Consider the following 126761-nt stretch of genomic DNA (forward strand, 5'->3'; position numbering starts at 1 on the left):
TACCACATACACATAAACAACTATACCTTTCAATATCTTTCAGAAATTATGATTTTTTTTTGGTGGGCTATTTTTCCATAGAGAACTAGAATTTCTCAAGCCACCGTCTCTCGACTGAGAGTTGAAAATTTGAAGTCTTAACTGTTTCTATCTTTCTTGGGTTTTTTTTTATCTTGTAGATCAAGATACTGAATCATGCAACACCAATTTATTTCTTGAAAATGTAAGGAATAAAGAATTTGAATCATGAGTCACCTTCATTCAAAATTGTTAAAATGTATATAAATTTGACTGAAACTGAAGAGTATCTTGAAACTCATTGATTCCACAATACATAGAACACAGTAAAAGGGCATTTTCCTGGTTTCTTTATCAGTCAAGTAGTGGAATTTATTCTACTTGAACATAAACTCAGTAAAATACACTCAAATCCTCCTTGACAAGCTATGTTGATTTCCATACAGAAGCTTTGATACAAAGCAGCACATATGAAATGATATTTGTAATCTATCCGTAGTGTGCACAAAATAAGTTAGATATAACACTTCTTAAATACGAGGAAATCATACATAGATCCCATGCTTGAAAAACAATAAAAGATATTTGTAAGAAAAAAAATAATACCATTAAAACTCCCAGCTCTTTCAAAAGTATGGTTGCTGTGCAATTCTGTAGTAGGGGAAATATAGAAATAATGCATCACTTACATTAGGGTCACATAGCCATACTCAACTCTGTAAAGCAGTAGATAGCACCATTTTACTGATTCTCTGACTATGCTTAGAAAAAAAAAAAGTTCACCTACATTCGTAGGCAAGACTTCTGTGCCTTTTATACAGGAAACTTCTCCCTTACAGGAAGTGTCTGCCAGCAAAAGGGACCTTCTCTTATATGCTGTGTGAACGAGTCTCCACTGCTCATGCATTCTCATTGCATTAGATAGTGTGTGGTAGTAAGTCCCATTTGCTGTTATGAGCTGTACTGGGGTAGTGTTCAAAATGCATTCAGTTCCATATTGACACACTCTTCCATAGATTCCACAGTGATGAAGCAGTCCATATCCAAAAATATTCCAGGCTAACACTGATGTTGTAGCATGGCAGAATCATCTGCACTATGGCTTTTGTCGGTTTGATGCTACGTCAGGAAGAGTATCTGCATAGGAAGCAGAAGATATATTGAAAGGCAACAAATATCAAAAACATTAAGAGTGCTGGTTCCTGGTAATAAAACTGACATTGCAATGGCCAAAATATCTAGAACTAAATTTTTCAGTTGATACTGATGTCACAGTGCCCATCACAATATTCACTGCTATCTCCATTTCATTATCATTGTACTACACCTCTACTACTCTTTCTGTAACTGTAACAGCATTAACTGTAAGGAAAAATTGTAAAATTGTAAAATTACTGAAGACTTCTATTGATATTGCAATTGATATGATTGCTACTGCAACTACTACTTGTGATATGAATGACAGCATGCAATATTTATTCATTATAGGGAACAATAATCTTCTGCAACATCAGATGATACTTCCAATAGTGATTTGCATGAGGATATCAAGGACAGCACGGTGTTTTAACTTGATACTGACATTGATAATGGCAATGAAAGCTGTTACAGCGATGCCTATTTCCACAAAACATCTATGGGGAATCAAGCACTTCAGCATTTAAATGATTGTCCATTGACAATAATGGAAAAACGACACTGGAAATACAACTTTTAAGTACCAGAGGAAGTAATGCCTTTGCACTCACTATACACACTTATATATATGGTTAGTTTCACATTCACATCCAAAAATTACTTATTTTTCCAATGTTTGGGCAGGCTCACCATTCTATATACACCATCAAGTTGTGATTGTAGGTTTGAACCTATGAGCTTCAAGTTTCGATGATCACTCTCCATTTTGTGTAAAGTATCCTGTAGAATATTGGATGAAAAAAAATAAAAAAGTGAATTTTTGAATAGGGTAAAATACATATAACATTATGATGAAAAAGCAAAATAAGCCACGGCATATCATGCTCCAAGGAATTCAAACTGTAGGTTATGTGAAAAGTCTGCCAGTGGTTGTGAGTTATCTTTCAATAGTTCTAAACTCTTTCCTTCAAATCTAAGGAGTAAATGTCAAATTGAAAGCCTTTTCAATTTCTGTTAAATTTCATCTCTGGACTAAACTTCAAGCCATTCAGCAATTAACCAATAGCAATGAGTGCAACTAACATTAATTCTGTTCTGTGTGCAACAATTCCCCAGACTTCCTACTTCTCACACTCAAATCAAAACTCATGTTCTATTGGATAGGTTCCACTTTTTGGCCTGAGGTGAAAATCAGACTTCGTTGACGACTACTGGTGGTTCACAAGTCTGGAATGAGAGTAGGAAGACAAGCATTTTTTTTTTCTTGCATATGCTCACATACAAGAAAGAATGAGTCAAAGTGAAAAATGTCAGTACATGTGCCATCACTGTTGACAAGACCAGCTATAATCCACCTCATAGGCAATTCCAGTGCTTCAGTGTGTCTGTATTAAAGGGAAAAATGCTGAAAAAGGCATGAAAATTGATGCCAATGCTTAGCCAACGTCCTGAGAAAATTGTAACACAGATGATCAATGGCTGTTTCATATAATTTTTTTAAACTGTAAAAAAAAAGTATACGCACGAAAATGGCTTCATATGTGTTTCATTTTGAAAGCAGTTAAAGTCAAACACTCTGTAAATCAACAGGATGATGATGAAGCAACCTACGTAATATCAAGACCAGGCAGACATTATTTAACCACAATCATTGCTTGATAATGCAATAAAACAGACTCCTCTCACTTTTGATGACCCATTAAAAAATAGGGGGAGCTCAATGATTGGATTTCCAGAAAGAGACTCACTAGTCTCTAGTGGAGAGAGCCATCCTACGTCAGCAAAGCTCGATATCTACACGTACGTATCCCATGCATACCTCCGATCATTGGTCTGCGAATTGACCAGTTGCATGCCCATGTAGAAGGCAAGCTAATCTACCATTGGGTCTTAAAGATGTCACAAAATCACTTTCATTCTGATTTGAAAATCAGGTGATAATTTCCTTTTGTTTAAAGTAATGTCATGAAATGTGCTAGCCACAGATTATACCTTGAGTAGGTTTTAATGACTTCAGAAACATATCTCATATTTTTTGAGAGTGACATATTTTAAGGAGCAGCGTGAGCAGCATATGTCAGCATGTTATGCATGTGATTCAGTGAAAGATAAGGACTTGATTTCATGTAAAGATCATCCGGTAGATGTTTATGCTGTAACTAGTTCTGAAAAAAAAATCATGAACACACACACATACATGAATAAAAAAGGCACTTGCTGTAAAAAAAAAAAAAAAAAAAAAAAAAGCTACTGACAATTGATAATTCGGGTGTGCGTGCAATTTGATGGCTGATTAGTTTAATGTCTTAAACGATCTGTTGCTTCACAATTATTCCAAATGTGGGGAAAGGTCAAATATGTATAGGAAAGACACAACTGGGCTTCAAACTCATGGTGATTTCAAAAGCTTGTTTGAACTTTGTCTCTGCCTAATTGATGATGATGATGGGGAAACTCGTCAAAATTCATTTACACTCCACAAAGAGGCCCAAGTCAAGGCCAGCAAGGGAATGAGGGGGAGGCAACGACACCAGGGAGGCAAATTATGGCAAAAACACACCGGCACTTTGAATTAGGCATGAGGGATGGGCAAGGAGTGGTCATAAGTAGCAGTTTGTGGCCTTCTGACACATGCCCCGTTGCAACTGGAAGCCACTTGCAAATGGCAATACCAAAGGACACATGTCACATGTCCAATAACTGTATTATGATATAAATATTTGTGTGTAAAATTTGAAATGGTCAATTTCAAGAATTGCTTCCAGAAGACAATGCAGAAATATTTTTTGAAAAGAAAGACTTTTTTTTTAAAGTCTGGCTCCTCATGTTAATCTTTCTTTTTCAACCAGAAAAAATGAAGTGTTTTCCTTTGCTATGATGATGCTGTTAGTTATGTTACATACCAGTGATTAGTGATCTTTTCCATTTATCCCAATTACAATAATAATATCTTATCTGGTAATCATGATAATACATGTACCACCATTACCATCAACCCACCACCTCCCCCAACATTGTAGTATTTGAACATCTCTTTCAAACTGTAAGGAAATTTGCTCAATGCCATCCTAGGCAAGTATACACTTTGAAATTTTCCTGATTTACATTTTAAATCCCCACCCCCAAAAAGCTGCACCATCATAAACTAAAAAGGTGCTGAGTAAAAAAATTCAGTATAAACTTAAAACATGTTATTTTGTTCGTGGAGTATTTTGTATGACTTTATCTTGATTTAAATACAGTCACCACTGATTACTTTACTGGAAACTGTATTCACATAACCATACTTGATCTGCCAGGATTATATAGAACTTTCTACAGACCTATCAGGTCTCAAGCATCAGGGCATGACACTCATGCCTCAGGGGGTCCTTCTCATGCCCACACACCTGATAAACTTTTTCTCACACAATCTCAAAAAACAAACAAACAAACAAACAAATGAACAAATAAACAAACAAACAAACCACATATTAAAAAAAAAAGAATTATTCCCAACTACTCAAAAAGTTCCATTCCATGACAATATTTTTTTTTCATCAGAACGAGGAAAACTTTTATATTTAGTATGCATCAGATTGCCTGATTTACAGCTTAACTCATTGAAGACAACGCCCAAGCATACTCAGGCAAGTGTCTAACGGGCATTGCATGTTGTTGCAAAATCAACTCATCATAAAATGATTAAAAATGCTAATCTCCTGGTTGCCAAAAAAATCTCATGTCTGCAGCTGCTCTCCAACCTTGACATCTCTGTTTCTTCTTACACCTACTTCTCTGAAAGTGAATTGAACAGTTTTCACTAGTATAGCCATGTCATATCTAACATTCATCAGGCTAAAATGAAAAAAAAACAAGAAAAGATACAAAAATACCATGTCTGTTTTGGGTTGATGATCTTACAACTGATATTATCACAGAACTATGAATTGAATTGTGAAAATAAAAAGGAACTTCTGTGAAGGTGTCACCACCTTTCATTGGAAGATTTGTGATATAATAACATCATCACCTCTGCCAATATAATGTAATTTTTGATGAAAGTCTAAATGAAACCTCTGTGGGAAATGCACTCAAATACCTTTGAATAAGATATCTACTCCTTTTTCAACTGTAGGAACCATAAATAATGAGTGCAGAACCAGGTGAAAATGATTAGCACAGCATAACCTTGCTGCCTTCTTTATCCTGGTAACTTTGGACGACAGAAAATCCAGAATTCACACATAACAGGACAGGACATTCCAACGGTTTAGTGCTTAGCTGTCTGTTTTGAGCCTCTTGATTTGCTCCATTCACACTGCCCAGTTGTTCAGACTTCACTTACATAATATTCATAACCCACCATCACTTTGCTTCATGTTCTGTCAAGGCATATGTTTAACCTTTACTGAAGAATATTCCTACCTTAGTTATCATCTCAGCAATTATCATATGACACAGAATGTGATCACCCTTGCAAAGACAAGACATTTAGTTATTTTAGAAATTCATGCTAGAATTCCATTTTTAAAATTGTTACTTTCATTAAATTAATGTCATTACTGTCATATTTTCTTGCCAAGATATCATTTCCTTAATTGGTTGTGGGTCAAAAGACAGATCTACACCTGTTTTTCCCTTCTTATGAATGTGTAATGCAGAACAAAATGTTCCATCTAAAGATATCATGCCTTAAAACGAATTTAGGGATTTCATCAACATATTTCAAATTAAATTGAAGTGTCATTTCTGTATTAAAATGAAGCACAAAAATGAAAGTGTGTCAATTAAATATGCATGTGAATCAGTGAAAGATCAGGAGTTGATTCCACAAAGATCAACTTGGAGAGGTTTGGAAGGATTTATCATTTCTGCCCCAGAAACTCCACATAATTTATGGGGTCAGCATGTCATTCCAAGTTTGGCTGTGAAGGCAGTATAATTATGGCTTCATTTAAAACCATAAAGCAGGATGTAAATTACTGCCATCCCAGCAAAACTCTGTGATTTATCCTTTCACTATGGTATCTCTGTCCGGATTGATATTACCTGTTCCTTGCCACATATGTGTAAGTATCTTTAGAGATGAAAAAAAGAGAGATTCTAAATAAATGAATGAATAAATGAATATATATATATAGCCAGATAGATAAAAATATATGAACTACTCAAAAAAGTTTGGAAATTTGAGTTTGATTAATGATTGCTCTCTTTATCCCAGTAATAATTGATGCATGCTTGGTAACCACAGAAATATTGTTCAATTTTCCATAAAAATGATACCCTATTTGTTATGATTATGGCCTACATGGAGGTGCAGTGCTTTGATATGTGGGGTAAGGTCAAACTAGAAAAGTTGCAAAAATTACCCCCAAGTTCGGTAAGTCACTCAACTTTTAATTTTCTTTCCTGTCGATGAACGAGCTTCCAAATGCCTCTTTGGTTGTTAATTCTGTTGTGTATTTAGTCTACAAACATCAACATCAATATGAAGTCAGACAAATGTGTGCACAAGTCAAAGAAACAAACAACAAACAAACACTGTTTTGGTATTAAAAAGATGAGACTAAAATAATCTAATCTCACAGAACTGTAAAAAAAAAATGTGTTGATTTGTGGATACTTGCATTCAATGGAGAAACATTTTCTGAGCACTGTAAAACCACATGTGGGTAATACAATGTATGTTCATGAATATTCATAATTTGATTATGTATTTGTATTTATGTGCATAAAGTACCAGTGGCATCTATTGTATGCAAAAAAAAAAGTAAAGAAGACAGGAAAGTAAACCACAGTAAATTACTCATTGCATTGAGATTTTTCTCTCCTGAATGGACAGATTTAACAGCCTGTGTCCTTCATACTAAGCATGACTCTGAGATGTCTTAAAATGAGATTGGCAAGGCCATGCTCATTTTCTGTCACAGTTGGCATATTCAAAAGCAACAGGTAAGCCATTCGTTTAATCATTTCCAATCCTATCCTTGGTAACTTGCCATCAGATAAATCTGTATGTGTGTTTACATATGAGATATGGAGAGAAATCAAGAGGAAGAGAGAGAAAGGGGGGGGGGGGGTCTGCTTCCTCTGGATTATTGGCTCCCATACTGATATGTAACAATCCTTATAAAACAAAAGTCATTTGATTGAAACAAAGCACAACCACTTTAATACAGTAAACAGAATCTTGGTTCCCTATCTACAGCAAGACAGAGATGTTGATCATGGTAGGTAATTATTTGCCAATGTACCTTTTCCAGCACAGGAGATGGGAAATACAGATTTTATCAAGGGAAAATGCATCTTATGCAAAAGTGGCAAGTCTAGGTTAAACACTTTCTTTACCAAATTTGTCAGACATACTACTACTAAGAGAAGTATTTTAGCTTAAACAGTTTTGGATGCTCTGAAGATTAACTTCCTGTGACCCTGCTGTCTGACTTAACCCGTTCCCTAAAGGAATATGGTGGCCTGTGTATTAAATCTATGAACATTTCAAAATTCAGTATGGAATGGGTTAACTGCATGTATGAACATCAATCTTCCACACACATGATAAATGCAGGGAGGTGGTGGTGGGGTGGGGTGGGGGCATTGAAGTTACAAGCTTTGATGTACAATGACGATCTGAGAAGTGTATAGCCATGGAATCGCCATGACATGCTACAGCTCTACAATGATGTTGTACACTATCAATACGTCAAGCTGGGAATGGTTGGAGGCAAAGGGTTAAAGGACAAGTTCACGTTAATATAAATGTAGATTGAGTGAATGCAGCAGTACAACATATTAGTGAGAGTTTGAGGAAAATCAGACAACCCATGCAAACATCATGAATTCTTAAAGTTTCTGCACAGTCCCTTCTTCATGAGAAGTCTACTACAGTTCATGATTTCACACATGTAGAACGATAAAGGGAAAATAAAAACAGAATTTCAGAAAATTTATTTTTTTGAAAAAAGTACACATTCCCTCAACTTGTTACTGATGTATGTTAAGGATAATGTCTTTCCCTCTGCCTTTTGAAAAGGCAAGCTAAGTGCTCTTTTGTTATGTGAAAAAAGTGAAAATATGTTGAATATTCTTGATATTTTCCTTATCTGATTCTACGCATGTGACATTACAAGCTCTACTTAGCTGTAGTAGTATTCTCATCCAGCGAAGGTGGCACTAAAACTTTTAAAATGTGTAACTTTTGAACAATTTTTCTCAAACTATCACTAATGTGTATACTGATATTGCTGCATTCTCTCAATCTTGATATACATTGAGGTGAACTTTCCCCTTAAATGAATAATCTTTGCTTTGCAGAGGCTGCACCCCAGCAGGTCTTTACATATTCCTCACTCTCCTAAGAAATGAGAACGACGGAGGGAGAGGAAAAAAAGAGAAAGAAAGTTTCCACACCTGGTACTTGAGCAATTCACTGTGGACTGGGCAAGGGTATTGATTTCTAAACATCTCACGGCAACCAGATCAATCACATCAGATTGATTGGGAAAAGGGAGGGAAGGGGGATGGGGAGGTTGAGGGTGAAAGGAATTAGCATCCTCACAACATCACTCCTTAAATGACCAATATGCTCACACAGTCATGTAGCATTACAAGTTTAGAAGTCACAGCCCTTTACGGGCTGAGATATCAACACATGAGGGGGAATTCCCTTCCTTCAAAATACTGCTAGACAAACAATCAGTCCTGATTACCTGGTACATCCCTAGCCCACCAAAATCCCTTTTGGGTTTAATAACCTTCCAACATTGCATGATCCTTCTTATCTTGGGGAATTTCAGATTGACACAAACTACATGTACAAAAAAAAGGCATGTGGTACAGATGGAGAGAAATAACTCTGGCGATTAGATGACAATAATGTATTATTATAATAGTATAACACTTGTTGTTTTTGTCAGTGTTGTGAAGGATTCCATTTGATGTTTGATATTATCACCATCATGAAAATAGATTCAAATTCAAAACTCAATTCAAAATCTTTGTTCACTGACACCTACAGAGAGGAAAAAGGACATAAAATATCAGATACTGACTAAAAAGTACGTGTGCGTTTGTGTGTGTGTGTGCGTTTTGATTGCATGCCCTTGATATTATGATACCATAACTCTTGTTGTTCCTGTCAGCAATATTATTATTAATATTGTTATTATTTTCTTTTTTTTTATTATCAATCGTTATAATAATCATTATCATTACTATTATACTGTAATCATTTATTTGGCCATACAATTATACAGTACAATGTCATGTAACATACATACAGGGGTATACAGGCACATGTATAAAATGAAACAGAGTGACACATGGGCCAGGGCTCACAAAAGTAAAATTCTTTACTATTACACAGAGGCATTGAGATTCTATGCAATGTTTGCCATCATCATCATATAAAAAAAAATCCCCCCCCAAAAAAAATAAAAAAATAAAATAAAATAAAATAAAATAAAACAAATAAATAAAAATAAAAATAAAAATTCAAATTCAAAATTGAATTAAAGATCTTTAAAAACACTGGCAACCACACAAGGGAAAATGATACATCTCAGATACTGGTTATGTTTGCTGCATGTCATTTTTATACCAATACTGTAACTCTTGTTGTTTTTCTCAGTTCTGCTGGGATTTTATGAAATATTTGTAGCATTATTATGTAAATAGATTCAAATTCAAAATTCAATTTAAAATCTTTGGTCAATGACACCCACACAAAGGAAAAAGAACACATAATCTCAGGTAATGATATGCCACGATTACTATGGAAATGAACTAATTCAAAAATTCAAATTCGAGATCTTTGGTCACTGGCATTTTAAAGCAAGGTAAAAATATGTAACCTCAGAGATGAGGCATATCACTTCAGCATAAACCTTCAAGCAACAAATGCTTCAGCAAACTCCTCGCATGTTATGAAACAAGAGACATAGAGAGAAAAGAAGAGAAGGGGGAGATTGGGCATGCAATATTCAAAAGCAGTTTGACAGGGACTGAATAATAGCTATTACGATAAATACATCCTGTACAGTACATGCACCTTGCCAAGGTGAACCTATCCCACAGTACATGAGCATTCGATTACATACTGAGATCTGATGCACGATATTAGATTCTCCAAGAACCTTCATATGTAAATGAACAATGACCACAATAAAGCTTACAGTCTCCCAGGGTCAGCAAAGGGTGTCCTTGGTCCACAGTTGCCATTGTTTACTATCTCCTCTGCACAGGCAAGTGTTAACTCAGTGTAATGGAGAGTTTGAATTTAATGACTTCCATGAACATTTCTATGATGAAATTAGCTTGGAGACAACAACATGATGTCCTTGAAGCCATGAACAATAAAGCTGGGGGGGGGGGGGATGTCTAGAGCAACTTCATTAAACGTCAAGTTTCTATGGCTTTTTGTATGGATGCGATATCCAGTGAGAGTTGGCATTTGCTATCAAATGTGCACGGCTTGAAAGTACAAGACAATCAGTTTGATTCCACCTACTGGTTATTTCCATGATGTTGGAATGCAACTACTCTGCCAGAAGATTTTTTTTTTTTTTTTTGTATCAACAAGCTATAAGCAATACTACATTTAAGGAAATGGTGTGCGGTACATACAAAACAAAATCCAAAACAAAGCAAAATTGAATGCAAATATCATATTCACAGAATATACAATTACCTACATCAAGCAATAACTTCAATCATTGTATGAAATTATGAAAATAGACTTTTATATTTACTAGACTGTATGAGTTTGCCACGTAATATTGGGGGAAAAAAGCTACAAGACCATCAGCTTACAGATCTTTCTTTCAAAAGTATATTCTGCCACATTTTTCAATTGCCAAGTGTGAATTTCTTAACTGTATTATTACATTTGATTTTAGAATCCCCCTTATGCTTTAAGGGTTGTTGTCATGTTCTATTAGAATATTATAATGTGAATTATATCTTTCTTTTTTTGTCAGCAACAGGCCTGCCGACTTTTCCCCCTAAACTTTAATGAAAACAATGAAACACCAATATATCATAAGTAAATCTTAATAATGTTCTCTATATAGTAGCATTATCTGAGATTGTGTGATGGGCACTTTAAGTTAATTAGGTTACCATACTTTACAATCACATAAAGCTAGTGGATGCAATTTATTTTGTGGCTAATTCAATGTCAGAGATCAGCTCTCCAATGTGTAGAAACACTTTTATACTTAACATTCATCATCCTACCATAAAATGAAACATGATATCTGAAAAGGTACCAATTTTTAAACAATTTTTGTAGCTCACAAACGAGTTGAAGCGTTCCCATACCAAAATAATCAAGTATTGCAAGAACCTAATCTAGCCTCACATTTACCTTGCTTGGCAGTTTAATATTGAAATCCTAAGTGAGCTTTACTTTCAATATTCTTTAGTCTATTATCATTTATCATTCATATTCTTATTATCATTATTATTATTATTATTATTATTATTATTATTATTATTATTATCATTATTATATTGTTAAATACCGAATACCAAATGTATTAATAACAGAAAATATGTGGATGTCTGTTGGATCTCCCTAAAGGTATTTTCTAAATTTATGTGTGTGTCTGTTATTTTTTTTTTGTGTTTAATACATTATTTCTGTATCCATGTATATACCGGTACATTGTATCTGCATGTTTTTAGGAATATTTTATTGTATATACTATATGTGCTTTGTAAGAAGCGAATAAAGAGTATAATAATAACAATTATTATCATTATCATTATCATTATTTAGTCCTTCAATAACCGAGTTTGGATCTACACTGAATTTGGGATTACAGAGATCAAGTTGATTCTATATGACTCTGCAGTAAAAGCAGCTCTAAATTTAGGCTGGCTTGGTTTTTTCATGATCTCAGTTCTGAAAGATATGGAGTCATTTTGGAAGAAAGCAGGTCTTGATTTGGTGTAATTAGTAGCAGTACTGCTAGTGCTCAAGGATCAATTTAAGACATAATGATTAAGACTCTATATGATAATGGATTATGCATAACCACAGAGTGAAACAAAGTAATTTTGTATAATACGAAGAGTAAAGAAATGGAGAACAGATTGATCGGATTAATTCACCATTTAAAGTATCAATATCAAATTAAACATTTTCGTTATGGCAATTACTGCAAATGTCGTAGCCAGTTTATTTTGCACTCCCTGCAAATGTTCTAAGCATGTACATCCCTTTACAGATTTAAGAAACTATGCTGAGCCTTATATATTGATTCAACTGATTTATAACAGTACTTGCTATATCTATGTATCTACAATATTGTATGTGTATCTATTTACCATTAATCCACTCTCCATGTTTGTAGTTTACAATGTTACCAACAATTGTTATGTATTTTGTATTTTCATGTAGAATGATGTTTGCTATTACTAAGAAAAAGGTGCCTTTGAAAAGTAGAGTTTTACAAAAGTGAACATGCCAACCCTGCAGTATAAAATGAATTTCAAAAACTAATGAACAAATATAAACTGAAAATGTTTCCTTGAAAGTTAAAACAACAACTGAATATAAAGCTGTTGCATTTTCATGTTGAATAATTGGAAGTTGTAAATGTGTACCCTCCAAAATGACATCATAGATATGAATCATATCAATACTTTAGATTTTGATAGGGTATGGAACATTATAGTTTGATATCCTACATTACTTTGAATTTTTAAGTATACTCTAACTTTTTAAGAAGCAAACAAAGTGACAGAGGTGTAATAGCACAACAAATAACCCTTGAGAAAGGAGATTATATGTTGAATCGTGTTTTGATTTGATTTGATTTGATTTGATTTATTTCTGCTTAATTCCGTTACATCAGATATGATTATGTACATGTCATTTATGACAAACAGTTTATCGACACATAGTTTTTAGTACAATTATACAAGACATTTAAATACAAACAGTTTATGGAACACTCGAATTGCTTTTTTTCTGTAGGAGAAGTATACGGTCTGTGTTACATTTGTGGGTTGCCCAGATAATGTTGCAATACGATATATATGGTAAAATTAAGGCATTTTACAGGGTAAACAATACACGAGTTGGTAAAAAATACTGAAGCTTAGTTAACAGGCCAAAGTTTCGTGATATAGGGAAAATGATGTGTTTTACATGATCATCCCATTTTAGGTTTTCATTTATATACACACCGAGAAATTTATTAAATATTTTCCTTTCAAGAGATATACCATCAATATACAATTCATATTCTGGGAGATCAGCTTTTTTACATTTAAAGTGAATGAAATTAGTTTTGCTTAAATTAAGTGCCAGTATATTACTTTTAAAGCACATAGATATTTTCGGTAATTCATTGTTCAGAGTAACAACTAGGTGGTTTAGGTCAGTATGTGAGTAAAACACATTTGTATCATCAGCAAATAATATATACTGTAACATAGATGATGTGTTTGAAATATCATTAATGTAGATTAAAAACAATAACAGCCCTAAGTTTTAAGTTGTATTTCACTGCCCACAGATCTTCAAAAGTTAATAGACCTGTTGAAGGGAAATTCAATGCAATTCAAATGATTTTATTTCCATATGAAGTAATACAAAGGTCTGGCTAGATACGTGAATGAGAGAAAAATATATCTGCAGAAAAGGTATGATTCACAATTTCCTAATTATGATGTACTTTCATTATTACTTTGAATTAAATCAGAGGGTATTAACCATCCTTTGTACTACTGTTTACAGCTGTTTTAGATGCATTTATATGTAATACAAACAATGGAGAAACAAATAGCCATTTTTTTTTTAATTTAGAAAATCTGGGTTTCCTTTCAAATAATGCTCTGAACAGCATTTTCAGTACACCCCTGAAAAGCAATTTAATAATTTGTTTCAAATGATCCACTTTACATATCTGTTCAAAGAATAATATTACATGGCTTGGGGAACATGAAAATAAGAACAACCAATTTAATTCAGGTTAATCCTTAAAACTTTAGTTTGGAAGATTTATAGTCTGGTGCCACGTTCATACTGTGATGTCAGCAGTGTCGAAACCCCTGAATTTGTGTAAAAGACTGTATTGAGATATCACAAAAAGTCCATAAAAGACAAAGAAATTATCAAGGCACCCTATTAGTCTCAGCAAAAAGAAGACCTATTTTATTGTACACCATATCAATGTATTTGAATAAACACAAAGGAAGCAAATGTTTTAATTATGAAATAAAATAATACATTAATCATTACAAATTATACAGTGTTTTTGTTTTTTGTTTTTGAGTGTTACTTACAGAATTACATCTACCAGAATTTACCATGTATTGATTTTAACTACATGGATGTCTATTATATAGACAAAGATCTTGCCAAGTGCTATGGAATTAATGGATGCTGCTACCAAGAATTCTGTGTAGGCCTACATGAACAACAGTGAGCTCCACAATTCTTATGATATCAACTTAGTTTTCACGAACAGCAGCAAGACTCTTGTTTTGCTTATCTAAAGAATTTGACTGTTTCGATCATCTAATTTAATAGATTAATTATTTTAATAGCCAAATACAATATTATGGAATAGAAGAAAGTGCACTACAATGGTTTCAAACTTATTTTCAAGAAATCAGCAGCAACATATGTGTATAGATCATTCTAAATCGTATCATGAAAGCTTTATAATTATTATCACTATCTCATTAGGTGTTACTCAAGTATTCAGCCTTGGACAACTCCCGTTTTTATCTCAAGTGATTTGCGATATGTATAATCAATAATAATATGATATAAGGCAACAGTTTGTCTGTGTTCTTATTTGGTGTTGATACCAAGTTTCTTGTCTGCAGTAAAGATAATATGGTTTTGACTATTCTAACTTCTGAAATTGACAAAGTTTTTTATGATTTTAACCTACCAAATTGCAAAACAATATCTATAAAGTTTGTCGAGTATAACAGGTATAAGTAACCAATAGCCTGTTTTACATGTAATAAGTCTGTACATTTTATTTGATTGTATGTTGTAAGTCTAAGATTTAATATCTTACATTAATGTTGAATTCATCTCAAGTCTAAAGTCCGTTATATAATTTGTGATGTCATTTATTTTTCAAGAGATGTGAATTAGATTTGTATTGAATTAATCATTGAATTGAATTGAATTGAATTGAATTGAACTGAATTGAACTGATTTAAATTGACTTGACTTGACACTGACTTCTAAGCTATGCAAGCTACGTATGCAAGCTACGGTAGCTAAGACCCTCCAGGTGGCACAACAGTAAATATCATGCATATCCCAGCCATCCAAGCTATGATAGCCAATACCCGAAAGAGTAACTCACTAGCAGTTCAGAGATCCAAATTCCACCCATCTAAGCTACAGCAGCTATGACCTCTGAGGGTGACCCACCAGAGACAACATGCAAATCCAAGCAATCCAAGCTAAAGCAGCTACGACTATGACTTCTGGGGTGCACTACCAGTTCTAACCATCCAAGCTTGTAGCTAAGACCCCAAAGGGGTGACCCATCAGTAGACCACTTCCAGATCCCAGCCATCCTAGCCATGGTGGCTAAGACCTCTGGGGTGCACTACCAGTACAATCACATTCAAATTCTAGCAATCCAGGCTACAGTAGCCAAGACCCCTGAGTAGGTGACCCATTTGGTAGACCACTTTCAAATTCCAGCAATCCAAACTACGAACTGACATCCCAAAGGTGACCCACCAGCAGACCACATCCACATCCCAGCAGAGGTACAACATGCAGCTGAGACAACAGATGACGAAATTTCAGCAGGAAGAGAAACGAAGAGCATGCATGCAATGCATCGCTCATGCAAGCACATCAAGAAATGCCACGAGAAGGAAAATGAAGATCAAAGAAGAGAGATTTGGAAAGGATTTTTGGGACAAGAACTAAGGCAGGAGAAGGGACTGGCTGATCTATAATGGGCAAGAGATTGGGAAGGAACATACAAAGTAAAAGCTGGAAGTGATTCCAGATGCAAGTGTACTCTTGTGTGGCAGCTTCCTAATCTGAATGTGTGTAAAACATTTTTACTCAACATCCTCAGGTATACCTCTGACACTGTAGTGAGATGTGCCTTACTGCTCAAGAAGGAGGGTAGCATTGTTAAGACGAGCAGTTGGTCACAAGAGGGGACATTCTGCTCCAGCAACAAACAATTTTTTGCACTCAGATAAGGGACACACAAATGCAGTACATGGAAATGTCCAAGCCCCAAGTGCCACAGACAGACCAGACCACACACCCACATCATCCATACTTGCCACCTGATCTGAGCATTTCAAAGATGTGTGCAAACTTAAAACAAATGCACAAAATGACACATGTATTTTTTTCTTCATATTACCAGAATGTTTTCAATTAATTGAATCTTGCATTTACAAAACCAGTGATCGACTTGTGCCAGAACTGTCTAGAACATATAAATGCACACTCTGACCCATGACATGATTGCTCTGTTACATGTTCCTGTTGTTCTGGCTACTTCACAGGTGTCATGAAGATCAAGCATGGGGAAGTACAGACAACGACGCAGAAAAAAAAAATGAAACACAGTGAGTGTATCATATCTGTTGACATGCACACAGCACTTTACAATTCTTCAAGTCTTTACCTAGGATTACATCTTTCTCACACAAGATACAGTTGTTTTCAAAGAAACTTTGCAGTTTCCAGCAAAAATGGAAATTCAACATACATACTTTGTACGTCTCACAGCATAAAAGAACAGCTGGAATGTGGTTTATGCCTGTGCATGTTTTGGTATCAGGGCAGAGACAAACAATATGTAATATTCTATGCATATTTTAACTGTTCAAGTCAGAGCAAAAAACCTCTTGTTGTTGTCTGCACTCTCATGATTCATCAACAACCCAGAATCCCTTTTTTGACTATTAAAGCCACATGTTCACAGCTGCCAACTCAGTTCATGCTGCAATACAGAGAAAAATGGACTAAGAACCAGGAGCGTATGATCTGAAGCACTTCATAGATGTAATTGGGACATCAAGCTAAATCCTCAAATGCGCCACTCCCTGTCATATCAACAGGCATGTCTACCAGAATCATGCAAGAAAGGTAGCTAAAATAATGAGACAGCTAAAAGTCAACAAATGCAGAAGCTGCCCAACAAATATATTCACAAAGCCACGCCTTCTCTGCTTACTTCCGGGGAGTGCAGCTATTGAAAGAGGAGGAAGTGGGAGATACATCCTGGCTTCAATCAGTGCAGGCAATAGCACAAAAGACACCATCAAAACAATGCCGGAACCACGGGGGGATATCATCTCTCAACTGAACGGAATTAAGTTTTGTGCTTCTTGCGAGTTTCACCCAGACACAAGAAGGTGTTCTCTGAACAACTGCATGTGAAAATCATATCTGAGGACTTCTCTGCTAACATAAGTTATCGAAGGAGAAGGAAGTAGGAGATTTTTACTATGCTAGCTACAATTAATGAAGGCAAGAGCACAATAGACACCATCAAAACAATGACGGAACCATGGGGGATATCATCTCTCAAACGGAAGTTCTGTGCGTCTTGAGTTGGCACCCTGAGGCAAGAAGGAGTTCTCTGAACAACTGCATGACATTGTGAACATCATTTCTGAGGACTTCTTTGCTAACTTCCGGAAAGATAAGTTATCGAAGGAGAAGGAAGTAGATGTCCTGGCTACAATCACTGAAGGCAAGAGCACAATGTACCATCAAAACGATGATGGAACCATGGGGGATATCATTTCTCAAACGGAATTATTGAAAGTTCTGTGCTTCTTGGGTGTATCACCCAGACATAAGAAGGTGTTCTTTGAACAACTGCACTAGATGAATGTCTTTTCTGAGGACTTGAAAACTAGTTCAAAGTAAGATGACAATCACATCCCATGCATATTCACGAACTCTCGATGACATTGCACTGATACGACGGATCCAGACAAATTTGTGTTCAGTCTGAAATTACCATCTAATTTCTTGATTAAATTTTTAATTGCACACTTCTGTGATAATTTCCATCTGCTACCTTCAAGGTTCATATAACTCCACCTGTTTGATGGATAACATGTCCTATTTTGCATGTCTTGGCATGCTTGAATGTGATAGATACCTTGTTTTCACTTTTTCTTAATTTTATAAAAAATGTAGAACATTGCAGAAGCTTAGTTTAAAAAGAAATATTTTGATTTCTGTTGTGTAGAATATTGCTCAGATGGATCCATCACCACCTATAATATGACAATTTGGAAAGTGGAAGTTTAGGCAATTAGTATTTGTAAAAAATCTAAATTCACCATTTAAACTAATATGAGGCAGCAGATGATTATAACACAATGATCTTTAAGAGGAAACAGGTACGCTAGATTCAGTCAATTGCTCATTTTCCTTCTATCAAAGCACTTGATGCATTTTTTTTTTCAATTCCATTTTTCATCACATCGTGGCTGCATTTTTCCAATATGCCACAGACATTGATAGCAATTGGGATTCCTCAGCTCAGATTTTTCTAACTAAAATCATAGTTCAACAATGCCATTAACACACACACACACACACACACACACACACACACAATAAAAAAAACCTTGTCAAAGGATGACAGACATGTACTATATTTCCTGATATCACTGCATAAGTACTCTGATTTAGTAATTTACTTTCATTTATACTGAATTACCCAATGGCTTATAGTGATAATTAAGATGCATATTATTTGGAAAAGGCAGAATGAAATTTAGGTATGAACTATTAATAGAATGAAGTTAATGGATTAATTCTGATAAGAATGAAATTCAATTTGAAATAATTTTTATTTAGAGAGAGAGCAACATTTTCTTCCACTGAAATTGAAAGTGTAACGGTTCTTCTCCAATCTGTTTAATCAGCTGTGATTTGCATTAAAGCTTTTTCAATCGAGAATAAAATCACACTACAACGATGCAATATTAATTATCTTTATTTCAGTGTCATTATAATATTTCATTAGTTACCATGTTTTTATTATAATTGTAATAAAAACTCCTTGCATATTCATTACAATTAAGAATTCTTCTAAAATTGTAAAAAAAATAGCTACAGTATTCTTTATTTCATTTTTCTCAAGATCTTGCAAATAATTTATTGATTTCCATGACTAATTGAAGAGTGGCATAAGTTTTAAAATCTCTACTTTTCTGTAGATTACTCTTCTCCTTTACTTTATTTACTTTTTGTCACTTTTGCAAGGTATGCATTGGTTCTATTCATTCATATGTTTTGTAATAAGCTTTAGAATGTGTATTTATATGTATGTGCGTGTAACGATACGATATATTAAATGTATATGTTGTATATTGTATTAGTTTTTGTTAGAAAAAGAAGCACAATTGAATTGAAATGAATTGAAGTGAATTGAACTGAATTGAATTGAATTGAATCGAATTGAAAAGAAAGCTGTTGTCTTGTGAGAACCAGAGAATATGCACATACATGTACATACAAACACATATAAAGGTATCCTCTCTGTACAGAAGTACACTATCATCTGCATCTCCATTTCTTCATCAAAATCTATTCTGGAGAGAAAATTTATGTATTTCTGATAAATCTGTGCTTTGTGTGAATTTGTGTGCATTTAGTAGTGAGATTATAAATGAGTTATAAATGACTAAAAATCTTTTAAAAGTTAGACCCAAAAATATATAGTCAACCACTGTAATCAGGTTTTTCTTTTCAGAGAATATGAGGCATACATGCAGTTGAATGTCTTTACTTGAGAATTACAAACTATATCATCAACCAAACATGTACAACAAAGGATAACTAAAGGCTTAGGATCTGTTTCATTCTTTCGTCTAGATGATTTTTTTTTAAAGCCAGACTTATAAATGTAAGAAATTGAAATATAAGTTTATATCACCACAGACATGCATTTATGTGTCTGTGAAACAAAAAGAGTATGCACTATATAATAATATATCCATGTAATTTACATAAGTAACTATTCAGAGGAACCCTAAAAAAGTAGATGTAATTGGAACTTTATCATGCTATTGACAAATTTAACCTTATTGCCAAATTGCTTGATTCCCATTTGTGTCAAGATATGTCCTACTGTCAAATTAAATTGGAACCAAAGCTGTAGAGTGCACAGATGTATAAAGACAAGCCACACTCTTTTGGCAAACTGATCTGCCTACGTGGGAGGATGCTTGCACATCGTGGGTTAAGAAAAATCTTTTGGCAAACTAGACTTACTCCTCCACAGTGTGCTCATTTGGTGAAAAGTTGTACGATCTGTATCTAGTTTAAAAGTGGTATTCTTTCCAAAGTCATTCCAGAAATTTTGTGAAAATATTCTGAATGAATGCGTAAAGAACTCTATCACTGTTGACACGTCGTGCTCAAAGGACAAATTAAAACATTATACATGTAATAATTTAATATTGAACTTTCAAAGGATTTAGCTTTCACACTTTTGGGGGGTAAATTAGTTTTGAGGGGTAGCGTTCTTTTGTCTGATTATGACAGATTTATACCGGCATTGGAACAATATGCAAGTATGCTTCAGTGTGAACGGTGCAATTCAAGTACATGTAAGTGCTGCATGATCATGAACATGATCTTGCTTTTGGCTTTGTCTTATTTACTTAAATGCAACATGAATGTGAAGTGCCTTTTTCACTCAATACTGAGCACTCATTATTCAAAAGCATGGTATTAAACTGAACTAGAAGACCACACTGTCCCACCCACCACCACTCAATATCACTGCCCATTAGGGATTTAAAAAAAAATCAACAATAACATGGATGATGAAGAGATTGAGGAGATTTACATGATGATGGATTCTTGATGATGGGGGAGGTGGGTGAGTTCTACAGCCTCCACATCAGGAAATACATTTTGAGATGATGGATTATTTCCTGAAAAAGACATATCTTGCTAAATCTCAACAGTCATACTTTGCCCGTAGCAGTTGAATCACTTGCACTGATACATCAGTGGAAGGAAAGCACCCCTAAGGGGTATAAAGTTGTTATGAATGGAGGGAGTGATACAGTGAAGCAAACTTTACAGCTCTGTATTGATGGATTCACAGAGAATCAGTTGTGACTGATAATCATTTAATGTGTTTCCAAAAAGGATGATTACAGGCAAAAATTCACAAAGGTACTTTAAATCAAATCAAATGGTTGAAAAGTTAGTCTGTGGACTTTGAACAAGGGCAAACTGGGTTGCCTTGCACATGTATGCACAAGTCGGCAATGACAATAACAATACAAAGCACTCATTATTTTGTAACATCACTCTAGTCTTTTGGATGGAGTACGCATTTGTGATTATTGCATTATATCCGTCGGCATGGGCAATTGTCACACCCATTTACCCACTTTAAATTTGCATTTTAATCCACGGACGACATGTGAATTGCCTCTTTGAATCCTGGTCACTGTTTTGATAACTCTTTTCATTTCAAGAGTATAAGTTACCACCAAAGGTGTCTAATGTACAGTAATTACATAGAAAGCATCTTGCAAGACTATGCCATCAAATTGATGGACAAGGCGGTAAATCCACAAATACATCTCAAATGCCATCATGTGACCCATCAATAATGATACCCTGATACTGTTGCAGACGTTAAAGCTTAAAAAAGCAGTAAATAAGATAATTGACTCCATGATTATAAATGAGAAGTCTCATGCCCGTTCAAGGAGCAAATGTTTGGTATGAACATTGAAGTCTGAGAATGCTTTAAAGTAGGACATTTAAACTTCACCACAGGAAATTTTCTCAAAGCTGTTGGCATCTGGCACTCAATTTTCTAACACATTCTATGGTAGATTGTTGAATGCAGAGGGATTTTAAACATCACTGCAAAGTTTGGAGTCTGGGAAATATTATTGCCTAGTTTCCTTTCATGTTTCTGAAATATGACCCACAGCCCCTCATCGTTAAATCACATGTTTCAAGTATAAACTGAAATTAAGCTTGTAAATAATAGAAAATTACATCTCACACAAATTGACATTTGAACATCAGCATTCAGGATGTTATTCATTTTTTTAAATATAAAAGGCAATGTTAATCCTTAACTACATACATTTTACATATCAGGTCAATAGAAAAAAAAAATCTTAAAATCATACTTTGCTTGATAATGCAATAACCCCAAACCCTTCTCATTAGTTCTAAATAATTGCAACTGATTGTGCAAGCAAAGGATACGGTTTACCTGACTTCTTTATTGCATTGCCAAAAAGGAATTTCACAAAGAATTGTGTTGAGATCAATGGGAGACTTGCAAGGCGATTACATTATCACCTTCACTGTCATCTCATGCAATCTGTACAAAGTCATTGTAATTGTAGCCAATAACTCTGAAAATATCAAAATGTAAAACTATGTATAATATGAAATTCCATGTTTTTCATCTGTCTTATTCTATGGTCAAAGTTCACTTTTCTACCCACCAAGGTACAATATTATTGTCCTCATGATCCAAGTAAATTTTAACATTGAACAGTGGCAATATAGTTTTCAAAATGTATTATGCTGTCAAACCATCCATATAAGTTTCAGTTCTGGGGTGTGATTTCTAGCATACTTGTACACAGAGAGCATAAAGATTATCTTGAGACTGTTACGTAGTCCTTACCACTTACACTTACAGAGATTAGATTTGTCATGCTTTCTTCCTGACAACATTTCTGAATAGAATCTTGAGGAAGATAAGTGGACTGGTTTTATGTTACAGAGTTCTACTCCCAATGTATGTACAAATGTCCTAGACTGTTTTTTCTTTGAATCCCTGTACCACTACAAGTCCTCCATTCACTTCAGTACACTATGCTCTGACTTGTACAATAATCTGGAAACACCATAGAGCATACACCAAAAAGATGTTGACTATCATATTTAAGAAAATCAGTTGTCATTATGTCAAGAAACAAATGTTTTGGTGTATTTGATTTTTATATATTACCGTCTAATTGAAGGATAACTAAGTTCCTCTGGTAAAATCAACCCATCAGATACATTTTCAATTTCAGTATGCAGCTTATCCTAATCAAAGTAATCTTGGTGGATCATACTCCAGATTTTTTTTTCCCCTACTGTGGCCTTTGAAGTATCACTATCAGATTCAGACAGAGACAATTCGGTATTCTAATTTGTTTTATAAGGCATTATTTCCAGCAAAAGTATGGCAAACCATCTCCTACATCTCAGCAGAAGTCACAGACTGTACCAATTCTGAAGCCCATAAATGATGGGCTCTTCTGAATACCTATATATCAAGGGCAGGATATGCATTCATATTTCAGTTTCTCATTTATTTCAGCGCAAAATTGTATTCATTTTATATCTCTCTGTAAATTGTAACCAGACACAGATTCCATTGACTTTCCCCCGACTTCTGCAATCTAATTTTGTCTCCAACCTCATATACCACATTCCACTTTTTTGCTTTCCTTTTGTGGTCACGATTTTGTTTTTGAGGGTCGCAGCAGATGGGGAAAGCCTAAGGCAATGATTTCTGGTGACTCTGAACAGACTTCTATAAAATCACACTGCAATGCAAAAGCCAACATTCCAGCCAGAAGAATCTGATCGAGCGAGACAAGATTTGATATCGGCAAAAATAAACTTGCATCGATAAGATTTTTAGTATTCTTTGATGGAGACGAATGAAAAGATGAAGAAAAAACAAACAAACAAACAAACAAGCACACCCACTGGCTGTGTGTCTTGTGTAAGCCTTCAAAGTCAATATCAAGAACAATAACAATAGTTGGTCTTGCACCCCCACAAACAATTTCAGATTGAATCAAATATCAATCCATTACATTCCCATGAACACATCAAACATTGAAAGATGTGCCTTGCAGCATTGTGCGAAATTATAGAAGTGTAGAACATTGTATTTGAGAGTGAAACAAAACAGGAGAGTAGGATGCAACATTGGGGGAGGGGGTGGCAGAAACATGGAAGGGTTGGAATGCAACACGGGGGATGGGGACATAGTGGCGGTGGGATACAGCATCATGGTGAGGGAAAATGATATGGGAGTCTGGGACACAGCATGGGAAAGTGGGACACAATATAGGAGGATGGGACAAACCAAAATGGGAAGTGAGATACCAGGTTTGTGATGTATGGGAAAGCAGGACATTGTTGGAAGAGTGAGACAAATACGGGAAAATGTGGGAAAATGTGATGCAATACATGAAATTGAGATTATACATGGGAACAAAATGTATGGGTTACAGGCAGAGTATTACACAGCCTTGATAGGTACAAATTGCACTATGCATTACTTCTGCGCAGAAAGTTTGCTATCAAACACAATTTTGAATTATGAAATATGTTTGCCAGCATTGTGAGAAGCTGATAATGTTACCATATTTCAAGTTTTAAAATTCATCATTCCTTTATTCTTCAGACTCTAAAACCTTCCTGGGATATGGTACAGGATATTGTGACATATGAATAGACGGTTACAGATAGTTATCCCTATGGTCTGTTAATCTGAAAATGAAATGAATGTGTGTATTAACAAACCTTCGGAATTATGAATCTTACTTCATATTCGGATTAAGAAACCTTTGGAAAGATGAACCTTATTTCATTTTCGGATTACATAACCTTCAGAATAATGAGCCGTCGAAATAACTAACCTTACTAGCTAACTCAATTTTTGGAATAATTCATTTTTGGATAAACAAACCTTTGCAATACTGAACTGTAGCTGAAAAGACACCTGCACAGAATGAGCCAGTCAGTCATACACTAGATTACTCGGTCCTAAGAAAATCAGCTTTGAAGTTTGAAGATGCAGTCAAATGTGTGGGAGATTAGGCATCTAAACTAACAAGAGACCCGGGGGTCTCGCACTCACCCGAGTATCGCAAGTTCACCTTCCATGAATTCTTGCAGACTCTTACCTGAGAACACTGGAAACTTGAGGTGGGGGTAGCTTTGAGAGCTGGGGGCATGGTGTCCATTTCCATATCCCCCATCACACTGGTAAAAATACCTGCCAAGTACACTGTACTTTATAGAATGATGGACTATGCAGTTTGGAAAATAAAAGACTTAAAGCCCTATCATTTCTGATTCTAGAGAAGAATAATATCGAATATACAAATGTAGGAGGTTTGGGCCCCCCTGGGGCCTCAAAGGAAGGCATGGTGCCCATTCAGATCTGCAATGAACAAACTTGGAAACCCTACACTCATCAATGTACAAACTCACAGTAACTTTGCTTTATCACTTCTGGCTCTAGAGAAGAATTGTAAATATTCCTTAATGTTGAGGGGGGGGGGGGATTGGGCCCCCTAGGGGCCCCCAAAAAGAGCATGGTGCCCTATTAAACAAATTGAGATCTTAACCCCCTGGCATGTTAACTGTCAAGTTTGGTGAATATTCATCAAGGGGTTTTCAACAATTATGAACATGTACAATTTACATTACCATTTAGACCCATCCCACCCCACTCCCTTGGGTCCCGGGGGGGGGGGGGGGGGGGGGGGGGGGAGGGGGACCCCTGATTCTGCTATGAACAAACTTGAAACAACAGTCATCAATATACTGACTCATTGTATTAACTTAGCTCAATCACTTCTGGTTCTAGAGAAAATAGATTCCTTACTTGGGGATGGGTTGGGCCCCTTGCCCCCCAGGTGGGACATGGTGCCCATTTGATGGAAATGAGATCTATCCCCCTAAGGATACTACCTGCCAAGTTTGGTGAAAATTCATTATGGGGTTTTCAAGAAAAAGAAGGAAATTTACAATTTAGGCCCCAATTTAGGCCCCCTGGGGCCCCCAGGTGGGGCATGGTGCCCACTTGATGGGAATGAGATTCAATCCCCCTAGGGATGCTACCTGCCAAGTTTGGTGAAAATTCATAATGGCATTTTCAAGAAAAAGATGAAAATGTACAGTTTGGGCCCCATAAGGACCCCTCCCCTGGGTCCCAAGGGGGCACCCCTGATCCCGCCATGAACAAACTTGAAACTACAGTCATCAATGTACTAAGTTATGGTATTAACTTAGCTCTATCACTTCTGGTTCTAGAGAAGAAGATTTTTTAAGATTCCTTAATTTTGGGGGTTTGGGCCCCTCGGGGAGCCCCCCAGGTGGGGCATGGTGCCCATTTGAACAAATTGAGATCCTATCCCCCCTACGGATGCTACCTGCCAAGTTTGGTGAAAATCGGTCATGGGGTTCTCAAGAAGAAGATGAAAATGTAAAAACTTTATGCATGACCCATGATGCACGACAGAAGACGCACAATGGATGACGGACGATGAGCGATAGCTCACTTAAGCCTTTGGCTCAGGTGACCTAAAAAGGACAATAATTCTAAACATCTTTCTTTTTATTGAATGACTTAATGTAATGGACAGTGCACAATGGACAGTGCTGTATACGCCATATATTTCGCGAGTCTAAATTTTCACGAATCGGGAACTCCAGACGATTTTGCGAGTGGTTAAATTCACGATCGTGGAGTCCTGTACTGAACAGAGAAATGTACATGCGTACGTCACATCCACATCGGGATCAGAGTCAATATTTTTGCGTGTCTTTAATTTCGCAAATAGCACCTGACTCGCGAAATTCACGAAAATAAAAACCTAACCAAATATTCGGTGTATACAGATATGTATATACTAGACATTGTATGTAGTATCCCTGCTTGTGAAATTAGATCATGTAAAAGTTTATCTTAAATTGTGTTACAAGGAGCCGGCACAGATGGACTGACAGACAACCTGGAAATATATTGCCCTCAGCAACCTGCAAACTTCGGCAGAGATATATGAGTTTTCAAAACATTCATGAACTTTTGCAAGAAGATTTCTGAGTAATTTAAACAACAACAACAACAAACAAAAGGGGGATGCTCATTTCTCCACCATCTACTCATACCATACTGTTTTAAGGACAGAGTATGCATCTTTTCCTTATAATCACAGCCATTCTTGTGCTACTTTAGCCAATGGCAATATCAATACCAGACCTGGCTTGAGTCTGTCAGCTAGGAGAAAGTGTTACATCATGAAAGTAATTTCATTGTCATAAACTGATTTAACTATTGCAAAGAAATATCAATATTGGAAGGTAGCATGGCATGGGTATTTATTCACATATGACAACATGTCCTTCCATACTGACATTCCTGTCTTGGAAGAAATTGCATGAATTCTTGTGGAAACATGCATTTTTTTTTAACAACCATGGTTTCATATTTTTGTAGAATGTCCACAGGCAACATGTGGAAATCATTCTCAAGAGTACAGGGAATCTAAATTTGGAAAGCAATCATCAATTGGAATCACAATTGCAAGATTGTAGTGGCTTAAGAGTTGTATAAGTAAGATATCTGTACCAAATGAAATCAACTCCCTTTTGGTCTATTCTATGTGTCTCATGGTGCCCCCAGGGCTGCATGCTAGAACCTCTAGTATTTATCATTCATGTTGACATTCTTTTAAGAAAAGTTGACTGGTATTGTATGATACAACACAAATGCAAACAATACCAAACATTGTTTAATCCTCACTAAGAAATATCCATCACTTTGACGAAGTACTATTGTCAGAACAAGCCAAGAAGTCACCATTGCTTGATTGAGTGGAATATGTATCAAATTACCAAAACTAAGCATCATTTCATCACTTTGCCACATCAGAAAGTAATATACAACTTCATATTCTTAGCAATCTTTGATTTTGGTGATATCATTTTTATGAACCTGCAAAATCTGTAAAACAGAGCTGGACGAATTAAACCTATAGTTGGAGTGAAATGCAAACCCTTACATTCATATTTCTACGCATGAAACTCATCATATTTTAATCTGGGAATCCTTTGCATGTAGGTGAAAAAAATGCACTCATCGAATGCATCTATTTTATGTATAAGACTTTACTGAATTTCATAGTCGCACAGAGAATACAGGAAAATTCAACATTAAAACTTGGACACAATATTTATGTGAAAAGGAAAAATTCTATGCTTTAATAGTAAACCTCATGATAATTTCTAAAATCATTCTTTTTTTTTTTGTTCAGTCTTAGTCTTCAACAGTATTAGTTTTGAAAACCTTTACAAATATCACTGCTTTTTAATTTTGTTGAAAAAAAAACATAGACGAGAATAATGTGGGCATAACATAAGTGAATATCAAAGGCATAAATGACTCAGAATTTCATCATTATCATTCTCATTATCAATTTGAATGATGCCAGCATTCAATATATATGATTTGTTAACCACACACAGCTTGCCGTCCCTTTGTGTGCTGGTTGAACACATCACACACAGCCCTCAGAATATTCATTAACATGTTGACATTTTTAATTTGATTGGCACCCTCTCTGCTCAAGCACTCTGGGAAATTGCCAAGGCTTGTTGTTCATTGCATCTGCATGAGTTATTTGTACTTTTTTACCCTTCTGTAATCGATTCAGTGGAACATTGTGCATACATTTCAAAGCACGCCATTCAGTTACCCTTGTAGATAGAGTAGACCTAAGGTAGGTGGCAGGTTTCATTGATGTTTGTATTTAAAGCCTGCTAAAGGCAAGGCCAAATAGAAGCCATGATTCAGGAATATCAAGGTATTGATCGATACAAGCACAAACAATTGCATTAAAGGACATCTTTTCTGCAAACATACTTGCAGATAACACATTCTCAGGCATAGCCTACATGCACAAAGCAAGGTAGCAAAAAAAAAAAAAATGATTTATTTCAATCTAGTAGTATATTGCGAAAAGAGGTATGTTTAAGAAGATGATGAAAGCAGAAAATGAGACCAACACAGGAGCTGAATCGCAGTTCAAAACTTAGTACAGAGTCACATTTTGTTCATCTAGGGTTTTGAGGAAGACAGCATGCCAAACCAGGTCTAAACACTTGGTGGATAAAGTGGGATGTACTGGATAAGGCTCTGATCTTAGCATGTAATTAAGAGAATGTTGAGTTCAAATCTATCTGGTGCATGCATTCTTTCTGACGAGATGTTTTACCACAATATCACTCTTGACCCAGGGGTGCAAATAAACACCTGGTGATGACAGCATAATGATAACTAGAAAAGCACTATAGAACACAGAACTCCACCAAACAGCTCATTTCCACCCATAATACTGTATGCTGAAAACTGCCCTATTTCACTATATATAGAAACCTTTCGTTTGAACATATAAGCTTTAAGCTACGCGGCGCCTTGCCTCACTCGAACAGAGCATGCGCTTCAGAGTGTGTACATACAAACCTGAAATATGCGCAGCTTGAACTCCCAAGTTCAATGTTCGTATGTGCCAAAAGATAAAAGATCTGTGAAAAATCCATAAAAATTCCCACAACACTTGTTAACAAAATTTAATTGTCTGTTCATTACGCCATTATCAAAACTTCCAGCACTTTTCATTCAAATCTGTCCACTTTTTAAAGTTATTTCGCACACAGACAAACAAACAAACAAACCGACGCCGATGAAAACATAACCTCCTTCTTCGGCGGAGGTAATAACAAGTGAAGGGATCCTCTGACCAAACATTGATAACACTGAAGAGTGCTACCCTAGATAAATAGGACCATAATATTTATAAATGCTTTCTGTTCATGCCGCTGGTAATAATACCACTTATTTGATTTCCCCCATTTTCTTTTCTTTTCTTCACCTTCACACACTTTTAACTGCAGAACTGAAGTATTGATTGACGGCTCTCACAGGCTTATTGATTGGTTCTAGTCACATACGATGTACCTTCAGACATTTTGCTTGATGTGGCTTTACGGTTTGCGGTGATATGCCAATTTGATTTAATGATTACGATTTGATGATTTGCAATCTTCAACTTTACAGCAATAATTAATGCAGACTTTAATATGCATTCAAATTTGGTGATCTGTAAGATGTCGTGACAATAGAGCATTCTAGTATGTACACAAACAGCTATACCAAGTCTTCAGTTATCAAGTCATAGCATACAATGCAGAATAAGATTCAGATGTAAACTAATGACTGTTTCTACAATTTGTACTCTACAACTACAATTGTATGTATATCTCCCTCTTTAATACAAAGAGTATTTTCACCTAAAACACAGTCGTGTAGCAGATGTGTTTTTCACATTTCTTTTTTAGGACAATGCTATCATGATATTCTTATCATTTTCTAATTTACTTTTACCACCGAATCTGAAGCTTTTACTTTATGAACACGACTTCCTAAAATCAGCGAAGAGTCTCTATGTCGACCAATGTGAGATTAAATTAGCATGGCACTGACTTGACATAGAGGGGGTAAGAACAGTCTGCTAGATATCTGGAACAGAACGAACAGAAGCGGAGCTTTACTGTGACTAAATGCAGGGAGCACTGGTGAAATGTACGTATCTTTCACACTTGGAGCAGAGCAATGAGTATGCTCATTTTAATGCAACTTGGATGACTGGAGGAAAAAAATTAAAGCAATATTAAGAAGTGTTACCAGGTATATGGTAAATTTTGGAGTAAAAGACAAGAAGCATTAATCTGTGGGAATCCACCACAAAATCTTAGTTGTCATCATTTACCAAAATTTAGTACGCTCATTTCAAAATAACTTTGATGCCTGAAAAAAGAAACCAAAGTAGAATTGGGAAATGCAATGCAATGTCAATGGTGATTTTGTGGTTAAAGACAAGAAGCAGTATAACCTGTGGGATATCTGTGTAACCCTCAAATGCATCTTTTACCCCAGTTTTGTCACACACACACACAAAAAAAAAAAATAGTCAAAGTAAGAAAATTAATTGCCACATGAGGATTTTGCAGGTAAACTCCAACAAAAATGTAATGGAATGCAATACAGGTAAAGGCGGAAGCACAGACAGTGGACAAAGGGATAAAAGAGTAAAAGGAGGACAAACTAAACTTAGATCAGTTTTGCCTCCCCCTCTTGTGGGCAAACTGAGAAAACAAAGTAAAACAAATTGAAGTGCAGTAGGAAAAAAAAATACAGTTACCAATTTGCAGGCCTCAGAAACAGTGCCATGGAATCTGTACTAGACGTGTGGGCACAAGAATGTAAAATGTCCACCTACAATTTAAGTTTTGTCCTTTTTTGTGTATTCTTGACCTAATCAAAGTCTTATTAACTATAATCCCCCAATCAGAAAGATCTCTGCGTATCATATCAGTTTGCAATAGTCATGCTTTCCTTTAATACCCATTGAACTAATCTCCTCATCCAACGCGCTCTTCCGCATCATGCACGTTTGAAATTTTCTGGAATGCCGACCTATAACTACGTAATCTGTTCATTAAAGGCAAACTTCCTCTTCATCTCCTGTGTCTGCAACTACTGCTTTACCAACTCCAAAGCCCAAATATATCAAAATTTGATGGCTTTGGGTTTACATGTAGACTATCTGGATCTAAATTGAGGGTAGTGGTGGACTGAAATTCCTTTGAGACATCTTTATCTAGTTCTTTAATTGGGTTTTATACATTTGTATCAATACAATGGACAGATACCAATGGCATATTTTATTTTTAACATCAATTTGCAGCCCTAAGGGTGAATTGTATGATTTTTTTTTCTAGCAAATCAAGATACACTGTACAGATAATGGTTTATTACATTTTTAATATCACTTTATGGCCCACTGGATGAACTACACGATTTTTTTTTAATGAATGGGTTTAGAAAATCGAGATATAAAAGAAGTTAATGTGATGTCTCAAAGACATCTTTATAAAGCAAACTTCACAGAAGACACTGACAGGTGTAATGTAAAGAAAATTAATTACAAAGATCAGATTAATATTAATAACTTGCTTTTAAAAGGAACAAGTACGTAACTAAGGGATTGTTCATTGATTAAAAAAACAATGATAATAAGGGAAATATGGCCTGCCATGTAAAGTGTACAGTACAAATAATAATAATTTTGTGACTGCCTGGCTCAAAACCTGCAAAATGATGGCCAAAAAGAAAGTACACTATTTGACATAAATACATGTAGTCTAGAGGAGTACAGGCTCTAAGCTTTAAGTAATATAGAACTTGTTCAAATTGGAATATCCTCATCCATTCAAAATAAGATGGAAATAAGAAGCAGGAGGTGCAGTTTCATAGAAAAGGGAGAAAATAGGATTTAAAGATTGGGATCACTCATGTGCACTGTGCAGAAGTATCACTTTCCAGTAAAGAAGTGTCTGTCCTCTAAAATGGTCCAGAAAAACTGGAGCTCTTATATTTCTTCGTTTTTGTTTTTGTTTTCATTTTGTTCCAAGCAGCCAAATTTTGACTTTAGGTTTAGCAAAGATTACTTATATATAACTTTACAAAATTGAGACAAACAACCCGAATGACATATTTTGGTCCACCAGACAAGTTTAAAGTATTTTGTTTATCTATTTTATTTTGTTTTTTCATCTCTTTTGTTTTGTTTAGTAGATGTACATATTGCTGATTTTTTTATTTTGTTGAAGCTGTTGAAGAACTTTGAGTCTGTAGAGAAAAGGCACTACACAAATATTGATAACCATCATTATTATCATTATTACACAGAATCCTACTTTGTGACTCTTTGTGAGTTGAGCTGATGGTTAAATGTTGTGTTGAATGATGTACAGTTCGTTAATAGTGAACTTTATAGAAAAAGATACCTGTAATTGATATTTGTTTAATTCTTTAATCACTTTATTTCGTCGTTTATCGTGCAAACTCAACTAGCAATGGCAAATTTGTTAAGATGATTTCAAGACACAATACGATGAAGAAAAGATATATATGATGACGCTAACTGATTTACTGTGATATATTTTGATAACACAACTAGAGTATTGCAGTTATGACTGTCCTTTATTCTAAAAGTCGTATGACTGCCAGTGACAATCCAAGTCTTCAAGCTATTGTTCGTTATCTTTAAATATACATGTACATTATGTTGTGTTGTGTTTATTCATTTCTACAAGATTGTAAAATGTTACTTTAAAGGGATGGTACAGTATTGGTGGAGATGAGAATTGGGCATTTTAACTTTTTGCGAGATTCCAAAAGAAACTAGAAATATCACTTAAGGTGATTAATACCCCCGCCCCGTGACGACAGTCTTACCCAAGGAATCTTTCCTTGATCTTCTGCCATTTAAATGCCGTTACCATGGCAACGCAGCTTCCGACATGTCCGAAAAATATGTCTTTCACATCTTCCCACCAAGACTATTGTGTGTGCCACATTTCATAAGCTTTTGTCAAAAACTGAGGAAGTAGTTCAATCCACAAGATCTTTCCTTGATCTTCCGCCATTAATATGCCGTTACCATGGCAACGCAGCTTCCGACACGTCCAAAAAATATGTCTTGCACATCTTCCCACCAAGACCAATGTGTGTGCCACATTTCATGAGCTTCAGTCGAATACAGAGGAAGTAGTTCAATCCGCAAGATCTTTCCTTGATCTTCTGCCATTTATATGCCGTTACCATGGCAACGCAGCTTCTGACACGTCCAAAAAATATGTCTTCCACATCTTCCCACCAAGATCAAGGTGTGTGCCACATTTCATAAGCTTTGGTCAAAAAACTGAGGAAGTAGTTAAATCCGCAAGATCTTTCCTCGATCTTCTGCCATTAATATGCCGTTACCATGGCAACGTACTTTCGGGTACTGTCAAAAAATGCGTCTTGCACATCTACAACCAAAGGCACACATCTGTACCAAGTTACATGGAAATTGGGCAAAAACTGAGGAAGTAGTTTGCAACACAAAATTTTCCATCATTTTGGCTCATAATATGTGAGCTGTTACCATGGCAACATACTTTTTGTCACTGTCAAGAAATGTGTCATGCTGACCTATATCCTAAGACAAACATTCAATATGAATTCCATGAGAATTGGAAGAACACTGATGAAGCAGTTTTGCCATGAAGCATTTTGCCCTATATTTTACCAATAACATGCCGTTACCATGGCAACGCACTTTTTGCCACTGCGGAAATATGTGTCTTGCACATTAACATATTCAGATGAACATCTGTACCTAATTTCATAAAAATTGATCAAAAACTGTGGGAGGAGTTCGCGACGCAAGATTTGTACCCATTTTTGCCCATAATATGCCGTTACCATGGCAACGTAGTTTTGGGTACTGTCAAAAAATACGTCTTGCACATCTACAACCCAAGGCACACATCTGTGCCAAGTTTTATGGGAATCGGTTGAAAACTGAGGAAGTAGTTCGCGACGCAAGATTTGCAACGGACCGACCGCCCGACCGCCCGACCGACCGCCCGACCGACCGCCCGACCGACCGCCCGACCGTCCGCTGATTCCTATATACCCCCTTCAAACTTCGTTTGGCGGGGGTATAAAAATATAGAAACTTATGAAATAGTAAAGAGCATACCATATTACGAGGAATTCAAAATTTATTTGATGAAAATCAGGTTTGCAATGACTGAAACATCCAAAAACAAAGTAAAACAAAGCGATTGTAATAAAAGGTACGTCTCACACTTTATTAGAATCGCTCTGTTTTGGATATCTCAGCCATTTCAAAACCAATTTTCATCAAATAACCCTTGAATTCCTCATGAAATTACATGCTCTTCCATATTTCATATAAAGAGGTTTCTCATTATCTCATCAAAAAGTGTTAGAAACCTGAAGTCAGGTCTCAACCAAAACTATATTATCCCTTTAAAGTGTTTGATACAATAAGTTATATACATTTTTTTTTTTTTTTGGGGGGGGGGGGGTTAACAGGTCGTTACCAAACAAATTTTATCTAATTTTTTCAAGGATATGTTTTTTTATCTGAATACAACTTAGTATTTTTGTATTGTTTGAATGGGATTTGTACTGTGAAACGAGTAATGTTCACGTGCATTTTGATTTCGCGAATTTTGCGAGCGCCAAGATTCGCGAAATTAAAATGCACACAAGATTTCATTTCTACACCATATACATTGAACGCAAGTGGCAATTCACAAAAATTTCTTGCCACGAAAAAGGCCGTTGGATCCAATTCGCGAACATTTCGTGCCGCGAATATATCATGTTTTACAGTATATTATGATTTGTAATGTATGGCCATTATCATAAAGAGGTACAAGCCTAACACCATCGATCAATGAATTTACGTACTCAGCTTTACATTTCAACTATTTATAATTATGGAACTAAGCCACTGTTAAAAAATTAGGTGTTTTTTAGGCATTTTCTTTGGAACACTTCATGTCTGTACACACTACGTAATAATAGTGTATGTTTTATATAGGTCAAACTGGTATGCATTGTGGACACATTTCATCATTTACTGTTGAAATATTGCATCATTTTGAAGAATCATCAGAGCATCTCAACTATAGAAGGGGAAACAATATTAAAGATAAATGTCAGCAGTACTTCACAGAATAAATGTGAAAAATCAATACTGCATTCACAGGGGTGCCAACCTTATAAATGGAATTGCAGTATTCTGATGGCTGAAAAGCATATTGTTCATGGGGGAAAAAAGTATTTTTACCTTCCCCACAATGGAAATGTAGTTATTAAAACAAGGCAATCGCCAAATTGTGTCTCGCCCATTCGCGTACAAGGAATTAATATTTTGTATAACTCACAGAAGTTAATTGACCTGCTTATGACCTTTGACCTTGTGGTGACCTTCAATACCCTAAGGGACATTTACCATCCAAGTTTAGTCACAAACGGACAAAGGGGATCAAAAGTAATGAGCCATAATCGAAACGCGCCATAAAAACTTAACATTGGGCCCTACAAATTTGTTGACCCCTTACTGTGACCTTTGACCTTGTGATGACCTTTAACTCCCCAAGGGACATCTACCGTCCAAGTTTGGTCACAAACGGACATAGGGATCAAATGTTATGAGCCACAACAAAACGCGCCCTAAAAAAATAACATTGGGCCCTAAAAGTTTGTTGACCCCTGTCTGTGACCTTTGACCTTGTGACGACCTTCACCTCCCCAAGGGACATGTTCCATCCAAGTTTGGTCACAAACGGACAAAGGGATCAAAGGTTATGAGCCATAAACAAAATGCACCCTAAAAACTTAACATTGGGCCCTAAAAGTTCGTTGACCCCTGTCTGTAACCTTTGACCTTGTGGTTACCTTCAACTTCCCAAGAGACATCTACGATCACCCAAGTTTGATTGCCATTGTAGCAACATGTGCTGAGTTATGTGTGATAAGAGTCTTGCAAGTAAACTTTAACATATGACCTCAAATGACCTTTGACCTTATCATGTGACCTCTTACGGCACCATAACATGAAGGTACCCCAAGTGCATCCATCACCCAAGTTTGATTGCTATTGTAGCAACATGTGTCGAGTTACGAGTGATAAGAGAGTCTTGCAAGTAAACTTTAACGTATGACCTCAAATGACCTTTGACCTTATCCTGTGACCTCCAACGGCACCATAACATGAAGGTACCCCCAGCGCATCTATGACCCAAGTTAGGTTGTAATCCAAGCAACTTATGTGAAGTTATTTGTCAAAAGAGAGTCTTGCAGGTAAACTTCAACATAGAAAAGAGGGTCTTGCACATACCCTTTAATATATGACCTCAAATGACCTTTGACCTCATCACATGACTTCTGACAACACCATAACATGAAGATACCCCTAGTGCTTCTATCACCCAAGTGTGGCTGCCATTGCTGTAACAGTTGCCAAGTTATGCATCATAAGAGAGTCTTGCAGGTAAACTTTAACATTTGTGACGGACGACGGACGGACGACGGACGGACGACGGACGGACGCCATTTGGATCCCTTAGTCTCGCCTTCACCTCCGGTGGGCGAGACAAAAAGTAATAAAGCAGGCTTTATCATGAAACCTGTAGTATTCTGGGAGAAAAAAAACAGTACTTCAAAGGGTCCACAGACCCCCCCCCCCCCCCCCCCCCCCCCCCCCCCCGCACCTTACACAAACTATACACACACACTTTTTGGTTTGTCAAAGATAAGTAAGTAAATAAATAAATGAAAATCAGAAAAAGAAATGACAACAATCTTGAATTTCCCAGAGGGGAGATGACTTTAACATTTCATCCCATCCCCCCCCCCAAAAAAAAAACTGTTCTGTGCCTCCTATTACAAACTGAAAACAAAAAGTGACAGCTGATATCTCTGCATTCAACCAAGGTACAAAGCCAAAGTACTCTACTGAAAAGACACATTGCAAGATTTCTGATATACCCGCCATTCTCTCATCCAATATGGGTAAGTGAGAAACACTGAATTATTCAGGAGCACTACATTTAATTTTCTCAAACATGTTTTGGTAAGACTCATTGTGCACTGCCCTTGACAGCAACACAATGTGCTTTCATATTAACTCCTGCATACAGCTTCGCTGGACCCTGAGCAAGCGCATCCTCTTTATCTTGTGATGTCTACTATTGCTGATTGCAAAATCAAGTTGATTGAAAAAGACTGTGATTGGATCCAGTATAGAACAATCACTTGTACCATGCCTTTTGATACAAATTAATCTGGTACAACTAATTTAAGTGCAGAGCACACTGACAGAACAGTCCCAGAGTGACAGCATGATTGAGTGCCCATTTCATTAAATCAAATCTTTGAAGGTTTCCATAGTAGTTAAATGTTAACTCTTTACGTGCCATGTTGGAAACCCCTTGTGTGCCCCATTATTCTGAGACATGAAGGTAGTCATGCTTGGAGAAAGAATTCTGTTTTTCCAAACTTCTACAAATTTCTGTTCAGTTAGACATATAGTGAGCAAAGTACAAGAGGAATGCCAACATCTGCTTTGATATAAATATTGTATGACAAACCTATTTTCAATTAATCTTTTGAATTACCAGTTGCTACATTAGTAAAGGCATAACTTTTGCACATAAAACTGTTACAGAAACTTAGAATGAACCCACAAATCTAGTTGGGAACACCGCTTGATAGTCAATCACCACATAGAATGCAAGCTGTATGTGAGAGGAACAAAAGGGTGAGGAACGCTTTCATCGTACTGCTGCGGGATTAGGAGATTTATCGATCGGTTGCGGCTGCTTTGTGTGTTTGAGCAGAATATGCGAAGTTGGCACGCCGTCGACTGAGTCGGACATGCGAACGTGGCACATAAAGAGTTAAGAAAGCTATGTGGCACACTACATATTCTTTCTTGGGTACGTGTGTGGCCCTGAAAAGAGCCTACTCACTCTCAACATTTTTGGTTAGCATGCTTTTACCTAATTGCAGAATGATGTTATTCATTTAAAAATCAAGAACATGCTTATTGAAATGTTGAGAGTGGGTATGCCCTTTTCAGGCCCGCACACAAATACCCAAGAAAGAATATGTGGTGTACTGTGAAGCCTTCTACTAAAATGCCCATTATATGTTACATGGTTGTTCCTAATGTCACATCATATCATGGTATACACACACATCAGTTTGTGTTTGCCTGGGTTTGACACAGTGAAAAAAAAAATGTAAAGGACACACACATACACATACACACACAAACACAGACACACACAAAAATATCATTAAATCCTATGGCAATGCTTATACATCTTTTAAGGTATCATATGTCTGCTGACCAAGTACCTTTTGGTTTCACTTGTAACCATGTTCAGTCTATGATAGAATGGGCCACTTAATTGCCATGAAACGTGTCTATTGCAGTAGTTCATTGAAACTGCACCCATATAGCATTTTCCCCACATCAAAGCATGAGCCATCACCATGTTTACTCTAATAATTGAAGCCAGAAAACTGTAAAATGTTCTTGCTATATCAGTCACAACCTGAGTGATGTCTGTCAAAACATTTTACAATGTAATATCTCATCATAACAAGCTTTGTAAACAACCTCCACAGATTACTGCAGACATTACAACTGCGACTAACATTGTAACATGCACAGCATCAAATTCCAATAAAACAGACAGGACTTTAAGACACAGCCTTAGTCTATTTGTGGGCAGGGTCTTGTTTTGTTTGCTATCATGACTCATTGAAGCATTAAAAAAAAAACGAAAAAAATGAAAAAAAAAAACTGCTACAAAACTGCTTTAATATCATATAGTATCAAGCCAGAGGAGTAAAAATGGAGTTAAAGGGGTCTGAGCTTTTGATCCCAGCAGAATCTTCATCAGAGGGTGACCACCCTCTTTGAGTGCTCAGGCCCTTTTTGACTCCATCATTAAGAATCGTTACCGTGATGGATTTACTGACACTATCTCTACTCTCTGTGAGATATCATGAGAACATGTTATAGAATGGGTAGCAAAAATCCTGCAATCTCATTGGTTGAGAGCTGCGTGTTGATTTTTACTGGCCGCATGCTGCCTCACAATGGTAAACATGTTATCGTGCACTTGCAGCAAGAGTATGTGCACTTGTAGCAAAGGTTTGTGCACTACAGTTGTACGCAAGCGTTCGTGCCTTCAGTAAGAGAGGCATATTGGATTAAACAAGAGACCCGCGGGTCTAGCGCTCACCTGAGTATCGCAAGTTCACCTTTCACGCAGTCACTAATCTAAATTTTTCACAGCTCTACCAAAATTTGACGAGGCATTCTCAAGTGGAAGATGAAAATGTACAATAAGGGCCCAATTTTTTCAAGATTCCTTAATTTGGGGGAATTGGGGCCCCCTGGGGCCCTCTGGGTGGGGCATGGTGCCCAGTTTGATAAATTGAGATCCTGACCACCTAGGGATGCTACCTGCCAAGTTTGACAAAAATCCATCATGAGGTTTTCAGGAAGAAGATGAAAATGTACAATTCAGGCCTCCATTTGGACCCTTCCAACCACCCCCCCCCCCCCCACCCCCAAGAGGGGCACCCCTGGATCTCCTATGAACAAACTTGAAACTACAGTCATTACTGTACTCACTCATAGTATTATCTCAGCTCTATAACTTCTGATTCTAGAGAAGATTTTTAAAGATTCCTTCATTTGGGGGGTTTGGGCCCCCTGGGGGCCCCCTGGGCGGGGCATGGTGCCCATTTTAACAAATTGAGATCCTAACCCCCTAGGGATGCTACCTGCCAAGTTTGGTGAAAATGGGTCATGGGGTTCTCAAGAAGAAGATAAAAATGTACAATTTAGGCCCCATTAGGACCCCTCCTCACCCCCACCCCCCCCCCCCCCTGGGTCCAAAGGGGGGCACCCCTGATTCTGCCATGAACAAACTTGAAACTACAGTCATCAATGTGCTAACTCATAGTATTAACCTAGCTCTATCACTTCTGGTTCTAGAGAAGAAGATTTTTGCAGATTCCTTAATTTTGGGGGGTTTGGGCCCCCCTGGGGGCCCCCTGGGTGGGGCATGGTGCCCATTTTAACAAATTGAGTTCCTAACCCCCTAGGGATGCTACCTGCCAAGTTTGATGACAATCGGTCTTGGGGTTTTCAAGAAGAAGATGAAAATGTAAAAAGTTTACGCACGACGCACGACGGACGACGGACGACGGACGACGGACGACGGACGACGGACGACGGACGACGCACGACGGACGCCGGACGAAGGGCGATCGCAATAGCTCACTTGAGCCTTTGGCTCAGGTGAGCTAAAAAAACAAGCATCCAGTACTTTTACCATTCATCTAGTAATAATACTGGATGCATGGTTTTGAAGTATTGGATGCGTGGTTTTCGGGCATTCGTCTATGGCAAGCCAAAACAAAATGCATCCGGTAATTTTGCCATCAGGTAACACGATAGAAAAATAGATTTTCGGCAAGAAAATCATTCTCATTCTATAACACGGATGATGCATGTGTCTTTTAATTTGTGCATCAGTTGGAATAGTGTCCATGTGGAAACTACGGAATGCAGCCTATACCCACTTGGCTTTGCCTCGTGGGTTAAGCATTCCATAGTTACCTTTACGCACACAAGTCCAATCGACGCACTCAGACCTGTGCATCATTTGTATATTTTTTCATACAAGCCTCCACTGAAGGCCCATCCTTATGAGGAGAAGTACTGCATGCTTTATCTCGACAAACAAAGGACTTATCTTATTTTTCTTTGATCTTACCTGCAGTTCCTTGAATTTCTTTCGTAATGACAGCTGCTCATGAATGCTGATTGCATGTTGTCTCCTGAGTTCCCTCAGTTCTAGCTCACGATCTGACAAAAAGCACAGGAGTTAAGAAAAAACTTACTGGTAAATAGTTCCCTTGAGCTATTACAGGAAATTCATCTGACCACTTACACTTACTTTCCTTTTTCAGCTAAATGCAAGACTATGATAAATCATGCCTTAATTCTTTCAAGAGCATTCACATATTTGAGGAAAAAGGTTCAATTGCATGGTTGCTATTATTTGCCCATTTTTCCTTACAATTATTTTACGACAAAATTTAGGACAAAACTGCTGAAATGTGTGTGTTGTTGCTTGTACAGTACAGTACTGTTTTGTGGCATGACATTGCAGGAGAGATTTAAAATACAATTTGCTTAGAAAGTAAACAGCTCTGCTAATCAGAAAAATTTCAAACCATCAAGTCCAACCCCAGCTGAGAAACATTCTCACTTATTTGCTTTCTCTGGCTCCCAGGACTGAATTAACCCATTCCTCCCACAATTCTCTGAGATCCTTCAATACGTCCAAATGAGATTCATTTTGCCTCTTGACAGAGAATGGACGGGCTGGTAATCTACCTGTAAGAAAGCAGTCATGCAGTATATGTATCCTCTTTCCACGGTCAACTATGTGTGTCATCAAACAATGAAAATATTGATCTGGTGCAAAGGTATGAGCAGAGTGTGCACTGATGGGCTCACAGACTCTTTTGTTATTGACAAAACAAGGCACCTGAATACACTGTAGTTCAGCAAACATTAAAATCTACTGAGCTCAGCCTTAATGCCTGTGTACATCTTCATACAAGTTTTATAGCAGAACAAGCACATCAGAAAAAAGGGTAAATAACACTGTAATATAAGGTCCAGTTTTCCTACAGAATGAGAACAAATGCAGATAGTACTGACTCCACACTTTCTATCAAACTCGAAGCCATTTTTCTAAGCAGTATAACACAAATAAACATAAATGTAGACAAGGAATGCAGGCACTCTTGTCAACATTTTGGGAACTTGATATACCAGGTTCCTGAAAGGAACAGGTTTAGAGAAAACAGGTTATACCATTATTGACAAGTTACCATCTATTTAATACCAATTCAGTAAAATAGCTGATTCTCAAAAGAAAGAGGGTAGAATACCAATTGTAGCCACAGCTTGTAAGTCCCTTGATTTACATAACCATCTGCATCCAAGATTTGGCCATCTCCAAATAAAATGAACAATGAATTCTTGTTATAGCAAAATCAGTCCGTCCTCAACGGGTTAAAGTTTACCACCAAGCACACTCTGCTCTTATTTTCCACGCACTAGCAGGAGCACATCCCTTTGAGATCTTCAAATATGATTTGCCAACAGAAGCTTCTACTCTCTAAAATTAATCTTACGCACTTGCCAACCCCCCCCCCCCCCAAAAAAAAAAAAAAAATGTGCACAACAACAACAATAACAGCACCACAGCACCAACAAAAGGAAAAGAAGAGATGTACAAAGGGCTGAAAGATATAATCTTACCACAGTGGAGGTCTAAAAACGTTGAGCAGAAGCCTTCTGTGTCGGGCATACCCTCCTTGAAGCACTTGCAGGACCGGCACTCGGTGGACGTCGAGGCATCTTGGGTCTGATTCTCCAGATTGCTCAGACCCAGTGTCTCTTGGTCCATCTCATCTGTGCAGAAAGAAAGAACGTGGGATAATGACTACTATCACAATGGTTTATGGAACTTAAATCCCTCACTGACTCACTGAAAATGGAAAGTAGACCAGTTGGAGCTTGATCCATCACTATCTCAACTCTACAGGAATATACATTTGCACAGGATACACCATCATAAAACATTTTTATGCCTAAAGGAGAATTGAATACATAACTGTCACTTGAAGAACACTTGTACTGTCCTAAATATGATGTAACAGCAAGCACTTGTTAAATAAACTCTTTTTCAACAGTTCAGTGATGACATGCCAACACTGCAGATGTTGTATCCTTGTCATGACAATTGAAATGTAACATTTGATGCCCATCCATAAAATTATCACTTATTGCAATCTACTCTCAAAGAGATTTGACTCCACATAATCTGATACAAGCTTCATCCAGTTGACCTATGGAATGAATTAAGATGCACTGTAAAACTTCCTTCCTAAAAGTTAATCAATTTTCATCAAACTTCTGGAACTTTTATTTTTAAGTAAGATTAGAAGAATAAAAAGATAAATTGTAATTTCCTTGTCACACTGCATCTCTTGTTTTGCACCTACATCCAAACAATTCTTTAGATAAATAAATGTGTACATATATTGAATTCTTTAAGATACTGCTCTGCAAACTCAGACTCTTGCATTCAATTCCAGACCAAGTGAGGGCAAGTTCTGAACATAAAGAGCTGATGCAATGTTATGGTCATAGGCTGTGTGAAATGCTTGATTCAAGCATATTGGAGAGGATGCTGACTAAAGCTCTGTTTTAACAGACCTTACACAACAACGTTGTGACAATGTCAGGAGAACAAAATCCCTCACTTCCAGCAATAAAATCGCAGGAGAGAGCGAGGGGTACCAATGTAACAGCTGCAGTGTGATTGTACTCACATATTTTGGCAGCTAGGGCCGTCATGTGTTGCTTTCCAAGAACGTGCTGTTGCATGTTGTGGTTGTTGGTGAAGTACATGTTGCACACTCTGCAGTGCAAGTGGTTGCAACCCTGGAAAAACAGAGATGATGAGTTGTCCATCATTACCACTGAACACTCTTCATTTACACAGAAATGCTATGATTTGTGACATAACAGTGTTTGCTTTATGTTCTCCTAACAGAGCACCAAACAGAGCATCATACAGTGATCTTGGCAGAATCAGAATCAAAAGATGTGAGTGTCTTTTAAATGATGATAGCTATGAACAGAAATTGTGAGTCTGTACGGATGCTCAGCAAATACAAACAAACAAACAAACAAACAAAACACATGTACATATGGGTACAGTCAAACCTGCCACTGCTACCACCTGCCTATAGTGGCCACCTGCCGTATACAACCACTAGACTCAATATCCCCAATAGAAAAGTCATGTTAAAGACCTTGTCTAAAGTGGCCACCTGTCTACATCGGTCACTTTTTTCGTCTTCCTTGGGTGGCTGCTATAGACAGGTTTGACTGACTGTATGTATGCATGTATAACATTTTTTTTTTCTGAATAAAAGTCACTGGCAACATTGTAAATCACAATTGCTACCTAAAATCTAAAAAAGAAGAAGCTAAATCTCAAAATTTCACACACTGATAAACAAGGTTTACAGCCTGACATGCAAAACATAGTACCGGTACTCTGATTTCTTCCTTTCTTTGATGTCATCACATCTGATGAACAAGCAGCCAATGCCCAGCTGACAATTTCACAAAATAAAAAGTATCTAAATCTTGGATACTTACCAACATATCGGTCTTGTTGATTTTACTGATATGTTCCTCAATGTCTTCATCAGTACCTGTAAAGACAATGACACAAAATATGTGCTGAATTACTGTCTAAATATATTTATGTAAAAGCTTTTATTTACATAAGGACTTTAATTTACATGAACTTTGCCAATCACGGTTGGGCCATAAATTTAACACCACACAAAAATATTGCATATGGACATGCATTAGTGCACTTACGAAAGCCTCGTTGTCAGATCACAAATACAATGTCTCGCGAAAACATGTTTGACATCTTCATTTGCAAATATATCTGTGCGCAAAAATAGCAGCTTTTATACTTCATTTCCAAAAGAAAACAAATATGGGATAATAATTCCTCTCAAATGAGATATGATAATCATTCAATTGACGGAACAGATGGCATGTCCAGTTCTACAAGACAATGGATTTTATCTGCCATTTGTGGTTTCCTTTAATCCTCACGAATGAGTGAGTAGTCCTATTCACAAGATTTTGCAACAGGCTGACCAACCAATCTACCAACCAACATCTTAATGATTGAATGTACATACACTTTGTAACCTCTAACATACTACACGTATGTGTTGATTGGGTATCAAAAAATAATGAAATCAGCTTCCCAACTATTAATACATCAGCAAACCAGCTGTTACATGTAGAGCAATGTCTGCACAGTTTGAAAGTGGTTTCCATGGCAACTGCCTCACCTGCGAGAGACGGCATGCCCTCCTTGGTTTGCTTGTTGAGCAGGGCCTGGCAGCTGGACGTCTCCTGGTACTCCTTGATCTCCTTCAGGTAGCGCTCCCGCTCCCTCCGCTCCATCTCCACGTACTTCCGCTTCTCTTCCGGGGGCAGGCCGCTCCACATCTTGCCCAGGAAGGCTGGCACCCTGGAGCCGCTCAGTTCCGGGTGGCTGGCCAGCACCTTGGAACGCTGCTCCGCTAGGAACATGGCATACCTGTCAAACGAACAAAACATTAACCAAGAAATAGACGTATGTAAGTCACCGCACAGTTCAGTGAATAATCTGGAGTCATCACAAGCTTGCTAACTTGTCCATAAATCGTATTCCCCACCCCCACCTCCCCTTTGCAGATAGCTCCAGATATCTCCAAAAACAATAACCTTGCATGCACAATTGCAGCATTTCGTGAGCACAGGTCCTCCTACTTTTGCTGATCAATGCACTATTGTCTGTTAAAGTTTAAAACAAATTTCATATTGAAACCTTTAACTCATTGAAGACTAGTCCCGAGTATACTAGGGCAGGTGTCTGTTGGAAATGGTTGTTATAACAAAATCAGCTCGTCTTCAATGGGTTAACTTCAACTCAGGCTGTCATAGACTAGACTAAAAACTAACTGCTGACTCCGACACATTGTACTTCTTATAGGGTTACGGCAGAAGACAACCAATTCCCATCAGTGACAGGTTGGCAATATCTATGAGACTGAAGCCAATTCCAAACTAGAAATGTCGCTACGGCGACTGGTGTATGCCTCCGCCATAATGCATGGTTCTCCTAATAGGTCTATAGTACAATGTCTTGACAATGTGTGATGACAGTTTCACACAATTGGCAAAATATTAAAATGACAGGTTTGCCACAAATGTGCTGAATGTTCACTTTCCTAGAACTAGGTTCAATTGGATGAATGATTAAAACGTCAGAGTGCAGGTATTTGGGGGAACTGATGATTTTTACTTGACTTTTGACCCTTTTATAAGTTTATGCATTGAGTAATTTTCAAGGTATTGAGAAAAAGTATAATTTCAGTATCAAATGGTAAAATAGTATTATCTAAACCTGGCCTTTGACCTTTGACCTCACAGTTCCAAAGAGAATCACTGTTAGGTAGAACATGCATAAATATGTAAGTTTCATGATAATACCTTGAGTTACTTTTGAGATATGGAGGAAGAAGTGCAATTCAGCACTTTCACTTGACCTTTGACCTTTTGACCTTTGACCTTTTGGCAAGAAACTTCCCACAGAATATATATTGGGTTATACATGCATACATCAAGTTAAAAAAAATCCTTCAGGCATTGCATAAATATAAGGAAAGTAGTGATATTTTGAGGAGTTTACCTTGACCTTTGACCCCCCTGACCTTTGACCCATGACCCCCAACTTCCCTAGATAATCACTGCCCATCGGTACATGCATATATACTAAGTTCCATGAAGATACCTTGAACCATTTGCGAGATATGGAGAAAAACATGAAATTTCAACCTTTTTTTCACAAAATAACCTGTGACCTTTGACCTTTGACCCCGTGACCCTAAAATCCTAACAAAGTATCATCCCTCCAGGATATACCCTCATACCAAGTTTGATGCAAAACCACCTCACGGTTCTTGAGATATCGACAAAAACAAAACGGGACGGACGTACAGACGTACGGACGGACGTACGGACGGACGGACGGACGTACGGACGGACGGACGGACGTACGGACGGACGGACGGACGTACGGACGGACGTACGGATGGACGGACGGAGGACCCGAAAACATAATGCCTCCGGCCACTTCGTTGGCGGAGGCATAAAAAAGTTATTGGGAAGCTGCCTAGCAGATCACATGTAGAACATACTATCTTCTGTCTTCGTTGATTACTGACCATACCGATTTACTTTAGTTTTGTTTGTTGTTGTTTTTTGTAAGGAAATCTAAACTACTTTAAATACGGAGTCAAGAATAAGGAACAAAAAGGTATATTTCATTGAAACTAACGTACAGCTGTATCAGGTGATTTAATTTGTTTATTTTTTGTCTCTTCCTTGAAAAATACTTCTTTACAGCGAATATGTTGCTTCACCTCATACCCAACACTTCCAACTGTGATACCAAACATCTTTCACAGAAAATCTCTTGTGAAGTATATTGCTAGTTCAGACAACTACATGTAATGCCTCAAGGGTACAAAACTTACGCTGTCGAAGGGGGCTTTGGTGCATTCGCCATCTTTATCACATCTTTCTTCCTCTTTCTTCCCTTTGGCCAGCCTCCTTTTGCTTTCTTTTTCTGCAAAACACAAGATGGAGATAACATAAACAAATGACATAAATGACTGTCTTGCCCCATTCGCCCTATACTTACATGTATGAGAATTGTATTGTCCTTTGCACTCAATTCTGAAATACATAGCGCATTTCAGACTTGAAAAGAATTTCAATGCACTTTACAAACAAATTATAACATAATACAAACTATGCCACCAAAAATTACATTTTACCAAGTACAATATCCTCTGCAATAATTATTTTACATAAAGGGGTGAAAGTTGCCATACATCTGGCATAATTACATAAATAAGTTCAAATTTAACAAACATATGCTACTTTATACGTATAAGGTTTGAGTTTTTGTTTGAAATTGTCAATCAGCATCTGACCTCTCAGTGGATCTGGCAGAGAATTCCATAGTGTAGGTGCAGCACAAGAAAAAGCAGTCTCCCCATATGACTTTGTATGGATGGAAGATACGAGGAGTAAGTTTTGAGCAGAGGATTGGAGACATCTAGGTTTGTACGGGATAATGAGTTCTGGGATGCTCATAAACAATACAAAACTGTTTTTTCTTTTTTGTTGCCTTTTTTTCTTGTTTAATCATTATCACACTATCATTATACTCCAGAAGAAAGAAAAACAAAAACCCAAGCCTTGCAATTCCAACATTATGGAATGGAATACAGCAAATTACACCCAACAAAATTCTTGTGCTTTGCGTATGAACGTGTACATTTATAGCCATGCAAAATTGGTTCCAGGTAATGTTACACTTCTTGACTTCAAGGAATATACTTCATGACACATAAAGCCCCAGTCAAATATTAACATGGATCCTCACGGATCTACACGATGATCCAGGGAGTTCCGGGATAGTTTCACCCTCGATGGAGCGTTGATGAAGCGTCGATGACTGCAGTATGACTGCACAGTATCAACACGGCAGCTACATGGACAAGGCCGGAACCGCACGGCATCTACACGGCATCTACATGGCACTTACACGGACCATCACGGCAGCTGCATGGTGGCAACATGGACCATCCCGGATTGCTCTGCCAACACGGCAGTTCCTGGATGACGCTGGATGTTTCTGACCTCCAAAAGTTGCCGTTTTGACCTCCTGGATGTCCAAGGATGCCCAAGGAGTCAACACGGATCTCTAACCGGATCACCCCGGATCAGATCCAGGGTGATCCGGCATGTCTATGTGACTGGGGCTTAATGTTGATGACTTAAGTTGATGACTTAACAACAGTGACACAAAAAGCTACTGTTCCACTAACCTCTGTTGTTGGCACTGTGACTTTTTTTGAGATGTCTCTCTCAGCCGTTTGGGTGGGAGCAATGTTTACCATAATGGACCCTTCATTCTGCACTGCTGATAAGTTTCCTTCATCGTCCTGAGTTGTCATGGCAACAAGATTTTCATTATCCTGTGTATACACTACAGATCCCTGACGGATGACTAACTGACCTGCGTGAGTGCAAGGAAAAATCATGATAATGACCAACTGATCAGTCATCTTCTCTGTGACTGAATCTTCAACAAATTTGAAATAATGTTGGAAGGGAAGAGGAATCATATTGAGAACAATTGGTAAGAAAACAATCTACCATATGCATATTTTGTCTACTACATTACACATCCTTGTGATTGTACAAACACTTTGGTGATGAAACAGACATTCATACGAGTTAACCCGTTGAGGACGGTTTGATTTTGCTACAACACGCATTTCCCATAGACACCTGCCCGAGCATACTCGGGACTCGTCCTCAACGGGTTAATAAAGCATGTCTGATTGTTTTGTCAAGTGTCATCAGAATCTGTATCGATTAAATATTAAGTATAAAGACTGGGAGTGCTTTAATGTAACAAACACCAATCAGATTACCCGTCTGAATGTTTTGTACTGAGAGTTTGATTTGATAAAAGTGGAAAAAAAAAAAAAAACACCACCAACCAAAAGAAATGGCTTTTAGGTTCGATACTGATGACGATGACAAACAAGTTCCAACCTGTGCTAGATAGCTCCACACTGGGAACGCCACCCACGTGGACCAGCGAGACGGCTTGATCCGCGATGGCCCCTCCCCCGATATCCCCGACATCGGAGCTGACCTGCTCCACCGTCTGTACCAGCCTGGCGAGCTCCTGCGAAGTCAGTCTGCAGGTGACAGGGAGCTGCCGGGCCTCACTTGATTCCTCATCTTCCACACCAGCAACCATCATTTCAGTCAGCGAGGAAGGAGCGTCGCCTGCCGGGCCCTCTGCCTGCAGAGAGGCGCCAATGTCAATCGACTCTCCATCCCCTAATGTAAGACATATGGAAACAGATAGTGTTATGCCCTGAATATTCTTAACCTATGCAACATTTTGTAAGAGACCTGTGCGATAGAGTGAATTGTTTAACCCGTTGAGGACAATTCTATTTTGCTACAACACACATTTCATATAGACGATTGCCCAAGTATACTTGGGACTTTTCCTCAACGGGTTAAAGATGAACGAGGTTTACATGTCAAGTTTATTGCATCTTGAAAAGGAGGACTTTGTCATGTATACATCCTTGAATTGGGTTATTGTAGAGTCCACTTGTTCAGTATATCAAATATATTAAATATAAATGACATTATTATATCAACTTCATTGCCTAAACATACTACTGTGAACACATACACAATGCCAAATTGTAATCCATTCTACATCTATTCTAAGTGGCATATAATCATACTATGCAATATTTATGTTAACTCCCTTTTTTAGCACATGACCAGAGTGTACACTTGTGTTTGGACTTAATGATACATTGAATCTTACATCATGGGTAAAAAAGTAGAATGTCAGGCAGAAAATGAAAAACAACACTGAATGACTGTCATTGTCAGGCTGCCTCTCCCTATCACTCTGATGCATTACACATATGTGACCCCGCATCACAAAACCAATAAAAAGTCGCCAGATGCAGATTCTTGATTACGGGCAGATTCTGAAAGAGCAGACTTCAAGCTTTAAAATTATTCATAAGTCAATACAAATGGACTCCACTATTATATCCAAATATTGGAAAGAAAGCACACACTCTGGAAAACTGAGTCTGAGAAAAGAGGCTCCAAAGTATAGGGTCTATTAAAGTGCTTATCCTATACCAAGTTGTGCTAGTTGTGCAATGAATGGGACAAATATAACAGGATTTAAACCACCATAGCAACAACAATGATGGGATTATCAGATTGCCGGTAAGTTGAAATTAAGCATGTTCTATTAGCCCATTTTGTCCATGATTAATGCTAACTTTCAAAGTAGTGGCATTATCCTTTCAAAATCTATTTGAGTTTAAAGAGAAGTGAGTGTAAACGATTTTTAAGAAGTGAAAAGTGGCCTCTACAGCATCACCTAATCACACTATTCTATGAAAAAAAAAAAGTGTTCTAGAAAAACTGCTAAAAAAACACTTCCCCAAACATTTTATGATCCCAAACTTTAGAGTAATGTGGATGAAGAATAGCTCTTTTAGAAAATATGAAAAACTCAAGATTGACTGCAGTGACCCATTTCACCTATTTTGAGTTCTCACGTAAAATCAAGTGGTGCAACATTTATGTGGGTTTTGTGATGCACGATTACATAAACCACAAAGTGAGTGCCAGATTCCAACAATGCAGCAAGCTTCACTGCCTAGATACCTTGTGCCAACGCAGCAGTACTGATGAGACTGGTGGTGTTCGTGTTGGTTGTGAACACAACATTACAACTACTGGTGATGGCCGAGAGGGGATTGTCACCAGTCTGGTAGATGCCCATGCCCAGCGCCGACTGCTCGCTCAGCGCACCACTCCTCCCAACTTCTTTCTCGCTGAGGGCACCGAGGGACCCGGCTACGATGTTGAGACCGACGGAGATGTTATGCGAGCTCCCTTCTTGGTGGCCCTCGCCAGCGAGAGAGTCTGTGATGGCGCTGGACACCGAAGATGATGTGAACGTCCTAGGCTGGCTCAGAGAGTCCGGCATTGACTGAAAGATGCTGGTCACTGCTCGCAGCGACTCCGGACTTATCACCGTCCCTGTGAGGAGTCCTCCTGGTCCACTGGATAACCGGGGCAGATTTGAGCTGATGTCAGAGAGCGTAACGTGACCCATGCTACCTGATGCCGAGGCAGTGGTAATGGGAGATTCAGTGATGCTGGGCGGAGCACTTGAAAACGAGGACACCAGTCTATGAAAAGGAGAATCACAGAGAAACCCAAGCATGGCAGGGACTGGATATTTGGGGAATGTAATCTCAAAACCTTGACCAAGGCAAACAAATTTCATGCAAAGAGAGTATTTTACATAATACGAGCTGAATATTTTGCAAGGTTTTTATTTTCGCGCATTTCACGAGTAAGGCCTATTCGCAAAATTAAAGACACACCAATATAATGACTCTGATCCCTATATGAATGTGACGCAAACGTATACATTTCCCCGTTCAGCACAGTACACGTGTACACCACGATCATGAATTTAACCACTCGCGCAATCATCGGGAAGTACCAATTCGCGAAACTTTAGACTCACTGAATAAATGGCGTATTCAGTACTTCACATTGAAAGTACATAGGTGTACAGATATGTATGGATTATACACACGGGCAATTCCATAATTACAGACATACATTGCATTTCGTACATCTAAAAAGCTCTCACAATTAGACTTGATTTCATTCATGAGGTTTAATACTTTTAATTTTTAACGTCCATCTCAGGTAAAGTGATCACAAAATTATATTCAATTGATATGATCAATACTTTGACCTTGAAATGATGGAAAATAGTACCGTTACAGAAATACATTGTACATGCTTGAATTGAATTTTCTGACATCGGAATTAGAGTGGAAAACTGTAAATTGTGGGGTAGAGTAAAACCCCAATTTTCGGCCAGCCTCCAAAATCCGGACACTTATCACTTATCACAAGCCAGCAAATTCTACTGTCACAACACACGCATATCACATCGTTTCACATACTGGCACACTCGTTCACTACAGGAAAGTGCCTAAGTCACCTCCAAAAATCCATCAAATATCCCAAATTTTGCCATGAAAAACACAGAATCACCGCAACTTTTCCAAAGCGCGCGCAAATTAGGTCTCGTGTAGATAATTGGGGTCGCCAATAATGCACTACAAATTGAAAAATTATGCCATTCTGTTACGAGATTTTCACTTATCACTAGCTCATAGTGTGATGGTATCCTCGAAAACACCAAAGAAACAAAATCTCCGTACGTGCCGATGCAGCGAATAAATATACAGGGGCTGTATGCAAGTGCAGAGTCCCCAAAATTCAGATATGAATGGGCACTGCAACGTCGCCGATGCAACTTTGTGCCAACAAGGTACAGCGCACTCTCATTTTTCAGCTTATATATTTTTCCTTATATGCATATTGACATTGCGTGCCTGTCCCAATTTTGGGGAATTGACAAGGTGATAGTATTTGGAGGATTCTGTGAAATTTTATGATGTATTTAACAAAATCAATATTGGCAAAAAGTAGGTTGATATATTGGTAATCATGTAGAAATGCACACCTACCGTTCGCTTCGCCGTATGTCAATATAATTTTGTGCAGCTATGGGAGATGCTAAATTGAACCATATCAGAGAGTTTTGATGAAATTAGAAAGCCGAAAAGGTAAGAAAAATGAGAAATCGGAGTTGAAAAGTATGTCGGTCGCGAACATAGTCTCCGATGTAAGTAGTGCACCGATTTCGCAGAGAACGATGTCAACGATTATAATCGATTCTGGTAGTCTCTAATTAGCCGCTTACTAACAATATCGAACTTGACTCGTGCAATACGTGTAGCCCCTACTTTCTTTTTCGTTTTTTTTTTTTTTTTTTTTTGTTAGCTCACCCGAGTCGAAGGCTCAAGTGAGCTATTGTGATAGTTCTTTGTTTTCATTGCCACTATCATGATTATCACTATTCAAATTATTGATACAGATTATTTATACCAGGATTTAGATATCGATCCTTTCTTTAAATATTGTGGCAAGTATTGATTTTATCATGACAAAAGTTGATAATAATAATCTAATTTGAATAGTGTTGAAGGGAAGAGAGTGAGGTTGAAGGAAAAGTGAAAGAAAAAGGTTAGGCTATTAGGAGGGAGAGAGAAAGAGAGAAAAGGAAGTTGAATTCAGAGGGGATTTGTTTCTAGTAATCTACATAATTTATAGGCCTAACGTTAATTGATAAATTAATGAGAATAGTAATACAAAAAGTGTAGGGGCCTATGTTATGTTATACAATCATGTATTAATATTGTGGACTTCTCATAAAGTGCTCATTTTACCTAAAAAGAAACTGAATACTGAAATTGAAATAGTAATATGTTTTTAATTGATAGGTTCAACTTATACTCTGTAGTAGAAAGTAATTGTCTTTATGATAGTATCATTACTTTTTCCATTTCATTTTTTTAATTATGTATACAAAAACTGCAACCCCAGTATTTGCTTTTGTTTTGTACTAAAAAACCATTTTATTGTGCAATATTCATGATGGATAATTCCCATTTTTTCATATATCTTTTACTGTTTTGTACACGTTATCCATCCATCATTTAGTCAGCAAAAAATGTTTACAGATATACAGTCACATGCAGGAGAAAATTAACTAAGACGATAAAAAACAGACACATCAAGATCACTTTCTTCCACATTTTACTGTCGAGCCGACGTAATTATTGTGGTTAAACACAAACAAGCGGCTGTATCACAGACTACAACGATCGATTATCATCGTTATATCGTTCTTCCACATAATCGATCTTCCATTATGCTACGCTGACACAGCCGTCGATCGGCGTTCTTTTGAGTCAAAATTAGCTACTTTTCTTCTGTAATTGACTATGAAATTTCATGAAACCGTCAGATATGGTCCATCCTGACATTTCTGATAGCCCCAAGAAGTTTTCATGAACAAATTAAGGGAGGAAATGGTAGGTGTGCATGGTGTGAATTTCTACATGATTACCGATATATTTAACGTACCGTACATTATCATAGATATAATTTTGTAGAGTGTTATTTGAGTTGAACAAATATTGCAAAAAAAAAGCTGAAAATGTTACACAGCTCTAAAATAGTAAAATACTTTCCAGCAAATTCATTCTTGTCCATTTTACTGTCATTAAATTTACTGACCATATTGATGTTAAACAACCAAAAAGTGCAGAAATCAAGAAATATTTTCTTCACTAATTAGGCATAAATTGCATCCTTTCTGTGTTACGGACATTTTGCCACAAGGGTCTAGAGACTAGACACCTCAGTAGGCCCTATAGTCTAACGTTAGAATTAATTTAGCAGTAGTCTACGTCTGTTACAGAGTGGAGTGTATTCACCATCTCGCATGCATGCCAATGTTTCTCTGAACACGCATTTCATATTTACACAAAAAGCAATATACGGGACTACAATAAATGTACGTTGTACATACCCAGCAGTGTCAATGACGGGCTCTGATACGGAAACTGACACATTCCCAATCAATGAGGCTGTTCCATTTGCGTCAAACTTTCCAACATGGTGATCTGTTTCAGTAGTAAATGAATCTAATGTGAACTGGTGGTCGGACACACCTGAAAGGTCATGGTTTTCCATAGTTTCTCCTGTAACAATTTTGACATTCACTCCGAGTCGCCGACAAATGTTGACATTTTACTCACTATGGACGGTGGTGGCAGCAGATAATCAGTCGACGCAGAGTCGACGGCGCGGCGACGGGAACCTGTTGCGTAAAAGTTGAGATCATGAGCCAGAAAATTAAACAGACTTGTCTCTGAATACTCTATTTTGATTGGTTGATACCTGACTTATCTTGGATTTTCCGACTTACGTTTGATTACATCTCTTTATGCAACAGGGTTCAGTACCAGATGAACGTTTTGTCTCATCTCTTTAAAAAAAAAAAAAAAAGATTGTAGAACCCTCAACCACTTCTTGTAATAAATTCGTGTTTGACGAATAATGTTTATTTACATAATTTTTCACCAACATTTTATTGATAGGGGTTTTTTTTTTTCAACAGTGTAAGCGCTTGGAGAAATGTTTCTACAGAACTGCCATCACCATGATTATGTTACTTACCAAATAAGATTTTTTTTTCTAGTTTTCCTGGATCCCATCTGCGCATTTGTAGGCCTATAGCTTGTTAACCATCCACAGGGGTTTGTATGGTTGGGGCACCACCTATCGACAGGGCACCTTCCCATCGACACCCTGCGTATCATGGCTGTTTGCGTATAGAACAAAAAAGTACGCGCGGGATTAAGTGTCATTAGCTATAAAAACAATAAAAACGAAGAAACGAAAATCAAACTCAAACAAACCAAGCTAAAAATTACACATCCGATCAGTAACGACGCATGGCTGTGAAATTCACGTGTATTACCTATGGCCTGTGAAATTCACGTGTATACCTATGCTGTGAAATTCACGTGTATACCTATGGAGGAGAGGGGGTGTCGATCGCAAGGTTCCCTTTTTAGCTGCGCGAAGAAAACGGAACGCACGCACTAAAATTGCGCTATTTTAAAACGGAGATTCATAATCAACGAGACGGTCAAGACATTCAAAACTGCAGTATTTATGGCATATTTGAGGTAAGAATTAGGCGGATTTGTATTATATTTTTAGAATAAACAAGCTACAGATCCTTAGGGTGTCGATACGTGGTACCCCCAACCCTACAAACTTGGCTCTGAGAGTCATAAGTGAAACATAGTACTTTTTACTACTGAATACGGTGGGGTTTTTTTTTACATGTACATGCTGCGAAAAAAAAAATTGTTTTGTTACAGCAATGATTGCTATGATTGTAACTATTATCCATAATCGTTATAATCATGATCATCAATATCATCATCTGAACCAAAATTCATTGACAAAGCATTTCAAAGCCCAAACAAAGTTCTGGTACGCCTGCAAAAGTTGTCAAATTTCGCTCCTAAATGTGAACGTATGCTTAGGAAATGTGCAGGATAACGATGTTATTACAAGATATTCGATGGGTAACGACGAAAATGCGAAATATTAACCAAAAAGGTTCAGTCTCAGAACTTACCCGAACGGGGTCAGGCTAAACTCGGACTCGGGGATAACTCGGCTTCGCTTTGACGGCGGGATGAGTTATAATGGTTGTCCCTCTGATTGTCCTATGGGAGCGGCCTGTATAAACTAGCGCTTCGTGTTCTGGCTACTCGCAGTAATGGTCCGAGTTGTTACAACGCGCGCATCAAAAACCTCTTTTGCGCGCATGCAAAATTAATGTGCGCCGAAAGGCGCTTGATAAACAACAACAAAAACTCTTAAGACCGCGCGTCTCAGCAACTGAGGACCGCGCGCTGTCATTTTTGTTTTGTTTTGTACAGGATTACGTTAGCACGCACTTTCCTGTCCATTCAGTTAGGCCTCATTTGGTATTATGCAGTGGCCAGTAGAATGTGGCGATCACTTACTGCGTGTGAATTGTCTGAAGTAGGGTCGAATTTTTCCCGAGACCGAGTTAGTCTGGAGCCTTCTGGAATAAAAGTCGGTTTTCCTACTATTATTATTTTTCTCAAAATACTCCAAAACGACTCATCATTCCGGCAAACCGCGTCAGCCAGGTAAGTTTCTCGGGGAAATTACAGAATACCGGTTTTGCGTCATATAAATTAGCATATTGGTGCGTTAAGAATTTCAGCCCGAAGGGCTGAAATTCGTCTTTCCCGTCGTCTGGGGCCCCCAAAAAGCCCGGGAACGGAACGGCCGTCAAAAAGTAGGTTGACCACACAATTTTTATGAAAATTGAGTGGTTTCAGAGGAAAACTGCTCTAAATCAATATAACTCGAGTAAATCGTCGATAAAGAAAATCGAGCCGATTTTGGCGGAACTACTTTAAACGTGATGACGTCATCACAGCTGACATCCTCCTTCCTTCATCTCTTTTCGACACAAGTCATTCACGATCAATCACACTACACACTACTAGTAGTTTGGCCAGGCAGCGCGTATACGCGTATTGTCAAGAGACATGTGCGCACTCAACTGCTATACGTATTGTACACTGTACTAGTAAACATGCGCGCGTTCTGCAGACTCAGTACGCGCTACCACTGCACACGTACGCATTATAAGCTGTTGTGTGTAGGGTACTGTTGCACGACTGCATAGAGTCAACATGGTGGGCTGTCAAGAGCACCCACACAGTGCGTAAGCTCTACTGTAAGCTAGCACCAGCAATTAGATGAGTGATTGTTTTCTAGTCTCACCTAAATTGCTATCGATTTCTAGGATACGGACTATCCTCAACTCCTAAAAACGTGAGTATTCATCGTAAATTCGGGTAAATTTTAACGGCTAGTCTAGACTAGCATCGTCAGGATCTAGAACTACATTATTCGGGGGACACCCCCGAAACCCCCGAGAACAACGTAAGATACCACACTTCTCACCGCACAGATCAAAGAAAACACACGTAAACAAATGCAATCGTCGACAGCCGAATCACGGACCGTATCGCAGAACGGATTAATATTTCAGATGGTTGCTATCGGCAAGCGTAATTACGCTCTTTTCAGAGCGATTTGCGCTCTCCGTGATTGGCTGCCGGTATTCTGTAATTTACCCCAAACTTAGTTTTCACTTTAAATACATGAATTCAGCTGTTATGTTTTATCGTGATATTTATGCCATTAAAAAAAGACTTGTTCGTCATTTCATTTTTTTTTCCTTTCTATCGTCATTTACAGGGATTTTAATGTTTCAAACTAGGTTTTGCATTCGCTGACAGCCTACATGTAGTGTTTTGGAATCATATAGAATTCAATTTTACATCTGTGTAACTGAATAGCCCTTTTAATAATAATTTTATATTTCAGAAATATGTGTATTCATGAAGCATTTATTCAAAATTTCATTATAGGGTATTGTTGGTAGACCTAGTATAGTTACAATATCATGACTATTGTGCTACTAATCATAACGAAATATGCCATTTAGAGTGTGTGATGTCCATGCATGGTGACTTCATGTCGGGGTGAAGATTTTCTTTCTTTTTTTCTTTTTTCTTTTTTTTTTGGGGGGGGGGGGGAGTGCCGGGCACATATCACAATTTTGTGTGAGAGGACCCCCCCCCCCCTCCCCCTTGTTTGGATTTTATGGCATTCGTTGCTTCATTTTATATTCATTTATGCCACTGAAATACTAGCACTGTTTGATACCATACAAAGACGGCGACATAATATTAGTGAATGATTCAACATACGGTTGTGTTCAATGACGACGTATGATGAATGCAATGGCCGCCATTTATGGAACGCCATTAAGGAAACAATACAAAATTTATTTCACTCCAGCCAATATTCATTTCACTCCAGCCCATATTCATTTCACTTTTAACAAATACATTTCACTCACAAACATTGATTTTACTTTTTATAAAAATACATTTCACTTTTCACAATAATACATTTCACTTTTAAATTAAAATTCATTTCACTTTTCACAAAAATACATTTCACTTTTGCATTAAACTTCATCTCACTTTTCACAAAAATACATTTCACTTTTGAATTAAAATTCATTTCACTTTTCACAAAAATACATTTCACTTTTACATAAAGATTCATTTCACTTTTCATAAAAATACATTTCACTTTTAGATACAAATTCATTTCACTCTTCACAAAAATACATTTCACTTTGGCGTACCATATCACTCAGACGAAACCATTTCACTGCGCTAAAACCATTTCACTCTGATAAAACCATTTCACTCTGATAAAACCATTTCACTCTGATACAAAAAAATACGTTCCTCTTTTTTCCCGGCCAAAAGGTGGCGCCAGTCTGAGAGGAGTCACAGTGCCATGGCACTTTGTTAGCACTGAGCTGAGGTGAGTAGCCGGCCAGCTGGCCGGCTGGCTATGCATGCAGTACCTAGATTTACTGAGTAGCCAGTCAGTCGGCAAGCCCGAAAAAACCCGTCTAGAATATCCAAGTCCTCGCACGCGAGTTGACCCCGCAAGTCATAGAGAGCGCGATTGGAGAATCGTTTTGAAATGCTCATATCTTGGTCACTGAATTACGTTTTCACATGATTTTTCTTTTATTTGATAGGTAAAGGTTAAAACTTGGATGCTATCTTGTTGATTTTTCCAAGAACGACATGAAAGATTATCAACTTCGTGGCTAACTAATTGCAGATGTTCCGGAAATAATGGATACAGATATTCTTCTAAAATTCTCCTAAAAGTCTTCTTTTTCATCGTGGGCACCTACAAAAGTTATATCATGTAAAAGGAAATTTATTCAGCTTTAAGATGATACCTAAAAGTGTAATGTGATGATTTGTAGATGGGTCAGCAGCCAGCTGATATCATAGGGATGTCATTCCTTTTTTTCTCGGCACGAAATCGCGAAGTACTGTACTGTCCCACATATAGAAATTGACGTGTGTCCTCGATGCCTTTGTACGTGTGTGTTACTGTATGAGCGACCCCAGCGTAAATACACGTGGTCAGTTTCGAGCGTCTAGCTGTGATATACTGTACTTGTGTCTGTCATTAGACATTACGTACTAATAGTCTACAGCCTCTTGCGCTGGGCCTCCCTCTCTCTCTCTCTCTCTCTCCCTCTCTTTTTTTGATTATATGTTTTGTTCTTGTTATTCATAATACAATGTATGTTTGTTTTGTTTGCTTTTGTCCACCCTTCTGATTTCGTCAACAGGAAGTGTCTGATTCTCAGTTTCATTCTGCCATCAATCATTCACATCACTCTCTCTCAATTCAAAGCATCCTAAGCATCCACTCAAATACATTACTGTATAACCACTACTTATACCGTTCACTCCGCTAAAGTGAACACAGTTACATTATATCGAAATTCCGCTTACATTATCCACTTTTTTTTTACATGCTTGGTTATAACATTTTGATATAACAAAAGAAAGCTGTTGATCCCAAGGACTTCACTACATTACTTCACTCTATTACTATAGGCCTACCTAACTAGGCAGAGAAATTTACATACATTATTGCACGTGCCATTCTCATCAATTAATGAAATACTTTTTTTTTTTCATTAATAACAACAGAGAAAGGAGCACAATCCACAAGTTTTTTTTTCTTTATAAATGTATATACATCTCCATATATATATATATATATATATATATATTTATTACATGTAAGTGTTGAAAGAACTACATTGCAGTTAAGTTTCAAGGTATCCACCAATCTTCATGACAATGTATCACACACATAACAAACAAAAAAAAAATAATAATACCTAAAGTAAGAGCTGCATAAGCAGTCTACAGTTTTATCTACTTTTTAGCAGTATAGTCAAATGCAGTTTTAGATCATTTTATTTTTTTATTTATAACTCATTTATCTATTCATCCATTTATTAATTATTTTTAATTTATTTTTTGGTGGTGGTATTGGACTCAGTCTCCAGCCAAGTGGCATGTAAGAGACCTGCGAAAGGTACAACTGTCAGCGGTCTTGTGAGTACATGTAGGAACGCGAGTAGGATCAGTCTGTCTTAACTACAACAGTGATGTACAGTGAACATTTCAAAAAAAAAAATCTTCTGGTGAAGCTCAGTAATAAGACAAGAGCAAATGAAAGTACCAAGTAGTTTGAACAATTGCAGAGCTACATTGTATTGAGCAGATCTGTACAAATAAAATGCCGGCAAATTTTGACACTGTCAATAAACAAACTATACTGATACCGATGTTGCACAAACATGAAACAGTTGTGAATATGGCTTGAATGTTATGTAAGTGAATAAAATCAAGCAAGAATACCACAAATGTTTTGAGGCAATACTCTGTAAATTACATGCCATCTACACTTTTGGCAAGGTTTCACTCAAATGATACATGTACAGAGATAACTTCATTAATAGTTCAAACTGCATGAATGTTTGAGGGTGTACAAATGCCCTTGAGTACTCTGAAGGCAGGTACACATACGTGTATCTACTATAGTATTCACATCACCAAGGTTTCACACACATGAATAGAGGGTGACAGTAAACTGGCAGCTGCAAGAGCAATTTGAAGGTGTAAATGTATACATACGAAGTGTACTTACTGGAAACAAAATGAAACATGTACAAAATATATAAACTTCATCGACAGTCCAAACAGCAGAGAATGTTTTGAAGGTGTACATATGCCCTTAAATACTTTGAAGGCAAGTACAATGTATCTATTGGTCACACTGCCAATGTTTCAAACACATGAACTGGCAGCTGCATCAACAATTCAGAAGTGTACATACTACATATGAAGCAGGGGCGGATCCAGGAATTCCGTAAAGAGGGGACGCGTTTACAAAATTAAAGGGGGGCGCATGCACCCCTCCCCCCATTTTTTTCTTTTAATTTCTTTTGTTTAAACAAAAAATAAAGGGGGGCGTGCACCAGTTGCGGTCCTAACTGGATCCGCCAATGTATGAAGTACACTTACTGGAAATTAAACAGATAAAAAATTTAAAGTAACTTTAAAACATCAATATTACTGGAAATCGAAGCAGACAGATTAGATTTGGCCTTATAGCATCTTGCAAAACATCTATGTGAAGAAATCTTTCATTCCCAACTTTAGCATTGACTGTATATAATCTTATCTGAAATGTCAAAAGGCAAATTAATCATCCCAACATCTCTGTCAACTGAATACACATGTATCAGTACATGTACACAAGCAGTATCATACACATTTAAAATATCTGTGTGTCACTCTCTTCATGGTTATGACTGAGTGAAGGATACAAATGTGTATTCGAACCCCTTACCAGTAACAACACTCGACAACCCTGGGGTAGACTACAGGCCAACATGAAACCCCCCAGGTGTTATAAAAATCTGCTCATCTTACCTTTCACAAGGTCCACAATTTTTCTTTATAGGTATCTAATAAGAGCATGCCCGTTCAATGCGAACATGTTCAAAATTTTGGTTGATTTGGGGGAAGTACTAATGTAATGTATCATCTATCTAACTGTTGTGTCAAAATCTTCATCTTCCTTATCCCCTCTTGACCGTTCAATTCCTTTTGGTGACATACCTTGTGTATCTTCCTGATCAAACAGAATTCTTACATCTTTGAAACCTCTTCTGAAATGGGTCACAACCAAAATATTAGCAATAAAACATGCATACATGTACTAACTAAACCTCTTATAGTGCTTCAGTGATGATGTACAAATTAAATTCATACCTTCAGCAACAAGACATGCCCCTGTCGAGTAATGGATGTACGTCCAGATACTACTTCATACTGTACAATGTACTTGCTTCCATAACATTTATCAAGAATATCATGAAGGATAATATTTAGTTCAATCAGGGCTCATAATTCTGCCATCTGTACAAACTCCAAAGTAATTTAAATGCACATAATTTAACATACACTATCTTGCATAGTTCCACACATTGATGTATCTGTAATGGTCGAACTTCACATTTACTACAACAACCGTGCTTTTCAAAGAATATACATGTACATCCTCTTTACTAAAAATGTTACCGTAAAGATGAATGAAGTTGATATACAGTAACATACTGTAATATGTTACAATTATATATCAACTTCATTCTTCCTATTGTATCATATCACATATTTAGCACCTTTCTGAGGTAGGTTATCATGATCACATACTGCTCTAGGTTTTTCAATGAAATGAAAAAGTTGACAGGTGTACTAATCAGTTGTTTCTATTCTTGTGAGGAAGTCACTCAGCGCTTGCAAAACAGCAGTGCTCTCCTTGATAAAAATCTGTCAGAGATTGAATGGTACGTGTGCATCCAAGAAAACAAAATACACTATAGAACTGACAGTGTAGATCTTCTCGTTTATGTCATGCAGATTTTCCTGGAGGCCACAGAGAAGAGAATCACCTTAAATATGCATGTTCCATCGGTGTGATGTCAGGTACTGGGGATACCTACATATACAATGTGACACAAATAGAGAAAATTAATCATAGATGATATTATAAACCATTATTCACAATAACATGTCCGAAAACATTATGTTGGAGTAAACCCCAATTCAAGCAGAGAGAAACTACAGACATGCACTGTACTATGGTAAACATATGAAGAGTCTGTTCGCAAAAACCGATAAGTCCATTTTTGAAGATTTTCAAGTACGGTCTCTGTCATAAAGTACAAAATAACACCTTTTAAATGAGATATTGGTCACTACATATAAAAGGGCATTTTTGAAGTTATGGTCAAAAGAAGCAAAAATTTTCTTAGTATTCTCTTTATTTTTCCTGACCTTTAATCGCAAATATCTCCATTTGGCAAATATGGACTTATCGGTTTTTGCGAACAAACTCTTCATATTATTGTGAGAATAATTGCATTCATTCAGACATCCTCGTAAACTTTATTGTTACAAATTGTAGATGCGGAAGACTAATAATACATCTCTATATTTACTGACAACCTGTATACCAACTTGAAAAATTAAAATAGCCTGGTACTCTATTAGTGTTAACATTGCAGCCGGGTCAACTCTTAAACATGTCATGAAAATTATGTTTACATCAAATACTAGAATCGCTCTTGTGCCTTCTTTCTCCATGCGAAAGAAAAAAACTAATAATAATACACTGTACTAATATTGAATCTATACTGTTCTTGTTTGTATTAAGTGATGAGTAGGTGCCTAAATCATATAATAATTAACTACTAAGAGATGAAGACTAAGACCCTGTTTATTATAGACAGCATACACATTGTACACTGTACAATTTTTGTGAATAAGTTGTAAATTCAAATTTACAAATTGCCATCGCCACATACAATTGTAGGCCTACCGCCACCGGCCTACACTGACTCACTGTACACAACACACGATATCACGAAGTTCCAATTGAGCGAATGAACAACGCTAATTTCAATATATGGGACTGACCCTGCACCTCCGCAGAGATCGTTAACAACGGTGCATTTACGGTCCGAAAAAGTCCCCTTCCGCACTAGATGCGATCACGTGACCTTCCGGAGGACTAGAATACATTATTTGGCCTCTAAAAATGCAATCTTCAGGCCTAATTTTTAACAAGTTATGCTTCTAGGGCACCGTCGATCTTGGTATCTGCGTAAAGCACGAAGTATTGCCGACCTGATGAACAAAAAGTCACATCAATCCCCTTTTTAGATGGGTCAGCAGCCAGCTATAAACACGGGAATGTTTTGAAAGAGGAAAAATACTATGTCAACTTCGAGATACTATTTAAACGGCAAAAAAATACTCATTTTGAACCGGAAAAAAATAGCATGTCGATCACAAGAAGTCAGACATCAAACTTACCCCACAACTTCGCTGTTGAAAAGCGCGTGTAAAACACACGTTAATTATTCAGCAAGTCAGGCGTAGATTCAATTCTCGATGTAGTATGCATGTAACGGCACGAGCGTGCATGTGAGTGAGGCCGAGGCGAGGACCGTCGACTGCTAGCTCGCCTCGCGTCGCTTCCGCGCCAGCGTAGCGCGCTAAATCTAGGTACTGCATAGCCAGCCGGCCAGCTGGCCGGCCACTCACCTCAGCTCAGTGCTAAGTGCCATGGCACTGTGACTCCTCTCAGACTGGCGCCACCTTTTGGCCGGGAAAAAAGAGGAACGTATTTTTTTTTATCGGAGTGAAATGGTTTTATCAGAGTGAAATGGTTTTAGCGCAGTGAAATGGTTTCGTCTGAGTGATATGGTACGCCAAAGTGAAATGTATTTTTGTGAAGAGTGAAATGAATTTGTATTTAAAAGTGAAATGTATTTTTGTGAAAAGTGAAATGAATCTTTATGTAAAAGTGAAATGTATTTTTGTGAAAAGTGAAATGAATCTTTATGTAAAAGTGAAATGTATTTTTGTGAAAAGTGAAATGAATTTTAATTCAAAAGTGAAATGTATTTTTGTGAAAAGTGAGATGAAGTTTAATTCAAAAGTGAAATGTATTTTTGTGAAAAGTGAAATGAATTTTAATTTAAAAGTGAAATGTATTATTGTGAAAAGTGAAATGTATTTTTATAAAAAGTAAAATCAATGTTTGTGAGTGAAATGTATTTGTTAAAAGTGAAATGAATATTGGCTGGAGTGAAATGAATTTTGTATTGTTTCCTTAATGGCGTTCCATAGCCATTCAATTAACTACATGTATTTTGTACAACGCCGACAAATAGCCATCAGCATTTTGAATCTGATAGGTATGTGGTCGTACTAACGGTGGAAGAGCCGATTAATCTCAATAGAGCTGTGAGAAATCACGGCAACATCTACGAAACTCGATCGTCTGAGCCTTTAGTAAGGCAGATAATAACATCATCACCTGCATTCTCGTTTTCATGTTTGTTTATTCTTTGTCATTTTGTAAGTTGTGTGTATTTTCTTTTTATACACTCATGGGTCTTGTGTCTGCATGTACTTTGTCGACAAGACCCGCCCTGCGTTTTCTGACGCAACAGAGCAGTAGTCAACAGAGCCTTTTGAGGTGGATATCAAAATTGTGAAGATTATAGTTAAGATCGTATGAATAAACGACTTTTAGCGTTTTATGAGAAATCTAGCACCCTCCCTATGGGTAGGTATAGAACTTTCTCTTATTTTTTTTCTCCAAAATGTCTTATTTCGAGTCCATCATCCGCGATCGACTACAAAATGTGTGTACACGTGACATTTCAAGCATTGTATATTACATAATACGATTTATCACAAAAAAAAAGAATTATCGGCATTTGCTAACGAGGTGCTGTGTATCTTTACTGCAAGTCTCTAATTCATGCCAATGATGTGATCCACAGGAAACGCTTTTGCATACTAGTCGCAGGGTAATAAACTATAATATTGGATATGAAATCAGCTGATAAGGGCTCAGTTAGAGAGCATAATTATGCATTTTTAACTCAATCAATTCCTTGAACACCATACCCCAAATCGCTCACCCTATTAGTCTTTACTCAAGGATACCACGACCATTTATTAATCAAGCACACACACACACAAACACACACACACACACACACACACACACACACACAGACACATACACAGAACATCTTCTAACCAAACACATACAACAACCAGTATACAATTATCATAGCTATAGATATCTCGTACAGCATCACCTTTTTTATTCATAAATGATCGAGTCCATGTCCTGTTCTGCAAACCCAGCGTATCTCGTTTCATCACTATTTTTTCCTCTTCCGGGCTTCCTTTGTATTTCATATATAATACACAATCTTATATGGAATCCTTTTACTTATACACGGTATATTTTGTAACAGATAGCTTAAAAGGTAGAATCTTATCAAAATGTAATACTAAAAATTAATGACACATGGATGTGATGTTTGTTTGTTCTTTTTATTATAGAGTTTTCATTTCATTTCATTTCATTTATTTCATTTCCGACGATGCAAAACATTTTCATACACGAAATAACACAACATCAATACAATGTAGCAACAAAGGAAATTCCGTGAAGTTAACAATACTACGCAAAAAAAATACGAATAAGACGAAATATGACGAATAAGAAAAAAGAACTCATAATTAAGGCTAACTAAAACGTAACTCATTCCGCTATATTGGAATTTATGAACAACTTCTTCAGTTTGGATGTGAATGTGTTAAGACTTAGAACTTGTTCCATACTATTATCAAAAGAATTCCAAAATTTGGGGCCAGTAAAAGAAAACATAGTATTAGCAAACATAGTCCTAGGTAATTGCAAATGAAATGAGATGAACAGATCTATTTTTAGTGAACATGGACTCAAGCACAGATGGGAAAGAATTATTGGTAAGTTTGTACATGAATTGTCCTAGATGAAGAAAATATAAATCATTTACCTGAGTTTGTTTTCATGAAATAGCACATCAGTGTGACTTCTCAACGATTCATTGCAAATACATAATACGAAGAGCTTTTCATTCTGTAACAAAAGTTGTCTCTCCAAATGCGAGGAATGTGTGTTTCCCCAGGCGAGTATACCATAATCTAGATAATATGGTAAAACCAGAGATGAATATAATTTTAAAAGAACGTTCTTGGGTAAAAAAAATTAACTTTATAACAACTACCATATTTCTTGAAATAATACGGCTTATGGAATCAATTTGTAAATTCCAAGTGAGTTTACGGTCAAGAATCAAACCTAAAAATTTAATTGAAGAGACTCCTTCAATAACTGTGTCGTTCAGATAAACATTCCTTGACATATTTTCCAAAGACTTACTAAAAATCATGCATTTTTGAAGATTTATTGACAGTTAATTTGCTCTTATCCATTGAAGTAATTTATCCAATGCAATATTTAAAATATCAATTAACATAGGATCAGAATGTGGAAGAATACGTCATAATCACCAGCAAATAAAAGAAATGAAAGAATGTTTGATGAATTCGGCATGTCATCAATATAAAGGATAAATAAAAGAGGTCCAAGCAAACTTCCTTGAGGCACTCTATAACTGAATTCAGTTCAATTATTTTATTTTCATTGTTCTTTTTCCAACAAAACATAAAACATATTAAATGTGGAATTATATCATAACCAAGCATTCGACTTCGCAAAAGTTAAAAGATACAGATAAACAAAAGAATGCATACTGGCAAAAAAAAAATGCAAAGTTATGCTTCAGTTGAGAAAAAAAAAGTCCACTAAAAAGCAAGCTTGTATGTTGTGAACCACTATAAAAAAATGAATTACTTTTTTACAAACACTTTATCCACAATAATTGACATTTTGCATAACAGATGTATGTGCCTTAACATAAACAAATTGCTTACGGTTAGAAAGACAACTCAAGAACCACTCCAAGGCCTTTCCTCGGATGCCATAGTGTGATAATTTATGAAGAAGTATATCGTGGTCAATGGTATCAAAGGCATTGGAGTAGTCAAGAAAAACCCCAATTGTACGACGGAATTAATCAATAGCTTTAGAGACTTTATCAAGAAAGTTAAGTATTGCTGGGGATGTGCAATGGTTTTGCCGAAAACCAAATTGATAATCAGAAATTATTTCATAAGTGTCCAAAAAATTAATAATCTGGAATGAACAACTATTTCAAGTAATTTCGAAATAGAAGTCAACAAAGATAATTAATTTCAAACATCTTCCCTGTCCCCTTTTTTAATAATTGGGAATTACTTTGGAAATTTTCATATTCCCGGGGACAACTCCATTCATAAAGACAAATCAAAAACATGTACTAATGGATCAACGATAAAATCCACAATTTTTTTCAACAAAAAAATCATCAATACTCTCAATATCAATACTGTTTTATGTTTTTCAAATTCTGAGCAATATCTAACAATTCGTTCCTTTCTAAAGGAACGAAAAATAACGAATTGGGATTACGAGTTTGTAAAAAATCAGAAAAGTTATTTTGGGTATCCGGAATATTGAGTAGTTCTACAAGAGAAACCGTGTACCATCAACAAACATACAATAATAAGATGGAAGCCAGTCATTTTTTCAAACACTGCAAGACTATTGTCGAAAATGATACGCAACTTGGGATGAATGTCACATCAACGCATAACACACCATTCAAAGTGCATAACAACTTGGACTTTGACATTACTGAGTATTGAAATGGGAATAACGACAACAACAACAAAAAAAGAAACATCTGGTATAATAAGAAGCAAACATAGCATCACACTGCAACTTAATATAAGAAATGTAGTTCCTTGTTAGCTGATGCACACAAATAGGCAAACAAAAAATAAATTCGAGATTATGATCGTTTCGGCAATTTTGTAAGATGAGGAAAATGAATTAAAGAACCGGCCTCTCAATATCAAAGTGTACATAATAATCAGCACTGTCTTCATGGTGATATTAGGGAGCTTTAGATTTTCGCGACGGGGACGTTAAGATGGAAAAAAGATGTTATGATCATGCGCAGAAACGCACATCAAATCGATCTATTTAAAGCTTGCGTCGTCTGTTTTTCACTACGCGTTCTGGGCTATTTTTACGTCCGCTCAATTCACGAAGTAGAGAGCTATTCCATGCACCGATCATAATTATGAAGGCGCCATTTTATTTTTTATCCTTTGCGTCCCACCATAATCTAAAGCTTCTTTTCAGCACAACGCAGGGGAGAAGAGAACGTCCTGCTCAATCGTCCAAATCTGAAGCTCCCTATCAAATACAGCATATAGACGTTAAAAATGTGAACAGGTGAATATAGGTGAATTTGATTGATAATCTCGAAATTCAGTTCAAGTTTTCTTTGCTTTGTTTATGATGAGTATAATAGATACGTTGAAACAGTTCAATTTCAGTTTTGTGTTCTGGCTTTTTTTATTTACAGAATGGTCGTTAAACGGGAAAAATGTGAGAAGGATCACAGAATACGTAGAAATCATCCTAGCAATATTTCATACTTTGATACGTCATTATACATGATATAGAATTGTGATACATGTACCAATATGGATTTTGTACAATGTGTATTTACATCGGGTTACAGCTTGTTATTCCGAAGGTTCGTTATTCCGAAGGTTCATTGTTCCGAATTTCACTTTCGGATTAACCAATCTTTGGAATAGCGAACCTTCGGAATAACGCCACAAATTTTCGGATTAACGAACCCTTTGTCATTTTCGGATTAACGAACCTCTAGGTATAGGGAATTTGCGTGTTTCGGATTAACGACCCTTCGGAATAACGAACAGCACCCGTGCAGGTTTGGTATCCTTATTTGAGCTCCAATGTGGGGACACATTTCTGAACGCCGTTATGGAGACACTTGCTCATTTTATGAGCTCCCACATGTGGGGACTATATTTCATGATGTTATTCTTTTGATGTACTAGTATGAGCTTTCATGTGGACACGTTTTTCACCAGGGGCCTATCTCAGTGTCTCTATGGAGACAAAATCATTATGAGTCCATGCATAGATGCATTAAGTACTAGCATAGGGATGGATAATGACATTGTTTGATTTGTTAATGATTTGTGTGTGATATGATGACAGCTGCCACTGGCTGATGAGAAAATGTATTGTCAGTTCGTTTTCTGCCACTAAACAAATACAACTGAATTAAATTTTTAGCAACTTTGTCGCATGACAAGCAAAGCAATATCTGTAAGGCCCATCACATTCACCCATTCATCCAATAACGAAATAGATGGCGTTTACACTACAAAAGAAACGCATAACACGGATAAACAACAATGACTACCTCGACTCGCTAGTTGTGCAGCAAAATATGCACAGTCACTTGAAAATTAATGGTGTTTCGTCTGGAGTTTGTTTGTTTTATCCCCTTTTTTTTTGGGGGGGGGGGCGGGGTTGACCTTAGGATTTCTTTGGGTTTGGAGAATCATCACGGGTAGGATGTGCACACGTCAACACACTCTCACTATGTTGAGGCCTCATACAACTCAAGACGGTCTAAAGGGTTTTTATGTTATTTGGGGTTTGTTGATTGATTGATTGGTTGATTTCAATTTATTGTTCCAATGATTACAGTATCTATAAAAGGATCAAAATCATGCCGAAACATAATTACCTCCGATTACTTTTGCTTAATTATGGTAACTTTGTTTGTTTATTTTTGAAAAGGAAATCGTAACTTTGTTTGTACAATACCGTTGTCTGTGCGCTTCAATGTATTAATATTATTGGACTCTTCTGATACCCAGAATGGGGGGTCGTTGAGTATAACAGGAAACTTTTAAACTTTCAGATTTTTAAATTTTCAGGAGAACTTGAGATTATCATAATATACGAGTCCTTGGAATATGGTAAGCCTGTAGGTGCCTGGAAAAACCAGGAAGATAAAGTTGTGCGGAACCTACAGAGACAAGTTGTTAAAATATTAATTGCACTTTGTCATGTACAGTGTCAAAGTGCAGGAAATTTAAGTGCCCACACTATAATATGAGCAAAAGTATCTTTTTCTAAGTGTGGAGAGTTGTAATATTCTAAAAACAAAAGTGTAATTAATTTCCACATATAATTTATATAGAATCTGAATTCCAAAAAGGAAGACATTTATATCGTAATGAATATAAATGTCATAATACGAGAATGATATGGTTTGCTTATTGCATCAAAATTATTATGAGGTTCTTTTGAAGTTATAGTGAGGCGTAAGCAATGCATATTATGGTGAGCCCGTATCCGGGCAATTATCCCCGGCTAAATACTGGTCAGTGGTAAGGTTAGAGTAAAGATTGTTTGTTTCAACTGGGGCAATTTATGTATATTTATAATAATAACTGCCTTCCGTTTATCTTTAACTCCATGTTCATGCGCAACCGGACATACATATGTATCATGGATATCCAACCAGACAGTCAAATTAATTTCATTTACCTTTATTAAGAACCGTGCTTGCTCAACAGACTTTCATTTATGTAGGTCCAAGATTCTGGAACTTCCTTCCCGTGGACATAAAAAATGCACCGCCATTGAATGCTTTTAAAAAGAGATTGAAGATTTTCCTTTTGAAGTCTTATAATGCAACCGAATGAATATAATTCTGTAATGGGTCAGGGTCTTTGTTTATGAGCAGTTATTCTGATGTTTTGAGAAGTATGACAATTGTATTCAGTATTCCCGAGGTGTACATAAATATCACAGTTCCCATTGGTTTTCACAATGTGTGTTACTGTGCATAATTATGTTTCTTAGCATTTAATGAGATATGCGATAACGATCGCGATCAAAGCTGCAAACATTAACCATTTGAGGTAGGACGAACTCTGGGAGGATGTCAATGTCGCCACAGCATCAGGACGCACTGTCGACACGGTCAAAGAGTGGTAGCTGTCATTTTCCAGTCGCAAAAGCTCTTCCCTAGCCTTGGCTGTGGATCCGGGACCTACCAGTCTGTAGCTTGGGGGATAAACCCAGCCGATGTAGTAGTGGTAGGCGAGTTTAGGATCCGTCAACAAGAGTTTGAGCAGGCTGGGACGAGTTCCAATCATCCCGGCGATTTCGTCCATGTACTTAGGTGGATCGGGCTTGGAGGAGAAAGGCGGAACAAAAATGATGAAAAAGTGATAAAAATATTATGTTAAAAACCGTGATTGACCTATTACTACCATCATAACAGAATTCACGCATACTTTGAAAATAAATAAATAAATTAATTAATTATCAAAAGGTACTGTAATGAACGCGAAAAAAAAAAGAATCATGAATTAAAGTATAAGAAAGAAAGGTTAAAGCATACGGATGGTGTTGAAACGTCTTCGGTTTAAGATGACAAACTTAGTTGACTCAGATCAGAAAATGACTTCAAGTGCTCAAGCGGTGGGGTGACGAAATGCGTTTGCTCTCGAATATTCATGTGTCGCAATGTTAGTATGATAGGGAAGTTTTGCCACTGGATGCGTAAGGGTCTAATCCTTGCTGATTTCAAGTGATGTGAGATTACGCTCTTCGCTAAATCGCGAAGATCATGACACCGCATTCATTCAAGCTGGTTGATATCGTCAGTCATGGGGCGAACCACGAGGGGTCGTCGGCATCATTCGCCCGTTTTCTTGTGTCAGTTGTGTGGGTGGGTAGGGGGACAACTTCATCGGGTTATATCACCCTGCTCTTTGCGATGCGTTAATGCAGTGGGAACTTTAGCTGGCGTGAGTCGTCACCAACTAATACGCCGGACCTCCATGCATATCGCCGGAATCTTTATGGCGGACGGACTAATATAATTTCCTTTCCCACGGACAGTGTTTTTGCCTCAACTGGAGCGGACTTAATGCTTTATACACTGTCTCTGTTCAGTGAGACTCTGGAATCGAACCTGATACCCTTGTATCTGCAAGCAGATACGCTACCGACTGAGCCATATCCTCTCCTTATTATGACAGCAAAGCGACATAAAATTAGATAGGAACTTCTCGACCGCGGAATAACCCTTCACAAAGTGACAAAGTATTTCATCTAAAGATAATCTTGACAGCCAGATGAAAGAGACCAAAGATCTAAAGAAAAAAGAACGAATATGATAGACTATGCTTCACCAAGGAAAAAAAAACCGCCTCCATTCGTAAAAGAAACTAGAAGCAATATCATATTGACACCCAAACTCAACTGTAATAGATTTGTTCGCTCCTCAGGTAGGGATTATGACTGCAGACCCATGGCTAGTTCCTTTGCCCGGCCATTTGTAGGGATGGCTGGGGGGGGGGGGGTGTCCTACACCCCTCCCCCTCCCTAAAAAAAAAAGAAAAGAAACTGCACACACACACACACTCACTCGCACCATCTGCAGTAATGAAGGACCAGTGACAACGACAGCAGCTACCCAAGTACCACGGGCAGAGTCAAGACTATAAGAGGGGAAATAGACCTTGCGACTATTTCTCAACAGGTATCGGTGACAAAGGACGCTTTAGGCATGTTAGGTTCAGCACAGACTCTTGTCGAAGTTCGTTTCCAGCTTAGGAAAAATATTCCAGTGATCCTTTACCCCAAGACCATGTATGAAACCAAGTGCAACGAGGACTGATGAGTGATATTTTGACGACCCACTGCTACAGGCCTATAGCTGGAAGCCAAAAAAAGTAGACACTCTCTTAAGTTCTGCACGCTACGATTTAGCTCTTGTCCAGTCTATGGTATATCTTCAATTCTGGATAACAGAAAAAAGACATAAAGATTGGCGCTATCATTGTTTTGTGTGTGTTTGTTGAGGGGGTTCATTTACATAGATCAGAATTTCAAATCACACCTCTAAAATGTAAAATTGATGACGTGGAGACGTGGAGGTCCTTACACGGATATTCGTCAAGTCTTGTAACCATGACATCAGCTAAAGTTAAAGGGAAGGTGCCATCTGCAGCGCCAGCAGCTCAGTAAGGTCTTTTGCAATACAGGCATATAAGGGGGAAGGGTTCCTCAGAAAACACAAAGGACGTGATCGTATTACATGAGCCTATACCCGACAGAGCAAAGGCTGATCCGAACTGGTTTGATGGTTCTCCCATGTCCACGTGGTATCTAAACCTTTGTACCCAGAGAAAGTTTCTGAACATACTATAAGTGGCGAAGGTTGGGGCTCACAAACGTCCATTCCAAAACGGGAAACAAGGCGGAATTGTAAAAAGAGAAGCTAATAATGAAATAAAATATCTGGAGAAGCTTGAAGCAGGTCGTGGACTCAAAAGCTTTTTCATGACAGAGACAAAAGTAAAATAAAGGGGAAAAGCTTACCACGAAGCAGTTCCGTGGGCCGAAAGCAGTTAAGATGCTTTCTCTTACGCAGTCAATCTCCCTCTTCATGGATTTCATGTCCGGCAAACGGGCCTGCTTCTTGAGTACACTCACTGCGAGTCTCGCCTGCATTTCGCTCATGATGTTCTGTCCCATGGTGTCGGGGACGGCCATACCAGTGAAATGCAGTGTGCAAGGCGACAGTTCTATTGGAACGACGTGCTTGAACAGGGTAAGAGGTCCCACGTCTGATGAAAGACCTTTATAGAAAGGTAATGACAAACAATTTTTTTTTCTAACCATGAACGTTATTTCGTCAGCGTTAGTACTATGAGAAAATGTTAGAATAATCATGATAATGTGGAGAATATACAGCATTATGAGAAAATATATTTGTTTGATCTAGCTTCTCCCCCATCCCTCCCCCCCCCCCCCCAAAAAAAAAAAAAAATATATATATATTAAATAGGAAGAAAATGACATGTACGCTACAATCACATCCTCCAAAAACAGCCGGTGCGGCGGCCGGGCCGTCGATTTTTAAGCCAGTTTCGGCCAAGTATCGACCGGCGACCGATTCGGGCACCACTGATTTTTAGGACATCGCCCGGAGTGAAAATTTTGGTGACGACCGCCCAGCCCGAATTTAGACCATGGTTTAAGCTTCTACCACAATCTGAAATAAGTGTTTAAAGGCGTACTTTTGACATGCGCGTATCAAAACTGGATGTCTGCTGACCTGCTGACGTACGCAATTTGCCAATCGTTTTTACGCAGGAAAAAAAAAACATGGTCTAATTTCTAAGCCACCTTCGTGAATTCGGTCCATAATGTTTGCTTCTCTCCACTTACCTGGGATGAGGTCAAAGCGGAGAAAGGGATACTTCACATCGTAGCCGGTGGCGAAAATGATGACGTCAATGTCTTCTACTGCCGAACCATCGTTTAAGATGACCGTTGATCCTTCCACTCTTTGAATGCCGCTCCTCACTCTGACGTCGCCGTTCATGATTTTGTCGTTTAAGCCGGCGTTGATCATCGGAAGCTTCAACGCAGCTGGGTTCGGGCACTGGAGACCCATTGCCATGTGGTCAGTGGCTTCTTCCAGGATCGACTGCATCCTCTTGGCCCTGTAACTATCGGGAAGGAGTTCGTGCCATCGTCGGTTGAGTTGGTAATTCCACGGTCGCCTCCGAATGGTCAAGGGCCATAACCAGGCCCCCCGTCGCATGCTGAGGTAAACCTGGAAGATCATGCATACAAAACATACGAAATATATACATGTGAGTGTTTGTGTGTGTGTGTGTGTGTGTGTGTATGTCTGTGTGACTGTGTGTATGTTTGTGGTTGTAATACGAAGGTGCTCGTCCCTTTCTCATAATGGTTTTTGGTAGTTTTTTTCAAGTTTGTTAGCCTATGGGGAAACTTGTTGCTATTGCACCATGGGAATCCTGATGACTTCTCATAACATCGTCAAAAATTATAAGATGTGACCCTGCATCACAAAACCAACAAAAAGTCGCCAGATATGCATTTCAATTAAGGGCGTATTCTGAAAGAGCAGACTCTAAGCTTTGAAATGATGTATAACTCAATTCAAATAGACTCTTTTAACCTATCTAAATATTGGAAAGAAAGGACACACCTGGAAAGTGTGAACTGAGAAAAGAGGCTCTGAAGTACAGGAACTATGCTTACCAAGCTATGCTAGCAGTGGGATGAATGGAACAAAAAACAGGATATTGAACATCTGAACAACAACAATGAAGGGATTATCAGATTCGGTTGAAATTGAGCATGCTTCATTAACACATTCTGTTAATGATTAATGCCAACTTTCAATGCAGTAGCATCATTTTTTCAAAGTTAATGGAAATGAAAGTGAAGAGTATGAACAGGATTTTTAAGAAATGAAAAGAGAGCTCTACGAGATACACATAATCACACTATTCCATCAAAAAAGTGTTCGAGAAAAAAACTGCTGAAAATACAATTTCCCTTTTGTTTTATGATCCCAAACTTTAACATAATGTAGAAGAAGATTTGTTCCTTCAGAAAATATGAAAAACTCAAGATTGGTTAGGTTGACCAAGTTCACTTATTTTCAGTCCTCACACAAAATCACTGCGTGCGACTTTTTGTTCGTTTTGTGATGCACGGTCACACATGACTGAAAAAAAAACAACATGTTATCTTATACAGCTGTACCTGAGAGGCATAAGGACTCACGACGGTTGAAAGATCCGCGGCAGAAATACTTCCGCCTGAAAGAAATAAAAGAAATGAAAGCGATAACTGTGACGATCCTAAGGTACGTCACAAAACATGTTATCCAAAGCGGCATCAAAAGCGAATTTGTAAAAAGCTTTTTGATACTAACACCGGTAGCGATGTAGGAAAGAACGGGTTTTCACCAAGCAATGTTTGATTTTGCTAATTAATCAATACACCAGTTTAAAACAAGACTTTAAACAAAATCACTGGTATTTTTTTATTTGGGGGGGGGAGGGGTGGGGGGTGGCACGTTCATTTTTATTTCTAGCCAAGATTTCCTCCTTTTTATTCATAGCTAGATATGTGTGGGGGGGTGGGGGTGTGGACTACAGGGCCACGACATCAAATTGTTGTTTGCTCATATCTGGTACTTATTTCAGGGTGACTTGAATTCTATGACTTCTGTTTCTGCATGGCTAATCGTACTAATGATAATAGAATTATTTGACAAGGACGTCACAAACTGTAGAATCAAAACAGACAAAAAATAATCGTCTCAAGAGGCAGGTCTACTAAGCAAACGAATCACTGCGTGGAAGAATTATATCGTCTGGGTTCTCCGGTTCCAACGCAAGGACCATTATTGAAAGTTTCTTATAATTTATTCCTTCTTTTCTCTTGTTTGTAGGCTGATAATAGCTAGCTTAATTGGTTTTTATTTCCACGACTCAGTGATCTAGTGGTCATGATCATTGACCGGTGCTTACGTATTGACTCTAATCAGTGTTGCAAATAATTGGGAATTTTGATGATAATGCAAATAATTGCGTGCGCTTAAATGATTATATATATATATATATATATATATATATATAGTTCATCTTGGAACTTTCCACGTGTTAGACTTCGAATGTTGTATTATAACAAGAACGAGTCTCAAATACGCCATGGATTCAACAAGAAGATTTTTTAATTTGCAAAATTTTCAGCCTGCCTCAGGCCTTCGTCAGTGTAGTCCTAGTATACACTATACTGACGAAGGCCTGAGGCAGGCTGAAAATTTTGTAAATAAAAAACCTTCTTGTTGGATCCATGGCGTATTTGTATATATATATATATATATATATATATATATATATATATACATATATATATATATGTATATATATATATATATATATATATATATATATATATACATATACATTATACGATGTCGATGATACTAATTATGAAAGCTAATTGGTTTCTATTTCCACGACTCAGTGATCCACTGGTTGTGATTCTTCTTCGTCTTCTCTCATGTCGCTACACTTTTCCCAGCCACTGCAGAACACAGGCCCTGGCACATGGGGTGTAATCGTGGAGATCATGTGATGTACAGGGTTGTGGTAGCAGAGTGCAGTTTAGTAGGTGTTCCATTGTCTGGGGAGCCTTCCCGCAGTCGAATTCTGTGGATCCATCATGGTTGTATCCCCATTTCTGCATCAGGGCTTTGCATCTCCCAACTCCAGTTCTAAGGCGGTTCAGGCAGCGCCAATTTTGCCATGGCTCACTGGCACCTGTTGGGAGGGATTCCTTTGGCTCAAAAGAGAGGTTATGGGGTTTCTCCTGTAGATGTTTTAACCAGGCTTCTATCCTGCAGCCCTGGGGATTGCCATCCAGGGGTTGTACTGAGTGTAGAAAACTCTTCCTAGATTTTAGCCTTTTTGGTGGAGGAAAATGCTGGAAAAGTGGATGGCGACTGTCATCTTCCTGTTTTGTGCGTTCCACTCTTGAAGATACATCTCTTCTGACTGTAGGAGGGGCAATTCCACACATCAGGTAGATGTCATCAATTCGGGTAGGCTTGAGACAACATGAGATGGCCCTACAAGCTGTATTTAGAACAGGGTCCAGCTTCTTGGCATGTGAGGAACGTCCCCAGACAGGGCATGCATATTCGGCTGCGGAGTAACACAGGACAAGGGCAGTGCTGCGGATGGTTCCTGGGTCTGTTCCCCACTTGGAGTTTGCCAGCTTTCTCAAGATGTTATTCCTGGCTCCCACCTTTGCCTTTGTCTTGCTGACATGGTCCTTGAAACTGAGAGTGCGGTCTAGATCATCTAGATCATACTGGTCGTGATCATTGACCAGTGTTTACATACATTCACTCCAAACAGTGTTGGAAATAATTGTGAATTTTGATGAGAATACAAATTGCGATTTACACTATATTCACACTATTCATACTATATTTACACTGTACATATATATTTTGTATTGCGAGATCAATTTTCTGAGTGGTGCACATTTCTGCAAGCTTGTCTTTTACGTGGGCCTCTCTTTTCCAATGACACAATCATTTTGAACATTAGCTTTACATGAGCATGTTTATATGAAGTATTGTTGTATTCATTGCAAGATTATTTTTGACTTGTATTGAATTGAATTGAATTGAATTGAATTGAATTGAACTTTGATGAGAATCTTATGCCACGTTAGAGGATCAACTATCCCTCCATCTTCCAAGAGGATATTTCAATTAACTAAATCATAGCTCTTCCAGAACACCGGTTACAGTTTAACCCTACCCATACATCGGGTAACCATGCTGCTTAGGAGTCAATTTAGAAGGTGATGATCTCCGGGGATGATCGCGAGTAAACATGAGTTTGAATATTTTCTTCTTCTTTTTTCAATCAAAACAAAAAAAAAAACTATATCGCACGTTGTTTATATACCGTAATTGCAAAAAAAAATAAATAAATAACCCAAACAACCACACTGAAAAAATGATGTGAAACATAAAAAGTGAAAACATTAAAATTACTCTTTTTTCGAATTGATCCTGTGCTCTAGCAGACAGGACCAGGGAAGGGGGGGGGGGGGGAGTGTTCAACGACCCCCATCCCACCCCTTTCCTCTCGTAGTTAGGAGTTTGTTCCTTTGAAAAAAATGGACCCTATTCTTTAAAGTGAACTTACATATAAAGGGACATTATAGGACCTACTACCTGTTGCAGTGCGCAGGAAATGTATAGTTTCATTGCAGTGAATGTCGTGTCTATGAGCCTCCAGCAACCCGGAAGGTTTCTGCCACTAGAGCTCTTCAGAGATAATCACATATAAACGTGGTAGAAGGAAGTCAAATAGTGAAAATGCTCAAACATTACTACTATTATCGTTCCAATCATCAACAGTTTTGCCTTACCTACAACAAGGACCCTCTTGTTTTTAAAGTCTTCTCCTTTAACGAACTGACAACTGTGGATGACCTTCCCAGGGAACCCTTCCACTCCCGGTATCTCCGGGGTCCATCCGTTGGAGTAGATTCCCGTTGAAACCACTACTCCATCAAAGGTCTCGGTGGTTTCAGCGCCAGACCCGTTGCGGACAGTGACCAGCCAGCGCCCCGTCTGCGAGAAATCTTTCGTGGGCTGGACATCAACCACGTCGGTGTTGCAACGTATGTGTTTTCTGAGCTTGAAGTGGTCAGCGTAACCACGATAATATGCCAACAAGTCAGGCGCCTGCAACAAAACGCATTGATATGTATAAAAGCACACGAAACTGCAAACTGTTTGTCTACAACCAGCAAATCCTTATTAAAAGACTGTTTGTACCATTATGGATATCAAGTTTTAATGAAGAGATTTTACATTTAAGTTGCACTGTAAAGTAGCTAATATCGAAAGTTTTTTTTCCCTCGTTACAAGCGAGTAAACCAGTTAACATTTATCTAAGAACACTTGTACGTGAAAACTATATATTACAAAATTACATTTCCTCTTTGAACTTTACTTACGTTTACCGTGGCCATATTTTTAAATGCCTCATTATAGGAAGTCATATTGATTTCGAAAGCGAAATACGGTAGCATGAGTACCATGATCTGCCTCGAGTAAAGAAAAACAAACGGAAGATTGAAATGTTTAATGCATGAACAAATGCAGGATAATTCAGAACGATTGATTTACCGAGCAGCTGGTCTCGTTTATTTGAGTGATTGTGTTGTGTGATGCTTAAAGACTGGACCATACCCTTATGAATGGAGGCAGGTTGTTGTCGAAGGCATAATCCGAGTACGCCATCATCTCCTTCGAGACATTGGTATGCAAGCCGGCGTACACGGCACCCGGACCCGTTGGGTCTGGGCGAGGCTCCTCGGACTCGGCGAACAGCCAGATTCCACCTATAGATGTGGACGCAGAGACGGACAAAGAGGATTATAGAAACTGTACGAAATAAACACTTCGGAGTGCTGTCAATAAATGCCTGCTTGTTGATTGTGTTCACGTTGTTGGTGGTGGTGTTGCTTCTGTACCTACTTTTTGTATCTGAAGATCTTGCTTCGAAAAGGCGCTAAATCCATCATTTTTCAATGGGTTTAGCGACTTTTGGAAGCAAGCTCTTCATTTAAGTTTGTAAAACGAGAGGGGCGATCACAATACACCTGTATGTACAACTGTAATTATTTGTATATTTGGCGCTATCCCTGCTTGGTTATTATTCTCCTATTGTCCTTTCAGAATCACAGTGTGTTTTTCGCGCAAACAGAGGAAATACTGACATGGTCTTTGCTCTGAGACAGCTCCAGAAGAAGTGCGCAGAACAAGACAAAGGACTGCACATTGCAGCCGTTGACCCTCCCAGAGAATTTGACACCATGAGCGGGAGAGGTCATTGGCAAATTCTGTAACGCCTTGGTCTCCCCCCCCCCCCTCCCCCCCCCCCTCCAAAAAAAAAGAGTACTGTACCTCAATATGGTTATCCAACTGCGTGAAACCAACAAGGCCGGTTCGACTTTGGAAATGATCTCTCCGAACCTTCCCAATTGACAATGCCGTAAAGCAAGGCTGCTTTCTTGTTCAAACCCTCTTCACACTATTCTGCAGTATGGCACTCAAACAAGCCTTGGGAGATCTAAACGACAAAGGTGCCGTTTACATCCGGTACTGCATGGATTTCAGTCTATCCAATCTGAGGCGTCTGCGAGCTCACATCTAAACAAGTAGGTATTTTTTGTGAGCTACTCTATGCAGAAGATATCGCTCTTCTTGATCGCTCAGAGGCAGCTCACCAGCGCATAACGTCCTGCTTCGCAGTTGCTATCAGTACGTTTATTCTTGAAATCAACAGGAGGGTATCGAAAATTCTCTATCAGCCAGCTCCTCACCTGGAACTCCCCCCATCACCACCACTACATCACCATCGCGCACATTTACGAACTCAAAACATTCGATCACTTTATCTACCTCGGCAGCACCATTACGTCCGATGCAAGGCTAGACAATGAAATAGACAACAGATTTGTCAAGGCAAACAACACCTTTGGCAGATTGTGCAAAAGAGTGTGGAACAACTACCTGAAGAAAGAGACTAAGATCACCTTGTACAGAGTAGTTGTCATACCCACTCTTTTGTACGACTCAGAGTGATGGGTCTCTGCCGGCATCACCTGTGTCGGCTCCTTGAACGCTTAATCCATAAGTGTTGTCTTCGATGTGTCCTCAACATCGTATGGAGCAACTTCGCCAACATCCTATGGACCGACCGACTTCGTCATCAAAGTACCTTTGCCTACTCGAGCTGGCACAGACCGCGAGCATCGAGCTACGCAGTTTGCCATGAAAATCCAGCTGGGCTGGGCTGACCATGTCTCAGGAATAGAGGACCATCCCCATCCAAAGTATTGATGAATGGTACTCCAGTATACATGATCTGTCTACTGGACACTGAGACAGAGGTGTACCCAGGTAGAGATACATGGAATACTTTAACAAATCTCTTTGTCTGCTACATAAACCTTCAACAATGGGCTGCAATCACCTCTGACCGTTCCTCTTGGCATCTCATCAGGGAACTTTCCCGACACGACGGGAAACTCACGATTGGACACGCAAGCAATCAGCTGTGACGATCCACGCTCTCGGACTCCCACCCTCATCAACAACTTAAAGGGATGGTACAGTAATGGTGGAGCTGAGGATTTGGCTTTTAATTTTTTGCAAGATATGAAGAAACCCCTTATGAAATGGCACAGAGCATGCCATTCTAAGAGGAATTCAAAGTTTGTTTGATGAAAATCGGTTTTGGAATGGCTGAGACATCCAAAAACAAAGTAAAACAAAGCGATTGTAATAAAATGTGGGTCCCACATTTTATTAGACTTGCTCTGTTTTAGGTATCTCAGCCATTTTATAACCAATTTTCATCAAATAAACATTGAATTCCTCTTGGAATCACATGCTCTTTCATATTTCATAAAGGTTTCGTAGTATCTCACCCAAAAATGTTAAAAACCTGAAGTTAGGTCTCAACCAAAACTATTGTATGAGCCCTTTGCAGGGAGTTAGCTCAGTTGTGTGTTTGTAATTCTTTGACCATTCTAGAGCATTATTTTCTTCTCTTTTTTTTGTTACACCTCCCTGCCGCTGTAAATGAGTGTGTTTGGTGTGTAGGTAGAAATGGTATGGGTGGGTAGTGAGTGAGTTGTGGCGGGAAGGGTAGGATAGGAGGTTATGGATGGACTGAGATGAGGGGATGTGGATGTGAAAACTTAGGATTGGTGGAAGGGTTGAATGACAGACGTCTGCCCGGTAATGGGCGGAGGGGAGATGTAAGCATGGAGGATTTTTGCTGTAGTAGAGATGTACTGGAAAGGTAGTTTGGGAGAATCATTTCCGTGAGTGTTTGCAAGTTTCATAAAAAAAAATATACAATTGTACTTTAATTCTCTGTTAATTCTCTGTTAATCTTGCTGTATCACTATTTTTATTCAATTTGTTTCAGTGAAAACATGACACATATGTTTTCAGCCAATACCTTCCTATTTTTTTTTTTTTCATTTCCAAGTGCCAAAATGCTGCATACTGAACGAACTTTTTTCCATCTTTTTCTACCATACAGTGAAAGGGAAGTGAATAAATGGAGGAGTGAATATTCTGGAGCATTACATCATCTAAAGTGAGCGTATTGCTGTTTAATCATTACACATCATTAATGGTAATTCTAAGCGCCGACATTGACATTAATAATTATTTGAAAGAGAAGCGTGAATATTAGACCCACGCATTCACGGATATTCAAATGATTCCTTCATTTTTTCCCCGCGTGAAGATCTATCTGTGCTTGCTCTGTAGTTTTTCTTTGCTTTTTTATTTACTATTTTCTTGTCTTGTAGAAATTGATATTATCCGGGCTTTCAAATATTTGCTAATATCGCACACATTGTTTTCCGGGCTTCTATCATGTCAATGGCCGAGCTGAACTCAAAAAGTAATATTTAACTAAATCTAACTAAATTAAGAAATAAGAATAATAATCACGTAGATATATACAGCTAAAGTAGTAGCTGATAAAATATTGCAAGTATAACAAGACATTATTCTCACAAAAAGTTTTATTCTTACAAAATGTTACTATAAAAATTTTGATTAAGCTAACAGTGTTACAATTGCACCTCTATCATCGATGCAATGATATTCTTCGGACTTTTGATGTGCCTTTGATGTGTGTTATGTCGTATCACTATACCTAAACCAGATAAATGATTTCAGTCAAACCTCAGTGCAAAGATATTATTTGCATTACCTTTTGCCCTATCTATAAAGTTTTAATGCTATCGTGGTTGGTTTATTGATATTTGCTTTCCGTATTTGCTTTCCACTCAATTGTAGCTTGTTTCATAGTCTTGCGAGACAAGGAAAGTTGTAAAAATTTATTGATGAATAAACATACGAATTAAATCCTTCAAAAAACGATAATCTGTGTTCCAGTTCGCATGAACTTACAATATTTTTATTTTCAACAATGTGAAGAAATCATAATTTTTCTTTCTTCTGTCCTGTCTCTTCTTATACTCCATTGTTTTGTAATGTCGTTGTGATCTCTTCCTAGTATGATGTCGCGTCTTTTGTGTATGTTTGCATCTGTGTTGGTTTTTTCCCCTTTTTACTTGGTGGGCAAGTGTCATATGTAGGCGTGTATGTATGTACCATTGTTGGGGGTGGGAGCTCATCATATTTTCTAGGGACACAGGGTTCAGCAGGTTGTAAAATTGTTAGCTTAATCTGAATTTCTATTTCTGTACCTCAGAATACCTGTTTATAGTGATGATGTCCTTGTTACTTGCTGTACATTTGACAGCTTTACTTTAGATGTACATGAATATTTGTGGGGTTTAATGATATTTAGTTACATATTACGTTTTTAGTGACAAACGTTTTCAAAGCACTGTCTTTTAATGGACCCTCATTTCCACACTCGTCTTATATACGTGTGTGCTGAACCTCGCAAAGTATGCATTGCTGTTCTTACTTTATTCTACTTAATTGTACCTCTATTTTATCATATACTTAGCAATCCCCACCACATTATGCATATTTTACAAATTGATGAAACAATATGATTTGTCTGATGCAACCTTTTTGTATTTGATTTACTTACCTGTAGGATGGTAAAAATGATAATTGAATTGAATTGAATCTGAAGATCACTTAAAAACGCATGACCTGACGGAAAAAAAAAACATAATAATGTGAATATAAACAATACAAGTTTCATTAAAAGCGTATGATCTGCATACATTACATATTTCATCATATAGCTGTATCATAATATTCTCACAATCCATATTGTTTTACTTCACTTGATTATACTTCAGTAGATACAATGTATCATTACTATGTTTCCCTGTTGTTGTTGTTGTTGTTGTTGTTAACAAAGTTTACATTGTTTGATTCACATTGTCTTGTTTACATTATTCTCTGTCTCAAAGGTAAGTGAAATGTATGTTACTTTTTATAGAAAAATGGAAATGAATTCAAATTCAATCAAATTCCGTGCCTGTTTACATGGACTGGCACGGTTTTTTAAAAGAAAAAACAAACAAACAAACAAACAAAAGACAAACAAAAAATTGCCATTGTAACACGATATAATTCTCTGACAGGCAAAATCGTATACATTTGAGAATAACGAAAGACACTGCACGAGTGTAATGGCACGTATTTTATAATGGTTGTTTACCATGGCTGCAAGATAGAGAGTATAAAAACACGATATTTACAACTCTAACGCAGACAGTCCGTATTGGCGCCATAAAACTCTTTCACTTCGCTCGCTATTTTTCCTGCTCTGTCGGCGAACCCCAAGTCGGGGTCAAAGTCGAAGGACAAAGAGGAGAAGACCATGAAGTTTGGCATTCAATTCAATATAATGTCTTCAGATGGTATGAATGAAATCTTTCTTTTTTCATTGGAATTTTATATAATACGTTTGTATCACATAAAATTACTTTGTGTGGAAAGAACGTGACTATAGGACCTTAGAACTGCATTTCAATATAATGTCTATCAGATGATATCAAAAAATAAAGTGAAATCCGATGAATTGAATGCTTATTGTCTACTACCAAAGAAAGTGATATGCATATAATTATTCTTTACGAAAAATGAAATAAAATTTGACTTGAATAGAGCAGTGGTTTTATCAAATCCGTCAATAAAGTAAGAATGGAATTTACAGTTGCATTGTATCATTTACTGGTATTATTATGTTTTTACATCACAGTAATGTTGATGGAAACAACACAAAACACGAATGTAAGCTATACGGTGATATGTCACCAACACACAGCACCCACATTGGCTTATGCACACAGCTGCAGGTCCATGTAAAAGTCATTAATGATTGGGGAATAACGCTGCGGAACATTTTCAGTCAATGACATTTAATGATACGAGCAACCACAGCTCTTTCACACTTAAGTACGTCATCATTATGTCCATATGGTGGGTATACTAGTTCAGTCTGTACATTGATGGGTTCGCACTGTAGTCCGCAGACCACCATAGCTTTTATCCCTGCCAGGTGCATTCAATGTTACAGATTTATGTGGCATTGATTATAATATTATAACATTCATTACTAGCAGTGGTTTCGAAGTTTTGCGTGTGGGATAGGTATAGTTTTGTTGTATTTGTCTCTTTATTTTAATGTGCAAATAACTTTTTGGAGTAATAGTATATAAATATATTGTTAATTAATACTGTAGTTTTTTAGTATTCTGATTTGAAATTTGGTACATGTTACTATTGTAGTCGGTTGGGGTACATGTACAATTTATTTTATGTATATACATATATGTACGTGTATACACAACTGTACGTATATTTGTATCTTTTCATATTCTAAATCAGTTGATTGTATTTTCAGTTGTAACTATTAATGTGTCATTAGTTTTTGATGGAATATTGTATTTGGAAAGAAAATCGTATTTGTAGTATATGTTATAAGGCTCACTTTTTATCTATTAAGTGGAATAATCATTGCACTGGATTGTATCGGCTCGTTTGTACATTTACATCAAGGAGACGAAATTCAGCCTCTGGGCTGCTATGTACTTTACGTTTAATGAAATAAACCAATAGCTCTCTATCTATTTATTCATCTCTTTATCTATCTATCTATCTATATATATATCTGTCTATCTATCTGTCTATCTATCTATCTATCTATACCTTACAAAATCTTTCCGTGGCGGTAGAACGTCGGGTGGTAGAGGGTGCACCACGTATTCCTTCTTGTGTAGGCCTATGCATGTGGCCCTGAAAAGGGCCTACCGACTCCAGGCGTTCCCTTAAAACGGCAAGAACATGCTTGCCGAAACATCAGGAGTTGTTAGGCCCTTTTCACGGCCACATACATACCCAAGAAAGAATACGTGGTTCACCGTATGCTTTCTACCACCTATCTTTTGAATCCTCTTGTGTAAAAGAATACAAACTATATAAAAACCTTCAATGTTTCACAAATATAAAACCACAATTTACAAACTCATGAACATACCAATAAAAGGACGGCACAATTACAGAACAGATCCCAATACTCTTCCCACCCCCTCCCCTCACGCCCTTGCCAAATTCCAAGTCCAATCACGAAAAAATAACCACCCGTCCCCCCCCCCCACCCCATCATATTGCCCGACAGATACGTCTCTGTTAAAAAAAAAAAAAAAAAAAAAGATATGCATCGATGACGCCACCAAAGCGTTTAACAACCTAGCCAATGAAGCACCACAGTATACCAGTTGGAATTCTCTCGGCCAACAAAACATAATATATATATATATATATATATATACATACATATATAGTGAGTCAAGAATGCAAGCTAGCACTACGCAATACACTGTGAGACTGAAATGAACAATACATAAAATGAGAGAAGATTGAGAGACAATATAGTGAATATACATGCACATATCGTATATAAACGTACGAATATAACCCTGCAGCAATAATAATGTTGCTCAGATGAATCAAATGAGTTGTAACATGCAATCGTGAAAAATGATTGCACAAAAATTGATGAAGCAAAATTCAACCAACCCAATTGAGGCCAATATCACCAAGTACAGTGCACCACAAGAAAAAAAAATGTCAGTGATTATAATACAGTTACTACTTAACTGAATACAAAATCATTGAATGTGAAACATAAAAGCTGCAATATATATTTATATATATACATATGTTATATATATGTATATATCATATATATATATATATATATATATATATATATATATATATGTGTGTGTATACATATTGCAGTCAATGATTAGATATATCGTCATGGAAATCACTGAAGAAATTGAGAAATTTAACTCGACCCAAAACCCCAGCCTCTTAACCCAATGGCTCACAAGTCTTCAAAACACCACCGACTGACATTCATCCCCATGACGACGCTCTTGACACTGAACTATTTACAAAACGCAAGGGAAAATACTTTATTTCAACATTCCAACCTGACCCCCGACCCCATGGCCACATTCCCTTCCCACAACCAATTTGAGTGAATTCATATACCTAACAATCTCCAAAGCTTAAAAATTCAACATTTTGATCTGACTCGTAACATTAAACCCAGATCAATGACCCCTCAAAAAAAAAAAATCACTATCCAGCAAACTGTTGAAATCCCATAAAAAAAACATGCCGAGCCACCGCAGAAGAATAAAGAAGAAACACGAAACGTCATGCCCAAACAAATGCTCGAAACCCTAACATTGCCCCCCCCCCCCATGACCACCATGCTTCACATAAGAATACATGTACATACACCAGATTTCATCCAAAAAAAAATATCGTCACACAAAATAAATATAAGAAAATAAAAAGTAACAAAAAACAAACACAACCTCAACCCTTAGCTATAACCTTGAGCCTATACGCCACAAAAAATTGTATATGTTATACCAATATTCATTTAGATACCTCAAACTGTTAAAAATCATACTGTCCATAAAGTTGACTATGGGAAGCATACAGGCGGATATAAATACATCATATACAAATATACATAAATTTATCTACTTAATTTCGTACACAAGATCAAGATGAAAACACCAATAAAATATAATGAATGTCGCTATAAATTAACATGTGCATGGATTCAATGACATACGACAACGAGTGACGACATTTCAGGTGCTTCGGCAAGATCGGGATTAAAGTGACTGCACTATGGAGACACCGTCAGGACTAACTTTCTGAGGTCAAAAGGTAATGTCCCACAGCCCTGGGGAACTCGTGTCGTGCATGTATCGCACTGAAATGTAGACCAGCTTTGCATGCAAGGAGATGCTTGAACCTCGGGTCATCCAAATGACATGGGTTCACCGCCACAATTCACAGGGGGCCCACGACAGGGCACTGGATATGTTTGAATAGACCCTTAGTAATGAAAACCAGTGTAAAGTAATTCAATCTTGACTTGAGAGATTTCCAATTCAGACTTTGAAGACGTTGGTCGTATGACATTTTGACCTTGCCTTTTCTTCAATGCAAGACGCGCGTTGAATATACAAATATGAATTTTGTTTAACAAAAGTCTATCTCAATAATGAAAAAGAGAAATAAAAGTATGAAAAGTGTAAATCAAGGCTCGCATGGGTATTTGAATAAATAGTTACTCAAAAGGGCACCAGACAGTATCTTACCGATATCATGCTTCTTCTCGTAACATACCGCCTCAAGCCCTTCTTCCAGGCATATCTTCAGAGAAACAAGGCCCGAGGCCCCAGCTCCAATTATAGCTACCCGTCGCATTCTGATAAACTTCGACAAATGATCCTATGTCACAAACTGCGAAGATTTTTACACGCGAGCCTCTTCACTTTACGCATTCATGAACGTATTCATGCGCATGATCAGAGACACCGGGACAAAACGTGCAATTAAGTTAATGAATAAATGTATTTTGAATATTTCTCTTAGGGGTACAGAGATTTGCGTAATAGACACGAAGTTGTGGAATTAACGCGGTCATCCGAGCTAAAGATATTGATCAATTATTGGTGGAACTACTTTTTTTATGAGAGGATCGATGAATGAACACGCAGCTTGGTCCGTGACTCGGGATTGTGCCTGATCACTTCGTGCTCTGCGCAGTGATGCAAAGTCAGATGGGATTTAGTGCGAAGTGTTCATGTCGGCATGTCGTGTGAAAGAGAAACTAATGTCTGACGGCACATATTCCTTGGTCACCTCTTTTTTTTGTGATTGACTGAAGGTAAAATCTTAAAAGACTGAGGACATTCTTGAGGTCAAGCAGCGCACTGCGGAGTAGTCTAGCTAGTTGAAAATGAAGCTGAAATATTTCAACCCAAACCTTCCTTTAAAAAAAAAAAAAAAAGTTATCAAAAAATATATGCATCGCGCCCTTTTGAAAAATAATTTACCCCAGACAATTTTGAGATCAAATCATGCGATGCTATACGCAGCTCAAACGTTGTCATCATCGAGACTTATGTGCTAATGAAATGAGTGCACGGGGGAGCTTGCACTGCTAATATATATGTAATATGTATATACATATATATATATATATATATATATATATATATATATATATACGTATATCTGTATTTTTACTGAAAAAATATGCAGATTTGTTCTGTTTTAACTAAATACAGCAATTCTGATATGGTTGACACTGACCCCGCAAAAATACCTAATTTTTGTTGGTAAAACTAGAAATTGTGATTTTAATACAAAATATTATCTTATACAGTCTTCATGTTATTTGACAGTTTATTGTTTAACTTGCTGTAGTTTTACAGAGATTTGTATTCAAAAAAGATTTCTCAAATAATTAAAGTGACACGATGTCGTTTTACTTCGACGTGACAATGCAGAAACTGATGATCTTTTACAACTCGTTTTTTATATGTTGTTTTTGATTGAATAGAAATTAACTTTTTATGTATAACATTGCACATGACTAATAAGTAGCATTTTTACAGAATTCCGTTTTCCAGTATTGCTGTCTTATTTGATTTGAATGGAAATGGCGTAAAACATGATCTATCTTATTTTGGACGCATTTCTGCAATCTTATACTCTTTTACTATTAGTAATCTTGTATATAATATCTCACACAGGTTTTATGTAAACTGTATAATTAAGACTAAAAAGGACTTGTAAAATATTATGAGTGTGGAGCTGTAGGAAATGTCAATGGGAAGGGAAAATGGGGAAAGGGGGAGGAAGAGAAAATGAGGCTAGTATGGAGAAAAATATTTCACAGTATACCTCCAATTCTTCATTATTTTCTTCTTCTTTTTTGTGATCCTCCTCATCTTATCCGAGCAATTCTTCCTTCCAACAAATGGTGAATGGTGGTTTCCCAGCCAGCAATCCCATGTAGGGTCCATATGGGTAAACATGGGTAAAATATGGGTAAGCCGGGTTGGAGTTGGGCAAGGGCTACTTGCGGGTCATCCTTCAAGGGGCCCTTGTGGGCTAGCCAATGACAGACATGGGAAAACCGACATGGTTTCACATGGGCTTGGCAATTGGGTTTCGCATGGGCACAGATGGGCAGGCAGGGAGCATGATGCGTTTTTGTAGGGCTAGTCCTCTGTGTGTGTGTGTGTGTTTGTGTGTGTGTGTGTGTGCGTGTAAACAGTTGGTTGCTTCTTAACACTCGTAGACTTATATCATTAATCAAACTGGAAAATTTGATACCAGTTAATTCTTGTCGGGATTTAATGGGCCTCCATAGGACCAATAATGGCATATATCACGAATATTCATGCAAATATATGAATATTCAAGTGAGAAAATCTAAAATTTGAAAACTAGTGAGAACAAAACATTGAAATCTAAAGCATTAAAGTAATGGTACAGATTCGGCTGAGATGAGGTTTGAGGTTTCCAACGATTTTTTATATCTTTTTTTTTAAAGATGATAAATTTCTTATGAAATATGAAAGAGCATATAATTCTAAGGGGACTTCAAAGTTTATTTGATGAAAATTGGCGGCCGCCGGTACGCCTACGGGACACTGGTAGATGACCTATTGATCAGCCGTCGGTCGCTGAGCGATTTCGTAAAAATCGGCCGGTGGTCGGTGGGAGATCGTCCAGTTGCCAATGGCACGAATGGGTCATCACTTGGTGACTGCTCAGTCTCTGTGCGGAGAATATCCCATATTTCGCATACTCGTAGTATTGTTTACCTGAAATCGACCGGTGACCGACGGGAAATCGACAGGGCATCGACTCGGGTTTTATAGCCTACTCGACATCTCCAAAAACTGCTGGGCGGTGCCAAAATTTCAGCGGCAATTGGCAATGATACTACCTCTTCAATACACACATTTCCCTCAAAAATTTCAAAATGTCTTCACAAAGTCGCACCATTTGTTATGTCTGTACAGGTGCACGTCACGAACTAGACACACCCCCACGAATCATACAGCCTACGAGTCATCATACAGCTCACGAGTTATACAGCCCACGACCTAGCCACTAAGGACAAAAGGAAACAAGGCCCACCTGGCTGTACGGTCCACGAGCTATAGACAATAGGCAAATAAGGCACATGAGTTCGTCACTGAGCAAAAGGCTTACGAGCTCGACATGTATTATTACATCACGGGGCGTACGTAGTGTCGAAATTGTGGGCTTTATCTAGCTTTTGCTGAGCTCATGGGCCTTATTTTCCTAGTGTCTGGTTCAAGGGTCTGTTCTATTTGCTGTAGCTAGTGGGCCTGCTTAACATGGTGTCTAGCTCGTGGGGTCTATGTCTTATGGGCTGTATATGACTCGTGGGAGTCCAGCTCTTGTGATGACCCCGTATATTCCAACTTACCGCGACCGTACAAATGACTTATAGTAGATATAATGAGCAAGCCGACTATCATGCACATATTTACAATTCTGCTTATGTCAGTTGCTGTGATAAGTATGCTGCTCAGCATCTAAACATGTTATGCGTGTTTTGTTTGTTTGTTTTCTTACAACAATACATGTAATGACATCGGTTAAAGAGATGATCTATTCAAATCGCTTGATTGTGTAATCTCAGGGCAGACGTTCCTGTTGAAACACATACAAGCGTACATAGCTATATATACTTTAGTTCTGCAACATAGGATCATCCCATTTGACATGTTTGAAGTAGAGCTAACAGAATCACATCGCAATGTGCTAGCGGGGGTTTGTGTGTTCTAGCAACCGTTGTTTAGGAATGCACTGTATTCGTAAGTATTTTTATGGTGACAATTTACTGGGGTTGGGTGGAAATACAGTGTAGAGTGTATACATAATTATAAGTCCTCGTACGCGGTCACCCTGAATCTTTTTGTACACAAGCTGCATCGGGTTCAAAGCACTTGTTTCCATTCAGTGATGGCTAGAACTTTTCCATGATCTATTTTGAATGTGGAATGTTCTGCTGGTGGGCTTCAAAATATGTTCGGAGTCCTCACGAAGACTGTTGGGAGCTGAAGTTGACAGACGGGTGGAAAGTTGAGAGGAAGGATATCCCTCTGCGTCACCTGTTGACAGGTTAAAAGATCACTACAGGTTAAAAGATTACTACCTATATACTCTCATACGGAGAGATGTTTTGGCCACCTGTGCAACAACTTCATCAGAAATGTTGTTTCTCATTTTCGAAGAAAGAGCACGAATAGGTCATTACCAGAGTTCCATCACGGAATTATTCAAATAAAATCTGACAAAACACACAACATACGTAGGTCTCAATACACGCTGTCACTGCTGTAAAGTAAAAGGAGCTGTAAAGTAAAAGGAGCTCTAGGAGAATACATTCGAATACTAGTAGCTTCTGGTCCTTTGGAATTTTTTTTTTTTTTTTGTATGCTGTAATGCGGTGCGAAGAATACGAAGAATACTGGCTGCCATTGATGTAGTATGCGTGTCAAAGAGTATTCAGGAAGAAAATGTGTGAATTAGCTTTGAATTGAAAGGCAGAATGGTTTCAGTGCAAATACACACGGTCACAGGGAGTATTTGGGGAGATAAGTCGAGCACTCTGCATGAATACTGAAGAGAACAGAGCAATTACATAGTACAGAGTACTCCAGATAACAGCGGGTGTAGGAAAACATACGGAGAATCAGATCAGTACCCAGGGGACGAATTTTCATTGGAAGTGACCAGAAAATATAAAGAAAATTAAACGTGATTTCACCTTTTCTAGCAAAATGAGCACTTGACTAACCGCTTTCAGAAAGCAGGGGGAATAGTTACTGCCCTTAACATAATGTCAGTATGTAGATGGAATGTGTAACTACAGCGAGCTGCAAAAAGGCTATCGCTTTCCTGTTTGCTTTTAAGCATTCAGTGCCTTTAATCAACAAAGTTGAGTACCTAGTAGACCAACGGAACAGTCATTACATGGTCAACACTATAAAAGATAAGAGTATATAGGCAAGAAAAAATATACAGACAATACCAGAGGAAGGATTTCCATGAAAAGAGACCAAAGAACTATAGTGCATGTTACATAAGTTTGAGAGAAAAAAAAAAGAAACGGCCGAGGTAAGTACTAATGTACAAAAAAAAATAACAAGAATGACATCAATTGCGCAAGGGAATACATTATTGGCTATACTATATGATTTATAAAATATGCAAATTTTTATTGCAAAAGGATTTAAGCGCCATATTCAAATACATAAAAGTGAGTCCGTCATCAGACAGAACAAAATAAAACCTTTCCCGTGATACCTTGACTTGATACAAAATTAGGAATATTCTTGAAGTTATGATTAAAAGCATCAAATATATTCTTATTATTTTCCTTGTTTTAGCAGCTTTAATCTCACATATCTCATTCCTACGTGAATGGAGATAACTCGTTTTGTTATCAAACTCTTAATAATCATGAGATATATATTATATACATACACATATATACAATATGTATATACTTGTATGATTATCATTATCAAAAATAAAAGATAGTAACCAGCTGATCCAGGTGTACACATGCAAGATGGAGGTAATCGAAGTAAGAAAATGGTAACATAATGACGCTTCAAGAGAAACTTAATTCAATATCTTTATAGGCATACTTTGTGACAGTTTGTTGAGAACAAAATGAATGGATTATCATTGCAGCTTTAAAGAAATTTGTAATTCCATTCAACTGGGAGATGTTATACAGTTCAGTGGACCACGAATCATATTAACCACGATCCCTTTGGTTCGAGGCTCCTTGGCTACAACGGTTGTGCCATCAGGCATGAGAAGACACGGTGATATCCTCATCGCCTTGTTTGTTCTCAAACAAAATCAATGCTAATCTATGATCCTAATCTAACTATAGATGAGCAACAAATGGAAGCGTCTTTACAGTCAAAGTTTGTTGCAAAGTTCATGGTCTTTTCTCAAAATTGAAGAGTTCAACCTCTCCCCGTCCCATGATTTAAACATGAACTCGGTAATTAACTCATAATCTATAATATTATGCAATATAGGATATCCAATCCCATTTGGTTCATTCATCTGACATGCCATCTTGCTCCAAGGCAGTGAAAGAAAAATGACCATTTTGTGGTTACGTAATTATGGAAGTCACTTGTTCTGTTTACTCAGTGATAGATAGACAGCTATGTACACACAGACCAGCAGCGCATTGTAATGATTTTTTACTGCCGCAAGTCACGAAAGATTATGTTAGATCATGATTAAACTATCTTGCAGGGAGTCGGTCTGGCCGCAAGTATACAGTACACTGTAAAAACATCGATGTTAGATTTAACACCACGGGTGTCAAATCTAACACCGATCAAACTTCAATAAAGGACCACACCAACAGGTGTTAAAAATGCACTGTGATGGTGTTGAAAAGTGTTCACCTGACACTTCGTGGTGTTAATTTGACACTGTACCTGGTGGTATTTTGACACTGTACTGGTGTTAATTCAAAAATGACACCACATGGTGTTGATTTGATATTTGCTGGTGTTAATATCAATGGTTTAACACCCGTCCAGCTTCAATAAGGGACCACACCAGCTGGTGTTACTTTGGTGTAAATTCATTTTCACATTTTTTCAAAAATCTAGTATTTTAATGTAAAATTCTTGATCGTCTTGTTTAAATTAAAAATCAACAAGAAGTGCAGTTACTAAGAAACTCTTCAAAAAACAGTTTAAAATTTGGAAATGACACCCGTAGGTGTTAATTTAACACCATAAATGAGCACCGAAAATTTAACACCAGCTCGGTGTTCACTATTTAACACCGAACTTTTTGCAGTGTAGGACCTCGATTATCCGGCCACGTCGGGACCGGCGAGCGTCCAGATTTAGCCGGATAAGAGAGATGTGCTCACATACAGCAATTTCTAGCATATCATGCTAGTCATATACACATGTTATTACTACTTAATTCATATTGTAGTCATCTGCATGATATTGTCATGTTTCATACTTTAGAAATTGATACGGATTGAAAATGAAATACAAGTAAAATATCCCTCCATTAGTGTATTGTTTAATTGATTAAAGGGATAGTACAGTTTTGGTGAAGGTGAGAATTGGGCTTTTAACTTTTTGCGAGATACCAAGAAAACACTTATGAAATAGTACAGAGCATACCATTTTAAGAGGAATTCGAAGTTTACTTGATGGAAATCGGGTTTGGAATGACGGAAACATCCAAAAACAAGGCAAAACAAAGCGATTGTGTGAAAGTGTGGGTCCCACACTTTATTAGAATTGCTCTTTTTGGATATCTCAGCTATTTCAAAACCAATTTTCATCAAATAAAACGTTGAATTCCTCATAAAATTACACGCTCTTTCATGTTTCATAAGAGGTTTTTCATTATCTCACCAAAAAATGTTAGAAATCTGAAGTTAGGTCTCAACCGAAACTGTACAATCCCTTTAATACTGACCGACAACCAAATCAATATTGCGACTCATCGAATACTACCACTGCATTGTACCGTAACCACTGCTGTGCACTCAGTGCCAGGGACAATAAGCGCGACACAAGTCTTTGACATCCGCCGCAATGGCTGGAATATGTTCCGTGGTGTATTCGCACAATGTTTATGTTATTTCTGTTGTTCTGTTATTGTTTCTGTTTCTGTTTTGCGTCCTTGTCTGCTATTTTGTCTTCAGTTCGTCAGTCTTGTCCATCCCGTTTTGTCCTGTACAACCTTTTCTCCAGTGGTTGTCTTGTTGTCTAGTCCTGTCTCATGTTTGTTCGCGTCTATGAAAATGTATTTATTTGTTAATCTAATTTTTAGTGGGCTTCCAGACTTCTTCCACTTTGTTATTTTTTTTTTTTTTGTATCTACGGTGATTCAATTTATTTTTTCATCGATGTTCTTCTCCAGAGGGGCCCACATACTACAAGCTCTGTCTTTTTGGTGGGTCCCTCCATTTTTCGCACTTAAAGCAACGGTACACATGTACTTCACTTTGATCACTTCTGTTTCTTTCTTATTATACAATGTATGATTATTATAGGTCCTCGATTGTTGTATTCTTTTCATTTCACTATGTTCTACTTATCTTATTCTCTGTTATTGAATGAAGTGAAACATACTATGTTTTGTCGAAAAAATGAAATAAACTTTGAATTGAATTGAATTGAACTGAATAATGGTTGAATGTGTGTTTGTTTTGAGTGAGGTTTGGCACTGAAAATACATGAAAACACACACACACACACACACACGCACGCACTCACACACACACACACACACACACACACACACACACACACACACACACACACAAATGTCAACCAGTCGACGTCCGGATAACAGAGATTCCGGATAATCGATGGCTGGATAACCGAGGTCCTATTGTATATTCTTTGCACGGAACTGTTGGGTAGCGGCATATCTTGCACAGAAAAGGTAGAACGGCATGCCAACGACATTGCTATCACGTGTTTTCGGTTTAATGAGATACAAATTGACACCACATTAGCCGACTTACTTACATTCGAACTACCTGCAGTAAATATAACGCAAGTATCATCTTTACTCCCAGCAATACGTCTTCGTTATCACGTGAAGTAGCTATCCTGTTGTTCTTGTAAAAAAAAAAACTGTTGTTATTGAGCGGAAGGAAATAAGTCTACGTGCATCCAGAGGGTGCAGATGAGTTTCTCATCTCCTTTTTCTAACTTTTTTTTCTGCCTTTGTTGAGCGTATTCAAATTCAAACTTTATTTTCACTTTTTTTCAACAGAATTTACAAGAAACAATATGATGTATGCAAACATCTGGGTTCCTCCCCCACCCCCCCCCCCCCCTTCAACTTCAATGCGACTATGATAATTATTTTCTCTATTCATATTTTGTATCTGCGTGATACATGTATATTGTTTCATTCACTGTATTTTATAACTTGATTTGTGTATTCATGTACATTCATAACATTTCATGTGTTCCGCGTGTTTTCGTGATGTTCAACAAAGTATAAGATAGCCATATTAAAATGCAGGACCCCCTGAAAATCTGTTTTGTACAACTGAATAGGCCAACTCTGCGTCATGTTGGGAAACCATTTCATGAACCTATATAGATCATGAGAAGCACCGCAGGTATCGGCAGAGAGTAGGCATTATCATTATCATCAGAGCGGTGATCCATGGCACTACCCTTAAAGAGATTACATAATTTTGATTGAGATAGGGTATTCAGATTTCAACATTTTGTGAGATAATAGAAACCACTTATATTTATGAAATATTAAAGAGCATACAATTCTACGAGGTGAGAAAAGTTTATTCGATGAAAATCGGTTTTGAAATGGCTGAGGCATCCGAAATCAACGGAAAACTGAGATTACGAAGTCTTGATAAAAGATGGGACCCACCTTTTGTTTATAGGACCTTTGTTTTCTCTTTCTACTAGAATATCTCAGCCATTTCAAAACCGATTTTCATAGAATATAGAATTTCCTCGTAGAATTGTGTGCTCTTTCATATTTCATATGAGTGGTTTCTAATCATCTCGCAAAACTGAAGTTGAATTCTGAATCCCCATTTCAACCAAAGCTATAGCATCCCTTTAAATGTGCCACGAGGACACAACAGAGGCGCTTCGACAATATAGCTCGATGAATAGACTTCATAGATCAAAAATACGCTGTTTTGTCTGAGCGTGCGCTACTGCGCACGCTCAGACCATGTCTTTTTCCTTTGAACGTCCGCGCGTCTAAAATCTAAAGCTCCCTATGCGTTGGCCATGACGTATGCGCTGCTGCGGCAAAGTACGTCGGTCTTGTAACAGGGCAATGGCTTGGCAGCGTGAGACAAATCCAGGCAAAAGCATGGGCAACGGTTTTTTTTTCTGATTTATGCTCCTTTTCATCTGTTCCTCTTCATCTGGAGTTCTGATAGCATAGGGCTATAATTATTATTCTATATTGTGGAGGTGGAGTGATACCCTTTAACAGCACCAAAAGTTGCTACAATCTTTGCTCCGTGTCAGCGTTCGAGTTTTCACCACAGGCTTTCATCGGCGCTCCTTTCACATTGCTCACAGTTCTTTGACCTATTAAGATGCATATGGGTAATAGGCAGGCATGAAAATATGCTTTATTCCATCCCCTTCTCACGAGTGTTTGTCGAAATTGTCTGCAACGCATAATACTGAAAAAGTGGACCATATTATCATATAATGATCCGACACAAACACATCTATTCATGTCGTTCATGTGATAAAGAATATTAATGCGTTTTCTTTTATGAAGGCCTCATGCTCTGCGACAGATCTTCTGGGAGATCAAAGCCACCCCCCCCCCCCCCTCCACATGATAATAGAATGGTTTTGAAATGCATTAGATCCTACCGGGTTGTCAGCTCTAAGATCTGTATTAATACGCTTCTGTAATTAATACGCTTCGACACTTCGTGAGTTTACTGCACAAAAAATGCAGCTCTTATGCTATTTATTTTTCCAACAAGACTTAATGAACAAAAAATATATTTTTACAATACTTTCCCACAAAAAAAACCTATTACAACTGCGTTCGTATTTACACCAAAGAAATTGTAGAAACGTTCAGGAGCAGTCCAATGAGATAATATAATATGCTAATAAATCCTTTCCTCATATAAACACATCCTAGACTAATCTTATAAACACATCCTAGACCCGGGTTGAATAAAATACCTGTGGTTCAATACTTTACTGTGCGCACGTGTGGTTTCAATGTATACTGTCCGACGGAAATGGGGGGGGGGGGTGTGAACTAGTCTGTGCGGTAATGCAGAAGTTGCCTGGATAATCGCGATGTCGAGGATGTCGTCCGGCTGGCGGGAGTTGTCGTCGTGTCGACCGAGATGCCACCGCTTGCACCGAAGGACTACCAAGGTACGGGAATTCTGTCAGGGTAGCGGGAATTGCCCTCACGCTAACCGAGATGCCGTTGAGCTAATGGTGATGCCGTCAGGATGCCGTTGAGTTACCTGACGGTGATTCCGCCGAGCGTATTTGCTATGCCGTCGAGATAACGATGGTTCCGTCGAGCCCAGCTCGTCGGCGTCGATCTATAAGGGGACATTATAACCACCTCTCATAACATTATATATTCACAGGGTAATATCAATCATGAACCACAGTTCAATACTTCCTTATACTTAATAATGCTCCTGTATACTTCCACCATGACAAACAGACCTATATATACATACTACCGAAATAAACCATCGCCATGTATATACTCATAACTCACTTAACATATAAACATGACAGATCATCTCATATAAACTATCTCAATCAAAAACCAGCTAAACTGTATTCTCTTAACATATATCCCTTTCTCATTATAACTAACCTTTAAATCCTTCAGCAACCAAAATTACATTCTAACTTATCACTTAACAAGCTTCTAACTTCATTCACTTTAGTTATGAACCACAAAACCTGGATTGTATTTTCCTGATACAACCATAGAAAACCAAAATATACTGTATCCACAAATATCGCTGTAAATTTAAACATTCCACCTATAACATTCACCTGCTGACTTGGCCTGCCTTCTTGCCAAACTAAAACAAATCCTATTTCCTCATTATACAACCTTATTATCCAGCCTGACATACAACATAATCTTTACTTTAACATCATTAATCCACATATTATAGTGAACCAGCGAACATAACATAAATCTCTATATACAAATATATATATATATATATATATATATATATATATATATATATATATAACAATAATGACGAACTCAGAATATTGCAAAAACAAATTAATACAGCTACAAAACTACTTACGTCTGATTTGGTGTTCAGACCCTGAAGTAATGGTGAGGAGGAGACTTCAGCTGTTGTCAGTGCCTGCAGCATGTCTTGCGCGTGCCCTGTCCTAATGCGTGGGGCTGCTGTGCCATGACTCTCCTGCCTGAAATGCAGCGCTGCGTTGTAGGCCGATCAGCTACCTCTCTACTCCTATCACCAGTGAGTTAGAAGAGCATGTCTTGCTCTGACAGATGTTCAGATCCAACTGATTTTCCCTCCAAATTTACTTTCCTTGTCGCCTCTAATATAACTCCACCCTCTACTGTGCTTAAACTGGTTCCAACTAGCTTTCCCCTTTTTATTACATGTCCCTTTTCTTTCCGACTAATTCCTCCTTTTGGCTTTAAACCTATCTATCCCAACTATCTCCCCCTAACTAACTACCTATTCTCTCCTACCAACTCTCCCTTTCTACATTAGCCATTCTACCCTGACTCCACTGAGCCTCCCTCTTTCTTCCACACTGTCCTTTCTCCCTAACCACTTCTCTCCACCTGGCTTGCCCGATTCTAAATTTCTATGCTGTTTACGCCTCCTGTCCCCATTTCCCACCTGATGGCTTGCCTGAACAAAGGAATCTCACACATTCCACACTCGCACTCTCAGTCACATCGTGACATATCACCCCCTACTTCAAGAAATTAGTCATATCTAATTTTCTAATAACTTTTCGGTGATATGACACTTCTGAACACTTCTCAACAAACACACATCTAGACAGCATATCCTACAGCTACTAAATCATCACTCATGAGCTATTACTCAGTGAGAATGACAACGGTGTGACAATTTGCTCACCAACTTGTAATACCTGAAATATATACAACATCTTACCTATATACAGAATAATTCATGAATCGGGTGGTCGACTCAGATAGTCTGCGCCGACATTTTCACTACCTTTGATCGCAGTGATAGAGAAATTGAACGGCTGGAGAGCAAGAGCCCATCGGAGGATTCTACCATTTGCTACCTTTGACTTGGCGATGCACTGCAGTGGCTGGTGGTCTGTTTCCAGGCGGAAATGTTTCCCATAAAGATATGGCTCAAACTTTTGAGTCCCCCAGACCACTGCTAGGCATTCTCGCTCCATCACCGAGTATTTCTGCTCACGTGGTAGAAGTTTTCTGCTCCCATATGCAATCGGGAATTTCTCTCCATCCCGTTCTTGCAACAGTATTGCACCAAGCCCGACATCAGATGCATCTGTACGCAAGATGAAAGGGCGCTCAAGGTCTGGGAGGTGGAGGATTGGTTCACTTGCCAACTTTTGCTTCAAGGTATTGAACGCGATCTCCTCAGCCTCACCCCATTTCACGAGAGCAGGTTCCCCTTTTCTAGTCCTGTCCGTCAGAGGAGCAGAAATTGCCGCAAAATTGGGCACAAAGCGACGGTAGTATCCTACCAGTCCCAGAAATGAGCGAAGTTGTTTCTTCGTCTTCGGCCTGGCAGCTGCCTGGATTGACTCTACCTTTGCTGGTACTGGCTTGAGTTCTCCCTGTCCCACATGATGACCGAGAAACTCCACATTCTTGACTCCAATGACACATTTGGTAGGTTTGGCCGTCAGATTTGCCTCCCTCAGTCTGTGCAACACTTCTCTGAGGACAACGAGGTGCTCTTCCCAGGTTGACGTGTGGATCAATATGTCGTCAATGAAGTTATCCACGGATTGCAAACCTCGGAGCAGGTCCCTCATGATCCGACTGAAACTTGCCGGGGCGTTTACGAGACCAAAGGGCATGGCTCGGAACTGATACAGGCCGTCATGTGTCACAAATGCAGTCAGTGGTTTTGCCTCTTCAGCGAGTGGCACCTGCCAATACCCTTTTGTGAGGTCCATTTTCGTGAAATACTTGTCTCTCGACAGCTTTGCAAAAATCTCCTCCTGGTCGGGAATCGGCTCGGCATCCGCTATTGTCACTTGATTCAGCTTACGATAGTCACAACAAAATCGTATCGCACCATCTTTCTTCTTCACCATGACCACTGGGGATGCATACGGGGATGATGATGGCTCAATGATATTCAGATCTATCATCTTCTGCACCTCTTCCCGCACCTTATCTCGCAGAGCATGCGGTAAGGGATACGGCTTACTCTTGATTGGTTCCTTGTCCACCAGCCTAATGTCATGCTTCCCCAAGTTCGTCTGTCCAGGCATATCAGTCATGACCTCCTTGTACTCCTGAAGAAGAAATTCTACATCATTGCGTTGATTGTCATCCAGCTCTGGTCCTATCGGTACATCTCGGACCGTCTCTGATGGAGTGAGTGGTGGGAGGTGTAACAGCTCGCTGTTTGGTCTTGAATTGACTCTGTCCTCCCCTTCATCTTCACTCTCATCCGTGCTGTCATCAACCACTGACGTGCAGGCAATGTCTAGGACTCCTGCACGTTCTGCCCGTCTGAAAACCTGCTTCACGGGTGCTAATGAAGTATCGGCAGCCTGTGCTTTGCTAAGGTTGTTCACACTTACCACATCCTCTACTGGTTTGGGTACGATAAGTGATGGCTGAGTTCTCCTTGCTCGCTCCTTCTGTCCTCTTGCCTCCACTGCATGTGCCTGTAGCTCTGGAGGTGTCCACGATTGGTCGGGATTGGTTGGCTCCTTCACACCAGGTATGTTTCCGAGGATGACGTCATACACAGGCCTGGTCATGCATAGTGCCTCCACCTGTCCTCTGAAGTAGGGCGTATCAAGCTCTACGCGGGCTACTTGGAAGCTCTTGACAGTCCCGTCAATAAGAACACACGTCCTCTCCTCTGAGGTGAGTTGCTCATCTTTCACAAGGCCCTGTCTCACTACCACAGTCAAACATCCCGTGTCTCGCAGCACGTCCACTCGCTTGCCATTGACCATGCCCTTGCAGACTGGCATCCTCCCTTCACTGGTACCACACGCGACAGCAGAGAGCACAGGTAGTGTACCTCCACAGGCCAATTTCACTTCGCTTCCGTCTTTGGTGAGATTTCGCTCAACAACCGGCGACCTATGTACCACAATACACATCGCACCTTGGTCACGGTGAGTTGACGAACTCCCCTTTCTAGTTGACGGTGACTCCCCACCTGCCTCCTTAGGTGGGTCTCCTCTCGGTGAGTCTTCGAGGGATGCAGCCTTCTCTGACCGCACTCGTCTTGCTCTGCAGTCCCTGGAGAAATGTCCGGCTTTCCCACAGCTGAAGCACACCTTCCCTGGTGCAGCATTTCCCTCGCTGGGTGCTTTGCCTTTCACAGGTGCATCTCCTTTTGGACTGCTACTATCCGACGGCTGGGCTCCATTTGGACGTTTCTCTTTCATGCGTCGGAGTCTCGGGTCTGCATGCGCCTCCCGGTACTGTTCCGCCAGACACAACAACTCTGGAAGCTTTTGCGGTCCCCGCTCTCGTAGAAACATCAGTAATTCTTTACTGCATGTCTCTAGAATCTGTTCCTGCAGAAAGAGATTCTTTAATCCAACAGCATCATCACTATATGGGCTAAGTTCAACCCATCGATCCAAATATTTCTCGATTCTATCAGCAAATTGACTGTACGTTTCCCCATGATGTATCTTTGCATTCCTAAATTTCAACCTGTACCCTTCTTCAGTGAGGTCGTATCCCTTGAGTAACGCCTTCTTGATAGCCTCATACTGCATAGATTCAGATACCGTAAGTCGAGACACAATACTCCGAGCTTTACCTGTCAACAGGGCTGATATAGCTATCCCCCAATCTGACTGATCCCATCCTACACTGGTAGCGTGTCTTTCAAACCTACACAGATACGCGTCTATGTCGTCCTTTCCATCTTGGAACACTGGAAGAGGAGGAACACTTGGCCGGTGTGTGACCCGAGTCGCACTGCTGGACGTTCCTATCTCTTTCCTAAGTTCCTCGAGTTGAATTTGTTTGGCTATCAAATCAGTTTCTGATTGCTTCAAAGCCGCCTCTGCAGCTCTAGCTGCCGCTCTCTCATCTCTCGCTTCTCGCACACACGTGTCTACATACTCCTTTAATTCCATCCCACTAAGTCCAAACTCTTTACCCTGTTCTATAAACCTGTCCCTATCCATTATGTTAACCCCAGCAATAAACTCACCCAACGCAGCACAGCGGTATTAGGCAGGCACAGGAGTACTGGCAACGATGCTTGTATCAGAACTGGAAATGGCACTGCAGCAGTCGAAGTCTCCGTGCACCCTGTAACTATTTCTTGGTGAGAACATGCAAAACTTGGTTAACATAAGACAATGGAACACATACCAAATCCATATAATTACCAGTTTCTCAATCTAACCTAACCTATCAATGAAAGAAAAAAAAAATGTCCCTTCGTGGTCGCCATTTATGTCAGCTCTAAGATCTGTATTTATCTACGACTGACGATAAGTCTGGTTCTGCTATGAGATACACTGTAATTAATACGCTTCAACACTTCGTGAGTTTACTGCACAAAAAATGCAGCTCTTATGCTATTTATTTTTCCAACAAGACTTAATGAACAAAAAATATATTTTTACAATACTTTCCCACAAAAAAAAACTATTACAACTGCGTTCGTATTTACACCAAAGAAATTATAGAAACGTTCAGGAGCAATCCAATGAGATAATATAATATGCTAATAAATCCTTTCCTCATATAAACACATCCTAGACTAATCTTATAAACACATCCTAGACCCGGGTTGAATAAAATACCTGTGGTTCAATACTTTACTGTGCGCACGTGTGGTTTCAATGTATACTGTCCGACGGGAATGGGGGGGGGGGGGGTGTGAACTAGTCTGTGCGGTAATGCAGAAGTTGCCTGGATAATCGCGATGTCGAGGATGTCGTCCGGCTGGCGGGAGTTGTCGTCGTGTCGACCGAGATGCCACCGCTTGCACCGGAGGACTACCAAGGTACGGGAATTCTGTCAGGGTAGCGGGAATTGCCCTCACGCTAACCGAGATGCCGTTGAGCTAACGGTGATGCCGTCAGTATGATGCCGTTGAGTTACCTGACGGTGATTCCGCCGAGCGTATTTGCTATGCCGTCGAGATAACGATGGTTCCGTCGAGCCCAGCTCGTCGGTGTCGATCTATAAGGGGACATTATAACCACCTCTCATAACATTATATATTCACAGGGTAATATCAATCATGAACCACAGTTCAATACTTCCTTATACTTAATAATGCTCCTGTATACTTCCACCATGACAAACAGACCTATATATACATACTACCGAAATAAACCATCGCCATGTATATACTCATAACTCACTTAACATATAAACATGACAGATCATCTCATATAAACTATCTCAATCAAAAACCAGCTAAACTGTATTCTCTTAACATATATCCCTTTCTCATTATAACTAACCTTTAAATCCTTCAGCAACCAAAATTACATTCTAACTTATCACTTAACAAACTTCTAACTTCATTCACTTTAGTTATGAACCACAAAACCTGGATTGTATTTTCCTGATACAACCATAGAAAACCAAAATATACTGTATCCACAAATATCGCTGTAAATTTAAACATTCCACCTATAACATTCACCTGCTGACTTGGCCTGCCTTCTTGCCAAACTAAAACAAATCCTATTTCCTCATTATACAACCTTATTATCCAACCTGACATACAACATAAATCTTTACTTTAACATCATTAATCCACATATTATAGTGAACCAGCGAACATAACATAAATCTCTATATACAAATATATATATATATATATATATATATATATATATATATATATATATATAACAATAATGACGAACTCAGAATATTGCAAAAACAAATTAATACAGCTACAAAACTACTTACGTCTGATTTGGTGTTCAGACCCTGAAGTAATGGTGAGGAGGAGACTTCAGCTGTTGTCAGTGCCTGCAGCATGTCTTGCGCGTGCCCTGTCCTAATGCGTGGGGCTGCTGTGCCATGACTCTCCTGCCTGAAATGCAGCGCTGCGTTGTAGGCCGATCAGCTACCTCTCTACTCCTATCACCAGTGAGTTAGAAGAGCATGTCTTGCTCTGACAGATGTTCAGATCCAACTGATTTTCCCTCCAAATTTACTTTCCTTGTCGCCTCTAATATAACTCCACCCTCTACTGTGCTTAAACTGGTTCCAACTAGCTTTCCCCTTTTTATTACATGTCCCTTTTCTTTCCGACTAATTCCTCCTTTTGGCTTTAAACCTATCTATCCCAACTATCTCCCCCTAACTAACTACCTATTCTCTCCTACCAACTCTCCCTTTCTACATTAGCCATTCTACCCTGACTCCACTGAGCCTCCCTCTTTCTTCCACACTGTCCTTTCTCCCTAACCACTTCTCTCCACCTGGCTTGCCCGATTCTAAATTTCTATGCTGTTTACGCCTCCTGTCCCCATTTCCCACCTGATGGCTTGCCTGAACAAAGGAATCTCACACATTCCACACTCGCACTCTCAGTCACATCGTGACACGGGTATTGTTTGCTCTCACTATTCAAAATGATGAAAAGGTGAACATTTTTTTTTTCTTATTCATTTTTGGCAGACATTCTGAAAAGTCTTTGCCTCTATTGTTTGTTGCAAATACTTTATGTATTGCCACAAAATTGTTGTTCTTGTTGTTGTTTGATTTTTCAGATTTAAAAAAAAAAAGAAAAGAAAAGAAGAAAAAAAAAAACATAATGCACTTTACAAACAGCCCCCGGGATCCCGGCGTAGAATACAATCTATTTGCGCTCAGTGTAGCAGTGGTGATTTCGAAGGGCCGTGAATAGAGTCGGTAGGGTCGATTAACTCTTTCACATCTCATTTTATAATACTAGTCTTTTGATAAGGGCCCACTATCAGAGACATGGAGAAGAGACTAACAACGCGTACAAGCGCGAGACTAGGTGGCGCATCAGCTACCACGTGAAGCGTTGAGAATACGGTGCACCACGAATATACGGCCACAAAGTTAACCATGCATTCGTGCGAATCTCCCTGTTCGTACTATTTCAGGAGTTCGTAGAAGTTCGTAGAAATTAGTACGAACGCCGTTTAATTTGAAAGAAAACAACCTCACGACCATCTTCAGAAACGAAATGATTTTCGGTTATATACAATGGCCTTAGAGTTCATACGTTGTTGTTGGTTTTTTTTTTTCAAGAATGCACTGAGTTCTTATTAAACGTCATCCTTACGGACATCTTACGATTTTAGTCGTCCCGAAATAGTCTTACAGACAGCTCGATCACGGCATTCTCAAGTCATTCGTAAGAAAATCTTACGAATTATGGTATACTTTTTCCGGTTGCACAAGGACAACAAAAACAAATAAAAACCGCTGACGTGTAAGTACCGTCGACAATGTTTATCGTCTCGTATTTCTTTGAGCAGGAGGTGCTTCCTATCGATCGCCATGAACAGAAGGAGGATAACTTCGCGCGATTGGCTTCATGCTATCTAATACCCAACAATCTTGCGAATTGTGTGCGTGCTCCTTACGAGCAGCTTACGAACATCTTATAAAGGCTATGAGTCGTTCGTACAACGCCTTACGAATTTACGTTCGTAAGGCTTTCTTACGAACGCTGTAACAGCCTTTTGTGAACAACTTAAGGCGTTCACACGATACTCTCAAGAATTTGAAGCTTCTAGAATGGTCTCCCAAACCTACGAAATTGAGAAGAATCTTCCGTGGTTCCAACGTTATTATCACGACGTTCGTACAGCAGCCTTTTTCGTGCGATGTGGAAAGAAATCTTGGACAAGACCATCGACCAGGGTGGGAACTTTTAAGAAAGGTCTATGAACGTTTTTGTTTTGTTTCGGTTTTTTTTTTTTTTTTTTTTTTTTTTGAGCGACCTTCAAAAGAAGATCTTACGAAATGGTGTAAAAATTGTTCTTACGGCGTTGGTAGCGGTTTGTAGCAGTTCAATATGGGGATAAGGCTGATTATTTAGAAAACGATGTGTTTCTAGCATTTGATATTTTAGCCACACTCCATACACTCCGTGGGCCTTTCCATCATAATGTAACCATTCAGCATGAGTATTCAGGCTTGAGTTGTAAATATACAAAGGCACATCGTACCGGGCACTTACTATTAAAGCACAGGCTCTCATCGCGCTCATGTCACACCCTTATCCCTTTTACCCCAACAATCTATTGTTATCATATCAATGCAACGACAAAATAATGGATAACCTAGCTTACCTTTCATTTATCATTTTTAGCTTTTCTTCAAGCTGTCGTCTCCTCAGACTGGTTGCTTATTTTTTTTTTAATTCAAAGTTTATTTCATTTTTCGACAAAACATATAAGTTACACTTCTTTTGACAACAGAGAATAAGGTAAACAGAACATTATGTATCGAAAAGAATGTGAAACAGTTGAGGAGGACCTTATAGTAATTATAGATTGTAGTAAAAAAAAAACAGAAGTGATCGAAATAAGGTACATGTATAACTTTGCTTAAAGTGCGAAAAATGGAGAGACCCACTAAAAAGACAGAGCTTGTAGAATGTGGGCCCCTCTGGAAAAATGACATCAATGGAAACATTAATTGAAGCATCATAAATACAAAAGGAGAGGAAAAAAAGAGGAAGAAGTCTGGAAGCCCACTGAGAACTAGATTCACAGATAAATATACTTACTATCATAGACGTGAACAACATAGGACAAGACAAGACAACAAAACAACTGCTGGAGAAAAGGCTGTACGGGACAAAACGGGATGGACAAGACTAACAGACGCGAACAAACATGAAACAAGACTAAACAGCAAAACAACTACTGAAGAAAAGGCTGTACGGGACAAAACGGAATAGAAACGATGAACAAATAGAAGACAAAATAGCAAACGAGAATGCACAACAGAGACAGCGATCTTCGACAGAAGCGTATCAAGAGAAACAGATAATGGTTGTGGAGGGGAAAAAAAGTGATTGTAGCGTCTGAAAGGAGAAAAGCAAGGAAATGAAGGGACGTGAGAACAGGAATAAGACAGACATTCATGTCTTTGACTCTTTTGGCGAAAGCGTAGATAGCAGCAGACATCCAAAAGATTACAATTTATTCTTGAAAGAGGAAAAAGTAAGTCTGTATGTGAGAAAGAAGGCCAAATGGCTAGTTGTGTCCTGCAAAGTCATACGACTGCAATAGAAAGGACTTCAGTCTCCTCTTGAAAGAATGTATGGATGGGGAGTTTTTTATATAATGATTCAGAGAATTCCAAAAATTTGGGCCGATATAAATAAGTGTATTTTTAGCAAGAATCGTGCGTAAGAGGGGTAAATGAAATTCATTGGAACGCCTAGTGGGATATTCATGAAATGATTGGTTTTTTAGTAACATGGAATTAAAAATAGATGGAAGCAAATTGTTACAATACTTGTACATAAATTGGCCTAAATTATACAAAAATAAATCTTTAATTTTTAAGAGCTTATTAGAGGTAAACAACGTGTTTGTATGAGAACGTACAGGGGAATGGCAGATAATGCGGAGGGCTTTCTTTTGCAGGAGGGACACTCTTTCAAGTAAATTCTGATGCGTGTTGCCCCATACTAAAACTCCATAATTCAAATGAGGCAATATTAACGACGAATATAACATAAGTAATGTTTTTTTGTGGAATATGAAATTTCAATCTATTAATAACACCTGTATTACGCGATATTGTATTACAAATATTATCAACATGTGATTTCCAGGAAAGTTTATCATCTACAATGACCCCCAAGAATTTAATATTTGATACTCTTTGTAGATGAGAATCATCTAAAACTATATTTGTGTTTAAACTATCAACAGTATTGTTGAAAATCATATATTTCGTTTTTTGAGCATTAAGTGATAACTCATTAGCTCTGACCCAATTTGTCACTTTATTCAATTCAATGTTAATTTTGTGAACAAGAAAATTAATATCATTATGGGCAAAAAAACGTTTGTATCATCTGCAAAATGAATAAAAGAGAGATCCTCAGATACACGACAAAAATCATTGATATAGATAATGAACAATAACGGCCCTAAAAGACTTCCCTGTGGGACGCCACATTTGACTTCTCTGATAACTGAATCATTGTTTTTAATTGTAACAAATTGTTTTCTACCGAACAAATAACTCTTGAACCACTCCAAGGCCTTCCCACGTACTCCATAATGCGATAATTTATAAAGTAAAATGTCATGATTGATGGTGTCGAAGGCCTTGGAGAAGTCCAAGAAAATACTAACTAAATGAGAATGATTATCAATGGCATGAACTACTCTATCAACGAAATATAAAAGAGCATGCGAAGTACTATGTTTCTCACGAAAGCCAAACTGATAGTTCGTAAAAACTTCATGTACCTTCAAGAAATTGCTCATTCTCTCATAAATAAGTTTTTCTAAAACCTTGGACAGTGAAGACAATAATGAAATTGGGCGATAATTACTGACTTCAAGTTTATCACCTTTCTTAAATATTGGTATTACTTTAGCCAATTTCATTTTATCCGGAAACACACCGTTGATGATTGACAAATTAAATATATGAACAAGTGGATCAGCAATCGAGGAAATAACACCCTTAAGTATGAAATTATCTATCTCATCATAACCAGAACTTCGTTTGTTCTCAAAACAGGAAACTATATCAATAATTTCAAATCTATTAGTTGGTGTGAAAAATATGGAATCAGAGTTGCACTGACCTAAAAATTCAGTAAAATGAGTTTCTGTTGCAGGAATAGTTTGAGCATAATTTTCACCTATTTTTGAAAAATAGGAATTAAAAATATTTGCAATATGAAGAGAATCATTAATCAATTCATCATTCACTTTAATTTTGTCAATGTCAGAGTGTTTACTCGGAACATTCATGGCCTGTTTATGACAGTCATCCATCTAGCTGCAGTTAAATCTCATCAATGCATTCCACCACAACTGAGTTATATCACCGGTTATTCCCACATCCTGAAAAGATCTAATTCATATTCTGTTATTAGATTAGTGATAATGATTAATCTTAGTTATGTTTAAAAGCACGGATTGTTCTCGGGGAAAAAAAACACAAGAACCTGTACACCATAGGAGTGTTTTGGTAATCACGTCAGGTTATGTAACTTTCCTTCATACAGTCTGATTTTAATCAAACTTCTGTAATCTTGTGACTTGGGTGCATAATAGTCAACACCGCGCGACTATTCTCAAGACTATACATAGCCTCGTTGTGGTGGAGAAATGCAAGGGCAGGGTTGAACCACTGATCTGTATAGAAACTGTATTGGGATGAACGCTCTATAGAACAGCGTCAAACCAAAGCGATGCCTCGCTGTTAGTGTAAGATAAGGAGCACAGTGTGGAATACAAACCTAATACATATGGTATATACTTAAAGGCTATAAACTTGTACATGGAGTTTTCCTGTAACAAATGCTTTCTATACATCTCTTTAACGTGTACGCTAGATGTCTCATTTTGAGACTAAAATGGCAAACAACAGGGAAGACCTCATTACGCAGCTTTAGATTTTCACAACGCAGACGTTCAGAGGAAAAAAAGAACTGTTCTGCGCATACGTAAATTTGCTTCTGAAAATCGACTTCGCGTCGTCTAAGTTTGCACAGTCGGTTCTAGGCCCTTTTACGTCCGCTCAATTCACGACGCAGAGACCTGCTTGATGCAATGATCTTATGGGACGTTATTTTATTTTGTGTAGCTTGCGTCCTCGCGTAATCTGAAGACACTTTGCAACACGACGCAGGGAGAGAGGAAAATGGCCAACGTAATCGTCGTCTGAAACGTCCGAGCTGCAAATCGAAGGCTCCCTTTCCACTCATCCATGACGCGCTTCCCAGGAAAATTGAACTTGGAGTGTGTTCGAGTCTTCCTCCCCAACCCTGCTGTGGCCTCCGGGGCATTCGAATAATATTCGAGTTGGTTCATCGCCCCTGGTTTGGCCACCGTGTGGGGCGGGATACGCCTCTTTGAAAGATACAGATATTCACAATAATAGACACATCGATGATCTTCGCATTATATTTGGCTGGAAAAGATGGGTTTCAGCGCAGCGCAACTTTGCGGTAGGACAAGCGGGTGTATGAACGAACAACAAAGGATGTGGCAGTACTTACAATGGTACGGTGAGAGAGGCCTTGGGCGTAAAGGCCGTGTCACACCACTACGCGGGCTTGTGGCGAGGAGGTAGTTTCCAGCACGTAGAAGATTTTTAGCGGGCGAACAAGAATGTTTGCAATTTTCATTCATGCCTCATGCTCTCCGCAGTTGGTCAGCACCTGACAGTATCTGGCGCGTAGTTGCCCGGAGGTGCTCACGCAAGTCCAATTTAACCGCAGCCAAATTTTGAGCATGACCAAAACTTTTTCCGGGTGAGTCGCGGGAATGCCCGTAGAGGTCCACGCAGAACGCCAGTAGGAGACCCTTAGCGGCAGTACTTCCCAGGCAATTCCCACGCAGGTACTTCGCAGTCCCGTATGCAGCCAAGATAATGAAATTCTGTGGGATTTCAGCCATTCCATTAGAGGAATTCCTTCACTGAGTTGTCAGCCCCCACGCGACTGGTACAAAGGTCACACAGTATACTCGCAAGTATAACGCGTCCAGCAAGTAAGACACATGCGCTGACTCGCTCAAATCCTTTTCCGCCCTCAGGAATGTCCGGTATGCTAGAAAATCCCTACACGTAACAAGCCCGAGTAGCTTGCCCGGAAAGGTGTGACAGGGCCTAAACGCGGTTGCGGGTAAAAAAATATGCGTGCGCACCTCCGGGCGACTACTTTTGAGATACATGCTAGGTACTGTCATGTGCGGATCATCTACGGGGACCTCCGGGTAGTCAAAATTGTTCTTTGCAAGTCGCACGCAAGGCTGGTGTGACACGGCCTTTACAAACATGATGCCGATGATAATTGATGACAATATACAATTGAGGATCTTTAACAGACTAGGCTACTTTTGTGTGGGTGAATGAGTCTATAAGTAGTTACACCAATACTCTACTACAGGTGCCATTGTACACTCTGATTTGGGAGGGATAATTTTGAGGATTGTTACAATAAGGGATGGAACTTTTTTTTTTTTCTTAAAGGGATTATACTTGGAGTAGATTTGTATACGTTGAACCACTGGAATGATAAACCAACCCCTGATGACAATCATTGCGGATAAAAAGCATTCAAATATACAAAAACGCATAATAATGTTGCAGGTAGTGCGTCGAATTAAAAATCTACCACGCCAGATAACCGTTACTTGAAGAGCGCCATCTGCCGTTTTAGCACGCAATGCGATGCTTAAAATGTAATTGCGTTTGATGTGCCAAATTATTAGCTTCTTTCCACTTGCGATAACTGAGTGTAGTGCATACGTATCCATGTTATCTTGGCATCTTGATCTACTAACAGCATGCACTATTTTCCCTTAATGGTCACACACCTGTAAATAAAGTGCACCAGCATGAGCGACATCGCAACGTGGTACCAAATGTACATCTGGAAAAGGTATAAATGAAGAGTTTGTTTGCGAAAACCGATAAGTCCATATTTGCCAAATGGAGATAATTATTTGCGATTAAGGGTCAAGAAAAATAAAGAGAAAAATAAGAAAATTTTGCTTCTTTTGACCATAACTTCAAAAATGTACCTTTATGATGTAGTGACCAATATATCATTTAAAAGTTATTATTTTGTACTTTATGACAGAGACCGTACTTCAAAATCTTCAAAAATGGACTTATCGGTTTTTGCGAACAAATTCTTCGTATGTAAAGAAAGAATATGTCACATCAGCCTGTTAAGAACCAACAATTACGTGTAGAGGATGAAGGTAAAACCTTCACCCAAATACACCTCATAATGATTATGGAGACTGGACACGCTTTTGGAGTATAAGCTTTTCCCCATGAAAGTGGCTGCATGGAATCTAATTAATCCAATAACTAAAATTTTGCTCTTGGAGTGATTTTTCATCATTTACTTAATTTCCTTTAATTTTTTTAATTTCGTATTAAATTCGTATTTCAATTCCTTTTTACAGAGTTTCACTGTCACTATAAACAACTTGTACCAGGTTATAAGCAATAATAATGACATGGTCTTCTTTATTCAAGGTAGCCTCTTCAGTGTTGTCACTTCTCTACCAGATGGTATGGCGCGCTATTTGACCAATACTTCCAAAAACTTATATAGTTTATCAGTCAGTCGATAAACTAAGTTTTTCGAGAGAAACTGTGTTTGTCGAGCGATAAACTTAGTTTATCAATGAACTCTGTTTATCAAATGAAAAACTCAGTTTATCGAGCGAAAACCACAGTTTTTCGTGATAAACTTAGTTTTTCGCTCAATTAACAAATTTTCTCTCGAAAAATAGATTATTTTTGATTTCCAATTATCGATAAACAAAGTGTTTGTTCGCTTGTTTTGTTTTGTTTTTGTTTTTTGTTTTTTGTTTTTTGTTTTTGGCTATAAACTAGGTTTTTTTCCATAGATAAACTAGTTAATCACTTAGTTTATCTATAATCAGAGTTATCCAAGCTTTGTCCGTAGTGGGCGCTTTGCTCTTTGCGCTACCAGTGCTCGTGTGCTGTATTACCAGCTCCAGGCGTTATAAGACAGACACTGTTAGTTCACCTTCATAAAGATATGGACTGAGAGAATGCAGCAATATTAGTAGCACACATGAGTGAAGGTTTGAGAAAAAAAAAATCTTAATTACACGGTATATGGCGCTCCCTATAGTAAGGCCATGCCATTAGTACGATCCTAGTGTTACTCTTTAGGCATTTATACGTGAATCGCCAAAGGTTGTGTTTTTAATATCGCTGCCACCACTTTTAACAGAGTACACTTTCATTGCTCGTCATGTTCGTTATTCCGAGGGTTCGTTAATCCGAAACGCACATATTCCGTATAATAAACTAGATGTTTGTTAGTCCGGAAATGAAATAGGGATATCGTTTTGTGGCATTATTCCGAAATTTCGTAATTCTGAGGGATCGTTTATCCGAAAATGAAATATGGTTCGTTATTCTGAAAATGAAATTTTATAAGATTTTGTTCCAAAGGTTTGCTAATCCGAAAATGAAATATGGTTTGTTATTCTGGAAGTTTGTTAATCCGTAAAAGATGAAGTGCGTGTATTAACCAACCTTCGGAATTACGAACCATATTTTGTACTTGTGTGCGTTGTGTGTGTGTGTGTGTGTGTGTGTGTGCGAGCGCGCGCGCGCGCGTCCGCGTGTAAAAAGATAATGGCATATAGGAATGAAGAAAAAGGAATTGCTTTAAAAAGAAATAAGATTATGAGATTAAATTCTGTTGAAATGGGGAAATATTTTCAAAACAAAGGCCTAAGCATCTTTCTTTTTAATAATTTATTCATTCGTTCACTTATTTTTTCCCATCTCCAACGAAGCATGAAAATACGACTGTTTACAGAGGATAAAAGTGCATATCGACATTAAAGAATATAATAAGTGAAACTTATGAATGCGCCATTAATATGGAAGGCAAAAAGAAATAAACCACCAAAAAAAGAGCCTGAAAATATCAAAATGCTGGAGATGGGGAGGAATGCTGAAAAACCAGTGCTTCTTGGGTGCACTCCCTCAAACATAATAAAACAATTACATGTATACATAATTGACCTTCTTTTTTGTACATGAAAGCGGAATTACAAAACCAAATTACCTGAACTAAGAATACAAACCTAATTAGCCTTAAACAAACCCCCAGACAAATCCAAACACTTTAACGACATTACGATTTTTCCTCGAACATACAGCGTTCTCCGCAGCTAAATGAGAAACACATGGCATGTCATGTTTTTAGAGTGCAAACACGTGTTTCGCGCATCAGCACATGCTTAGCAGCTTTGATCTTTTTTTTACCGTTGTGGCAGACCTATTGACTTCGGTACAATGTAAGCAAGGAAACTTGATTACTTGAAATTTACGAATCATAAAATAATCACCCCCCCCCCCCAAAAAAAAAAAAAAAAAAAAAAAAAAAAACTTGTACATATCACCTGACTTTATAGCTAGATATAATGAAAGCTATATACCCGACGATCTGCATTTTACAGAAGGTGAATATAATTCTTTCTTTGCATTCGTAATTTCTGACTGTCTTTTGTTATTCTCTGTCATTCATCTCGTCCTTCTTTCGTGTGCATGGCAGGCAGCATCAATGAAATTTACCAGCCTGCAATAATGGCGTCCGTCATCGAGTACTTCGTTTGGTGTCTCACGCTGATGGCTGCTGTCGCTGTTGTAGTTGAGCAATGCGCCCGGACTCTGTCTTTATGCTGTAACGACAGTCAGTGTCAATTCACCTGGAGTGATAAGTTGATTTGATGTAAAGGAACACAAACAAACAAAAAAGATCCCTGAAGGCCTACTGCAGCCTGCTGCTGCGACAGTGTAGTACAGCGAGTGTTGCTGATTCCAGGCGCACAAGGCCAGAGCCGTTTCATCGAGGATTGATACTGCATGCTAGCGATCGTGAACTAGCTGAGCTGCAGCACAGTGCAGAGTGTATTATCTCGTTGCGTCAAAGACACCTTAGATAGAGAGAATAGTTAAGTCTCGCCTTATATCCATGGACCGCGGAATATTTCAATGTGTGCGTGATTAGCCAAGAGTTAATATTCCCTTCCCCCCCCCCCCCCCGTCAATGGAAAAATCGCGAAATCATATGCTTTCTTATGCTTTTTTAATATTTTTCTTCCTTTTTGTGAGTCAAAATTGCCGGGTGGTGGGGACTACGCGCGCCCCTCCGATCAATAGCAACATACCGAGCTAGCATAGTACAATGTTGTAATAGTTGCATTCCTAATACAATTGCAACGTATCAGGGCAAATAACCCCCCCCCCCCCCCACACACACACACACACAATATATCCCGGCTGAATACTGGTTAGTGATAAGGTTAGAGTGGAGATTAGGATTAGGGTTAGGTTTATGGTAATGTTCAGGACAAGGGTTAGGGCAAGGGTCTGGGGAAATTGCCCAGGGGGTATTCCCACATTATACTCATAATCCTGGAACATTTTCCATATTACAATGTTCACCATGATATCATAAAGTTAAGGTGTAGTTCTAGGATATCTGCCCTGCAATTGTTAATTCGTGCCTTAGTCAAGGATAAGAATGCGTCCGTTATGAGTCTTCTCTTGATGACGTCACGAAAATGGAGAGAGAGAGTTGTTGCTGTTGTTTTTAGGAGTGAACCTCAGTACCTGGGTTCTGGAGAAAGAAAAAAGGTAAAAGGAAATGATTAAAGAAATCAAAACACATAGACCTACTTTGAACAACAGTTCCCGAATTCGCAAGTAGACCTTTTTACATCCAAAGAAATCAACATGTTTGTAATGGATGTCAGAGGATCATTAAATGGCAATATGTAAAGCTAAACAAGACATTAGACTTAACACTTTTGATGACAGTTGACTTCACCGAGCAGAGTTCAGAAAAACCCGTTCTTGATCTCACATGAAACGGGCCGCCCTCCTAACGACACTATCGTAATCAGCCTCCAGGCAAACACTGTCTTCTCGTAATCTTCTTTTTTAAATCTTAAGATTTTTATATTTTCCCTTTTGGGATTGCAATAAATACCGTGATATCTTTCAATGTAAAGTGCATTTATCAGTTATATATGGGAAATTATCTATATAAAATACAGTTTATTATCATCATCAACAAAATGTGTAGGCCCCTGGACGGCTCCCTGATAATGCACTTGTTAAGATATGTAGTTCTGCAACGACGTCATAACAATTTTCAGGGATTGATCGACACTTGCACAATGTTTCATTTAAGGATAATGCCACCGACGACCTTTTAAATCAACAGCAGGTGGGGAAAGTGTATATTTTTGTTTATATCCGTTCGTTTGTTTCTTTCAATCTCTATTCTATTACTGTTACGGCTCACCTATATGCTCACACGTAAGTCAACGTGTATGGCCACTTCCAGAGTGATATCCAAAGAATAATATCCAAAGTTCAAATGGCGCAACATTATGCTTCCTATAAATAAATTGGCGTGTCATTTTGACTCGATGTGTTTTCTCGGTGTAATTATCGATCACGTTAAGACGAACGTGTTCAGTGACTTTAAGCCATCAGACAAGTTAGTGATGCTGCTTGTGCCAACGATAAGCAAGAAATCTAACAAACACAACAACATAACATTTTATCACTATATTTATGAGGGGAAGGGGAGAGGTCGTAAAGGTATTCCTTGGTCTATGGGCTTACAAAAGCAGATTCTTTCGCATCGTGCAGTAAGATGTGATGATACACTCAATCTGTACTGGAAAAAAAATACTCTCTTAAATCAGCCTTGATTCGTTCAATCTGATTCAATTATAAAAATCCTTCTGGCGTATTGATTCAACGTCCTTTCTGTTAGACGAGAGATGGAGACGCTGAAATGGCCGCGTGTCATCACGCTACCATACTCGTGACAGCCAGGTTCAACAACTTCTTTGAGGTATCTCGGGAGAGAAACAATGGTCAGATTATTCAGCTCTATATCGGCACCAACCGCGTCATCTGACTATAGCCTGAATTGCATCTTCTGCATTACAGCATAATATACATCACTCACCCAGCCATGAAAACAGCTCACGTTGATATGTGGTATTGATGCTCATCAATAATTGATGGAGCTAAATGAGCAGACAATGTTACGAATGAGCTGCGCTATCTATAAAACAGCGCTTCGTATATACTGCTTACAGTATTAAACGTATTACAGTATTACTGCTTACAGTATTAAAGCAAAACGCGATATTCAACAGATTTTAAAGGCATGATTATTTCTATATTTTGGTCATTACAATAATCCTTCCTGCGTCATTTTTGTGACTGACATAACTCCCAACACTGGTTATAATTCATATATATATATATATATATATATATATATATATATAATACATCTGAAATATACGTATCTGTTCTCTGTCCTAGTATGATAAACTTTGAGCCATGATTACAATTTTAACTCCTCACTGTTGCTTCAAGTATCATGTGGTTGATATAACTCAACGGCTGGTTATCATTAATACATATGATTTCAGCTTATCTACTTCTAAATGCATCTGATTTTCTCTCCTATATTTCTACGGGAGTATATGAGGTGTTATACAAGGTGTGTAAAAACCATTCAACTACTCAAAATCATCACATTTTTGTATCTCTCATCTCCGTCCCACGATTTCTGTGTGCCTCAATGAGTACATATTATTACTGGTTAGATTACTAACGAGGCTATTATAGCTCACAAATTCATTTTCCACTCTCAGCTGCTCGCATTTTCGGGGTCATCCCACTAGACCGACACCCACGAGTCATACAGCCCACGAGTCATACAGCCCATGAGTTCGACAGATACAACACGGGCATAATGTGTCGGTCTCATGGGCCTTGTTAGCTTAGTGTCGAACTCATGGGCTGTATGACTCGTGAGCTGTGTAACTCATGAGCTGTATGACTTGTGAGCTGTATGACTCGTGGGCTGTATGACTCGTGGGTGTCGGTCTCGTGACGTGCACCCGCATTTGCACAGTGTACACTTCGTCTTTCTAAGTCACGTTCAGAGAGTCCGTGTTTTGATTTTTTTTTTTTTTTTGGGGGGGGGTTGCTAGTTTGTTGTTTTGTTTTTGTTTTCTTGTTTTTATTCTGTTTTTTCTTTCTTGAAAAGACTAGGTTAATGGAAACCATAGTATCTGTACAGTTACATTATTAATCACTTTTACCTGATTTTTTTTTCTTCTTCTAAATGTGTAACTACGAATGGACGTTACTAACTATATAGAAATTGAACACAATCTACTGTACAATGAGGGAAGAGTTAGAAACCAAAACAGGTTAAAAGCCATTTTTAAATATCTCAAAGTAAGTTCACCATCCCATGAAACAAAATAAACCTTTTCCATTAAGAGCACACCTGTTGCATAACAAAGAATATTTTAAAGAAGTTATGATAAAAAATATCCCATATTTTCTTTCTATATTCTTTGTTTTTTAGCAGGCCATTAATGGCATGTCTTCTCTTGTTTCTTTGTATTTAAAATACAGTTGATGGAATTTTCACGCATATCACATGACTTGTTCAAGTGGATTTTAAAAACGTTGACAGAGAAAATCAGACCAACCTAATGATAGAAGTTTTATCAAGGGCTGACCTCGAATGGAAAGATTACGGAATATCTGATGCTACCACACTATAGGCACATAAGATATTGATGGAATAGTCTGCTAGGTTATACATCCGATTAACTGTGCTCGCAAATCGTCATTAGCAATACTCCCCTTTTTCGACATGTAATCAAATTGGAAATATTGTATTTCTTTGCATTGAAAAATTGTAGTGTTTCAATCGCCTATAGCAATGGCCACTTTTAGGGAGAAAGTTTCGTAGTACAAACACGCGATGTTCTTCAGTTGTGCAAGAATAAAAAACGAAACCAAAACTACTATTGTGAGTTGGTGACTTAATCATCTCAGCTATAGTCTCCTCTTGTGGTTGCCCCAAGTATACCATTATCTGGTGAAACCGTATCAGGGCAATTACCCCCCCCCCCCCCCCCCCGGCTAAATACTGGTCAGCGATAAGGTTAGAGAAAAGACTAGGATTAGGGTAATGTCTAGGGTTAGAGCTTTGGTTAAGGTTAGGATTAGGTTCAGGATTATGATAAGGGTTAGGGTCAGGGGAAAGGTCTGGGGTAATTGCCCAGGGGGTAATTGCCCTAGACCCGGTGAAAACATAATGATACTCTAAAATGTCATAACTTTCTTTTAATAGTTCAAGTTCCATTTTAATAAAATGCCTATCACTCGATTTAGCCAAGTTATTCTCTTTGTTAAAAACAAACGTAAAGCATGGTGGTAGACGCGCTCTTTAACATCGATATACGAAAATTCTTACTCTGGGTAATCAGTACACGTACCACCATACCAAAAGCTCATGTAGTTTTCGTTCCTGCAACAGACACCCACAATTTGAGTAGCGTTATTCTTCCGTCGCGTTGTGTGGTGGAAAAAAAACCCCAAAAAACCCAGCGTCGGTAATGTTACTCTGAGCACGGATACAACTTGCGACCGTGTCAATAGCGGCTTCACGCCTGACTATTTTTTGCCCCATAATTGGCGACGCATGCACAATACTCCCTGCCGATAGGAACCCATTTGTTTTGGAACAAAGTGCGTCACCTTTCCAGGGTTTTAGGGCATCCGCGAGAGCTGGCAGAAATTATTTATTCGAAAAAAAGCGCTTTTCTATGAATTGAGAGGGTGAAACACCATTCATGTCTGCACAAAGATTCCGCAGACAATTCTTGTCAAAAAAAAAGAGATGAGGCACCCAGTTGTGATCGTGGAGATGAAATGGTTGAACAAGGGACTCATGCACGACATCCCACAATTATTTCAGACTGGATCGCGTGAGACTACAGATAATAATGTCTTACACTACTCAATCAAGTTATAAATTCCTTCTCATGGAGCAAAATTCATGTTATATCTTCCTTGGTTTTTCTTCCTTTTTCCCCCCGATATACGGCTTAACAGTTTCCTTGGATGGAATTTTGCAAAAAAAAAAAATGCACATAATAGTATGACGTGAACATTTAAATGACCTGACCAATGTTATTTTGATGTTGTTGTGACAGTTAAACTGGGCAGTGTTTGGTTTTTTTTTTCCAAAGAACTGTCAAGAGGGCGATTTTTGCATTTAAAGGGGATGGCTAGTAACCGATCAATGGGAATCAGTGGGAATGCTGAGGGATGATTGTTCCAATCCTTGTGGGATTCATTTAAGAGTACATTATATATCTACTGTTGTGTGAAAATGATTTGCTTCAGAACGGTGTCATATTCAAGTAATGCGCAGATTAATGCCCCGTCACTGACCAGGCACGCTTTAAAGGTGCAATAAATTCGAGAACGCAATTCGGTGGATTCCATGTACGGTGCGCCACCTATCGGTTGTAGCGGACAGGCCGAAATCCGCAATGCCTTATGGGAAAAAGTCGACATCAAAATTACTCGCATTATATGCACATGCAGCAGCGCAGCTGCAGCTAAGCTCAGCCGGCCGCGCCGGGCGGGCGGGCGCCCGGGCTGGGCCGGCCGGATATCGATTGCGAGATCGAGAGATAGATCGAAACGGTATGGTATTAGCAGCAAACTGGCTTTTCCGTGTTGTATGTTCGACGCGACGTATGTACACTCCAAAATGCAGGCTTGGCTTTTGACTTATTTCTTTGGCAAAAGACACCAAAGGTGGTTGGAAAAAAAGGAATCTCACATGCCAAATTGTCACTTACCTGCTGTTCTAAACAGACTCAACCAGGGCTGCCAAAGCCTCCTTGTTCTTCTTGGCCTTCTGGTCTGGCTTGGCCCGCCTCTCCTGACTGCACGGCCAACGGGAGGTATGCCACGATCATTCAGGTATTTCTTCAGTTCGTCGACTCGCATTCGCCGGAAGACAGCTAGGTCTTGGGGGTCTGCCATTTTCGCCTTGGGCCTTGGGTTTGGGGGGGGGGGGGGGGGGGGGGGGTCTGCCATTTTTAAAAGTCCGCTGTGCTTTGTGGCGACCGTAACGCGTACCTCTAGTTACCGCGTATACCGATCGTCAGGCGCTAGGCCAGTACAGTTATTCTGTACAGTACACAGTGCATTGCGCATCGATGCAGCTACTGTCGACTGCGCTGCAGCGTAGCTCTAGCTGCATAGCGCGATGTCGACCCCAAAGTTGAAAATCGGCCTGTCCACTACAACCGATAGGTGGCGCACCGTATATGGAATCCACCGAATTAACTGCAGTGCTATATGGACACTGGGGGCGCTATAGCAATGTGTTGTAACTATTTACCCAACAGAGATATTTTCAATGGGTAAACCACTCCATAACCTTTACACGCTCACGAGAGAACGAACAAAAAAAATAAAGCGGGGGGGGGGGGGAGGAGAAGAGAAAAAAAAAGAAAAAATAGAATTTGAGCAGTCATGTTGTTGAAATAAATCAATAAAACAGAAAATTACAACAAAGAAGTTGGCACGTAGAATCGATGAAATGACATTGATAATCTACCTCCCCCCCCCCCCCGGACTTCAGTGCTCTCTTCCTGTGTATCTGTATACAATAACTTGTGATCTCCCAAAGTTGCCCACTCCTCCTTTTCCCCGTCACCTGCTTCTACAGAAAAATACATATTTACTGATATTTCGGGTCCATTTTTACATGACAATCACGCCGTATTCATTCATTGCATGACCACGCTGAACAAACCTTCCTAAAATTCAGAGGGACCAGAAATATTGCAATTCAGACTCACAAGATACGTGCATTTTTAACAAGTAAAGCAAAAACTCTTCCGTTAAAGAACCTCTGAGCAAAATTTGACGCCAATGGAAAATTCAGGACTGAAGTAAACAACTGTTGGTTAGGAAACACGATCTTTCGTGTGTTTTCATGAATTTTTCAATGTGTATTTTCAACGTGTTGATCCTATGTGGAGTATGATTTGCAGGCGTAAGACTAGAACGGTATGCGAGTATGCCTGCGATGAAAAGAAATTGGCTGAGTGCATGAAGATGGTCGTCAAAATGAGTTAGTCTAGGATTACCAGGAGGAAAAAAAAAAAGAACGGAAGTTTCCAATGATTTTCTGAAAATTCATATTTTCAAGTCAACTTAGAAAAGATCGTTTGAATAAGGTGAATGGGCCAGTGATTTGGTTCAACCATCTGGAGAGAGAAAGAGAAAACAACAGCAACACGATGTTCAGAAAGATATATATTTGTGTGTGATCTTGTTTCAGGACTTGATTACAACATAAATGTTCATTTGCTACATACGGGACTTGTCACTAATACCCTTCAATTTCTTAGTCGCGAGCTCGAGGGACGGTGATTTACAAGATTGATCGCCAAAAACGTGTCCCTCTGTGCCCCTTTCGGATGTCGTGGAAAGGCACCGGCTGTAATCAATATCTACATCCCATAAATCATCTTAAACCCAGCTCATCACCGCGGTTATGTGATGTTTATCTAAGTTTGTTATGACGTTTGGGGGATGAATGTGCGCATACTAATGATGTTAAAGCTGCGAATGCGCGCTGCATGTCATCAATAATCAATCCAATGCCTATGCAGGTCTCGTGCACGGTTAGGTGATAAAAGATATCACACAGATTCATCAGCGGCAAACTTGTAAGAGTGTAGACATGTAAATTCTCTTTTGCTTTTATGTAGCATGTTTACAAAACACCGGATATCATTCATCTTCAAAAAAAAAAAAAAAACTGCCACAACAAACAGTCACAGCTATCTTGTGTGTGTGCTTTCTTCTGAGGTATTCTTTGTTAAAAAAAAAAAAACTACATATAATTCATTAGGAAGCAGTTTGGTTTATTTTATTCTTATTCTTTTTTTGCGGGGAGGGGGAAGTTGGAAGGGGATTGTCCTGTCAAGGTTTTACTGCATCCAATAGAGTGCCCATTGAGGAAAGGCTGTTTCTTTCCCCCCTCCCCCCCCCCCCCCCCCCCCCTCCCCCACCCCGGCAAGCGCGCGTCGACAAGTGGTATAGGCAGCGCCAATCTTCCACATGATACAATTATTTGTCATCACAAACGAGCTCAATTTCGGGCGTTCGTGATCCCCGGCCCTTTTCCTGTCTGTCTGCGCCATTAAACCTTTTATACATTGTGGATAGGTCTGTGCACCCCCCGGTTTTCGTCCATCATGATGTATACCATATCATTTTCACTAATGCATCGACGTCCTAGGCTGTCTTTGCAGTATCCATTTATATTTCATTTGATGGCCCATGTCATCCATACCGCTCATGTCTTCTATAGCTTGTGGATTTTGCCTTTCAATATGTTTTCAACGCCACACAAAGTCAGAAAATGTATGAAAAAAAATCCTGCAGATAACTATGCGTTTATTGATACATTAGTCCACAACTGACGATATAATGCACGTTAATC

General features: G+C 38.3%; 3 protein-coding genes across 3 annotated transcripts; all 3 read right to left on the reverse strand.

Moving 5' to 3' along the window:
* Positions 1–1038: 1038 nt before the first annotated feature.
* LOC139726768 (uncharacterized) lies at positions 1039–55395 on the reverse strand. Its single transcript, XM_071637759.1, has 12 exons — positions 55202–55395; positions 51397–51926; positions 49729–50022; positions 48993–49183; positions 47631–47722; positions 45399–45649; positions 44680–44735; positions 43842–43953; positions 42766–42918; positions 41204–41295; positions 1846–1935; positions 1039–1155 (listed from the first exon to the last, which is right to left on the reverse strand). The coding sequence occupies exons 1-12, from the start codon at positions 55363–55365 to the stop codon at positions 1138–1140; spliced, it is 2043 nt and encodes a 680-aa protein (XP_071493860.1). The 5' UTR covers positions 55366–55395; the 3' UTR covers positions 1039–1137.
* LOC139726745 (flavin-containing monooxygenase 5-like) lies at positions 55392–76201 on the reverse strand. Its single transcript, XM_071637738.1, has 4 exons — positions 75823–76201; positions 75019–75218; positions 72509–72770; positions 55392–55492 (listed from the first exon to the last, which is right to left on the reverse strand). The coding sequence occupies exons 1-4, from the start codon at positions 76199–76201 to the stop codon at positions 55392–55394; spliced, it is 942 nt and encodes a 313-aa protein (XP_071493839.1).
* Positions 76202–102630: 26429 nt separating this feature from the next.
* LOC139726746 (uncharacterized) lies at positions 102631–105840 on the reverse strand. The gene has a single exon (XM_071637740.1). It carries the CDS (start codon positions 105838–105840, stop codon positions 102631–102633), a length of 3210 nt encoding a protein of 1069 aa, XP_071493841.1.
* Between the last annotated feature and the right edge of the window lie 20921 nt (positions 105841–126761).

The sequence above is a fragment of the Diadema antillarum genome, unplaced genomic scaffold (assembly GCF_040938485.1).
Source record: "Diadema antillarum isolate AM-2024a unplaced genomic scaffold, OU_Dant_1.0 seq00000098_RagTag, whole genome shotgun sequence".
Lineage (NCBI taxonomy): Eukaryota > Metazoa > Echinodermata > Echinoidea > Diadematoida > Diadematidae > Diadema > Diadema antillarum.

Excerpts from the sequence above, each read along its gene's own strand:
- LOC139726768 (XM_071637759.1), bottom strand. The coding sequence starts at position 55,365 with ATGGAAAACCATGACCTTTCAGGTGTGTCCGACCACCAGTTCACATTA. Across the intron at positions 49,184-49,728 it reads TGTGGAGCTATCTAGCACAG|GTCAGTTAGTCATCCGTCAG; the intron begins GTTGGAACTTGT and ends GCACTCACGCAG. Across the intron at positions 45,650-47,630 it reads CCAAAGCCCCCTTCGACAGC|GTATGCCATGTTCCTAGCGG; the intron begins GTAAGTTTTGTA and ends TTCGTTTGACAG.
- LOC139726745 (XM_071637738.1), bottom strand. The coding sequence starts at position 76,201 with ATGCGACGGGGGGCCTGGTTATGGCCCTTGACCATTCGGAGGCGACCG. Across the intron at positions 75,219-75,822 it reads CCGCTTTGACCTCATCCCAG|ACGTGGGACCTCTTACCCTG; the intron begins GTAAGTGGAGAG and ends GTCTTTCATCAG. Across the intron at positions 72,771-75,018 it reads TGAAGAGGGAGATTGACTGC|CCCGATCCACCTAAGTACAT; the intron begins GTAAGAGAAAGC and ends TTCTCCTCCAAG.
- LOC139726746 (XM_071637740.1), bottom strand. The coding sequence starts at position 105,840 with ATGGATAGGGACAGGTTTATAGAACAGGGTAAAGAGTTTGGACTTAGT.